Source organism: Phascolarctos cinereus, unplaced genomic scaffold, assembly GCF_003287225.1.
Source record: "Phascolarctos cinereus isolate Bilbo 61053 unplaced genomic scaffold, phaCin_HiC Scaffold_1;HRSCAF=81, whole genome shotgun sequence".
Lineage (NCBI taxonomy): Eukaryota > Metazoa > Chordata > Mammalia > Diprotodontia > Phascolarctidae > Phascolarctos > Phascolarctos cinereus.
Genome location: NW_027555514.1, coordinates 287,686,648 through 287,830,826, shown reverse-complemented (window position 1 = coordinate 287,830,826; position 144,179 = coordinate 287,686,648). Strand labels below are relative to the sequence as shown.

General features: G+C 44.5%; 1 long non-coding RNA gene across 1 annotated transcript; it reads left to right on the top strand.

Moving 5' to 3' along the window:
* Nucleotides 1–46,594: 46,594 nt before the first annotated feature.
* On the top strand, nt 46,595–97,360 carry LOC110205600 (uncharacterized). Its single transcript, XR_002323625.2, has 5 exons — nt 46,595–46,862; nt 47,292–47,441; nt 91,906–91,984; nt 92,664–92,713; nt 94,565–97,360. It is a non-coding gene; the product is annotated as an uncharacterized LOC110205600 (long non-coding RNA).
* The last annotated feature ends 46,819 nt before the right edge of the window (nt 97,361–144,179 follow it).

Sequence of the window (144,179 nt, the reverse complement as noted above, 5' to 3'; positions counted from 1 at the left end):
AAGATTTTCCTGTTATCTGCCTAAATCTGCCTCTTTGCAGATTTGCCCCCACTCCTCTTTGCTCAGCTCTCTGGACAGCTGAATCCCTCCTCAGCATGACAGCCCACCCAACGCTTGGATGTTGCCTCCTTGCCCAGCTCAGGTTTGTAATTTCTATCTGAATGATTGTTTTAGGGAGGGAGCAGCAGCCCTGAGTCTGAGCCTGCCGAGGTTCAGAACCACAGGGAATGAAACCAAGGCTCCCAGCTGGGGTGGACAAATGGAGAGGCTGGCTTTACACAAGTGGCTGCCAGTTCAGGTACTGGGAACAAAACATCTAGTTGGCTTGTCTCAACAGCAGGGACAACAGAGCACACAGTCAGAGCCTTCCTGGCACTTCAGCCTGATTGGGAGCCCCAGGAGAATGGCATGATGGTGTCCTCATTTAGTCCTGTTCCTTTACAGGTGAAGGAGCCTGCCATGGGAAAAAGAACCTCGGCCCAGAAATAGGGAGATTCCAGCTCTGCTTTTAATTGGCTGTGGGATCTTGGTTAGTAATCCCTAACTAGTCTTCCACATAAAGCTGGTGTCATAATTTTGAGGAAGCTAGGTGGGACAACAGAGTGCTGGGCTTGGAGTCAGGAAGACCCTAGTTCAAATCTTGCTTCAGACACTTACCGTCTATGTGACTGGGCAAACTACTCACTCTCTCTAAGCCTCAGTTTCCCCCTCTATAAAATGAAGCCAATAAGACCGCCCCCCTCAGGCTTGGCGTGAGGATCGAATGAGAGGACATGTATAAGTGACTTTGCTGACCTTAAAGGACTGTCGGCATTCCAGGTATGACTCATGCTGATTTAGTGCTTTACAGTCTTTGCTCAGTCATGTGTGCACTACAAGGTAGTATAAGCATTGCCATCCCACTTTTACAGAGGAGAAAATTAAGGCTCAGAAAAGGGGAGTGACTTGTCCAAGGTCAATCAGTCAAGGGAGTCTCAGGACTGACTTACTTCATGCTTGTGACATGGGTGCTTCCATGAAGCTCTTTCTGATCAGGCTTATGGGAAGCAGATGATGACTTCAAAATCATACCTCCATGGGCTTTATCCAAACTGTTAGCAAGGATGAGGGTGACACCTTGTGAGGACAAATAATAACAGCTAACATTTATATAGTGCTTGGCGAGCACGATCTCATTTGATCTTCACAACAGCCCTATGAGGTAAATGCTCCTGCTGTTCTCATTTTACAGATGAGGAAACTTAGGCTAAGTGAGATGTGCAGATTCATAAGATTAGTAAATGTCTGAGAAAGGTTTTGAACTTTTGAAGGTACAGCCTGTTTTTGCTTTTCTCTGTATTCCTGAACTTAGCTGAGAGACTGGTACACAGTAGGTGCTTAATAAATGCTTGTTGATGGACTATCTCTCTGAATCTCCCTGAAGGACAGTGCTCTCCTTTCTATGACACAGCCAAACCAGGGAAGGAAGATTTGGAGGCAATCATTCAGGTTGAATGTTAGTCATGGCGTTGCTAAGTTTCAGAGAAGGAAAGAACGGCAGAGGTCATCTACCCAGCCTTGGCAGAATGTGATCGATCAATCAGGAACCATCTATGAAATGCTTAGTATATGACAGGTCTCACGCTGAGGGCTGGAGGTACACCGATGAAAACTAAACATTCCCTTCCCTCGCGGCCCTCATATTAGAATGGGGGAGACCCATGTAAGTTACTGGATACGTACATGGAAAGGATTCTATTTACTCTGGTTCAAGAAATAGCTCAAATCCCACCTTGCAAAGAAATCTTCCCCAGTGCTCCCCAGCTGCTCATGGCTTCCCCTCTGCGATCACCTCCCCTTCATTCCTCAGATCTCTCACATGTACCTCATTATTTACATGCTGTCTCCCCCATTAATTAGACTGAGTTCAGTGAATGCAAGGTCTGTCTTTTAACTTTTTTTTTTTTTAAATCTCTAGCACTTGGTACATAAGCACTTCAATAATTTTTGTTGACTGGACTGGCTGACTGTCTGATTGACTATTCTGCATGTCCTCAGGAGACGGTAATGGCCTGAAGCTGCAGAGACAGATACTGGCATTTTGTAAAGCTGTCCTAAGGTGCAATGGACTGCATTCCTTGGGAAATAGTGAGGTTTCCATCACTGGAGGTCTCCAAACAAAAGCTGGATGACCACTTGTCAGGGACATTGTCTTCAGGATTCTGGTTCTGACAGAAGTTGATCTTGAATGCCTCCGGGTCCCTTCCAGCTGTGAGTGTATGGATTTCACAGCCCCGATCTCTCTGGGAGAAGGCTTCATGAGAGCTCAGTGATGCAGGAATGGTTGCCATGGGGAATCACAGTGACTGGGTAGCTCTGCTCAGTTGGTTAGGGCCATTTGGAGCAAACTGCCCAGGCTAGAGGCCTGCTCAGGTCAGCCTGAGAAAGAATGTTTGCTCACACTCATTGCTGATGACTGAGCTGGGTAGGAGATGGAACCTATGATCCTGCCTGTGGACAGTGTATGCCCACTCTTGCTCCTCCATAGCAGGCTTTGAAGCTAGGTTAAAATAACCCTTCTGTTATAGGCTCCTTCCTAAGACAAAGGGCTCAGCTACACTTTGAGGATCTCTCACAGCACCTCAAATAAAACAGCTGTAAACAGCTACATATTCTGCCATGTCTGCTCCATAGTTCCTCATGTTGTCTCTGACATCAACCGGAACAAATCCCTATGCCAGTCCTTAAAGACATTTGAAGATAGCTGCCATGTCTCCCCTTAGTCTTCTCCAAGCTAAGTGTTCTCAGCTCCCTCAACTGATCTTTACCCCTCCCCCACCCAAGTGACTAATATCCCTCAGGCACTTGTTCACTCCCAGTGACTTGCAGCCCTGGGTAGGGCTCCAGCAGGGAGTGGTTGGGGTCTTACTCTTTTGCTTTAGAGCAGTACATTAGTCTGTGGCCTCTCAGTCTGGGTAGCATGGCTTATTTCCAGCAACACTCACCCCTTCCTATTTTGAGTCTATGCCAGTAGCTGCTGCTTTTTTTCAAAATTCCCTGCCCTTTGCAGCTCACTTTCCTGATGATCTCTTCAACTTTGGTCAGTTGCTGCCAGCTTCCCTTTGCTGTCCTTTTTAGTTCTGCTGTTCTTCTCAGTCTCCACCAGATGGTGCTTGTTACCCTCTCAGGGGACCAGCTCTCTAGCAATACAGGGAAATGAGGACCCATTTGCTTCTTAAAACCCATTGTTCTTAATCCTCCCTTTACAATTGGTTCAGGATCCTTAAGCCTCATTTGAAAAGTCTCCTAAGGAATAAAGGAACATTATCTCCTTAAAAACTGCACAGGAGCCCTTGTTTGCACCCCCATGCTAACTTATAATGATTAATTACCGCTAACATCTAGATGATATATCTTCTGTTCACATTGGCTTTTACTTCTAGGCCAGGGATTCAGGGCAAACACCCTACTTTTCTCTCCAATTCCTCTTTCATCTCCATCTTACCTTATGGAGATCAGACCAGATAATTAAATTACCAAGGAATGCTTTAAAATACCTAAAAAGGGATAGAAGGTGATGTTGGTTCTTTCTGGTGAAAGTATCCAAGAACTTGGAATAGACAGAGGTTTGAAGTCCTTGTTACATAAGGAAGAGACATCTTGACAGTGAGGGTTGTCCAGCCATGACACAAGCTGCTTTGGAAAGTAGTGAACTATCCATCACTAGATATCTTTCATGGAGAGTTAGATGACACTTGAAAGGTACATTGTAGGAGGGACCACCTTTGTTTACTCCTCATCTGTCTTCTTTGACATCCAGAGTGCCTCCTGAGAGCAGATAATGTGCCTGCTCCTTTTCTCTATGAGTCCTCCTCCACCAATCTGTGACTTGCCTTAATTTGGTGACTCCATTGGAATGCTTTTCATTCTTCATGGATCAGAAATTATGTGCCCAAGGGCCGCACAGGAAGAAAAAGCAGAACAGTATTCCAGAACGAAATGAAATACTATTGGATGATTTCTGGGCATGTGACCCCGGGTCATCTATATCTGAGCCTCAATTTCCCCATCTGAAAATGTCAATAAACTCAACTTTCAAAAAGAGAATGTTAAAAATAATAAATTTATTAAAAAAACATGGCTAATATGGAAATATGTTTGCATGATCTTGCCATGTAATTTGTATCACATTGCTTGCCTTCTCAATAGATGGGGGAAGTAGAGAATTCAGGAACCAAAATTAAAAAAAAAAGATTGTTAAAATTAATAACTAATGAATTTATTAAAAAAAAAGAAAATGACAATAATTATACTTGTATTATTTCCTTCACGGTCTTAATGCAGAAAATGTAACTATAACACATATAAAAGTATACATTAATAATAATTAATAATTATAATGGATAACAATACCAACAATAAGGCCAGCCAGCCATACGTTGACAAAGAAACATTGACCAAATGGCTGAATCACATGGATTGGTTTGTGGAAATGGATGCAATTTTGAACCAGATATCACTCCTAGAAACTGTAGGAGGATTATCCTTAAGGAACCTAGACTTAGCAATGAGTGTACATTATGGAAGGATATGATGGCGACTTGGCAACAGCTCTTTATTTAGGTTTGTAAAAGTTTAGCACCTACTGAGTATTCAACGAGCTATCTTTCATGGACCTAATAGACGCCAAATTCCCATTCTATCGATAAAGACCTCCATTTTTTCCAGGAGAACCCAACCAACCAACCACACTAGCCTTGGGCCATTAGTACATTAGCTCTTGCCAACAATAATCCAGACATAACATGATTCCTAAAGCAACATGTATTACACATGTTGGCATCCCAAAGACTCTCCCCAAATTGTGTAAGCTACATGGCATGAAAGGCTTTCCGCCATTTCAGTGGTTCATCTGGCTCTCAGGGGGCCTATGGAGATAAGCTCACATCCCAGTACTTTAATCAACTACAAAAAGCCAATGTCTTCTCTACCTCCACCATTTATATTTCATGTCCATGGAACATTAAACATAAAAAATCAAAAAATAGGATAGCAACCTGTCCCAGGACCATCTCTTTCCAAACTCCATTGAAAAAGGTGAGGACCCTGGGTAAGTCACTTAACCCCGATTGCCTAAAAAAAAAGACAAAGAAAAAGGTGAGAAGAATGAGATAATATCAGCAGCAATAATAATGATAATAATGCTAGATCTAGACTGGAAGAACCCTGGTCTCTGCCTTGTCAAACCAACTCAACTCCTACTTTGCAGCATAGTGTTAGCTGTTGTTGTTATTGTTGTGAGGCAATCAAGGTTGAGTGACTTGCCTAGGGTCACACAGCTAGAAAGTGTCTGAGGCCAGATTTGAACTCAGGACCTCCTGATCCCAGGGCCATAATGTTTTCAAGCTGTTAGGACCTAAGAAACCTTCTAGTTGTGCCGTCTCATTTTATAGATGAGGGAACTAAGCTCAGGGGGAGAATGACTTAGGCTCACAGATGAGGAGCTGGCAGGGCTTCAGTGGCCACAAGGGCAATTGCTTCACTTTGCAGATGAGGAAGCAGAAGCACAGAGAGGGGAAAAGACTTGGCAAACATCACACAGCCAGCAAGTGGCCCATCTGACGCTGGCCAAGGTTTTCAGATCTCTCTTGTCCTGTCCCACAGCCTCTGGCAAGGGTGAGATGTAGGCTGCTCCTTCTGCTAGTTCTCTGAGGGGCCTGAGGTTTTGTTCTTACATCTCAGAGAAGGGAAAGGACCAGTGATTCCACCTCCCAAAGTTTCAGGCAGCCTTTCCATGATCCAGAGGAGGCTGGTGGGGATTTCTGCTTTATAGGACTGTGGTATAGACAGTTCTTTGAAAAACCTTAAAGCACCAGAGAAATGGGAACTACAATTTTGGCTCCATTTATTTATGTAGGCCCCCATGCCCATGCTGGGAATGGAGTGGGGTTTTACAAAGATGGGTAGGATGCAGTCCCTCAGAATAGCCATAGTACACAGTGGAGACTAATAAGTAAATAAGCTAAGTGCTGTAGGTTTTATGAGGAAGCAAAGGTTATTTTCAGTGTAGGGGATCAAAGTAGGCTTCTTGAAAGAGGTGGCATTTGCTTTGGTCTTTATGGATAGAGAAGATTAAAACAGGAGGAAAAGGTTAAGTGGGGGGAAAGTGAAGCTTTTTTAGTTGTGGTTAAACTTTCCTCATCTGCCATGCAGAGACAGCATAGTACCATGGCAAGAGGACTACCACAGTATAAAGAACACATCTACACTGCTAGGCCAGAGGTTCTGGCTCTCCCTGAACTTACCTGCTACCTTCAGGCAGCCTTGGGATTGGAGAAACATTGGCACCTTCCTCTGAGCTACCATCAAACCTGCTGCCTTCCTGTCCCCATGGCTCAGCTGTCCTGCCTGCCCTGTCGGGGTAATACTAACCAAGACTTCTAATGACACTGATGCGGATTTCTGCCTAATTATCTGCCTAAATGCAAGAAGCTAAGCCAGGAGTCAGAACACTGAAGTTGGGGGGTGGGTGGGAATGGTACATGATGTGCATTTGCAGGAATAAGCAGTCAGAAGCACTCCTCTCACCATCTGGGAGGGCTTCTTGGGGGAGGCAGGGCTTAAGAAGCTTGGGGAACTTTTGGAGGGGTGGTACAGGGCAGGTTTTAGAGGCAGAGACCTGGATTTCATTCTCCTTTTGCTGCTTACTTCCTCAGTGCCCATAAGGTACTCCCTCCCATCTTTAAGTTCAAGTTTCTTCACCTGTAAAATGGGATCAGGGCAGTGTATAATGTCTAAGATGATGTCAAACACCTATTCCAGCTTTAAGTGCTGGGATCCTGTGAAATGAGGGTGATAATCCTTGCCCTGTGTGCTGCCCACAAGTACTAAATGGGATGCCGAGGACGGATCCTGGTATGCAAATGTGCCGTCCTGCTTGAGAGGAGAGATGCTGCTTTCAGTCCCATTAAATTCTGAACCTTCCTCCATCTCAGCTCAAGTCCCTCCCCTCCCTGGAAGGAAGAGAAGCACGAATTTCAATCATATAGCATCTTAAAAAACAATACAGCTGAGTACGTTCGGTAGTCACAGAACCAAGGCAGAGTTGCAGGGAGATGCTTCTTGACGGCTCCCAATTACTGTCATCTGTCCAAGGCTCCTCTCTTCAATTGCTCACAATTGTCTCTCCCAGAGGCAGTTCATCAGAACATCAAATGGTTTTGGCAACCAAGGTGGAAAGAGGCCAATTTTCTCCCCATTCTCTTGGGGGTTGGGGTGGGGATGAATCAGCCTCCAGCCCAGAGGTCAGGCTAGTGGCCCATCCCTTGTGACTCAAGCTCAGCTTGAAAGACCTAAATCCCAGCTGGGTCTTGGGAGATCTGCTGTCCTGGCTGTCTCCTCCAGACAGCTTAGTGTCTGGAACAGCAGCTCAGAGTCTGACTCTAGAAAGAGAAGTGCTCCCTCACCCAACTCCCCTCAGGCGAGGATACAGGCTTGGAGACAAAACTGTCTTGCTCTGTGAGATGTTTGCCTCTTGGGAAAGACAAATTTGAAACTCTGGGTTTTGAGAAGCTCAAGTCATTGGGGTGTAGAAGTGAAGACTGATTGCTAACATCATGAACTTGAAAAAAAGGTGAACTTCTATTGCTCATTCCTAAAGCTGATTAAGGCTTGGTAGAAAGCTGGATTTCCTAGCTATAGGAGCTGTCCAAGCAATAGGCTGCTCACTGGGTGTGTCATGGGATCAGAGATCTCAAGCTTGAAGGGACTATAGAAACCATCTAATCTAGACTCCTCATTTAACAAATGAGGAAACTGAAACCCAGAGAAGGTAAATCACTTTTAGTGAGTCATGCAAGAAGAGATAGGATTGAGATCCAGGCCTTTGGACATTAAGTCCAGTGTTCCTTCCACTGTACTGTATGTTCAAGCAATAGGCTGCTCACTGGGTGTGTCATGGGATCAGAGATCTCAAGCTTGAAGGGACTATAGAAACCATCTAATCTAGACTCCTTATTTAACAAATGAGGAAACTGAAACCCAGAGAAGGTAAATCACTTTTAGTGAGTCATGCAAGAAGAGATAGGATTGAGATCCAGGCCTTTGGACATTAAGTCCAGTGTTCCTTCCACTGTACTGTATGTTCAGGCAGAGACTGGAAGGCTGACTTTGGGGGAAATGTAGAGGAAATTCTTTCATTAGCTGAAAGGCTGGGATAAATACTTTTGGATCTTCCTTTTGACTCCAAGAATCTGTGATTCTTTGGAATCCTACACAATGTAGGGAATTTAAAATCACGGTACCTTGGTCTCATAGCATCCTGGAATCTTAGAATTATTGACTTCCAGAATCTGAAAGGAACTTCAGTGATCATATGATCATATCCCTTGCCTGAAGGGTGAACCCCTTTCCTAACAACCCCATTAAGTGGTCGTCCAATACTTCCAAGCAATGGGGAAGAGTGAGGCTAAGATTTTTTGATTTGATGATTCTGGGATTTTGGAACTCTAGGCTTCTAAAATCCTATGATTTTGTGATTCTTGCATTGCCTGATTCCTCTCTTCTCTTTGATATTAACTTGTGCACATAAGATGCCATCATAGCCATCATGCCTGAGGCTGAGAATTTTTGCTGGGACAAAAATATGCAGATGACAAAGGTCAGATGCTATAGCCACCACCCCCTGTGTCCCTGGAGCATTTAGTTGAGTTGTGTCTTTGTGGCTTCCTGGGTATCACATACTGTGACACTGTGGAGAAAGGCAATTTCTTTCCAGGATAGAGTTAAATTTATCCAGTGGGCTGAAGTCACTGACAAATCATCTGAAAGGTCTGGACTTCATGCTAGTGGAGAAGCTCTTTGACCTAGCCAAAGATAGCTTTGCCATGTGGTCTTTGGAGAAAAACTCCAAACTCCACATTTTCCTAGGACATTTTCCTGGAATCTGAGATCTGTTGATCATTCAGCCTCTTCACTTTTGCTTGTTGGCCAAGCAAAATAAAATTCAGCTTTCCCCCTAGGAATATAAGGCCAGAGTCATCCCTTGTCCCCAGAATGCTAAGATGCTCCAGTTCAGAATTGTTGACCCAACTCATCTTTACCTTAACAAAATCTGTGGTTTGATGTTTTTGTTTAAAAGAGGGTCTTTTCCCTCCAGATGCTTACATTTGTAGATGACATTGTACTGCTTGTATCAAGCCCAGGAACACATGAGGCTCAGAAGAGTTTGGTCTCACTATCTACACACACACACACACACACACACACACACACACACACAAACACAAAACTGGATGAAGAATCTCTTTAGTTCAGACCATGGGATGCAATTGAAGAGACAGCTTGTAGAATTCAACCATGAGTACATATATTTTGGTAATTCATGGAAAATAGATAATGAGGTGGACCCAGGATTAAGAAAGGACAGTGTGGGCTGGGTTACCTTTGGGAGGTTGTAAAGTTCTTTTAAATAACCCCTTCCCCCCAAGCTTCTCAGTGAACATAGGCCCATCTTGTTAAGACCAACAGTCTTCCATGATTGTTGCACAGTTGCAAGCTGTGGGATGCTACAGGCTCTGAAGAACTGAAGACAAGGATTACCCCAAGGGCCATGGAGAGATTCCTGATGGACATGAGCAGCCAAAGAATGATGAAAAGCATGAAAGCAGGTGGCATAAATTATGTCATCAAAGAAATGTTAGATGGAAAAAGATGAGTTGGTTCCATGGAGAGAAAGAAAGACGACTAATGGACAACTCTTGCTCCCCACTGTGTACAACATTGCATTGTCAAGAGAAATAAAGGAATGTTCCCCCTTCCCCTTCTCACATCATCTATGGGAAATTTTGGGGAGGTTGAGGACAAGAGTCACATAGGATGGACAGACGCAGATGATCTGTATCCATGAGGTAAGCACTTATTTGGATGCAATTTGTATCCATTGGAGGATGGGAGTCCTAGGCCTTTCATGCCTCTGTAGAAGGCCACGTCTGATGTCTCATGATGGTGGGAAGGTAGCCTTGGGGTACTAAATGTTATGCTAGAGAAGAGCAAGGTCTGGCAGGTTCAGTAATATGTCTGGTGCCCATGGATGCCATCCCTCTCTCACCAGAACCTTGAATGACCTTAGGATTCCAGAGAAGCTTTTTCCTCATCTTGGCCAGAACCAGGGTTCTACACCACTTCCCAGACATCTCCATGCCATGTTGCCTCGACAGCCCCTCTGAAGGCGCTCTTTTTGTGTTATTTTTCCCTATTAGAATGTAATCTCCTTGAGGACAGGGTCCTTATGGTTTGCTTGTACTTGTATCACCAGCATTTAGTACAGAGCCTAGCAAACACTTACAAATGCTCTGTCTGCCTAACTGGGCGCAGAGGACATCACTGCCATGAGGGCCAGAAAGGGTGAGTTTGGTAACAGCAACTTGCAACTCATGGCTAAGGAACTGGAAAAACATTCTCTAAGAGTATTTCCCTACCGTTCTGCAATTATGTTTACTGTGGGCCATAAGGGTTAGGTGCTCATCAATCTGATCGCTCATCTCTCAGGCCAAGTGAAGACCCCTTACCTGCAATATGGAGTTTCACTGGTGAGTCAGCAGGGTGTACTGGAGATCAGGCCAGACCTGAAGTTGGGGCACCTGAGTGCAAATTCGGCCTCACTATCACCAGTCATGTGACCTTGAGCAAATTCTTTTCCCTTTCTAGGCTTAGTTTTCTCATTTGTAAAATGAGGATGGTAATCCTTACTCATTTCACTGGAATATTTTGATGCTCCAACCAGATATGGATAAGATGGCAGGCTTAGGTGGATCCAGAACTTGTCATCATTAATGTATTGATATGAAGTTGTTCGGAGGTCTCTAGTGGAGGGCCTCAGGGATCTAGAAGTCCTGTGCTGTTAAGCATTTTTAACCAACGATTTGAATGAATGAACAGTAGCATACGTAACGGATTTGCAGATGACGTGAAACTGTGTGGCATATTTACCATGTTGGACAGAAGCAGGATACAAAGAGATCTCAAAAGGCTGGAATGTTGGTCCAAAGCTAAGAAGATAAAATTTACATAGACAAGTATAAAATCTTACTCTGTTTTAATAAAAATTAATTTCACCAACATAAGATATGGTTATTCATTCATTAGTTCATATGAAAAAAGATCAGTGGGGATTAGTGGATTGTAAGCCTAGTATGACTCAACAATGGCTGAAAAAAAAACCCAATGTGCTCTTTGCTTTAAGAGAGGCACAGGCTACCAGAGTAAGGAGGGTGGGATGCTGGTGCACTCTGATTCTGCCGTACTCTGTATAGAGTAAAGAGCGCTCTGTACGCTGGTCAGGCCACACTTGGAGAATTGTGGGCAGTTCTGGGCAATCCATTTTGGGAAGGATGATGATGAGACAGACACCATACAGGAGAAGGTAATCAGAATGGTGGAGGGCCTTGAACCCATGCCAGATGAGGATCGGCTGAAGGAAGTGTCTTGGGTTGAGGGGCAGCCGTTTAAGCAGCTGAAAAGCTGCCATCCAGACCAGGGATCACACTTGCTCTGTTTGGCACCAGAGGAGTAATGAGTGGGAACAGAAAAGAGGGAAATGTAGGCTCAGGGTCTCAATTTGAGTTACCCTAAAGTGGAATGGGCTCCCCCGAAAGGCAGAGAGTTCTTCCTCCTTGGACTTTTCAGAGTGAGCTGTGCCAAAGTGGAGTGAGCTCCCTCGAGACTCAGGTACAAATTTGATCAGATATTGGCTGAGGCCCTTTCCAAATCTGATGCTCTGTAATAGAGAGTAATGGATCCCAGAGGCTCAAGGGGGAAGAGATTGTGAAGCTGTCCTTGTTCATACCGGGAAAGAAACCCAAATGCCCTCTATGATGTACATGAGGGCTCCTCTAGCCTCCTCTTGGATGGCCCTTCCAATTCCCAAATCCTACGGCCTATGACCTCATGGTCCCCAAAGCCTCACCAAGCATCTGGCTCCATTCCATTTGGGAGGCACTCTTTTTTCTTTTCAAAAAAGCTTTATTGATACCTTTCATTCTTATGATCACAGTCATTTTCAGGTATTTCCCTCATGCCTCCTCTACTTGTAACACTATAAAACAGCAAAGCGAAACAGCCTAGCCTGGCACCCTTGTCTGACAGTGTGCATGACGTGACATGCTGAGTAGTTCTAATAAGCATTTCCCTCAGATATTAAACTGCAATCTAACTTGCAGTAACTCCTTGTTCTGCTCTCTGGGATTAACCACAACAAAGTCTAGCATTTCAGCTAGCTAAAGATCACAGATTATATAGCTAGTGCAGGGTCAGAATCTGAGACAGGATTTGAACCCAGGTATTCTGGAGGCCAAGCCCGGTGTTCTGCTCACTACTCCACAAATGAGTTGTCTAGCATCAGAGAAGTAGAAAATAGCAGAACCAGGATTTGAATCTAGGACTTCTGACTTTTTTTTTTTGGCTATAGATTCTTCTATGGCATGGTCTCTAGTCTCCTTGCCATCCTGATTACCTTCCTCTGGTTGCTTTATAGCTCATATCAAAGGCCTTCCTAAAATGTGGTGCCAAGGACTGAACATAATTCTCCAGATATTGTCTGCTCAGGGCAGACCACAGTGGGACAGAGTTGCCTGAGCTGGCTGAATGAGGTGAAAAATTTGCAAGATGGCTCCAACTCTTTGTTTGAAGCTGGTTGTCTTAATTTCAAATGAATGTGTCTGGGTGTCCTGTTTCTCTCCTTGGCCAAAGTGTTTGCACAAACCATCTATGTGAGATGCCTTCATTTTCTACTCTCTCGTTTTTCCTGAATCCTCTACAATCTGGCCTCTGTTCTCCTTATGCAGGTGAAACTTCCCTTCCCCGAGTTACCATGAGCCACCAAGTGTGATCACCTTTTCTCAGTCCTCATCCTTCTTGAGCTCTCTTCAGCCTCTGACCCTACTGATCACCCTCTCCTCTCATGTACGCTTTCCTCTCTAGGGTCTCATGACACTGCTCTCTCTTGATTTTCTTCCTTTTCTTCTAGGACTTCCTTATCAGTCTCCTTTGCTGGATCTGGGCCATGCCCGCTAAGTGTAGATGGCCTCCTGGGTCCTCTTCTACCTTGATTTACTTAGTGATCCCGTCAGCTCCCATGGGTTCGATGATCATCTCTATGCAGGTGATGGATTCCCAGATCTACACGTCTATCCTTGCTCTCTCTCCTTATCTCCAGTCTTGTCTCAGCAATTGCCTTTTAGACACCTCCCCCCAGATGTCCGGTAGGCATTTCAAACTCAACATGTTCCAAACAGAACTCGATCTTCCTTCCAAACCTTCCCCCTTCTGAGTTTCCCTCTTAATGTTAAGCCAGTGACCCAGGCTCTTGTCTTGGTAACATTTTCAGCTCCTCACCTGAGCTCAGCCCAGGCATGATGTGCTGGAGATATAGAGTAAAAATGAAACCATTCAGACAGACCAAAAGATGAGAGTGGGTTTTTTTGAGGCCACAGTAACAGTCAAAGACCACCCACTAAGTCCTAGAAGGGCTGTAATCAGCATTGGCAGGGGGTCACTGAAAAAAATCCAAATGATGGAAGAAACATCACTCCCCCTCTGAGCCTCAGTTTCCCCATCTGCAAAACAAGGGGGATGAACTAGAAGATGTCTACATTTTTTTTGAGAAGAAGATTGCCATTAAGAAAAAAGCATTGATGTTTGGCCTTGGACTGGTCCATGCTGCTTCTGTGATTGTCTAAGAGCTCTGTCCTGTCCTAATAACCATAATTAAGAAAATAACCCCTCACAGATCGTGGGCTTTAACATCCATTATCACAATGGAGTTTCACAAAGCCCTATGTGGTATGTAGAGGAAGCATTACGGAATCTCTGAGGCAGGGGCTTTACAGGTTATGTAGTCCAGCCTAGCTTTATTGATACATGAGCAGGAATTGCTCCTCCAGCATCCCTGATAAATGTGCATCTGACCTCTGCTTGAAGCCCTCTGATGACAGGGAAGTCATTCTCTCCTGAAGGAGCCTGGCCAACGTACAGATCATTAGCAAGTTTTTCCTTCCATGGAAGTTAAAACTGTGCTGTGACTTTCCCTCATCGCTGCCTGTTCTGCCCTTGGGGGCCAAGCAGAGCAGCATATTGCTAACTTGGCCCCCATTGGTCCTCTTCACCTTTGCTCAAATTCAGGGAATTTGGGTCAGTAAGTCAACCTTAAATGGGATTCATATCTAGTCTTGTCAGACTCTTCCTAAGTTTTCTCTTCTGCTGAATTCTTTGCTTGGATCTTTGGGCAAAGTGTCATCATGTTCTACTTATTTCTTTCCATCCTCAAGTCACCCTTTTGATTTCTGCATTTTGCATAATGTGGCACTGGGCTGAATTGAAACCAGTCATTTGCATTTCGGAAGGAGCAGGCTGAAAAAATGAACTCATTCTCTTCTCTGCTGCGTCTAATCACCAGGGAGAGAAATGGTTAACAGGATGATAGAGAAAAGACCAACTGTTTCCTAATAGAAACCTAATAGAATGTCAGAGCTAAGGTGATCACAGAAATAAAATGCAGAATTGCAGAGCTGGGGGCAACTTTAGAACATAGAACATGGAATGTCAGAACTGGGGGAAAGGATAGGGAACCTGAGAACAGAGATCATGCAATTCCATAGATGGAAGAGACCTTAGAATTTAGAATATGGAATGTCAGAGCTGAAAGAAGAACCTAGAACTTCAGAGTGGGAAAGGCCCTTAGGACTGGGAATGTTAGAGCTGGGAGGGACCTCAGAACAGAGAATCTAAGAGCTAGGAGGGGCCTTAGAACAGGGAATGTCAGAGCTGGGAGGGGCCTTAATACCCATAACTTCTTGGCTAAGCATCTCCCAACCCCCCAGGGTTAGTTTCACTTTACCCCCTAATATATAATTCACTTATTTTCCCATTGATTTTTGTCAATTCCAATCAAGTTCAATAGCTCTCCCATTAGGAGCCCATTTGCCAGACGTTAATTCCATTCCCCATGTCCCCATTAGAGCCGGGGGGGTCTCAGCACAGCCACTCTTTTGGTTCCATTACAGCCATTAAGAGCTTTGATCCCACTCTGGCAGATGGATTAGACTGAGAGCCATCTACTGAGGCTCCTCTGAGGTCAGTGCCCTGCTTCAGGTCACATGGGGAGGAAGCTGAACCGAGGGTCATTAACCGTGAAACAGTGTTTGATCCAGGCTGGAAACGTCAAGGGTGGCCTCAGATGCTTCAGGGGGGAGTGTGCAGTGGTAGAAAAGAGAGTTGGGCTGGAAGTCAGCAGGCAGGGGCTCAGCCCCCAGCTCTGCCACTAGCTAGCTGAGCTCCAGGGAAACAATACACATGGACTTGCTAGACTTGGGTTCAAATCCTGCCTGAGACATCAGATGCATGGCCCTGGGCAAATCACTTGTCTGGGCCTCAGTTTCTAAATCTGTAAAATGGGGGTGGTGATGGACTAGTTGTCCTCTATGGTCCCTTCCAATTTTGCATTTCTAGTCCTATGAAATCAGTGTTCCTCTCTAGGCCTCAGTTTCCTTCTCTGCCAAAGGAGGGATTTGGACTAAAAGACCCTTGCAGCTTTGCCATCTGGCATATCCCTGGCCTTTTCACACTTTGGAAGGCTTTCGAGCTCCCCAAGATCCCCCAGCTTCTGGCTGTTTGTCCCCATGGGTCCCATTAATCCACTGTTCCACACACATCAACACGGCCCTTGCTGGACCTGCACCACAGGGGAGAACCTGCTTGGGGGCTGCCCAGTCCCGAGTGATGAATTCACACCCATCTTCTGGGAGCTCTCTCCCTTACATCAAGCTGCCTGTCTGTAAACAGGACCCGAGTGGGCTAGTGTGGGAGGGGGAAGGAGCCAGGCTGATGGTAGCAATAAGGGCAGGACTAGAGAGCTTGAGAAACCTGCCAAAGCAGCCTCTTCCCAGCTGGCAGGCCCCCAAACCAAAGCTGAGGAGGCATTGCTTGGAACCTCCGCAGTTCCACCAGGGCCCTTCCTGGCCTCTGTCAGGAGAATGGGCGGGCGTTGGAAAGATTCCTGGACTGGGATTCAGGAGACGTGGGTTCAAATCCCAGCTCGGTCATTTACTAGAGTTGTGACTTTAAGCAGGCTCCTTCCTCTCTCTGAGACTGTTTCCTCATCCTATACAATGGGAATAACAACACTTGTGACCACCCACTTGACAGGCTCCTAGGCCTACAGCTGGAAGAGCTCTCAGAGGCCACAGAGTCCAAGCTCCTTCTTTTACAGAAGGGTAAACTGAGGTACAGGAAGGTGAAGGGCTTGCCAATGGTCGCAGAGGTGATGACAAGGGAGGAATTCAGACCTAGGGCCCCTGACTCCACTTTGGCTTCATAAATAAAGCACTAAGAGGAGTCAGTTGGGATTTTTAATAGCAACAGTAACAAAGTGCTTTGTGAATTGTAAAGTGCTAAGTAGTAATGATAATAAAAAACAATAATAACAACAATAATACCTGTAATAATTTTGGGGAGAGCAGATCTAAGATTTCCTTTTTTTTTTTTTGCTAGGCAATGGGATTAAGTGACTTGCCCAGGGTCACACAGCTAGTAAGTGTTATGTGTCTGAGGCCAGATTTGAACTCAGGTCCTCCTGAATCCAGGGCTGGTGCTCTATCCACTGTGCCACCTAGCTACCCTGAGACCTAAGATTTCAATGGTGACGGAAGTTCCCTGCCAATTCAAGTCATCGCCTTCTCTGTAATTTGTGGTTTCAGAGAGCTGCCTGGGGACGCTGAAAGTTAAGTGAGCAAGGTTGCACATCCAGTATCTCTCAGAGGCAGGATTTGAATTCAGGTGCTCCTGACTTGGAGCTGGAATTTATAGAGAGCCTTGAGGTTTGTGAAGTGCTTTGGCACTTAGTAGGTGATTAATAAATGCCTGTTGGCTTGTGGGCCAAAGCACTTGGATGAAACCTGCTTTCCCCATGTCCTGTGGAGCTGACCACTCCACAAAGTGCAGGTCCTCCCAGAGAATCTGCCCGGGGGAAAGGAAATAGGCCACTTTTCTTCACAAAGATTGTGGAAATCACAAGGATTTGGAAACAGTGTAATTGGAAACTTAGCTCCCCAGTGTAACAGCAGCCAGCTTTAGTCCAAGCTGATGTGGCTGAGGAAGCCACTGCAGATTTGGGGGGAGTTAGAGTTCTCTTGGTCCAAGTCTCCAACTAGACACATCAAACAAATCGACGGGCCGTGCCATTACTGGGAGAGGGCTGAGGCTTTGGGGAAGCCAGAGGAAGTGTCTGGCATCACTATTCCCATGAAGAGTCATGGCCTTTCTTTATTTCTGGCAGCCAAGGGCAGGCGAGCAGTGAAGCCAATTGTCTTAGAGGGTATTTATACACGGAGAATCTCAGGGAGGGGGAGGGACCTCTGAGGGTGTTTGATTCAACATTTTTATGAAGCCTGGGCCCCTTTTATGGCATTCTAACATTTGGTCCATCCAACCATTCTTGGGGCTCTCCAGTGATGGGGAGCTCATTGCTTGCAAAGAAAACCCAACATCCTTTAGGACCACTCTACTTGTTGGGAATTTGTCCTTACGTTGAGCCACAATCTTCCCTTATGAGCAGCTGATAAGTCCTCATAGACAGAAGACATGTATTAGAGATATTCTGGTCCAACCCTCCCATTTTATAAATGAGGAAACCAAGTCCAGCAGGGAGGGAGCAGAGTGACCTGCTCAAAGTCACAGAACTTCATAGGATCACAGATGTACAGATGGAAGGTACGTAAAAGTTCTTCTAATCTCTTCCTTTTACAAATGAGGAAATTGAGGCCCAGGTAAAAGAAGGCATTCAGCCCAAATCAGAGTTCACTCAGCAATTGAGCTGGAACGTGCCTCTCTGCTACAAAGTGGTTTCTCCCCTGGGCTGATGTAAAGTATCGACAGTCTTTGGAGGGAGATAGTACCAATATTATTAATCCCATTTTTTTTTCATAGATAAGGGAAATTGAGATGCAGCAGGGTGAAGGAGCTATCAGGGTCACATCCCTTGGAAGTGTCGAAGCCACAACCTGTACTTTTACCATTATACTGCCCCAGGGCTCCTCACACTCTTTACACTGCTTCTAGGTTCACCCTCTGGGGTCAAGCAGAGCAAGGCTAATTCCTGTTCTTCCTCTCAAGAGCTTCAGGGGAGGAACTGAAAAGGAGGAAATGAGAGAACTTAGCCCAGTGGCAGCCAGTCGTGAAGCCATTTCCTTCAAAAACTCATTTTAATCATTCTGCCAGAGGATGGAAACGTAGAAAAGGTTAACTGAATCACAGAACTTGAGAGTTGGAAGGGACCTTAGCACTCATCTAGTTTAACCCATAGCCCCTAAAAGAATCCCCTCTAATTCATACCCTATAAATGGTCCTATAAAACTCTGCTCAAAGACCTCCAATGACACCTGAAGGCAATCCATCAACTTTGGGGTAGCTCAGATTGTTAGATTTTTTTCCCTGACAGAAGTCTAATTTTGCCTGTTTACAACTTCCTGATTCTGCTCTCTGGGACCCAAAAAAAAGAGTGAGAGAGAAGTAAAATTCCTCTTCAGTAGGGCAGCCCTTCAAATACTTAAATCCAGCTGCCATATTCTCCCTGAATCTTCTCTTCTCAGGCTTAAGTTCCCCAGTTCCTTCAATAGGCAGGGACTCGAAGCCTTTCAGCATCTTGGTCAGTGACAACATTCTTTTGTCCTCGGCTTTCACCTGCATCCCCAGTTCTGGAGATGCATGTTTGGCTTTCATGGTCTGGTAGTTATTACTTTGGCTAGCATCCCACATTCATATAGAATTCTCTGGACACAAAGCAAGCCAGTGCCATCCTCTCTTTCGATTCTTCCCTCCTCCATTTTGGTTCCACAGCCCCAGGAGGGAGGAAGCCCGAGGACTCATCACTGTTTTACCAATGTTGTACCTGAACCCCAGGGGCAGGAATGACCTGCCCAGGGTCACATAGCTAGGAGGCAGCTGTATTTGAGCTGCTGGTCTGGCTCTACCACAGGGGCACATTTCTACGGTTGTTTCATGTCTCCCTTGTTCTGGGGGAATGGGGAAGGTACTTCCAGCTGGGGACTACATTTCTACAACTGAAGTCACGTCACTAACACTACTGCAGGTTACGGCCTTAGAAAAAAGCATGGGAGTCACTGAAGCGAGCCTGGACCAGCAGGTTGGGTGCTATATTGCACGGTATCTATTCCAGAGCAGACTCTGGAAATTCTGGAAATCATGAAGGAGGATCTGGGCCCATCTGCCCCCAACTTAGCTCTTACTGGATCTGGAGGGTTCTCCAGGCCAGCTGCAGTATTTGGACAGGACTCTGGCCCCAGGAGGCAGGCTGATGATCCTGGGGATGGGAGGTCCTTGGATCCTGGGTAACATCATCGATATTGCTCCCTTTGGGATTACCATGGTAACCTGGCTTCCTTCTCCCCACCTCTCGTGATGGGGAGAAACAACGGCCCCTCACAGCCTTGGGTGAGGTGTCTCTGGTTAGTGACATGGACTCTTGATATCTGGGGTTGGCAAAAGGGGTATTCTGGGGCTGATTCAGTGAGGTTAAAGTCAAACCAGTCTGAGGTGAATAGAGACACTACCCTACAAACCGTGCTCTAGGCCTGTGGCATCGATGACATTGAGCAGTAAAGCAGCAGCACACTCTCATTGAGGGCCCTTAATTAGATGCAAGATATACTGGAGCTAGACCAGGGGTGGGGAACCTGAGGCCTTGAGGATGCATCTGGCCCTCTAGGTCCTCAAGTGCAGCCCTTTGACTGAATCTAAACTTCACAGAACAAATTCCCTTAATATAAGGATTTGTTCTATAAAACTTGGACTCAGTCAGAAAGCTACACCTAAGGACCTCGAAGGCCACATGTGGCTTCAAGGCTGAAGGTTCCCCACCCCTGATAGACTCTTCTTTGTCCTATCAGGTCCTATTTGGAAACCAGGGGTCAGTTCCAGGGACCATGTTTTAGGGAAGAATCACAAACGAACAAACTCTCCACGTTGGAAGGTTAAAACCTTACTGGGCCAAGATGTTTTTTGGCAACATCCCTGACTGGTGCACAACCCTGCAGTGATGAAGCCCCTGCTCCTTCCTGAGAAGGCAGCTCTTCCCACCCCTCTCTCACCACTCCACATTGGGATAGCCTTTCACATGAGGAAGCTCTTCCTGACCTGGAGCCAAAATTGATCCTGGAAACTCCTCCTCAACGGCCATCCCTCCACTGCTTTTGGTTCTGTGCTCTGGGGAGAGGCAGTACCGCGCTCATCTTTCACACGCCAAGTTCTTGAGGTTCTCAAAAGCAGCCATCACCTCCTCCGTGTCTCTTCTTCTCCAGAGTAAGCATGCCTGGCTCCCTCAACAATTCCTCAGAGGGAATGAATTTGAGAACTTTTGCTATCCTCTTCTGAGTGCCTCACCATCCTTCATCTTTGTTGTTGTTCAGGTGTGTCTGACTCTGTGGGGCCCCATTTGGGGTTTTCTTGGCAGAGGTACTTGGAGTGGTTTGCCATTTCCTTGTCTGGCTGATTTTACAGGTGAGGAAACTGAGGCAAATAGGGTTAAGTGACTTGTCCAGGGTCACACAGCTAAATGCCTGAGGCCAGATTTGAGCTCAGGAAGAGGAGTCTTCCTGGCTTTAGGCCAAGCACTCTATCCACTACACCACCTGACTGCCCTATTCTTCATTTTACAGAAATGGAAATTGAAACCCATAGCCATGAAATGACTTGTCCAAAGGCACAGAGAAGGGGAGTAGTGGAACAAACATTTATTAAGCACCTGTTATTTGCCAGGCACTATGCTAGGTTATTTACAAATATCTCATTTGATCTTTACAACAATCTTATGAAGTGGATGCTATTACAATTACCATTTTACAGTTGAGGAAATTGAGGCAGTCAGAGGTTAAGTGCTCTTCTAGGATCACACAGCTAATAAGTGTCTGAGTCTGGATTTTAACTCAATTCCTCTTGACTGTAGACCCTCTGATTTATCTTGCCTTGAAAGGAGTAGGTAAGAGCTGGAGCTCAAACTCAGATCCCAATGTGGTCTGTCTCCAGGGGGAGCACTTTCCCTGCCATGCCATGCCATGGTATCCTCTCAGGTTCATCCCAGCTCTGAGCTTCTCTGATTAGGCGGCAGAAGTTTGCTGTCACTTCCTTTCTGATGCTTGCTTTGGGGGATGGCTGTTGTGTTCTCGGAGCTTTTCTTGTCTGGAGATCTAAGTTAATGGACATCTGTCTTTGTTGCTGGCATCCGCTCTGGCAGCACAGGATGATTTTCTGTTCTTTGAGCACCCTCCACCTTTCTCCATCCTCATGCTTTTCCCTTTGATCCTTATGCCTTGAATTCCCTTCTGGCCTTCTGACAATAAACATCCTCTAGGGTACAGCTCAAATATCTCCTCCTCTAGGGAGATTTCTAGATGGAAATGACTTCCATTCTTTGAGTTCCCAAAGTACTCTGCTTCTATCTTTTCCATGTGTGTACTTTGTAATCCTAATGTCAGATGTCACCCCCACCCTGATAGGAAGGCCCAGATCCCTTTGGTGGCCTCTTAGTTATCGAATCAGCTTCTCCCACCAAGAGAAAGCCTGGGAACATCAGTCTATCACTTCTCCTTTGAAACATTCACATTTACAAAACTCAAAACACGATGCAGTCTTATTTTCAAATTAATGGAGATGCAAAAAGTACATTTGAGGCCATAGAGCAGGGGTTCTCAACCAGGATTTTTTGAACTTGTTTTAAAAAATATTTACCTAACTGTATTTCAATATAATTGTTTTCCTTTGTAATCTTATGCATTTTATTTTATACATTTAAAATATTATTGTGGTAATAGGCATGGCCAGGTTCTTAAAAGGTCCATTACAAAGAAAGTTAAGAACTGCCCTAGAGAATATAAAGGCCCCTTCCCTCAGTGGGGTTCTGTTACCCCACCCCAAGAGGTCATCATATTCTCTGTGCTATAGTACTGCCCTGGGTAAGGCTCTAGAAAGGAAGGAGGCCAGGACTTGCTCCACCCAGTCAGTATCTCCTTTATACTTTCTGTAGCCCCCCTAGATTCCCAGAAGGGGGTAATTTCTTCTTACAGGCCCAGCCCAATGTCCTCAAATACTTGTAGCTCAGCACCCATCACTACTGTATTTCCAATCTTTCTGGCTCTGCTCTTTCCCCAGGATTCCATATTTCTCTCACTGTCCAGTAGGTGGCACTCATCACCTTTTACAGGGCACCTGCTGCTTAGTTCTTAGTGATGCATTGCTTATGTCATCATTTCCCCCTTGACATTTTCCCACCTTCCTGCAGGGCTAATATTCTGTCCTCCTCCCTACTCCTCTTTCCATTTCTTTCTCTAAGATCCTGACCACTGTCTCTGGAAAGGGGATGTTAATGTTGCTCCGCTTATCTCTTTGCTATTTCCCACACATGATACTCCACTTCCCATATCTTAGCATTTTCACTATCTCCTATGCCTAGAATGTTTCACCTCCTCATTTCTGCCTCCTCTTTTCCCTGGTTTCCTTTAAGCTCACTTAAAGTTCCACTTTCTGCAATAACCCTTTTGCAGTCATCTTTAATCTAAGTGCTTTCCCTCTGAGACTACTCCTCATTTATCCTGTCCACATCTCATTGGAACGTAGTTGTTTGCATGGTGTCTCCACCATTAGACTGTGAGCTCCTGAAAAGCAGGGACTGTTTTTTGCATTTCTTTGTATCCTCAGCACTTAGCCCAATGCCTGACATACAAATAAGTGCTTAATACATCCCAGCTGACTTGACTTTACCATCTTTGTGACTTCCCAGACCATAACTACCTTCTCCTTTATTGTGGCAAGCTCCCTGGAGTCAGGGACTGTCTCACTTTTATATTTGCATCCCCACACTTAGAACAGTGCTACATATATACTAATTGGCTTAATAAACGCTTTTCACCTACCCTTCCCTCCCTCCCTCCATCTATCTGTCTATCCATCTGTTCATCTATTTATCTGTCCATCCATTCTAGCAGTTGGATTATATGGAGAGACCCTCATCATCCCACATAAATGTGGTAATAACTCAAAAGTTACTCATAGCATGTTTGTCCTTTTAAAGCCTTCTCTTGTGCACCCATGTCCTCTAGCCCCACCCTGGCAACATACAAAGGGTATCCCAGGTACATGCAGGTACACCTGCTTAGTTGTCTGAGTGGATGTCTATTTTCCAGTACTGGCTCAGACTCTAGCTCCTGGTGAATTTTCTTCCTTATTCTTCAGAGGCAGGGCTGGATTCCTTTTCCTCAGGCCAACACTTTCCATTGAACCTTCCTGGGAGGATATTTTCTGGGCTTTCAGAGGTTAATAAGGGATGGTAAGAACAACTTACTTCTTACTCTGCCATCTTGGCTCCTGGAAGTGGAACACTTCCTGTTGAATCTTGAGCTTAGAGGGCCACTCTCATTCTCTCCATTTGTCATTCCATCTCCCATCCTGTTCTGGCACAGCTGGATAATGCCAAGCAAATTATCCCTGAGGCTGCTTTGAGAGTGATCTCCAAACAGGAGGGGACAGGTCATCTCAGGCTCCTGCCCTGAAGGAGATTTCTGTCCTCATTATACAGTGATCCTTGTAAATCTCAAAGAACCTTAAATGAAAGTTTTATTATTATTATTATTATTACTATTGTTATTGCTATTATTAGCCATGTCTAATTTTGTGTGATAGAAATAGACTTGGACCAGATTGTCACTAAGCTGCTGTGTTGCCTTGGGTAGGTCAATTGCCTTCTCAGTGGCTCAATTCTTTACCTACAACATAGAAGGAAATAACTCCTTTTTCCTCATAGGGTTGTGGAGGGAATCAAATGCAGCATCAATTGTAATCTCTCACATTTTGAAAGTGTTGAAGCTTTTCCCCAAAAGTCAGTGTGGAAAGGTGGAGAGTGCCCTGGGCTCAGGAGGGCAGAATTTGAATTTCAGCTCTGACGCTTACTAGCTGTGTGACTGGGCAAGTCGCTTAACCTCCGTGGCATCTCTGTTTTCTCATCAGTAAGATGGGGATACCCTTTGTTTGTTCCCCTGTATTTACCCATCCTTGTCTGATTGTTTACTAGTCAGTCAGCTTCTCTGGTGCCTCAGTCTCCTCACTTGTAAAAATGAGACACTACTCATTGCACTTCCTACTTCCCTTGACTGCACTGATGAAGGTGCTTTGGAAAAGAGAGCTGTTGAATCCTTTGGGTTCTTCTAATGGCTCTGCAAAGGAGGCGTGGCAGGGATTAGATGCCTATAGGTGAGGAGACCTGGGGAGGGGAGAAGGCTCGCCAGAGGTTACTTAGGAAGCTAGTGGTGGGTCCAAGAAGAGAATCCAAATCCTTTCCTGAAGTCTGGAGTCCCATTCTGCCTGACTATGGGAGATTGCTTGATAAGAAGGGATGCTGAGCACATGGGAGAGGTGAGATCACAATTTCTGTGCTCCTCTTCTATGGCCCAGCACAGGGCGGGAGCTTGGGGGCCATATGTAGGGGCCTGAGGGGCTGAGTGCACAGGGGAGACTTCCCTTTCCCTCCCTCCAGGTATCCCAGGCTGCCTCTTGTCTGGGAATAATCGTGACATCTTCCTGACTTTCAAATTTTTCATCTCTGTCAGCATCATCCCTCCCCTTCCCCACTCCCCCGCACACCATTCTCAGTGTCTGCCTCCGTTACCTAGGTATTTAATTACAAAATTTTCTCATTTCCCCAATTTGTGTAATCGTGTCTCCCAGACCACTTCTCACGTTCTAAGCTCAGCACCAATGGATGTGCTCCTCTCTCTCTCTCTCTCTCTCTCTCTCTCTCTCTCTCTCTCTCTCTCTCTCTCTCTCTCTCTCTGTTTCTCTCTCTGTCTCTCTCTCTCTCTTTCTCCCTCTTCTCCTTCTCTCCTCTCTGATTTCTCTTTTCTCTGTCTTCTCCTCCTCTTCTCTCCTCCTTGTCTATCTTTTTCTCTCAGATGTACATTGTCACTCTGTGTTTCTTTCTAAATCTCTCTCTGTTCATTTCTCTCCCTCCTCCTCCTTTCTTCTTCTCTCTCTTCTTCCCTCCTCTTTCCTTTCTTCTCCCTCTCTCTCTCTCCTCTCCTCTCTCTCTCTCTCTCTCTCTCTCTCTCTCTCTCTCTCTCTCTCTCTCTCTCTCTTATACACACTCTGTCACTTTCTGCTTCTCTTTCCATACACACATAATATATGTAAATGTATGTATATATGCATATATATTATGTACATATGTGTACATATATCCCCTTCTCTGTCTCTCTCTCTTTCTCTCTCTCTCTCTCTATCACACACACACACACAACACACACACACACACACACACACACACACACACTGTCTGTTTCTCTGAGTCTTTCTGTCTTTTTGCTGCCTCTACCTCCCCCAGCACACACCATGGAATTAAACCTGCAGCTGTTTTGTGTTGCCCGAATCTTCCTCTTCCTGGCAGGAAGCCCAGATCATGGCCAATCCTCTTCCTCCTTCCCCCTTCTCTCCTCCTTCCATCCCTTACTATACATCCATCCCTTCCTCCCTCCCACAACTGGATCTGATCAGGTATGGCTTCCACCTTCTGGACCCACTCCTTCTTCACACCAGGGCACTGGGCTGAATGCCAGGCAGTAACCACAGCTGATTGCCCCCAACTCAACACAATCTGACTCTTGTCCTTCTAGGCAAAATGGAGGTGAGATGGGACCCTAACACCACAGTGAGGCATGATGTAGGACTTTAGGGGAAAGGTAGTAGGTTTCCTTCAGAGAAGCCTGAGGTCACATCCAGAATTCTGGAGGTGACAGTCCTGCTGTCTTCTGCCCTGGTCAGACCACATCTAAAGGACCAGGCACAGCTCTGAGAGTATTTTTGAAATGCATAAGCTAGAGTGGGTCCAGAGGAGGGGCCTGGGAGGGTGAGGGGGGCTGGAGGCCAGGCTAGATGAAGATTGGATTGGTTGAAGGAACTGGAATGCTTAGCATGGAGAAGGGATGGCTTGGGGTGGGGTGTGTGACATGAAGGCTAGCTGATTGGTCCTCATGAGAAAGAGGGATTAAATCTGTTCTTAGAGCTTGGAGCAAAACCGGGAGAGATGGAGGGAAGTCAGTATTTGCCAACATTAAGAATAATCTAATAATCAGGCAAATAGCCTTGTTTAAGGTAGCGAGCCCCCTATTACTGGAGGTGTTCAAGCAGAGTCTAGATAAGGGACATTAGAAGGATTTCTGAATTAAGCAGCAAATTGGACTGAATGACCTCCCAAGCTTTCTTCCATTCTTAAAATTTGATTATTGTAACATGCAAATATCCTAATTCTAGCCCTGTTTACACTTCTATGATAAATTCTAATCTTGGCTTGTTTTGGAGGAAATGCTTTGCCTCCGATAAAGTAGGGAAATTACAAGTCCATGATGGTATGTAATAAGTGTCTATTCAACTGAATTACTGAATCGAATCTTCTGGCACAGGATCCAGTCTCAGTCAATACTTGTTTTCTATTGACACTTCGTGGAATCCTAGAATGTTAGGGTTCAAAGGGACCTTCGCCTAATCTAACCCCTACCAGAAGCATGGTTCCCCTCTACAATATCCCTGACAAGTTATCCAGCCTCCGCTTGAACATCTCCAGTGACAGGGCACTCGCTCCCTATGGGGGGTGGGAAAGGAGGTGGAGGAGCAGGAAGAGAGGAAGGGAAAATTGCTCTATGGCTGGACAGTTCTCATTCTTAGCAAATTCTTCCTTATAACAAGAGGAAATCTGCCTCTGTGTAAATTCTCTCCTTTGGACCTAGTTTTGCCCTCTGGGGCAAGACAGAATGAATCTAATTAAGTCTTGATTGTAATTAAGGCATAGGGTCCTACTTAAAGAAGTGATTATTTCGCACAAGAGAAGTGTAAAAGGAGCAGCGATCTATGAATTTGTTAATTGTTCTTCCCTACCGGGGCCATTAACCAGGCCCCTTTCTTTAGTCATGACAAACACAGGATGTCCCCAAACTAGCACCGTCAGGTCGGCGCTGGGGATGATGCCACAGACAAATTCTACCCCAGGCCGGCCGGTTGGTGAATCCCACCAAGCCACCAGAAACAAAGAGCAGATGCTGTTGAAGTGACTTGTGGGAAACTTGGCAGTGACAGCCTCGGCTTCTGCCAGAATCAAGGACCATCCAGATTCATCTCCCCCGCCCCCGGCTGGCGTGATGTAGTAAGGGCATGCTCGAATTTGTTGTCAGGAAGCCAGAAGTCTGGTCTAGACTTGCCACTAATTCACCGTGTGACCTTTGGTGAATAAATTCCATCTTTCCAAGCCTCGGCTTTTCCATCTGTAAGATATCAGACCTGATTTTCTCCATGGGCCCTTGTAGCTCTGATGTTCTTTTCTGTGGTAGTTCTCAGCTCTGACATTCTGTGAAGTAGTGAGCTTCCAATCACTGGATATGTCTAAGTAGAGTCAGTGATCTATGGCCCTTCTCAGCTCAGACATCCTACATTCTTTTTTCTAAGTTCTCCCCCAGTTCAGACATTCCCTGTTTAGAAGCCCCTTCTGGCTCTGCCATTCTCTGTTCTAAAGTCACCTCCAGCCCTGCCATTGGGTTTTATGCATCCTCTCTGCTCTGGCATTCTGTCCCAAGCTTCATCCCAGCCCTGACACTCCCAGTTTCTGAGATCTCTCCAGCTCGGAAGTTCTTTGTTCTATGCAGTCTCTTCGAGTTCTACATCTATGAAAGAGGCCACAAAGGAAGTCATTGAGAGAGCTAGGCTTAGGACCTGGGGATTCCTGACTGCTGACTCAGTGTTATTCCCTCCCTTTGCATCTTTCAAGCATGATTCAGGGGACTTTGGAAAAACCACCTAGCTCAGGATTCCCCTCTTGTTTTTGAGATTTCCCCTTTCCCTCTTCTCTTCAATCTTATTCACTCAGAGCCTTCCGCATCAGAGGCCAAGCTCCAGGCTACTGCTGGCCCGGCCTTCATAGGCTGCCCTTATCTTCATGCTATGTCAGGCACGAGTCAGGCCACCCCAGAGATGGGGTTAATCTACACCAGCCACCTTCCCTCATCCAATACAAGGATTGCCATGGAAACCTCTTAGCAACTGGGAAAAGAGAATGGATGCAGAGAGATGCTGTGGTAGTAGGAGCTGAGCCATGCCAAGGAGTGAGGCTCCTTCCACCTGGATGCAGGGAACAGGGCCTGTGATTTCATAACTGCTAAGTGCTCAAGCCAGGGGAGACTTGGAGATGGGGCTTCATGGGAACAGCTAAAGAGTATTGCAGAGAGGGAGCTGGCCTGGTGTCAGGAAGACCCAGGTTCAAGGATTTTCTCTAACTAGCTGGGTAACCTTAGGCATGTCACTGAGTCTCTGAGTGCTTCAGGTAACTCTCTAAGGCTAGAGGTTATAGAAAAATTGTTGGCCTGCATTAGTGGAGAGAGCTCTTCGGTAGTGTTTCCATATATCAAGGAATATACAAGTGTGGTCCAAAAGTAAGAGAAAGAGCATTTAACTAAGTCAAATGTTAAGAGGCCTGCATTCCAGTTCCAACTTTGCCACTAATTAGCTATGAGGCCCTGGGCAAGTCACTTCCCTCTCTAAGCCTCTGTTTCCTCCTCTGTAAAATGGGCTCAACAATGGTGGTATAGTGGTTCCAAAAGCCTGCCTCTTATGCTTACTACTATTGTGACCTTGGACAAGGGAATTGGCCTTGATGACCTCTAAGATCCCTTCTAGCTCTAGAGATGAGAGCCTCAGATTCTATAATGCCCAGTATGCTTCCATCAAAGGGTCGAATGAAAGAATTGATGGGAGAAGGAGTTGTTTTCCATGAGTCCTTGTGCCAAGAGGCAGCAGAGATTGTGTAGAGAGAATTATATGGGGAGTTAAGAGCCCTGGGCCCTAATCTTGGATCTGCCACTCACTTCCAATGTGGCCTCATTCATTTATTCAAACCTTGTTGGATACAGATGGGCCCCTACATCTGGTCATTCAAAAGTGGAAGAAAAGGCTTTGGAGGGCATCTAGGGTGGGGAATGGACGAGGCCAGATGAAGGAACAGGAAATGAATTTTAGTCTGGAGAGGAGTAGATGGGGGGGGCAGATTGGAACAAGGCAGCTCACTTCATGAATAAAATAGTTTTCTATGTGTGTGAGTGAATAGGCTTGTTCCGTTTGGCCCTAGAGTGCAGAACTATTCATCCATTTACCCTGTGCATCTCTCCATCTGCCCTGCCACTGATGCCTCTCTCCCCACATCATACAGCAGCATTCTTTGGACTGGACATCCAAAGACCATGTGTGCCTCCTCCTTCTCTGGCAGAAGTAGTCCATGCAGCTCTGGGGCTGAGCTCTCTCGCAGGGTGAATGTGTAAGCTCACCCACCCCATTATCTCTAGCCAGCCTGAGACTGTGCTTTCTATTGCATCTAGCCATCCACCTGCCTAGGCACTTTGCCATCAGTCCAGCTGCTGTCCTGCAGAGCCCCAGTGATCTTCCCATACACTTTCACCCTCTTGCTCCATGAACAGTGGGAACAGTAATGGAATCAACATGACCATGATTTCTGTTTTTGCTTTTTTACATCCTAGGTGGCTAGCATAGTGACTGCCACATAGGAGATGATTAGTAAATGCTTAGCAACTGGCTGAGGGATTCTGGAAGGGACACTTGGTTCAACTGCTCTGCAGCTGTATTCACCATTCCAAGACTCCTCACTTAATAAATACTTTTGAATTGCCATTTAACTAGGATCAATGGGAGAGAGTCACAGGGTATCCGGCCATAGGTCAGTGGGAGGAATGATGGGCTGACCCCAAGAGCTGGCTCTCGGCAATGACAACAATACCATATCCTTATCAAGCTTTTGAGGACTACATAGAAATGAGCAGCCTTTGCACCTGGGGGTGAAGGTCACCCTCCTTGTGGTGTCAGAGTGGAGTCTGGATGATACTAGTCAGAGAGTCTGTAGGGGGCATTCGTGTTTAAATACAGGTTGGACCAGAGACATCCAAGGCCCCACTATCTCTGAGCTTCTCAGATGTGATGATTCTTTTCTGCCTCTAATCTCTGTATTTGTGACTGCAAAAACTGGGGCTGGGGGGTGGGTCTGACATAATTTCATAAAGGCCACTCTGTGTCCTAGGCTCCAATAGAATGGAGGCTCTTTGAGGTCAAGGGCTATTTTTTTTATTATGTCACAGTGTTCTCCAGCACTGAGTACAGAGCCTGGCACAATGTAGGTGCATAACAAATGCTTCTAGGATCAGCTTGGTTACATGTTAAGACCATGAAATAGACCCATGTCTGGTGGAGGCTTCTTGCTATTTTGGATGGCCTGGGGAGCCCCCATTTGGATCTTCCTTCTCACCACCCCCCACCCTGCCATGCCTGTGTGTACAGCTAGCCCAGCTGAGCTGACAGTTCAGTGTGGGCTGCTTAGAGCAATTCTGAGGAATTTCCTCACACTTAACTTCCTAATTAGCCTGCTATGACTGCAGCCCTTGCCTGTAATTAGTCAAATGTTAACCCTCCAGTTTAGAGCATTTGCCTTAAATTAATGCCCTGTAAAACTGGAGAAACACTCCTCACTTCCATTGTGGTTCTCTGTACGCTGGGTGGGTGGGAGACTGAGCGGTAAGGGATACCTTGGACAGCAGCCTCAGCGCAAAGCCTCTCTCAGTCACTAGCTGCGTGACGCTGGACAATTCAATTAAACTCTCTGAACCTCTGTTTCTTCATCTGCAAAATGGGGATAACAGTACCAACTCCACAGTATTGTTGAGTGGATTAAATGAGTTAAATTATGCCACGTGCTCTGCAAACCTTAATGCACTACATAAGTGCCGTTTGTTGTTGTTGTTATTAAATTAACTTCAGGTACTTCCTTCTCCATGAAGCCTTCCCAAAGCTTCTGTTCACTTAGAAGAGAAAACAGCAGAGCCAGGAGAGTGCTTGGAACAGATTATATGAGAGCTGGGAAGAACTTTCAGACATGGAATGTCAGAGTTGGGGGAACCTTAGAACATAGAAGGTCAAAGCTGGAAGGGACCTTAGAACATAAACTTCCAGGGATAGACTGAACCTTAGAACAGAAAATCAAGGGGTATAAGGGCCTGGGAACCAAGAACACAGAATGTAAGAGCTTGAAGTACAGTTTGCTTCTGCTCAGTCTTAGCCATCCCCAAAGTCAATATGGCCAAGAGTTTATGTAGTGGTAAGAACTCCCTATTTGGAATCACAGGAACTTGATTCAACACTGGTTATGCTGCTTGAGTGACTTTGGGGAAGTAATTTCTTTTCTCTGGGTCTCGGTTTCTTCATCTACCAAATGGGGTGAGGAGAAGAAAGGTCAGGTTCAGTTACCTCCATGGCCCGTTCTATTGCCAGGAGTGAGTTTGTACAGCATCAGTACTGTACCCTCCCTTTCTAGCTTAGTCTCCCTTCAGGTCCCTTGAGGAAGGTCAGCACTGGTCATCTTCCCATGTCTTGGCCAACTCTTGGAACCCCAGCTCCTTGGAGAGCCCCACCTAAGGTCAAATGGACTCAGAGTCAAAGGACGTGGATTTCAATAGTCTTGACTGCCACTCACAAATTTAGGATAAGACCACAGATTTAAAGCTGGAAGGTGACTAGTCCAACCCAGAGAAGAAAACTGGATCCCAGAGAGAGAAAAAGACTCGCCCAATGTCACAGTTAGTGGCAAAGTCAGATACAAAATCCAGATACTCTGACTTCAAAGCCAGCACCACTCCCACAGTGCCATGTTGGTGGTTTTGACAAGCAGTAACTGACAATTTTGTTGTTCTCAAAGCTGCTTCCCCTCTCCCTCCCCCACCTCAGTGTCAAAGGTAGGATTTGAACCCAGGTTGCCTAGTGTGACAGGAAACCTCATCCCACTCATTATCCACAGCACCAGGCTGCTCCATCCAAAATGGCAAAAAGCGCCACTCAGAATCGAAGTTGAACCACTGTGGACACAACAATGCAATCTACTAGCAGCCATGTATTTAGGGAAGTCACATCCCCTCTGGAGGCTTTGATTTTCCCAGCTATGAAATGGGGGGAAACAATGCCTTCATTAGCTATCTCACAGGATAATTCTAAAGAAAGTGCTTTGTGAACTCTGACCATTTCCAAACCATGCCACTTGTACTGGGGCCATCTTCCTCATTCCTCTTCTTGTTGGACCTTGGTTTTGTCTTTGAGTCTCTGGCCTCAGGTAGATAAGCTATCGCCTTATTTTTTTCCAGGCTCAATCTTCTACTTCTCTTTCCATACGTTTCCAAGGGTGAGTGTGCTCCACACTCCTGTAGCCAGTAATTATTTCATAGAAGCATTTTTACATGCATGATCTCATTGGATGCTCATAGCAACCTTGTGAGATAGTAGCGTGAGGATGAGGATCCTCATTTTCATTCTTGAGGAAATAGACTCAGAGACATGAAAGTGACTTGTCCAAAGTGATACAGTGAGATAGTGAGCAGCGTCTCCGACCCAGTTTACCTGGTCCTCAGGCCAGTGTTCTTCCCAGTATTCCAGGCTGCCTCCTGGTCATGGGTCCGCCCTTCTGAGGTATAGCACAGCAAGCTACTTGTCAGGACAGATAGCATTTGACCAAGGAAATAATACAGAATCACTCCCCGTCCATAAAGAAAACCTAGACCCCAAGCACTTAAAAGCAATGGTGCATTTTAATAAAAGCAAACGTGTGCCAAGCAGAACAAAGGACATCATTAACTCTGCTGAACATCCTCCCCAGAGGGTGGAAACACAGCAGGATAGATAGAAATAGCAGGAGGTGGAGAGAGCAGGGCTAGAGAGGAGGGCCTGGACTCTCCTTTCAGAGAAAGCTCTTTCTCACTTTTAAGGGGCTGGGTGAGTGTTTGAGAGAAAGGGATGCTGAGGTGGTAGCTGAAAAAAAAAACTGATCAGGAGCCAGGAGACTGGGATTCTAACCCTGACCCTGCCACTAAGTCCCTGGGTGACTCTGGGCAAGCCACACCCTCAGTTTTCCTATCTGTAAGATTGGGAGGAAGGGACCAGCCTCAGTGATTTCCAAGGCTCTGACATTCCATGTTCTCAGCTTCTTCCCAACTCTGTCATTTTGCAGTCTAAGGCCCCTCCTGGCTCTGATATAATCTGTTCTATGGTCACAAAACCAATCTATCAACAAGCATTTATTAAGCACCTACTGTGCGCCAGGCACTGGGATGGGTGCTGCAGATGAAAAGACAAAAGTGAAGTTGTCATTGTCCCTGAAAAGTTTACATTTCTAATGGTGAAAACAATATAATTGACATAGAATTAGGGCCAGGGTTGTGCTTAATATGGTGCCCGGCACACAGTAGGTGCTCAATAAATGCTTTTCATCAACATAAATGAAGACAAGCACAATATGTAGCCGGGAGGTCAGGGGAGAAGTGTTCTGGCCACTCCTCCTGTCTGTCATTGGTCACTGGTCCTCTTCAAGGGGAGATAGAATCTACTTTGCCTCCTCCCTCACCCCTTCTAACTCCATCAAAGATGGGAGAGGCGTGGGCCATTATAGATACACCAAGGAAATACTAGGCAATTTTTAGGGAGTGAAGGGAGGCAGTAGTTGCTGAGGGGCATTAGGAGACCCTTCATGTCAGAGGCAGCTTTTGAGATAGCTTTGAAGGAAATTAAGGAGGGGGCAGGAGAGAGAGTATTCCAGGTTGGAGTGGGGCAATATGTGCAAAGGCACAGAGATGAGAGAATATTGCATGTGAGGAACAACGAGGAAGCCAGTTTGGCTGAACCACAGAGTGTGTGAAAGGAAGACCAGAGAGCTAAGGTCCAAGGAGTGCCAGGACCAGGGTTGGGGTACCCACATCCACTCCAGAGCTCTCATGGTGCATGCTTCATTTTGTATGGGGAGGACAGAGAGGAAATGAGGGGGAGCAGAGAGCCCATGCTGGGGGAAAGAGAGAGTGCTGGGAGGAGATACTTAGGAAACTTGGTCCTAAGCCTGGCCTTCAGGGCTTCTTGGCCTGTCTCCCAGAGGGACATTTGCACCTCTGTGGAAATTTCCTTTCAGGAGGGAAAAAGTGAGAGATGTTGGTTTGCCAGGGCCTGCCTCTCAGCCAGAATCTTTTCTGTCTGTCAGAGCTTGGGCCTGGAAAATAGTCTGCCTCCAGAGCCCTCCCCTGATGTGCCTTGACAAAGGCAGCCCCTCACATCTGCAGTCTGTGGTAATGCTTATGACACTTCTATAGCCAGAGCTGAGGGAGGCAGCACAGGGGTTATTCTCCCCAATTTACCAAGAAGGATCCCGAAGCTCAGAAGGGAAGGGACTTGTCCAGGGTGACATTGTAAATGTCAGGGCCAGGCAGTTGCTTTTGAGGAGGGTGACCCAGGTTCTCCATCAGATCCTCTTATCATTACCTTGCCGAGTGACATCTGGCAAGTCATTTTCTATCTCAGGGTCTCAGTTTCCTCATCTGTAAAATGATGGGGTTGCTTGTGAGATTATATTGAAATTCTTCTCAGCTTGAACTTTCTACAACTATCATTCTGTGATTGCTTCTGAAGCTGCTTGGGTATGGGAGTGCAGGGCACTGAGCTCCATATGCTAGGCACTGTGCTAAGCCCTGAGGACACAAAGAAAGGCAAAAACATGGGCTCTGCCCTCAAGGAGCTCCCATTCCAATGGGAGAGGCAACCTGAAAATAGCTGTGCCATAGATAGGCAATACAAGATAGGCTGGTATTCCCTTCAGAGGGAAGGCACTGAGGTGGGGTGTTGGTTTCAGGGGGAGGGAGGGACCAGGAAAGACCTCCCAAAGAAGGTGGAATTGGAGCTGAGTCTGGAAGGAAGTCAAAGGATCTAGAAGAGGAGGAGAGGAGGAAGGGAAGCAAGTAGAAGCAAGGCCCAGAGAAAAGGCACAAGGTGGGGGGTCAGTGTCGGGACAGCAAGGTGGCCCATGCCACAGAAAGAAGGAAAGTGGCAGAAGATTGGAAAAGTAGGGAGGAAGCAGGCTGCAAAGGTCTTTAACAACCAGGGAGAAGATTTGAAGGGTTTGATCCAGGACATATTAGGGAGCCACTGAAGTTTATTGAGTAGTGTGGTGGTGACATGATCAGATCCATGCCACTGGTGTAGGGAACTCCCTTTAGCAATACCAATAAATAAGAGTTCTGATGCTTCTAGCTTTAGAGAGTTGTCTGAGACAGAGAGGTCAAATGACTTGCCCAGGGTCACACAGACAGGATGAGTCTTCCTGGCTCCATCTACGGCCTGTCAGGGGGTGGAACTGAGGGCAGGGCTTTCTTAGGAAAGTATTCTATATATACAAAACACTGGAGAAATCTCTCTTATATCAACCTGAGCTCAAGTCAAATACATACAGGAATTTCCTTCAAAAACAAGGACTATTTATAAGCTGCAGAGGGATGAGGTGGACAGGGGTGGGGTAGGGAGGACCAAGTCTCTTTACTCCTATAGCAGGAGATTATAACAAGAGGCCAGACAAAACTGTTCAGTATCCCAAATACAGTGGCGGCTTTCAGACTGAAGGGGATCACAGGTCTAGAGTTGGAAGAGAGCCCAGAGGTCAATTAGTCCAACTTTCATTTTATAGAAGAGGCAACTGAGCCCTAGATTTGTGCACTGACTTACCAGGGTCACACAGGCAGTAAGTGGTAGAGTTGGGATTCAGACCCAGCTCCCCCAACTCCAAATCCAGTCCCCTTTCCACTTAATCCTGCTGCCTCTCCCCGTGTTAAGTTTGGAGTCCTTAACCATTTCCTGAGCAGAGTCTCAGATGGTGGCAATCTTAATGATGTAGCTTTGGCTGTCTGAAGAATGACTATTATCACAGACTTACCTGCCTAGAGGACTTAATCCCATCTACTGAGCACGTGCAAGAGCAGCTAGAATACATGTGAGTATGGGGGAGGAGAAACACAGACACAACACACAGATTCCCAGGCTCTTTACCCTGGGTAATTGAGTGCTGGAAGAGACACACAGAACCACACCCAAGGCACAAGAATCTCTTGATAATCCCAAACAATTCAGTCATAACTTTTTTGAACCCTGAATTCTCACCTGGCACTAAACCATTCTCCATGAATGTCCCAAAGATCTTGGAATGATGCTCACTCTCATAACTACCAGCAGGAGGCACTACTTCCTTTGCTTCATGATGACCACAATACCCCCAAGAGTCTTGCCACACAGCCCAGCACTGGCTGGTTCTGTTGCATTTCAAAGCTATGCTGCTAACCCTGTCTAATGACTACTTGCTACCACTGGCCATGGTTCTGAAAAGTCTATGTGGGTCAGACAAAAATATGGTTTGCTTTGGAGTGTGGAGTAGTTAGCCATTTCCTTTTCCAGCTCATTTTACTGATGAGGAAACTGAGGCAAACAGAGTGAAGTGACTTGCCCAGGGTCACATAGCTAGTAAGTGTCTGAGTCCAGATTTGAACTCAGATCCTTCTGAATCTAGGCCAGTGTACCCCATCTCCCTAGCTGAGCCACCTCCAGAGGAGCTCAGCTGGGCCATGGCTCCAGCAGGAGGTGGGGTGGGGAGGGAAGTTCACCATCTGCTTACTTCCTATTTCAATTTATCTTGTCAACTAAATGCTAAGCTCAGTTGTTCTTCTAGAGTTCTTCTAGAGCTGCCCCTCTGGAGTAAAAGATTGAGGTAAATCCTGACAAAAAGTGACTCAGGATTAATGCTATAAAATGAAAATGCCCCCGGTTGTCTCTTCCTTTGTTCTCTGAATAGCTTTTGCTTATTAGGGTGGGGGAAGGGACAAGCAAATGAGGGGATTCAGACACGTTTCTAACCTTTTTAAATTGAATACTCCTTTCCCACAGCCCTTCAGATGTTGAAGACAGATATAAAGCCATCCTTCTCCATCTTTTCTTCTCCTAGTTACATTCCCAGGTCCTTCAGTCAGTTCTCACATGACATGCATCTTGGGATGAGCTTGTCAATATCCTACTGACAACATACCCCAAGAACTGAGCATATTACTGCAGATGGAGTCTCACCAGGGCAGAGGATGATGAGATGATCACCTCCTTAAATCTGGACTATGTACTCTAGATGGGGCCTGTTGTAGCTGAAATATTCATGATATTAAATGGGGTTGACATCAGTAGGGTTTTGGCCACAGAAAGGCCTTTACCGGTGTCCCTACTGCTGCATAAATAGTCCCCTGAAAAGACAAGAGTAATTGTCTATTTGGGATCAGAGTTGTGGGGGAATAATAGCAACATTTTAAAGGGCCAATTAAAAAATGAACATTTGTTCCATGAAGCCTCTTGGGGAATAGCATCCATGCCAATGGAGGACACGTTTTCCATGTCATAGCCCCCAGCATGGTGGCATTTCCTTCTTGGTGTGTGAAGGGAGATGAAAAATGATGTGTTGCTTGTCTTTGAAGCATAGGCTATGGCCCTGGCCTGGGATTTGGATGATTCATGGCTATTGTAATGCGAATCACATGGATTTGTAGATTACTGTGCTGCCATATTAATTATGCCTGAATGTGTAACTGGGATGGATGTGATTATCCCAAAAAATAAAGAATAAGAAAGGAGGTTTCTGGTGGGCAATTTCTCTACTGGTGAAAGAAATGTGAGTGAACCAATATTCATGGTGTGATTATCATATGCATAAAACATGAAATAAATCATAGAATGTCAAACAAGAAGGAGGAACCTTAGAATAGAGAATGCCAGGGCTGGGAAGGGACTTAGAACATGGAATGTCAGAGCCAGAAGGAACCTCAGAGATGTTCTAGTCCAATCTCTGTCAGCCTCATCTGTAAAAAGAAGATTGTAGATTCAGTGATCTCTATGGTTCTTCCCAGCTCACATGGAGGATTCTATTATCTTACAAGAGTGTGGCCTAGTTAGAGGTTTTGCCTTGGAGTGAGTAAGACTTGGGATCAAATTGTTCCCCTTAGTCAACCTTGCTGAGTGACCATGGCCCAGTCTCAGCTCCCTAGGCAACTTTCTAAGGCCATAAACTGCAGAGGAGTTGGTGATCTCTGTTGTTGGAGGGTGTTTCTCTATGGGGAATTCCACACACCAATAAAATACCAGGTCCAAGCTCCTCTCCCCCAAAGATGACATATAGGAAACAACTATTGCCCAAAGAAGGAGTGACTAGTAAAGGCACCATAATGCATAACAACAGTCCTAGCTTTGGAGAAAGACAATCTGGGTTTTGAATCCAAAGCTCTACTAATTCCTACCCATTTGACCTTGGGCAAGTCATTTAACCTCTCTATGCCTCAGTTTCCTCTTTTGTAAAATAATTGGATTTTACCAGATGTTCCCTAGTCACTTCTGGATCTAGATCTAGAATTCTATGTCTTATCTAGCATCACATTTATTGGGATTTAAATCCTGGTCTTCTGAAACTGATACTCATAATATCTAGCATTTATAGTGGGCTTTAAGGTTTATGAAGCACTTCATATTCCTTATCTCATTTGATTCTCACAACAATCATGTAAGGTAAAATGCTATTATTATCACCATTTTACAGGTGAGGAAACTGAGACTGAGGTTGCCTTTCAGTCCTACATCCTCTAATGTTGTCTATAAAGAATTTGAAGCTGAGTGTTGTCCAAAGATCAAGGGAGGGAGAATGGGGTGGGGGCCATAAGAAGGCTGTGGAATGCCAGAAGAATGGAAAAGATGCCATCTGGAAAGATAGGACCAGAAAAAAGAGGGGCCTTTATAGAGTGAGAGCAAGGAGTAAGAGACAGACCAGGAATGAAAAGAGAGGGCCCATCTAGCCTTAGAACTGTGACTCTCAGATATCCTGCTCTACAGTTCAGGAAGCATTTCCAAAGACATTTCTTTACCACAACTCCACAACAGCTCTGAGAAGCACCTCACAGGCAGTACCTTTCAGATGATCGCTTCCATCTTCTAGATGATGAAACTGAGGCTCAGAGATAGGTAACAGAGGACTTGGCCAAATCACACAGGGGGCAAGCACCAGAAGTGGGATCTGCAGCTTTTTAGTGATGGAGCATGCATTAAAATTAGAATTGCAGTCTTCTCGTGGCAGCCAATCCACCCCACTGTCTTGTTCCTTTGCACAGAGTAGATGCTTGGCATCACAAAGAGTTTTCCAACCTCTCCTTCTATGAGAATGCCCTAGGTCTAACCTGGAGGCTTCACTCCTAAATCCCAAAGCAGCTCCTGGAATGGGGCAATAATTAAGGAATCATCATCGAGATCATGTTGGAATAAGAAGTGGATTGAGGACTCAATGAGTCAGTGGGGAGTGGGGAGAGTCTGGCACGGAGGTCTAGGTTACATGGATTCAAATCCGGATTCAATTATTTTCTACCCGTTTCATTTTATTTAAGTAGTTCCTCCTAGCTAAGCCTCAATTTCCTTAACTGCAAAATGGGAATAGTGTTTCCTGCCAAGGCTCTCTCCAGAAGATGTTGCAGAAGGGATTCCTTGAAATATTATTTTACACCCACCAGATTGGCTAAAATGGTTGAAGGGGAAAGCGACAAATGTTGGAGAGAAAAGGAAAAAGTTGGGACGCTAATTGGCTGTTGGTGGAATTGTGAACTAACCCAGCTATTTTGGAGAGCAATCTGAAAGCAATCCCTTCACACCCCAAGAAGTGCCTATACCCTTCCTTTGATCCAGCAATACAACTAGTAGGCCTGTTTTCAAAGATGATTACGGAAAAGGGAAAAGAACGTATGTGTTCTGAAATATGACTTTCTTTGTGATGGCAAAGAACTGGAAATTGTGGGGATTCCTGTCAATTGGGGAATGCCTAAACAAGTTGGGGCCTATGATGGTGGTGGAATACCACTGTGCTAAAAGAAATGACAAGCTCAATGATATTATAAAAACCAAGGATAGATTTGCATGAAATAATGAAGAGTGAAATGAGCGGAACCAAAAGGACATTGGATACAGTGACAGCAGTATTATTTTAAGAACATCTTTGGGTGACTAAGTCATTTTGACTACTATCAATACCCAAATTAACTACAAAGGATGTATGAAGGAAGGTACTATCTGTATCCAGAGAAAGAACTGATAAATAGAAGTATGTATAGAGTGGTTCTAAATACATACACATACTCGTGTCCAGTGGTAGCCATCTCTAGGGCAGGGGTGTGGGAGGAAAAAAAACAGGAAAAAAAGAAAGTTACACAATAACTTTAATATGTATTTAAGAAGAGTAGCCAATCATAGTTAATAGTTTCACAGTTTCATGTGCAATCATCTTTTTTCCTATTCTACTATGTTATGGAAATGCTTGTTTATTTCTTAAATTCAGGATAAACTAAATTTTAAAAAGAAGCTATTGGGAGGAGCAAATGAGACGTGAAACAGGTATGAGTATCATGGAGATGGAATTCTCAGTAGTTTTTCCCTGGACCCTGTACTGTTTGTGCTGGACTTTGATCTGTTTGGACATATTATAGAACACAGTTTTTAACCACAGAATCATAAGATGTCAGAGCTAGGAAGGGTCTTAGAGATCATGTAGTCTAATTCTCTCATTTTACAGATGAAGTACAGAAAGGGATGCTCAAAGCCCGATACTGGCTAGGCCATCTTATTGCTTCAAGACATGAGCATGTTGACCACAGCTATACATCTGTTTGATGCAAACCAATATGAAACAGCCAGCCTATAGAAGGCAAAGGATGTAGAAAGGCCTGGGAAGATGCTGTCAAGTGAGGGACGAGGAGTTCTGGATGACAGCTTGGGGGCACCACATCCAGGGTAATGCTGCTATTTCCTCCATCATATTGTCTCCCCTTGTCAAAATATTTTCTGTCAAGGGAAAGCACTCGTACTCTAGAGCATTCGGGGGGGGGGAGCTGGCAACACAGAGGGGCTGCTGATTCACTCCCAAACATTCTTTCATGTTATCTACACTGGAGCACATTGACTGGAGAAGGGAGACTGCCCACATCCCCCATAATTATATTAGTGAGATGCGGGGAATGCCTAAGGTGTGGTTTTTTTAAATGATTTTTAAAATTTTGTACTTGAAAGTCATCAACAAATAGGAACATTTGTCCATACAAAGGACAGAAAAAGAGGATTGTGTAGGAAACCATGCTTTTATTATGGACAGTTCATTGGGCTTCTTAAAAGAACATCAACTTTAAAAGAACGTGGCAGTCCCAACACTGCCCTTCTCGACTGTGTTCCCTGTGGAATGTTCTGCTGCTCTCTTCTGTTTCCTTTTTAAAATTTAATTGACATTATTTTCTTCTTCTTTGGTATTATAATCACCACCCTTTCCTTGCCCACATAGTACTTTCCCTTCCTCCCATGAAAGCCTTCCTTTGTAACAAAAACATAATATCCAAGCATGCTGACCTGTGTTGTGCTGGTCACATTGGAGAAGATACAGTCTACCATCTCTCTGTGAAGGGTTGGGAAGTACACTTCACCAGCAATCTTCTGAAGTCACGATTGCTCATGCATTGATCAGAATTCAGAGATCTTACAAACTTCCTTCTTCCTTCCTTCCTTCCTTCCTTCCTTCCTTCCTTCCTTCCTTCCTTCCTTCCTTCCTTCCTTCCTTCCTTCCTTTCTTCCTTTCTTTCTTTTTCTTTTTCTTCCTTCCTTTCTTTCTTTCTTCCTTCCTTTCTTTCTTCCTTCCTTTCTTTCTTTCTTCCTTCCTTCCTTCCTTCCTTCCTTCCTTCCTTCCTTCCTTCCTTCCTTCCTTCCTTCCTTCCTTCCTTCCTTCCTTCCTTTCTTCTTTCTTTCTTTTCTTTCTTTTCTTTCTTTCTTTCTTTCTTTCTTTCTTTCTTTCTTTCTTTCTTTCTTTCTTTCTTTCTTTCTTCCTTCCTTCCTTCCTTCCTTCCTTTTTTTCTTCCTTGAGTAGCTCTCCCCATGTCACCCAGGGTGGAAGTATAAGGCAGAGTTGCCAAACATAGGGCTGTTGTCTGCAATATTCTTGAGTCTATTGCAATCAGCTTAAAATATAATGGGGAATTTTAAAAAACAAAACAAACAAACAAACAAATAAAATATAATAGAACATAGATGATATTAACCTGTGTTTTTTTAAAAGTCAATATGTGGCCCACATATTAAAATATATTTAAGTCATTAAAAGATAATGGAGAAAATTTTTAAAATAAATAAATAAAAATATAATAGAACATAGGTGATATTAATCTGTGTGGGTTTTTTTTTAAAAGCTGATATGTGACCCACAGGGATCCTTACATATGGCTTAGTGGATCCTGGTTCTACCTGAGTTTAACCCCACTGGCGTAAAGGGCCACTCCTGCATTCAATCCCATTACTGATTGGCATGGAAGCTTTGACTTGCTCTGTTTAGGCAAATGCTGTACCCAGGCTTCGTGCAGACACCTCAAACACTTAGTCTACTGCAGTTCAGAACTTTTGAGCTCAAGAGATTCACCAGCCTCCACCTCCCTGGAGCTGGGTTACAGGTACCCACCAGTATGACTGGCAGTTGTTTTCCTGTAAAATGTAGTCAATATATAAATTGTTTTCCTGGGTCTGCTCACTTTACTTTGCATCAGTTCCTGTAAATCTTCCCAGATTTATCTGAATCTGTCCCTTTACTAATTTCTTGCAGCACCACAATATTCTTTTACATTCTTAGGCCAAAGTTTGTTCAACCATTGCCCAGCTGATGGGCAGCCCCTTAGTTGGTGGTTTTTTTTGACACTACAAAAGCTGTTATAAATATTTTTGTACATATAGGTCCTTTCCCTCTGTCTCTAATGTCTTTGGAGGTGAAATGCTAGAAGTAGCATTGCTGGGTCAGAATGTATGTGCAAATGGTGACTTTGGAGGGTAAAATTCCAGATTGCTTTCCAGAAGGTCTGGGTCACTTCACATCTCCATCTAATGAGCATTAATTAGCATGACTGTCCTCCCACAGCCCCTTCAGTGATTGCCATTTTCCTTTTTTAATCATCGTTGCCAATGTGATGAGTGCGAAGTGGAACCTCAGAGTTGTTTTAATTTGCATTCATCTTGTTAATGGCTTGGAACAATTTTTCCTATGATTGTTGGTAGCTTGCATATCTTCTTCTGAGAATTGCCTGTTCACTATGGGGGAATGACTCTTGTTCTCATACATTTGTATCCACTCCCCATGTAGCTTGGATGGCATATCTTTATCAGAGAAGTTGATTGCATGCTTCACTTTCTCCACACCCACCCCACCTCAATTAACTGGTTTCTTTCTTATTTTCCCTCCACTGATCCCATTCATGCAGAAGTTTTGTTTTTGATTGCACGTAATTGAAACTACCCATTTTATTTCCTTGAGGAAGGTGTCTCCTTTGTTGCTCTTCTTTTCATCCTCCTCCCAGCTCTGTTCCTGACCTCTTTCCCTGATAATTCCATTGTTAGAAGTCTTCCCTGACAGTGTTATCAAAGCCAGAGATGTTTGTCAAAGATGTTCATAGAAGCCCCATATGTAATTCCAACCCCCCCCCCACAAAACCAGAACATCAACAAAAAAAACTGGAAGCAGTCAAAATGTCTGATGATGAGGAAATAGGAAATAAATTGTGGTGCATGAATGTATGAGCATGCAAGACAGTTAGGATGGGCAAGCATCAGAGACATAAGGAAGTGAAAAGATGCAAAGCATAAAAAAGGAAAAAAAAGCAGAATCAGAAGAGTGGGCACACACACTAACTGGAATCACAGGAGTTGAAGGGGAGGAGGATAAATAGTCAAATTGTCCTGATTGGATTCAGGGGTGGGAATGGAGGAAATGCGAAACTGTCATACTGCTCTATGCTTGAAAATGAATGAATCTTGAGTGTATGTGTATAGCCTATATCAGATTGCATGCTGACTTGCGGAGTGGGGAGGAGAGGAGAGGGAAAAAATTTAGATCTAAAAATCTTAAAGAAGTGAATGTTGTAAACTAAAAATAGATAGACAGATAGATAAATAAAAAATAAGAAAAAAAGAAAATGAATTAATTTCAATGTAAATAGTTGTTAAGGAAGCGTATTTATGTTGATGCTTAATAGCAAGTTTTTATTAAAATATTTAGTTTTTAAAATGATAAAAAAAAATGAACCTTCTGCAGCTACCTGTTGCCTTGAGGATACAACAGGACTCCTTGAGTGTTGTATTTTTGACACCTGTCAGCCTGCCTCTGCAGGCTTAATTTGGGGTTATTCCCCTTGATGTGTTGTGTACACCATCTGACCTGGATAACTTACTATTCTCTTAACCCAGAACTCCCCTCCCACTTTGGTGCCTTTATCCAGGCTGTCTCCTATGCCTGGAATATATCTTCTCATGACCTCCACTTTTTGGAATCCATTCCTTCCTTTAATTCTCATTTTGCACTCTATTTCTTATGGGAAGCCTTTTCCTGATTCTCTTACTTGAGAGAGCTCCCGCTTCCTCAAATTATCTCACATGTATCTAGCTCTTTACACATTAGATCTCTCAAGTAGCATAGAAGCCTCTTGAGGATTGGCATGCTTTTTTCTTTTGTCTTTGTATACCTAGCACTTTGCAATTAATTGTCTTTCACTTATTAAGTGCACATTAATGTTTGTTGGATTGGATTGGAAGAACATAACAGAGAGAAGGAAAGAAAGGAAGGACCACTGGTTATTGGGAGCTAAGTAAGAGAAATGAGGCTTCTCACAGAGGCTAGGGCTGAACTGTCTGTTAAGGACATGGTTTCTCTATTCAAAAAATATTGATATCAAGTGACTAATATGGAAATGTTTTACATGATTGCATATGTATAACCTATATCTGATTGCTTACCATCTCAAGGAGAGGAGAGGGGAGGGAGAGATAGAATTTGGAACTCAAAACTTAAAAAAAGTTAAAATTTGTTTTAACATGTAATTGAGGAAAAATAAAATATATTGAAAATAAAAAGTTATTGAGATCTTTTGTTTTTATATCACCTTTGTTTTTAAATATGTTTCTCCTCCTCACACCCAGAGAGCTATCCTTCATAACAAATAATTTTAAAGAGAGAAAAAGGTCAGTAAAACTAATGCAGCAACTGAGTCTGACAGTATATGCAGTGTTCCACACCCACAGCCTCCCACCTCTCCTAAGAAGAGGAAGGTGCATTGGGAAGCAGTTTCTTGTACTGTGATGAATGGTATGTATCCATGAGTGGTACCCAGAAAGATGTCATTCATTAATGTTTAAAGAAAAAAAAAACAGGAGACAAATAGTAGTGGTTGGTGGCTCCCTACTGAGAGGTACTGAGCTGTCCAAAAGTGGACTAAATGGAATTGTGAGATGGTGGGTGCTTTTTCAGTAGAATTCCTCAAACAAGAGTGTGACCACTGGGTGGGGATGCGGTGGGAGGGGTTGCTATTCAGATAAGGGCAGGACCTGATGCCCTCAGAGGTTCCTTTGTCTCTGAGGCTCTGTGAGAACAAATAACATAGAACTTTGGGACTGGAAGGGATCATCTAGCCCCATCTCATCATTTAACAGATGAGGAAACAGCCTCACGAGGGTGAATTGACTTGTCATAAAGTGAGCTAGATCTTTGTAGTGCTCTAAGTTGTACCCACTATAGCTTCTGCCAGACAGCTTGTCACTTCCTAAGAAACTGCCTTAGATTTACTTTGTATATTATATGTGTACATGCAGTTTCCTGGATAGAATAAGATCCTCTTGGGGAGGGACTATTTCTTTGTTCTCTAGTCCTGTCTTCAGCACTTCGGACAGTGCCTTGCCCATAGTGAGTCCTTAATAACTATTTGGCCAATGATATCAGTACGTCAGTCAGTTAGTAGTAAGTAGTAGACTGAAGTCTTATTACAAACCATTTACCAAATGTCCTGTCCATCTGTCTTCTAACTCAGACTTAAATCTATTTTGAGTTCAGAACTGAAGGAAGTGGTTCAACCTTTGAGTGACTGTTCTGTTTTCTGCCTTGCCACATTTTACTGATTCCAGAGGAAACCTGGCAAAGAGTCCTTTCATTCCTGGCTCCTAAAGCCAGTGATCTTCCAAGCACGGGTCAGCCCTAAGATAGCTGGAAGTCTTTCTGCTGCCCCAGGTCAAAGTATCAAAAGTTGGAAGAAGCACAGAGTGTCTGAGTTGGAAGGGGCCATGAAGTCCCTCTACTGCAGCCTGCTCTCTGTCCTAAGACATCCCTGTCTGGTCACAGCTTGAGCATCTCCCTCCTCCTCCTAGGCTCTAAGAAGCCACCTGGCCCATCCCATACCTGGACAGGAATGCCCTCTACAATATCTCCAGCCATGATGACCCGGTCTCTATCTGAAGATCTCTAGTGGCAGCCCATTCCATTTTTGCATGGTCGCAAGGTTTTTCCTTTATATGGAGGTGAAATCTACCTTTCTGTGACTTCTATCTACTGGGCCTAGATATCCCCTCTGTAATTATACAGAATGATACAGAACCCTCACGTTTTGATGGAGCAAAGTGTTATAGAATACCTTTCCTCTGACAATTCCATAAGGCAAGGAGTGGACGTATTATTTGTACGTGTGTGCGTGCGTGCGTGCGTGTGTGCGTGTGTGTGTGTGCGTGTGTGTGTGTGCGTGCGTGTGTGTGCGCGTGCGTGTGTGTGCGTGTGCGTGTGCGTGCGTGTGCGTGCGTGTGGCTTCAAATGAGCAAGCTCCTCTGATACAGATCACAAGGTGCTTTGCAACTTACAACCTCAGAAAGCTGGCTGAAGGTTAGAGGCTAAGGAACCCAGTCACGGCCACCCATAGCCGGGACGTTCCAGATTTGGCAGCTGGACCCACTTCTTCCTGACTCCCAGATTAAATCTCTATCTACTATATGACATCAGAAAGAGGATATGACTCCCCTATCCCCACCCCAGGGACACGTAGCTAGTAAGTATTGAGATAAGATTCAAACCCAGGTTTCTTCCGACTCCAGGTCCGGGGCTGGCACCACCGCCCCCGGCTGCATCTTCAGACTTCCCCTCCCCCTTTCCCCCACTCCCCACCCGCCCCCCCCTTCAATGGAAAGAACTAAAATCACATTTTAACAGCAGGATGCTTTGGGGTCTAATTACCATGACTCAAATTGATATTTATTATGCAATTATTCATCTTTGTAATTGCTAGTACCCAGAATAAAGAACAAAGACTTTAATTAGAGCACTTTGAATATTATTAAAAGAGAATGTCAGAATACTATCTGGAGGCAGCTTCTCTGTCAAACTCCCCTTGGTCTCTTTACTTGGTGTTTCCAGGCTCTCCCAAGGAGGCTTTGAAACCCCCAGCTTTGTTTCCCCACCTGTCTCATTGTTCTGACAGGGTCCTGAAACCTTCTATGTGCATTAGACTCAGACACTCAGAGGCACCTGGAGAGAAGAGGCAGCCCCTGCCCACCCCACCCCCAGAGAAGAAGAGGGAGATGTGGAAGCAGAAACAAACCTCAGCTATGGTTTCCCTGAGTGACCTTGGGTAAGTCCCCTCTTGAATCTTCAAGTTACTCATCTCTAAAGTGAAAGGATTGAGCTCTGTGGCTGCTGAGGCTGCTTCCAGCTTTGCGCCCTACGAACCCTACAAATCCAAGGTCACAGATTTCACGTGCTAGCTATGTGACTGTGACCGAGCAACTCAACACCAGAACCTCAGTTCTCTCCTCTGCACAATGGGCTAATAATCCCCACTGTACCTCCCTTACAGTCTATAAAGCCCTCTGAAAACTGAAGCATTTCATATATGTCACTTATTATTATTGTAACTGTTATGATCTTTGTTCTCATTCTTCTCCTCTTGTATTTGATGGAGTTCAGATAGAAATGGTTCCAGGACAAGTTCTTATCCTATTATTGCTCCTTTAGAATAATAATAATTAGTAATAATCACTAATGATAATAAAAAGATAGGGAGTAAACCTATTACTTTGCTGGCATTGAGAACTCCCTGGTGCAGAAACTCTCTTCCTCAGGGGAGGCATCACCTTTGCTGCAATTTGCCATCTTAAGAGAGTTGCCCAGAGCACAGAGAAGATAGGTGACTTACCAGAGTCACACAGCCTGTAGGCATCATAGTCAGGATTTCAACTTGGTCTTCTTGCTTCAAAGGGTGGCTCTCTATCCATTTTATCTTACTGACTCTTGATAATGATATTTGCTAGCATTCTTTGAGGGCTTTAAGGCTTGCAAAGTGTGTTACAGATATTAGCTCATTTGGTCCTCACAATAACTTATAGGTGCTACAATTATTTCCATTTTACCGAGAAGGAAACTGAGACCTAGAGAGGTCAAATGACTCAGGGTCACATAGCTCATAAATACAAGTTTGGTGGCCTGCTCCTCAGATATACAAAATGACTGTCTATTTTTGGTAATAGAATAAAAAGGATTGTGATGTAAGCTGTCTTGCATGAATTCAGTAAAATTGTCTTTGGGACAATCCCAGTAAGAGGCAGGATGACGGGGGATCCTGTCTGCACTTCAGTCTGTTCATACATGGCTCTGCAGATTCTCCTAAGTCTCCAAGATATGAAAGCTTTTCATTCTATGAAGCTTTGGAGATGATGAGAATTTGGCATGGTGACATCCGTTAAAATGTTGCTGTTCAAATGCTCTGCATCAAAGTCACATCTAGGCAGTTGTTTTCTCTGCTACTGTTCTGGTCCCTGAAAAGTCTGTTGACTTTTCAAAGATATTTAGGTCTCTGTATTTATAATGCAAGGATACATCTGCTTCCATCCATGAGAGAATGACCTTCTGATGAATAATTTTAGTGACTAGTCAGCTGATAAGTATTTATGTAGCATCTGCTGTGTGCTGTGCTAAGCGTTGGGGAAACAAAGAAAGGCCAAAACATGGTCCCTGGTCATGATGATCTGGCTATGAATCGCCATCTAAACCCTCTCTGTTTCCTGCTTGGGCTTAATCATTTGTTCAATGGTTTTTTGCCAACATATTGCTGATTTAATTCATGTGATTGTCATCCATAAAAGGTCTTTTGATTGCATTTCCAAATCTTGGCCATTTCATAGGCTCCAACAGCAGGTGAACTACCTTCAGTTACAGTTAACAAATTCCATCATGTGAGGCCGTCATCTGGTGCCCCTCTGGTGCCTCCACTGGTGCTCTGCTTGTCCTCAAAGGATTTCTGTAGGTTATTTATCTGAATGCCAATCAATCCTCCTTTTGGGCAAGAAGGGCTAATTTTTGTATAACTGCCTTAGGACCTTGGATTTCATTAATATTTTATAGCTTTTTGTTAGGATATTTTCTGAATTTGTTATGGTCCATTTTGTAGTTCCATAAATGTATATTAAGATGGGGATGGCATAGGTGCTGACTGCTTTAAATGTGTTATTTCCATTTATTACTTTGAATCTACTTAGATTATGTATATCAATGTTATGCATTATATATATTATTATGATTTTTCACTCTTCCACCTGAATCAGCTTTCTTGAATTCTGAGAGCTGTCACCCAGCAGGAAGGGATGAAAACTACAAGAAGAGGTTTTTCCCCCCTCCAGCTGTCCCATTTACCTTCATCTCTGCAAAGATAAACAAAAACTATGGCAAGAGGGATTCTGTTCAGGTGGAATGATAGGTGGGAGGAGGCGTCAAGGTCTAAGGCACTTGATTCTCGTTTCTCGTCTCTACCTGTGAAGAGCAAAAAACGAGGTCTTCTTTGATGGTGGGGGAGGGTAACATTGAGAAGGGAAGGGAACTTCAGTGAGCTCTTTCTTTTATTTCTGTGGGACATACACTTCAAAGGCAATCTCTGGAAGGTGATGAAATGATTTTCACTAATAGAAAAGCATTTTGGAGATGCTTTATGATATTCTTCATGCCCCGGGGACCAAGGACACAGGGCCAGCTCAGCTGAATCACAGCACAAATAGCTCTTGCTCGTGGTTTAACCTGGGGGAATAATGATAAGTCTACAAGGGCGGAGGTATCAAGCCACTCCCTGTTCCGAAGTCTACGGGGCACAGTTTGGACCGACTTTATTTCTGGGGATGCAGCCTACAATGAAGGGAAACGACTTCCTTTTCCCACATTCTTGCTCCTTATCCCTTTACCCCTTGCCCTGGGGACAATTTTTGCTATAGCTTTGTTCATGCCTAGGGTTTCTCCCAAATGGAAGACTAAAAAGGCACTTAATCTATAATATTAATTATGGGGCAGGCAATTTATTTCTACACACAAAAGAACTACTAAACATAAATGACAGTGCACATTTTACAGAATGACTTAAATAGGATTTAGTAACTTGACTTATGAGTACAATTATAATTTGTTAGGAGGTTGATACTCAAACCTAATTGAAACAGAAAGCAGTTTGCAGGGCTACTAACTGGATTTTTACATTTTATCTTGTTTCTGTGCTGTCCAAATAACTCCTGGTATTTATGCGCTAGTAATACATTCTTGGCCAGTCTGGGCCAGTCCTCTCCAAGAGCGCTGACTCACCCCTCGAAGCCTTTTAGCTCCAAAACGATGAAAACTCTAGACCTTTCATTTACTAGGGTCACCTCGAAGCCTGTACATGTCCACTAGAGGAAAGGTATCCATTTACTTCTGATCAGGAAAAGAATAAATGCAGCCTGGACTTGCCCAGCTAGGAAAAGTACTTTAGATGCTGTGTGCTCATGGCCATTTGGAGGCCGGGGTGGGAGTGAGGGTGAGCTACCCTTTTTTTTACCTTCTAATTTCAGGAAGCAGCTTGGAACAGTCTTGACATTATTTGCACCAGAAATACAAGAGAGGCTGGGGGGGCTAGTCACCCACTGGGTCCTCATTTCTTCTGGACCCACAGCCAATAGGGACATTGCTCATCATCATGTGGCCCTGAGCCAGAATATAGGCTCCAAGGCTCCCTGACTCTAGTTGACCAGAATGCTCCATGAGCTGGTCCCTATAAACCAACGCAGCCTCACTATAGTGGGACGGCAGTGGTTATCCAATATAGAGCAACCTCATTGCCTCTATTCTTCAAGGGCAAAATTTCTGTGGAAGTCCTTCATGATATAGCTTGGAGTTTACTCTGGGATTGGGGACATCGCTGCTGACAATCATAGGACGCCCGAGCTGGGAGTGCCTTGAGAACATAGAACAACTATGCAAAGACTATAAAGACGATCTCATTTCTTACATTAATAAAAAAATTGAGGCTTAGAATGTGACTTGCCCAAAATTAATAGTAACTAGCAATTATTTTTGGAGGAGGAGAAAAAGACACTGGTCTTGGAAGTACTATAAAAATGTCTTTAAATTAGTTTTTAAAGACAGATTTAGTTCAGGGTGATAGAGACAGAAACAATAGAGCACTGCCCCCCCCCCCGACAGAAATAGCACACAGAGGCTGCTTCTAGGAGAGATCAGGGTGAGGCTTACTTGGGGTGCTACCTCTGAAGATGAGAAGTGCCATAGGGTAGCTTTCTATTTGAACTAAATGTTGTTATCAGGTGTTAAGCTCAGTTGTTGCTGTGCTATTGAAGGAATATAAGTACTGTTAATACCCTCTGAATTTCACTGCCCTAGGACAAGACCCCAACTGCCCCCTTCTATTTACAACTCTGTCCAATGTCAAATAGTGATTTAATGGTAGTACCTGGACTAGATAGCTCCTAGGTCTCCTGAATAGCAGAAAAAATAGCAGGGTTTAGGGATGCAGAGAAAGCAATAGGGGAGGATTTTTGCTTGGACTCAATTACCTCTGAGATTCTTCCATTTCCAGATATTGACTCTTTGATAGGGAGAGAAGCAATGTTCCCTGGCCTCTTCACTATTCCTAGTTTCTGGGCAAGCTGGAGCTCTCATCTGGAGAGAGAGAGAGAGAGAGAGAGAGAGAGAGAGAGAGAGAGAGAGAGAGAGAGAGAGAGAGAGAGAGGGAGAGAGACAGACAGACAGACAGAGACAGACAGAGTGACACAGAGAGAGACAGAGACAGAGAGACAGAGAGAGGCAGGCAGCAATCCTGGCTAAGAAGAGCTAGCTCCTGAGTAAGACTAGGCCTCTCTGGGAGCTCTTTCTCCTGAAAGAGGGCAACTTGGAGCCCTGGGATAGAACAAGCTGCTGGTGTGCTGAGTCTGCTGGCCCTATTAATTTCATTTTCATACCAAAGCTTCCATTCTGTAAAACAAACACACTTAGAGAGATCAATCAATTAATCAATCAACAAACTTTTGTTAAGCACCTATTATGTGACAGGCACTGGGCTAAGTACTAGGGATACAAAAAGAGGCAAAAGGCAGTGGTGTCCTCAAGGAGCTTACAATCTAACGGGGGAGACAACATGCAAACAAATATTTACAAAGCCAGAAATGAGACCTCAGCATCCAACTCCAAGTCCAGCTGGCCTTTCTTCTATAACGTATTGCACGTTCATTAACTCATGGTCCAATTATAGCATTGGAAAAACAAAAGGGAATTCAATCCAAATATTTATTAATACTGCAGGTTTTCTTAAGCTGATGAGTTACATAATAAGGTAATTGGTATTCAGGCACTTAGCCTCCTCACCCTCCCCATCCCCACCCCAGTTGCCATCCCCTCTCTGGGTATTTTTCCATCCTCATACAGCAATTCTATGCCTCTGGAGTGTTGGGATGTGGAGACCTGATCATTTCCATCTCATTAAAATGTTATTTGCAAGTCAATGCCCATGGAAATAATAAGCATGTCTATCAGTTGGGGCCTGGCTTTTCTCTGGAATGAAACTGTGGACCCCAAGGTCAATTGCACCCCAAGCTGGACCTCAGAGTGTGACAGCTGGGGAGGAGCAGTTTAGGTTTAGGGGAGTGACCAAGGAGTTGACTGGAGTCTAACATGGTCACATACCATTGCTCTAATACCTTCAGGTTTACAGAGCTCCTTCCCCACAAGCCCTTGGGAGACTGCAACTTCTTGTAGTATTATCTCCATGTTAGAGATGAGGAAATTGAAATCCAAGTGATTTGCCCACAGTGGCCCAGTTAGTCAGTGCTAGTCAGATTTTAAATTCTGGTCTCCTGACTCAAATCTCACAGCTTTGACTTCCTCTCCCTGAGACTATGCTTGATTCTGTTTGACTCAACAAGAACTTAATTAAGCACCTACTATGTGCCCGGAGCTTTGCTGGGTGTTGGTGGTGCAGAGACAAAATGGAAATAATCCCTGCTCTGAAGGGGCTTATATTCTCCTAGGTTTTATCCTGTGGCCATTTCATTCACTCCTCCACTCAGATGACTCCCAACTCTGCCTCCAGCCCCAGCCTCTCTCCAGAGCCCCGGGTTCAAATTTCTAGCTACTTATAGCACATCTCCACCTGGAAACACTGATACCTCTGGCTATCTTGATAGGTAGTGAGGTCCCCATCACACTTCTCCCTTCCTTTTATCCTGGAGCCAGACCTCCCAGAACCCATCCCAGAACCTAGACTGCTCACAGAGCTTTGGAGTCACCAAAACTCTTCCCTCTAGTGAAATGGAAGACAAGTGCGCCTTGCCATGTTCCCTGCATCCTGTGGTTCTCCAGGGCTCATCATCCCCTGCCTCTATTCTCTTCAGACCCTCAGCACTGTCCTCTGATGTATTGGTATAACCCACAGAGCCTCGGGCCTTGCTATCCACCCCCTGATGTGCCCTTAAGACTCTCAGTCTTTCCATAATAATAGCTAATATTTATGATTTAAAGTTTGCAACTCAGCTTTCTTTTATGTATTGTTTCTCCTGATTAGAATGTGAACTGCTTAAGAACAGGGACCAATTTGCTTTTTTTTTTTTTAATACCCAGCACATAGTATAATGATTGACTGTAGTAAGTTCTTAACTTTCATTCATTCATTCATTCATTCATTCATTCATTCATTCATTCATTCATCTAGCTTCTTCTCAAAGACTTCCAATGTCGAGTAACTCAGCACCTCCAAAGGCAGCCCTAACCTAGGCTGAGGTCCCCTTGAGCCAATGACATCAGTGGCTCGGTTTTTCTTCAGAGAAGGTCAGGTGTCTTTTCAGAGAGACAGCTCCCAACAAAGAGCCAGAGAAGCATTGATCCGTGGTGAATGTGACAATGAGAAGCCAGACCCCAGGTTGGGAATAAAGATACAATGGCTGTCAAACCCCATTCTCTCCACTCAATTCACTCCTGCATTTTAAATGTCAGGCTTTCTCTTCAGTGACCCTTAGGAAGACATTTATCCTCTGGACAGATGACAGGAAATGCGGTTTGGTTCAGAAATACAAGGGCTGGTGCTGGGACTTCTGCCCCTGCAGCCATTTGACCCTGGCTTGGCAATTCAATGACCTTCAAGAAGAGGTAGAATGTTGTCAGGGAAGAGCCCTGGGTCTGGACTCTGAAGACCTGGTTTGGAAACCTAGATCTGCTCCTTACTACCAGTGTGACCTTGGACAAGTCTCTTTCTTTCTCAGGGTACCCCTTTCTTCATCAATAAAGGGGGAAAGAGGACATGATGATCTCTAAGTTCCTTCGTATATGATATCCCATTTCCCCTCTCCATGTCTTTGCCCAGAAAACATGTCGTCCCAGGCCTGGTCCACACTACCTCACTTCTCACTTCTGTCCCTTTTAAAATCATTAGCTTCCTTCAGAGCTCAGTTCCGGTGTCGCCTCCTCCAGGATGCCTTTCTTAATTTCTCTAGCTGCTAAACCCCCTGTCCACCACCCACCCACATACTCTCCAACCGAGATAACCTTGCTTTCAATGCTTGCTGTGCCCAACCCCTGGGGTTTCTTCTGGGGCAGGGTCTCAGTTTTAAGCAAAGGCTGGCTTCCCCACCTCTGATTCTGAAATTTGGCCCAAAACCATCCACTTAATTCTTTACAGGACTAAAGACCAGTTCACACAAGGATCGGAGGAAGGAACTGAAGTCGTGCAGGGGGCAGGAGAGATGCCTTACAAGGGGTATAGTCACTCTTGTCAGGTACTTGGAGAGCTAGCTGCCTTGTGGAAGAAAAGCTAGGCCCTCCTAGGCTCATTCTATTGGACATCAAAGGACGGAAGCAGCAGATGGGTGTGCATGTGCACTCTTGGGTGAGGGGATAGGGATGGTGGAAGGGAGAGGGAGGCTCTTTTCAGCTCAGTAGCTATCATTTATATCGCACCCAAGGTTTGTAAAATGCTTTAAGACAATTATCTCACTCTGTCCTCACACTAGCTCTGTGAAGTAAGTGCTATTATGATCCCCATTCTACATATGAGGAAAGTGAGGTAGACAGCAGTGAAATGATTTGCCAAGAGTGCCACAGCCAGTGACTGATGCTTGGTTAGAGCTCTGGTATCCCTGATTCCAGGTCCGGTGCTCTTTGCATTCTGGTGCTTCCTAGCTGCTTATCTGGGGACAATGTTAGCTGTCCCACACAGAATGGGTGGCCTCCCAGGGCAATGGATTCGCTATCCTAGAGATGCTGAAGTTTTTCTCGGTCAGGGATGTTGCAGAGGGGATTCCTACTTCAGGTCTAGGGGGGACCAGATGACTGTTGAGAGCTCTTCCAACTCTAAGATTCCATGATCCTTTGATTTGGTGATTATATAACTCATTCTGTGATTCTTTGATAGATGTAATTCTAAGCCTCTAGGATTCTTTGATATTAAGGTTCTATGGCTCTGTGATTCTGCTCTTTGATGACTCTTTGATATTAAGAGTTTGTAATTTTCCTCCAATTCTTGGAGATTATGACTTCAGAATTCCATGATTCTGTGCTTCTGTGAAGCTGAGGTTGATGGACACATGCCCCTGGGCCCTTGGGCCCCCCTCAGCAGCAGGATGGATGTGGCAAGCACTACAGGTTTTCAGGCAGTAGGTAACCAGCATTGCAAGGGAAGGCTATGAAACATCCATGAATCATTAACAGCTCAACTAGAGAATCTCACCCCCTCCTCAGCTCCCCACTTTGGTTTCTTACACTTGGTTTTGCACTAAGACAGAGAGCTCATCTCATCTTTCCTTCCCTATGATCTCATTCTTTTGAAAAATGCTTCATGGATGCTTATTTTTCCTATCGATCTCATTTCCCAATACCACCCCCTCCATCCAAGCATTCTTATTCCAAAGACACACAGTTAAGTAAAACAAAGTTAATGCCTGGATTTTGTCTGCTATGCTTGTTTTCAGCACCTGGGGTCTACCTCCTCCTGAGTAAAAGAAGGGGAGTCTACATTATTCTCATTCCTCTGGAGACAAGATTGTTCATTGCATTCCTTTGAGTTCCTATGTCCTATCTAATTTTGGGGGGACAAGTCCCTGTAGGTGGAATTCTTGGGGAATGGGCTTTTGGGAGTCTCTTCCTGGGAAGTCTGATGCTTTTGGAATCAGAGTCAGAATGCACCTCTGGGCCTTCAGTGAAGATGGTCATTATGACTGTGAAAAATAAATGTCACCTTCTCTGAGCAGAATATACAAGTGTGCCAGAATCCCTACTTCCTTTGGTTCTGTTCCATTCCACAAAGATTTACAGAGCAAGGACAATTCCATGTTGGGGGCAGAGATGGCACAGGTAATTTCAAAAAGGGATTTTTAGAAATGGGACTTGTGGGTATGGAGATTGAGAAACAGAATCATACAGGCTAGACTTCGGAAGGACCTCTTGTCATAGGCCTATCTATGACCCTCTCATTTTTGGATGAGGAAACTGAGGCCCAAAGAGATGAACTGATGGGCTCTTGCTCTCAGGTGCTCACAAAGAGACTGTTGGATGCTCAGAACTCTGTTGTGGATAAAGTCCATTGGACTGGGCTCTCTTGTCACCGGCTCCAGAAGTCTGGCATTATTCCACGAATGGCGCCAGGTCCCTGATTCATCCTGCACTGAATCCCCTTGGTTAGTTGCTCAGTCTGGGGGAGCGGGGGCAGGACGGGCCACCTCTTTGAGTTGTTGCAATCCCCACACTCTCCTACACAGTTAATTCCTGGAGAAAACACATCCTTTTGGGATCTATGCTCAGAAAAACCCATGCACAATTCACACTGTCCCCCAGTCTCCACTCTGTCCTGCACTGTCTCTTGGTACAGTCTAGTGCTACTGTTCCCTTTCATCCTTGCAACCACACCCCTGGGGCAGTCCTCTCCCTTGGACCCTCTCTGCCCCCTCTTCAGCCAGTAGCTCAGGGCAGACTCTGTCACAGTCAAGGAATGATTTTACCTCACTGATTAGCAGCATCATAAGAACATCAGGACCACTCCTTTATAGCCTAGCAACTCATTAGCAACTGCAGCTAGCTGTGAGTTCTGTGACTCAGCTTGGGCTCATCCTTTAGGCCAGGGGTTCAAGTGAAGATAGACAAAAGGGGACCTATGCCCTTAGGTTCCCCCCCACCCCCACTTATTTCCATCTGTTCACATGCTGTTAGTTTTGCGCTTTCTTTTTAAAAGAGAGCTTGAGTTGGCTTTGCCTTATCATATTAGTTTGGAATCAAGGAGATCCTGCCCAGTTAACAACTGAAAGCTGACTCTTCAACCCAGTCAGTCCCAGCCCATCTATTGTTTGGTCTGGAGCTAAATGGGAGAGGGAAAAGTTATTATCTTCCCCCACTCCTAACCCTAATTCTAAATAGCAAGCAAGTAACCAAGGTCTCCATGCATAGATTTCTGCAGGGTGTGGGATGGATTTGTGAGGCTGAGTCGGAAAAATCATATTACTAAATGCAAACTGAAATTTAACATTTCCTTCAATTATGAAGCTCTCAATGAGCATGATGGTGAGAAACAGTCTGTAGGTTTCATAAGACTACCATGTAATACATAAAATAACGAAAACCCTCTCTTGGTTTGTGACCTGTTTTCTGGGAGAGGAAAATATGGGAGGTGGTGGGGGCAAGGAGGAGGCCTATATTTAGCACCAGGGGATCTGGTTTCTAATCCTAGCTAATTCTTTTTTTCTTTCTCTTTGAATAGCATTTTATTTTTTCAAAATTTTTAGCATTCATTTTTACAAGATTTTGAGTTCCAAATTTTTCTCCCTCCCCCCCCTTCCCTCTTCTGAAAATGGCAGGCAGTTTGATATAGTTTATACATATGCTATCATGTAAAACATATTTCCATATTCATCAAAAGGAAAAAAAAACATGAGAAAGGATGAAGTAAGTGAAAAAAAATAGGCTTTGATCTGCATTCACAGCCATTAGTTCTTTATCTGATATGGATACCATTTTTCTTCATGAGTCCTTTGTACTTGTCTTGGATCATTGTGTTGCTGAGAAAAGATGAGTCATTCATAGTTGATCATCACACGATTGCTGATGCTGTGTGCAATGTTTTCCTAGTTCTGCTCATTTCACATTGCATCAGTTTGTACAAGTCTTTCCAGGTTTTTCTGAAATCTGCCTGTTCATCATTTCTTATTGCATAATAGTATTCCATTACATTAATATGTCTCAGCTTGTTCAGCCATTCTCCAAGTGATGGGCATCCCCTCGATTTCCAATATTTTGCCTCCATGAATAAGGCTGCTATAAATATTTTTGCACATGTAGGTCTTTCCCCCTTTTTATGATCACTTTGGCATACAGACCTAGTAGTGGTGTTGCTGGATCAAAGGGCATGCACAGTTTGGTTGCACTTTGGGCATAGTTCCAAATTGTTCTCCAGAATGGTTGGATCAGTTCTCAACTCTACCAATAGCATATTAGTGTCCCAATTTTCCCACAACCTCTCCAACATTTATTATTTTCCTTTCTTGTCACCTTAGCCATTCTGATGGGTGTGAGGTAGTAGTTTAGAGTTGTTTTAGGGCAGCTAGGTGGTACAGTGGATAGAGCACTGGCCCTGGATTCAGGAGGACCTCAGTTCAAATCTGGCCTCAGACACATAACACCTACTAGCTGTGTGACCCGGGGCAAGTCACTTAACCCCATTGCCAAACCAAAAAAAATAGAGTTGTTTTAATTTGCATTTCTCGAGTCAAAAGTGATTCAGAGCACTTCTTCATATGTCTATAGATATCTTTGATTTCTTCATTTGAAAACTGCCTATTCATCTCCATTGACTATTAATCAATTGGGGAATGGCTTGTATTCTCATAAATTTGACTCAGTTCTCTACATATTTGATAAATGAGGCCTTTATCAGAGACACTTGCTGCAAAGATTGTTTCCCAGCTTTCTGTTTTCCTTCTAATCTTGGTCGCATTGGGTTTTGTTTGTACAAAAGTTTTTCAATTTAATATGATCAAAATTATCTGTTCTACATTTTGTAATGCTCTTTATCTCTTGTTTGGTCATGAATTCTTCCCCTCCCCATAGATCTGACAGGTAGACTATTCCTTGCTCTTCTAATCTGATTGCTTCATTGTCTATAGCACTTTTTTGCAAGATGTAGTTTCCTCCCTTATCTGTTTTAATTATGTCTATTTTTGCTTTTATTTTGTAAAATCAATTAGGATTTGTAAAAAACAATCAGGATTGCTACCTTAGTTTTTTTTTTTACTTCAGCTGAAGCAGAATAGATTCTGCTCCAGCCTCTTACCTTTACTCTGTGTGTGTTTATCTGCTTCAAGTGTGTTTCTTGTAAGCAACATATTGTAGGATTCTGTTTTTGATCCACTCTGCCAACTGCTTCTGTTTTATGGGAGAGTTCATCTCATTCACATTCACAGTTACAATTGATACCTGTGTACTTCCCTCCATCCTATTCTTCCTCCCATTTGTCCTCTCTCTCCTTTCACCCTTTCCCATCTCGCCAGTGTTTTGCTTGTGTCTACCACCTCCCCTGATCTACTCTCCCGTCTGTCAGTCCTCCACCCTGCACTTAATTTCTTCCCCTCCTGATTCTCTGTTGGGTAAGACAGATTTCTATATTCAACTGATTGTGTATATTATTTCCTCTTTGAGTCAATACTGATGAGAGTAAGATTCAAATGATCCCCATTGCCCCCCTCCCATCTTCCCCTCCACTGTAAGAGGTCTTTCTTGCCTCTTCATGTGCGATAATTTACCCCATTTCTACCTCTGTCTTCCTTGTGCACCCATTGTACTCATCTTCCTCATCTCTTAATTTTTTTATGTCATTTCTTCAAATTCACCTTATACCCATACCCTCTGTCTACATATATTCCATCTATCTGTATTGTTACTGATACAATTTTTAAGAGTTACAAGTATCATTTTCTTATATAGGTATGTAAACATTTAGCTCTATTGAATCCCTTAGGTTTTCTTCCTCCTCCCATTTTTCACCTGTTTATGCTTCTCTTGGGTCTTGCTATTAGAGATCAAATTTTTGGTTTAGTTCTGGTCTTCTCTTTATGGCTTGAAATCCTTCTATTTCATTGAATGACCATTTTTTCCCTTGAGGTATTATGCTTAATTTTGCCAGGTGAGTGATTCTTGGTTGTAGTCCTAGCTCCTTTGCCCACTGGAATATCATGTTCCATGATCTCCAATCTTTTAATGTTGTGGCTGCCAAGTCCTGTGTGATCCTGATTGTGACTCCAGGATATTTGAATTGCTTCTTTCTGGCCACTTGTAGTAGTTTTTCCTTGACATGATGATTCTGAAATTTGGTTATAATGTTCCTTGGAGTTTTTATTTTGGGATCTCTTTCCTGAGGTGATTGGTGGATTCTTTAATGCTTCTTTTTCCCTTTGGTTCCAGGACATCAGAGCAGTTTCCCTTCACAATTTTTGAAAGATGCTGTCCAGGTCTTATTTTTGATTATGGCTTTCAGGTAGTCCAATGATTCAGATATTGTCTGTCCTGGATCTATTTTCCAGGTCAGTTGTTTTTCCCAGGAGGTATTTTATATTTTCTTCCATTTTTTCATTCTTTTGAATTTGTTTGATTGATTTGTGATGTCTCATAGAATCAGTAGCTGTCACTTGTCCAATTCTAACTTTTAAGGTGTTGTTTTTCTGAATTAGGTTTTGTACTTTCTTTTTCACTTGGCCAATTGTACTCTTTAAGGAGTCGTTTTTTTTTCTCAGGGTACTTTTGTATTTCCTTTTTCTATTTGGCTGATAACTACTTTTAAAGCCATTTTCCAAGCTGTTGGCTCTTTTCCCCCCCATAATTTCCTTGCATCACTCTCATATCTTTTCTTAATTTTTCTGCTACCTCTCTGATATGATTTTTAAGCTCCTTTTTGAGCTGTTCTATAAGTTCTTTCTGGGCTCAAGAGACCACTTTCTGATTTTCTTTGGGGTTTTGCCTATAGGTGTTTTGATATTATTGTCCTTTTTTGAGTTTGTGTCTGGGTCTTCTCTGTCACCATAATAATTTTCTATGATCAGGTTCTTTTTTTTGCTCATTTCCCACCCCCCCTCCATTTTTTGGCCTTTCCTCTTTCTTTTAAATTTGATCTCTGCTCCCAGAGTGGAAGAGACTGTGTCTCAGGCTTCTTGTGCCAGTGGCTTCAGGCCCTGGCTGATTACGTGGTGCTGCACTGATGTTACTCTGAGGCCTATGGATGACCCCTGTGTCTGGTGCTGTGTTGAGGGGATGCGGTGGGGGTGGCTGGCACTGCTGGAGACTGTAGGGGTCTGGCAGCTTGCCTGGTGCTGAGCTGGGGTCCTAGTGGTGGTGTCTGGCATATGCTGAGGCCAGATGGGGTTTTTCTGCATTTCCCCTGGGCTACACTGAAGCGTGTGGAAGTCTGGCTGCTAGAAGATGCCCATCCACCCTGGGTTGCACTGAAGCAAGTGGTGGTTCTCAGAACTGGAGTCTGCTGGTTCCCCTGGCTAGGCTAAAACATGTAGGGGGTCCTGGTGTTGGTGTTGGCCTGTTCCACCACACTGGGGCTCAGGATCTCCCACTGATTTGCCAAGATGGAACTTCCTGCCGGCTTGCTAGGATGCTTCCTGTACTGGAATTTGCTTCCCTTTTACCCAAGTGAGATCGACCTTTCTTGACGATCCTCCAAGTCTCCTGGGCTAAAAGACCACTCCACCCCTTCTTTCCACTGGCTCCAATGTTCCAGGATTTGTTCTGGGGCACTATTTTATGGTTGTTTGGAGGTGAATGTGGGAGAGCTACAATGATTTTCTGTTTACTCCATCATCTTGGCTCCCAGAAGTCCCCTAATCCTAGCTAATTCTAAACCAATAACTGGCTGTGTCATCTTGGGCAAGTCATTTTAACTTTGGGTTTTGGCCTTTCTACCAAAAAGATGAAGGCATTTAGAATTGAAGTCAGAAAAATCTTCCTTGTACTTGGAGCTGTCCAAAAGAGAATGGTTTCCTTCTAGAGATGGTAGGTTCCCCCACCTTAGAGGTTTTATTAGAGTCTGGATGACCACTTTTCACTTACCCAGTAGATAGAGTTTGGACTTCCTTTGAGTTAGAAGTGATGGCCTCTGAAGTCCCTTCCAACTTACAAGTTGCAGGATTCGGGACTGGATAGTGTCTGAGGACCCTTCCAGTTCTGGGAGGTTATGTTTCTGTGAGGCGGAAGTGATTTGTCAAAGATTACATAGAGGGTTTCATGTCGGAACCTGGACTAGGATCCTCTTCTCTGGCCTTCCAGTCCAGGGCTGTTTCCATTTCCCTCAACTGCCTCTCTTTAGCTCTTTTCTAAAATGTTCTTTTTTGTTTCCATTTTTGGGAGCAGAAGATGGATTATACACGACCTCACTTTACAGACAATTCAAGGCCTCTCTGACTGCTTGTCATGCTAAATGTGCTCCCCCGATGATTCTCGGCCTGCTGCTGCTTCCCCTCCCCATTTCCCCTGCTGTGCTCCTGCGTCATCCTCTCCCCTCTCCTCTCCCAGGTCTATTTATGCAAGGCACCAGCTTTCCAGGAGGGCAGGACTAGCAGACTGGCCCCAGCAGCCAACATGCCCCTGCTGCAAGCTTAGGGGGAAGGGCTGGGGAAGAACCCAGGGATTTTTTTGTCCTAGGGTGTGCTTCTCCCAGACACTGTTGTACTTTCATATCATGGAGCTTTTGTGAAGAATGGAAAATCATCGCTTGTTGCTTTGTGATCTATTCAAGTATCACTCAATATTTTCCCAGAAAGCAATCTCCACCCTCCTCCCCATCAGCTTCCCACTTAAAGAAATGGCTTTGAAAGATTTGCTGCATCTATCAGTGGATTTCATAATGCCAGATCATAAGAGTCAGAAATGGAAGGGCCTGGAGACTCAGCCAGGCCAGCCTCCTTGCTGGACAGAAGAGGAACCTGAACTTAGTTGGCTATGAAACCAGGACTCAAACACCATTTGCTTCCTTTGGGCTTGACATCCAATGAACATTTACTGCGAATTAATTAGTTTATTGCTGCACTGATTAAACAGACTGGCAGGAGCACTTCTGATCATAACTCTGTCTGCCAGGTAGAGGGGTCATCCATTGACTACAAAGAAAGTGGAGAGCCACAGTGCTCCTGGCCCTTCAGTCTACCAGGAAGAACAAAGGAAGCTGGCCTTGGATGTGACACTCTTTGCTTTGTTCTATAGAGAAAAGAGAGTGAGGGATGTGCCAAAAGGCAGAAGACCACTAGTCCTTCTCCTCCCCCAAAAGAGGGGAGGGAAGGACAGCAAAAGCTGGGCTTCTCAGAAGATCTGTGCCCTTAAGCCCTACCTGCTTATCTCTGTAAGGTTGAAGAGAGCCTGGCTCAGCTTAATAAGTGCCTTACTAAGTCAATTTTGAATCAAGGAGGTCCTGCCCCATTAACAACTGAAGGTTGTGATTCAGACCAAGAGCCTTGGTCTTGCATGTCTTCTACCTGTCTCCCTTCTAGTTTACTATTGCACAATGTTTTCCTTCTTGAATCCCATATTCCAGCCAAACTAAATTACCAGCCCTCTTCCAGAATATCCTATCCCTGTCTATTCACACAAGCCATTCCACATGTCTCAAATATATTCCTTCCTCATCTCCCTGTGTATGAATCTTCTTTTCCTTCAAGGCTCCACTCAGGCACAACCTCTTCTTGATGCCTTGCTTGATTCTCTCTTCTCATTTTTCCATATCCAGACTGATTTGTATACACATTGCATTCCCTTAGTAGAATATAAGCCACTTGAGGCAGGGACTATTTTGTTTTTGTGTTTTTATTCTTAGCACCCAACACAGTGCCATGCACATAGCATGTAGCAAGCACTTAATGAAGGCTTGTTTAGTTAAATTGAAATATGGGATCCTTGAGGAATATAGGACATGTTTAAAGATGGCAGAATTGGTCTGAATTATATTGTATGTGGTACACAGTCCCCATACCTGGGGTGTTCCAGGAAGGGGGCCAGTTGGTACTGATGCTGTTAGGTCAGATCCATTCTCATTCTGCCTGTCTGGAATCTGCCTGTACAACAGTCTGTTAGCATTTGGAATAGCACAGGACATTTATCTCTTGGACAACCTAGCAGTGACTGCTGGTGACTGAGACCAGTCCCCTTCATTCTGTGGAAGCAAAGCATGGATCCATGAGAGATAGGATGTTGCACTGCTTAGTGACATGTTCAAATATCCCTGGTGTCTTGGCTCATTATGTTTGGCGTAGGGTTCAGGGATCTAGAACCCCAGTATTACCAAGTGGAATTTCCCTACGATGCAAGAAAACCCACATACTGGACTATTTGATGTGTCTGTGATCTGGCCTGAGGGCCATGTTATTCCTTTTCCCCCAAGAGTGCCAGCTGGTGGCAAAAGCTCTGGGTCCCCAAGTGGAGAATCTATTCAAGTTATTATCTTTACATCTAAAGTCTACAGCTGGAAGGGAACTTAGGAGGGATTTAATTCAACACTTCCCTTTTCGAAATGAGAAAACTGAGTCCCAGACAGTTTGAATGCCACACCCAAAGTCCCCTCACTAGCTAGTGACTGGGCTAGGACACATGCTTCTCTGACTATGTCACACTGCCTCTCCCTGAGGACTTATAGAACAGAGAAATTCAGGGGCAGCTTTTTATCCTTGGCTTCCTTTCATTAGTGAGCTCCTCCAAGCATTTTAAATAGGATTTGATTTTCTAAAGAATATGACTATGAATCAGAGTGTACACTTACATAGTACATGTGTGATCTCCTTTCTTTGATTAATTGGAGATTTAGAGCTGGAAAAGATCCTAGAGACTGTCTAGTTCAGCCCCTTCATTCTATAGATGGGGAAACTGAGTCACAGAGGGAGGAAATAATCTATTCAAGGTCACAGTGTAGTGAGTGGCAGAGGCAGGTTTTTTTTAAGAGACTCAATCATCTCTATTTTCACCTTTAAAATTCAATACATAGAAATTCCCAATAGAACAGCAATTTCCTTGGAGAGAATGCTTCTTGGAGAAGAAAAGATATGAAGACTACATGGCTTTGTAGTCATGCAACATATGGGAAATCAATGAAGATCTTCAGAGTTAACTATCTTTTTATGAAATGCTTTCTTTTTTTCCCTCTTTTTAAAAATGAATTTATTTTGAATTATCAACAATCACTTCCATAAGCTTTTGAATTTAAATTTTTCTCCCCCTCCCTTCCCACCTCCCTCCCCAAGATGGCATGCAATCTGATGTAGGCTATAAATACATATTCCTATTAAACATATTTTCACATTAGTGATGTTGTAAGTAAGAATTAGAACTAATAGGAGGAACCACCAGAAAGAGGAAACAAAACATAACAGAAGGAAAAAAAATAGCAAATGGTATGCTTCGATCTGCATTCAAACTCCATAGTTCTTTCTTTAGATGTGGATAGTATTTTCCATCATGAGGCCTCTGGAGATGTCTTAGATACTTGCACTGCTGAGAAGGGCTAAGTCTATCAATATTAGTCCTTGCACAACGTGGCTGTTACTGTGTACAACATTCTCTTGGTTCTGCTCACTTCACCAAGCATCAGTCTATACAAGTCTTTCCAGATTTTTCTGCAGTCTGCCTGCTCTTCATTTCTTACAGCACAATAATATTCCACTACATTCACATACCACAACTTGTTCAGCCATCCCCCAATTGATGGGCATCCTCTCAATTTCCAATTCTTTGCAGAGGCAGGTTTTGAACACGGGACCTCTGCCTACAGAGTCTAGGCTCTTTCCACTCTAGCATAACTAATGGAATCTAACACTGGAAAGTCATTTAATGTCCCTTTAAGCTTAGCCAAAATCCCCTTTAAAGCATCCCCAAGAATGGCAATTCAGCCTTCTTTTAAAGGTCTCCATTGATGGGGGACCTCATTACTTGCAGAGGCAAGTCATTTCACTTTGGGACATCTTGAATTGCTAATGAGTTTTTCCTTACTAGTAGAATAAATCTGACTTTCTGCCCCTCTCCCCCCTACCCTTGTCCCACAATGGTGCAGTGGATAGAATCCTGCCTTAGATATCTACCAGCTGTGTGACTCCAGGCAACCAATTTACCTCTTTTGGCCTCAGTTTCTTCAGCTGTAAAATGGGGATAACTAATAATACCCACCTCACAGGGTTGTTGTAAAGATCAAATGAGGAAACATATGTAAAGTGTTTTGCCAACTTTAAGGTGCCACATAAATGCGTGCTGTAATTATAAGTATTCTTAGAGGTCAAATGTAACTTTCCAGTTAACTGCCTTTGAATCCTTCATAACAGCTGCTGTTGCTGTCACATGGCCTTTTAGGGATTACAAAGCCATTTTCATACACTATCTCAGTAAAGCATCATTGGTACTCTCTGAGGCCGGTAAGCATTTTAGACTCACCATGAGATTATGTCTATTTTGTGAGACTCCAAGATGTGGCTTCTATGGCAGAGCCAGGTCTCAAACCCACATCTTTCTGCCACTTTTCAGATCCCTGAAGGGAAATGTCCTTGGGGGCCCTCTGGTTCTGGTGTCCCCCAAGCCTCCAACAGATGGGGTTTGATGGGGTCACAGAGGGATGGGTTCGGTTGTTCTCTGTTGTACCTTCCCACGCAATAGCTGAGTAAAGGCAGCCAGATGCCAGATGTAATTCATAAAGATACTTAAAAAACCTCACAACCCTCCATACTCCTCACACATGCTTCCGTGCTGTACCTGTGGGCCTATTTTTAGCTCCAAAGCCTCTATGTTGTAGCAGGCTGGCAGCTGACATATCAAGGGCAGACACTCTAGTAACACTTGGAGAAAGTAACACTCAGAGAAAGCTCTGATCCCATCCCCCAGAAGTGGGAACCTGAGAAGGCTGTGCAGGCGGGAGGGAAAGAGAACAATTGGAAGAGTCGTCAGGACTAGGGACAGCTCCAGCCTTCAAGAGGGAGAAGAGGATGAGAGAGAGACTTGGTAAAAAGGTGGGGGGAGGGGCTGGTTTTGTTGTCATGGCAGGAGCCCTGGGCTGGGTGTCCTGCCGTCTGGGCTAAAGGCTCAGACACTTTATACGCTATGTGACTTCAAGTAGGTTTCTTCCCTTCCTCTGTACCTGAACTTTTTAATCTGTAAAATGGGGATTGTTCAGCTAAATCCTGGGAGCTGCAGTTAATTTCATGAGGCACAGAGTGGTTGCCCAGGGTCACACAGCTAGTAAGTGCCTGAGGTCAGATTTGAACTCAGGTCTTTCTGACTCCAGGCCTGACGCTCTATCCACTACCAACTCTTTTCATTTATATCTTCCATAATAGTTGGGTAAGTTTTCATGGTTCTGCATTCACTCTGCATTAGTTTATATGTCTTCCATCACTTCTGTTAATTCTTCATTTTCTCATGGTGAAATAATATAGGATGACCAACACTTACTACCTGAGTGACCTCCTTGGGAACCGGGCTCCTCATATGCAAAATAGAGAGAGGGTTGGATTATATGGCCTCCTAGACTCCTTCAGGCTCAAGATCACAATTCTGTGACTGATTCCAGCCTTGTAGACCCTAAAGGATACTAAAGGAATTCTCCCAAGCCTTGTATTTATCTTATTAAAATTTGTTCAAAGGTGGCACTCTAATCTGGAACATTTAGAAAAGGCTCCTTTTAGATTCCTCCTCATAAGACTCCAGAGATCCTACAAAGCATTGAGCCACTTTGAATTGGTCTATTGTCTGCATACAGCCAATTGTTTGAGTTTTATGTGTATGGTTTCATTTCCCAGAGCCAGACCAAGATTGGGACCCAAGGTGGTGGCATCAAGGCAGAGGCAGGTGTCTCCATGTATTCCTTTGATGTGAGTGCATGTTCTCCTTGATGACTTGGACAGCTTCAGGCAACCGTGCTTTGAAATCTTGAGATGAACTGCAGGATGGGGCTAGCTGTAGTTGGCATAATGTCATCATGCCAGGTTTGCAGGAGGGAAACTTCTGGAAAGGTTGTCCGTGCTCATTGCCTCATCTGCCACTCATTTCTCATTCTGTTAAAATTTAGTTTGGGTTCTAGTCTCTCTACTCTCCAGCCTGTGATCTTGATAGCTGGCAAATGGATATTCCTAAAATATGGATTTGGTTACATCACCCCACACCCCAACTCAAAAGTCTCCAATGACTTCCTATGGAGTCTAAAATGAAATGATCAGTCCTCAGCTGGACCATTGCCAGTAGTCTTGACTTTTGTCTCACCACTGGACTGATGACTGTGGAGGAGAGAGTGAGGCTGATGACATTGTGTAGTTGTGCTTCACTGAAATCCAATTCGTGATCAAGTCAAGACATCAACCTTGTGATGTCATTGGTCCTCTTTGAGATTGAAGGACCAACGACTCAATCCTCAGGGTGGCATTTAAAGCTCAGACTTACCTCAAGTTAGTCCCCTTCTCATGCTCTGCGTACCAGTCAGGTTAGTTTGCTAGGTGTTCCCTATGTATTGGCATTCCATTTCCAACCTCTGAGACTGTCAGCTGGTTCTGTATGCCTGGAACGCACCCCCTCCTCAACTTCACCTTGCTGAGCTCCTAGCTTCCTTCCTCAGGCACCACTTCCCACATGTCCTTTCCTCTTTGAAATTGTTTTGTATGTTCTTATTTATGTACATGCTTTATCTCCCCAATAGAATATAATCTTCTTGAGGGCAGCATCTGTTTTGTTTTTGTCTTTGAATTCCTGGTACTCAGCAGGGTGCTTTGCACACTGAGTAAATATTCATTGAATTGAATTGGACAACCTGGTAAGGTAGGAACAAAGGGCATTTCTACCAATTTTGCAAATGAGAAGGCTTAGGCTCCAAGACAGGAAGATAAAGCCAGAATCATGCAGCTGGTACACGCATGAGGCAGCGTCTGAACCCATCATGAACAGAATCTAAATCACAAAGTGTATCTTAACTGAGTGCAGCACTCGACCACTACCTCTCAGATGGCAGACATCATTTCCTGTGGGGAATCTCTCTTCCAAGTTGATCCCACCCAGGACATTCTCCAAAAGAATTACAGGCTGCTGGGAGAGGACTGTCTCTGTGTTTCATGCCTCCCTAGATGTTGATAATCAGGGGTTCAATGAATGAACCTCCCCAAGCTGTCATGAGTTTCTAAAGACATAATGAATATAAAGTGCTTTGAAACCATAAAATACTCCATAACTGTGAGCTATCTCTGTTATTATGATCATAACTCACATTTATAGAGCTCTGGAAGATTTATAATAGGATTCAACTGAAGGAAAAAGGGAATGGGGAGGGTTTATCCAGAAAGGCAGTGAGGTAAGGGAAAAGGAAAGTAAGGCTGGGAACCTCATATTCTTTCTCTCCCACCTACCAGGCATCTCCCCAACCATGGCTCAAAGAGCTAGCACTTATTCAGCACCTATTGTGCTCCAGGTACCCCGTTCAGTGAGGAGGATTCAGAAACTGGAAGGGAAGCCATTTCTGCCCTTAACGAGCTTCAGTCTATCAAGGAAGGCAGTATGTGCACGTATAAATTTGTACAAAACAGATACTAAATACAAGGGAACTGGAAAGATGAATGGAAACATGTTGGTGCCCCAGACAGAAATAGAGAGGGTTAGTAAATGGGTGAGTTTGGTTGGGAGTGGGGGAAGATAATGAGTGAATAGACTTTAAGGTGTCAGGGGTGTATAGGTTGGGGGTACTTTGTGGAGCTGTGATTTAATAAGGGTTGGTATTCTCTCTCATGACATATCCACATTGACATTTTAATGGACAGTTGCATGATTTGCTGCAGTGGAAAAAAATTAGCCATGAAGCTTGTATATATCAGAGGTGAGATTCTGCTTCTAGGAGCCAAGATGGCGGAATAAGTAAGTTGCTCTCACCCTCCCTTATTGATCTCTGAAAGCCCAGGAAATATCGACCCAGGAAAAATCCTGAGCCAGCAGAAAGATGGGGTCAGCAGTCTTGTAGCCTGGGAAGCTTGGGGCATTAATGGGAAAGGCCCTCTCACTCTGGAGGAGGGGGAGCAGTATAGGGTGGGAGGTGTACCAGCAGGCCAGCAGCAAACCCCACCTCAGTATATCAGGGGAAGATCTTGAGACCCAGGTTGGCAGGGCAGGCAAGTGACAACATCAGGACCCTTGAGAGCCTCAAAGCAAGGGCTTGAAAAAAGCACCACCAGTGGTTGATGGTGTTCTCTAGTAGCCAAATCACCTGGTGCCTCAACACAACTTTGGGAAGCAGAACCCCAGGAGGCAAAGCTCCAGGCTGACAGACATCCACCAGCAGTGAAATATCCCTGTGCGAGGCCAAGGTGAACAGGAAAGCTTGGGTAAGTGCCCCTTTAGCTCCAGGAGGAGAGAGGAAATAGGCAAACACTATGAGCAGAAAGCAGAAATGGACAATGACTGTATTATGGGGAAAGGGAAGATCAAGGTATATAAGAGGCGAGACCTGAATCCAGGTCTTCCTGATTCTTAAGGCTAGCTCTCTATTAGTTCTTATATGGCATATCATGCTTCTTACATGGTGTATCTCACTTCTTGTGGGGAATTCCTCTTCCATGTGAACCTCACATAAGAATCCTGCATGACAGAGTAAATACTCTGCCTATCTATCTATCTATCTATCTATCTATCTATCTATCTATCTATCTATCTATCTGTCTATCTATCTATCACATCTCTTATCTATCAATCTATCATACCTTTCATCTCTCATCTATCTATCTATTCATCTCTCTTCCTCTTTCTCAACCCTCTCTGTCATCTCTCTCATCTATCATATCTCATCCATCTATCACATCTCTCATCTATTTACCAATCTCTCATCTCTCATTTATCTATCTATCTATCTATCTATCTATCTATCTATCTATCTATCTATCTATCTGTCATCTCTCTCCCTCTTTCTCATCTCTATCTGTTGTATCTCTCTTTATCATCTATGTAGCTACCATATCTCTCTCATGACATACCCATCTATCTATCTATCTATCTATCTATCTATCTATCTATCTATCCATCTATCATCTCTCTCTCCCTCTTTTCTCATCTCCGTCTTCTCTCTCTCTTTATCATCTATCCATCCATCCATCCATCCATCCATCTCTCTCGCTCTTTATTTCTCAACTCTATCTTCTCTCTCTTTATCATCTGTCCATCCATCCATCCATCCATCCACCATCTCTCTATCATCTCTCTCATCTCATCTCATCTCTGAGCTCAGAGGCATGAAGAATTTGGGGGTGAGCCCTGTGCCTGATGTATACTACCATGTGACCCTGGGCTAATCTTTTCACTCTCAGTGGTCCTGGAATCTCTCTAAAACTCTAAGTTGCAAAATAGTTGTTACTCTTAATTGCTGGAGGGAGTTTCACCACCTGGAGTTCCCTACAATAACGGAAGTCATAGGACCAGACTCTACCCTGGCAAACACCAGGCAATGTATACAATGTATCATTGTGCCAAGACAAAAATTGAAGACAAAAATGAGGCTACTCCTGCCCTCGGGAAGCTTATGGAGGAGTCAATCACAGAATTAACATGAGCCCCAGAGTGAAGAGGGCCTTGCTAAGTTACTCACTTTAGAAACCTGGTTACCTGACCAGTCCAAGGTCACATAGGTAGTAAATATCAGAGACAAGACTCATGCCCAGGACTTGTGGTTGCCAAACTGATGTTCTCCCCATGACACAACACAGATTCCAAGGAGCCCTGCCATTCAAGGCAGAGAGGAGTTCTCTCCAGCCTCCATCCGCCACCTGCAGCTGGCTGGAAGGTGATAAATGATATTGGAAATGATGCTAATGGAGTGGAAGATTTCTGGCCCCAGCTAATTGACCTGTGCAATCCTTATCACCCAAGTAGCCCTGAAGGCTGGGAGACTCTGCCAGACATCCCTGGCACTGCTGAGTCTTAGGCATTCAAGCATCTTGGGCTTGGGCTTAGATTCATTTCAGTGGGGTAGGACATGGGCATCTATGAGGGACTGGTGACTGTGTGGATTTGGGGACTTCCCCCCTGTGCCTAATCAACAGGACTCCCAAAAGTAGTGGTCATTTCTTGTCATGGTGAACAAATGCCTTCACCCCTAGGACCCTGACAGCAAAGGGAATAGGTAGACCCTTGGAACATCTATATTCTCTTTTTGCCAGCTGCTCAGAGGACAGAAAATGCTGTTAAGGAGGCCACCACAGGTTTAATCAGAAGCTCAGCCAGGGCCCTTGGGGATCTTGCTCCCTCTGCTTTGGGGTGGCTTGCCAGTCAGCTACCTGCATGGCATCAGGAAGAGCCAGAGGACCCTGGGTTAAAATCTCACCCCTACCACTTCCAGCCCATGTGAACATGGGTGAGTCACAACACCTCTCTGGGCCTCTGATCCTCCAAGGTCCGTTCCAGCACCAAAGCTGGGATTCTAAGCCAATCAGCAAGCCCAACACAGACTTATCTGTAGAAAGCAGCTGTGAAATTGCAGACTCTCAGGACTTTAGCAGAGGTTGCTTAGGGCATCTCCTCCTGCACTCAGGAAAGGTGGACTGGAAGGGACCTTCAAGGTCATCTTTGTGTCTCCAGTGACAAGAAAGTCATTACCTCCTGAGACAGCTTCTTACGCTTTTGGACAGCTCAGTTTATTGGGAAGTCCCATCTCACTCACAGAAAATATCTTCCCATTTTTGTCTTTTCCCCAAGACTAGAGGCTTTCTCTCTGAAATGACCTTCAACTTTCCCTGTAGATAGCTCATTGGTTCACAGTTGTTTGCATGCCTCACCCATCCCCTCATTAGACTGGAAGCTCCTCAAGGGCAGGGACAGTCTTTGGTGTTTCTTTGAGTCCCCAGCACTTAGCACAGTGCCTGGCACATAGTAGGTGCTTGATAAATGCTTGGTGACTTACTCTTAGTGCAGCCCCCTAGGACTAAGCAGAGTAAGTGGAATCCCTTTGACATTTAGAAAATGTAAAGCACATCTTGCCTAGGTTGGCACCATCCACATTCCATCTTGGAGAGTTTCTTCCCCTCCTGGGCTGGCTTTCCCTGTAAAGTTTAAGGTAATAAAATTCTGCCTGTACTTTTTCTGAACTTTTTGAAAAAAAGTGTTCTCCCTAAATCTAGGGATCAGCTAAGGGTATGGTTTCCTTCCCTCTCCTTGGGCTCTGGGAAGAAATAGCTACTTCCTCACAAGTTCTCTTCATTGTTAATTACAACTATCTACTTTTTGTTTGTCAGAATTGTATCTAGAATAGCAATTCAAAAGACTGTCTTTGGAAAAAAATGACAATAGTAATTGCTAGCGATTGTATAGCACCTACTATGTGCCAGCCACTTGCTAGGCACTTTAAAAGTATCATCTCACCAACAAAGCCCAACAGCAAGAGATAGAAAGAGAAATCCCATTTAAACTTACTATAGACATTATAAAACATTTAGGAGTCTACATCCCAAAACAAACCCAGGAACTCTATGAACACAATTACAAAACACTTTTCACACAAATAAAATCAGATCTAAATCATTGGAAAAACATCAGTTGCTCATGGGTAGGCCGAGCTAATATAATAAAAATGACAATCCTACCTAAGCTAATTTACTTATTCAGTGCCATACCAACCAAACTACCAAAAAATTATTTTATAAAGTTAGAAAAAATAATAACAAGATTCATTTGGAAAAACAAAAGGTCCAGAATAACAAAGGAACTAATGAAAAGAAATGCAGGGGAAGGTGGCCTAGAAATTCTAGACCTTAAATTGTATTACAAAGCAACAACCATCAAAACTGCTTGGTACTGGCTAAGAAATAGGGAGGTGGATCAGTGGAATAGGTTAAATATGCAAGACACAGTAGTCAATGACTATAGTAATCTATTATTTGATAAACCCAAAGACCCCAGCTTCTGGGATAAGAACCCACTCTTTGAAAAAAAACTGCTGGGAAAACTGGAAAAGAGTATGGCAGAAACTAGGCATAGACCCAAATCTCACACCATATACCAAAATAAAGTCAAAATGGGTTCAGGACAGATATAAAGGCTGATATAAGTAAACTGGGAGAACAAGGAATAGTTTACCTATCAGATCTATGGAGAACAGAAGAATTCATGACCAAACAGGAGATAGAGAACATTATGAAAAGCAAAATGGATAATTTTGATTACATTAAATTGAAAAGTTTTTGCACAAACAAAGCCAATGCAACTAAGATTAGAAGGAAGATAGAAAACTGGGAAAGAATTTTTACAACCAGTCTCTCTGATAAAGGCCTCATCTCTAAAATATATAGAGAATTAAGACAAATTTACAAGAATACAAGCCATTCCCCAATTGATAAATGGTCAAAGGATATGAACAGAGAGTTCTCAGATGAAGAAATTAAAGCCACCTATAGTCATATGAAAAAAATGCTCTAAATCATTATTGATTAGAGAAATGCAAATCAAAACAACTCTGAGGTACCACATCACACCTATCAGATTGGCCAACATGACAAAACAGGAAAATGATAAATGTTGGAGAAGATGTGGGAAAATTGGAACACTAATGCACTGTTGGTGGAGTTGTGAAATGTTCCAACCATGGTGGAGAGCAATTTGGAACTATGCCCAATGGGCTACAAAAATGTGCATACCCTTTGATCCAGCAATAGTACTTCTAGGGCTATATCCTAAAGAGATGAAACAAATGGGAAAAGGACCCACATGTACAAAAATATTCCTAGCAGCTCTTTTTGTGATGGCAAAGAATTGGAAATTGAGAGGATGCCCATCAATTGGGGAGTGGTATATGAATGTAATGGAATACTATTGTGCTATAAGAAATGATGAGTAAGAAGATATCAGAAAAACCTGGAGAGACTTGTACGGTCTGATGCTGAGTGAAGTGAGCAGAGCCAGGAGAATGTTGTACATAGTAACAGCCACATTGTGCAATAGCTAACTTTAATAGACTTAGCTCTTCTCAGCACTACAAGGATCTAAGACATCTCCAAAAGTCTCGTGATAGAAAATGCTGTCCCCATCCAGAGAAAGAACTATGGAAGTTGAATCGCTAACATTTTTTTTCCTTCTGTTGAGTTTTGTTTCCTCTTTCTGATGGTTCCTTCTATTGGTTTTAATTTTTACTTACAACTTCACTAATGTGAAAATATGTTTAATGGATATGTAAATGTAAAGCCTATATCAGATTGTGCACCATCTTGGGGAGGGTAGAGGGGAGGAAGGGGGAGAAAAATTTTAAACTCAAAAACATATGGAAGTGATTGTTGAGAAATCAAAATAAATTAATAAAATAAAAAAAATCAAAAGTATTATCTCATTTGATCCTCACAAGAACCCTGGGAGGTAGGTACTATTATTTTCATGCCAATTTTACAATCAAGGAAACTGAGGCCAATAGGTTAAGGGACTTGCTCAGATTTGAACTCATTTCTTCCTGTGCTATGTGTATTGTGGTGCCTCCTAGCTGCCATTATCATGAAAGTGTGTGTGTGTGCGCATGCGCGTTTTAGCCTGGTGTAAGCTGGCAGATATTGGATAGTTGAAGTACAAAGCTCATCATCCATATCCTCCTTTTGGATGGTTGGTCTCTAGTATAGTATCACATGTTCAATGCTCTTCATCATTCCTCCCCTCTTCAGTTCACAGGAGCCCATCTTCTAGCTCTGCTCCCTTTCATTTAAACTGCTCTTTTTGAATGGCAAGAATGAGGACAGAATGTCCATTTCTATAATATTTTAAGTTACATAGGGAATCTTTTTAAAGAATAGCCCAATGAGCTAGAAGCAAATATTACCCCTATTTTAAACATTAGAAAAGAGAAGCGCCAATAAGATCAAACCAATTGCTGAGGTTCCTCCAACTGTTGAATGACTCGAGCAGTGGTTGTTCTTAGGATAGTGGATTTAGAGCTGGAAGGGATCTCAGAGGCCAGCTAGTTCATCCTCCCATTTTACATGAGGAAACTGAGGTGCAGAGAAGATATTCACTAAACAAGCTCTCCTCATTTTACCTAATTTGTCTCAGGCCATGTATCCAATGGTTTTAATAATCAAGGCTGTAGAGTGTACCTATATGCGTACAACCTTCTCTTCTGTGCTTATGTGCCCTATGCCCTTCACGCTCTCTAGTCCAGGCAAACAGGGCTTGCCATACCTGTGACAAAATGGGAGGAGTCCTGGCCCAGTTCTGGTTCTTCCCATTGTTTACTCTGCTTCCTCAGGCAACTTCCCGCCCACCTCAGAACCCTATTTCCCCCCCTTTGGAGCCCCAGTTCCCTCCCTCCTAGGAGCCATAGTTCTGTCACTTGTGAAATGGGAATCGCATCTGCCTTCCTTCTCTCCTTGGGTGGCTGATGGTGTGGCTCAAATGGGATAAGACGTATAAAAGACTTTGTCTGCTTATGACAAGCTGCTATATTAGTAGCAGCCAATAATGCCGTCAATAAGGAAATGTGGCCACTAATTGTTGTTGTCATAAAGCAATATTATTACTAATTATCTTCTAAGAATAATGTGCACAGACTAGGTACATTCAAAGAGCTGTGATTTTATCCCTATGGGTGACACAGATCCAGAGGAGCCAGAGACATCTCCCTAGCAGGACCCTGAATGATGAACACCTGGCATTCACTCATGCTGGTAGCTAAGCCCTAATCAGGGGCTGTCAGATTTTCCTCCCTAGTAAATTCCATGTGCCAGCAGCAAGCCTGTGTCTCCCTAGCCATGTCTCTCCTGGGTCTGTCTTCAGAACCCAAAGGCCATTGTATATTCATGACTCCCTGAATACATCAGCTTGGAAGGTCTGTCAGCTCTAATTAAAAGGCAGCAGCCTGTGCTTTCCTGGCTAAGCCCTGACAAAGGCTGCTGTTCCACTGGGTTTTTTCCTTCTTGGCTTTTGGATACTGACAAAGGAAACCTACCTTGGCCTTTACCTGGATTGCATGCAAAGGGCAGCCTTGCAAGGGTTATTTTCCAGTATATATTTCTATACATAGGCAGGGCTATGAGGCTGGTGGCATGGTAAATTCCCTTCACTGAAACATATTGCAACCTCTCCATACTTCCCCAACCTGGGCAATTCCTTGTGCATGGAATTCCAAAGCTCTTTGAGGGGATTTACGCAAAATGCTGGGCACTGTCCCTTTAGCTTTTGAATATTTCATGGGCACTGAAACAGGCTATCAAGTTATTCTGTTTTGCTTTCACAATGCCAATCATTCAATCCATCAAGAAGCATGAATGGAAATAGGTTTTGCATGATTTCACATGTATAATTGTTTGTGGGGGAGGGGATGGAGGGAAGGAGCAAATTTGCAACTCAAAAATTTTTTTGAAACTTTAAAATAAGTAAATAATTAACCCCCCCCCCAACAAGCATTTATTTAGTGTCTTCTATGTGCAAAGCGTTATGTTAAGCATTGTGGACACAATAAAGTGAAAAACAATCCCTGACCTCACGGGGCTTACATTCTATTGAGGTAGGCAATATGTATGCATATACATAGAAATGAATTAAATACAAAGTAAATACAGATTAATTTGAGGTGAGGGAGCCCCATCTACAGTCTCTTCCAGGCATGTGTGTATTCTCACCATTGCTAGTGATATGCTATAGGGCACTTCAACCCCCTCTCATAAATCTGCTGTTTCTCTGGGTCTTCATCAGTTTGGATTCTTCTGAGATTATGGGGTTCTGGGGTTCCCTAGCCAGAGGTACCTCTGGGAGAATAGTAGTGTTACAAAGATGGGCTTTCTTGCCAGGGAGAGGTTTGACATCATTGAAAGCAGAACTCAGTTGCCCAAACAGGACCTGGGCCCCTCTCTTCCTCCTGTTTAAATCTGGGCATAGCTGTAACCCATCTGCGGAACCTATCAGAAACACACATATGGTAAATGAAGTCCAGCTGCCAGCCATCATCTGGGCCACAGGCATGCTTCCATTTTGGTCCTGTGTAGTTTCCTTAAACTGATTTCTTTTGAGTGATTGTGGATGGCCCTTACTTTTTTATTTTAAAAATGGCTTAGAGATACAGGTTTTTGTTTTGTTTTTTTAACATCAGTCTCTTCCCAGTTACCACCTTCTCTAAATCAAAGTAGAAAGGAATTAACCAATGTGTCCACTGTACTTTACCATGCATGCCACGTTCCAAAGAACTCTAGCTTTCTTTGACTCTAATGAAGTTTGGGGACTCGTTAAGAACCAAGACTGGAATTTCAGTGGGTTCTGATGTTCTTAGTACTGTTTTCATTTGCGTTGTTGTTGATGGCATTTATATTGTCCTCCTGGTTCTGCCTACTTGTTTCTGCCTCAGTTTATATAGTTCTTCTTAGGTTTCTCTGAACTTCTCTTCATCATTTCTTCTGGCACAATAATGTTTCATTACATATGTAACGTGTTGTATTATTCAACAATTAATCAGCACGTGTCTTCTGTTGATAGCTGGAGGATTACCACAAAGAATATTGCTATGCATAATTTGTCACTTATTGGGACTTTCTGTCTTTGACTTCGTTGGGGTGCACACCCAGCGTTGAGATCTCTGAGTCAAAAAGTAGAGATAAATTAATGAGTTTTCTTATATAACTACAAACTGTTTTCCAGAACTATTGCACCAAGAGTATGTACCTGTGACTCTCTTCCCAGAGTCCCAATAACACTGTCTATTTCTATCTTTTATCATCCTTGCCAAATGCTGGAAGTGAAATCTTAGAGTTGCTTTAGTTTGCATTTATTTTATTATTAGTGATCTGGGGCATTTTTCTACGTGGTGGTGTAATGCAGAACATGATTTTACCATTTAGGTAGTAGAACCTTTTAGGCCATGGGAAACAGAAGTTGCTGCTTAATCTTGCCCTAGACCCTTTCCTCCTAAATCTAAACAATAGTGAAATGTACTCTTGCATAGCTCAGGCTCCAGCCCTCAGATCATATCTCTGGAAGCCTCCATTGTGAGAAAGTTTTTTTCTTTGTTGCAGAGCATTATCATGTCTAGACAGAGGGAGAGGGGTGTCCTTGACCAGCCCAAAAACTCTTCCTCTTGCCAGACTTCAAAGATCTATCCCCCTCCCTGTCCTGTATACTCCCTATATAAACCCTAGCTCTACCCCTGAAGGGTGCTGCTTGATTTGGATGGGAATACCCTTGGCAGCCGCACGCTAATATAATAAAGTCCACAATTTAAAATTAGCCTGGGTCTAACTCGCTAAATTTCTTGGTATAACAGTGGCTGGTAGTTTTCATTTTGTTTTGAGAATTCTATGATTGAGAGGTGACATGGCACAGCAGAAAGAATGTTGGCTTTAGCATCAAAAAGCCTGGGTTCAAATTCCCACTCAAGCATTGACCAATTGTATGACCTCTCTGGATCTCAGTTTCCTCAACCTGTAAAGTGAAAGTGTTGGACTAGAATGGGATGACTAGGTCATCTCCAAAGTTTCTTCTAGATAAAAATCTATGATCTTATAATCATGGATTGATCATTAAAAAAAACAGATAACATTTTTCATTAAAAAATTAGTATGGACCATCACTCAGTGGGGAGATTTAAGGAGGCAAGGGAACCACCTGGAGGTTGGGATTCAGATTCAGCCTGGGCTCCCTAGAGCATAAGCTGCAGCAGGCAAGTACTGTATCTTCCCTAAACCTTATGTCTTCTCCAGTAGTAGAATACAATACTTTGTACACAGTAGGTGCTTAAAAAACATATGTTAAAGGAAGGAAGGAAAGGAGGGAGGGAGGGAAGAAGGAGGGGAAGGAATGAAGGGAAGGGAGAAATGAAAAGCAGGAGGGATGGAGTAAGAAAGGAAAGAGGAAAAGAATCAAGGGAACCAGGGAGGAAAGGGTAGGAGGAAAGGGAAAGAGGAAAGAAGAGTAGGCAGGTGAGAGGAGGAAATCCCATTCTTCAATTCAGCTGCTGAGCAGAGAAGTTCTTGCCTTTAATGAGAATTCTTGAATTTTCAAATGGTCAGAATAATGGGAAACTTTTCTTCATCTTGACTCAAAATCTGCCTCTCGGTGATTTCCATCCGTCACTCCTGCTTCTGACCTCCGGGGCCAAGCAGAAGTTATCACACTCCTCTGTCACAGGCACTTAAAGGCAGCAATTTTGTCCCTTCTGAGTTTCCTCTTCTTCAGACAAAATGATCCCAGTTTCTTCGATCCATCTTCATATGATAGGGGTTCCAGTCCCTTTACTGCCTCAGTTTCCCTCCTCTTGGATGCTCTTCAGCTTATCAATGTCCTTTCTAAAATGGGGCGCTCATCATTGTATACACAACTACAGATGTGGCCTGGCCAGTGCCATGGACATAATGCCTTTCTTAATGCACATTTGTTTTAGAAACTGTCATATAACACGTCTGGTCCATGCCTGAGCTTGTGGTCTGCTAAGACCTCCAGATATTTTCCTTATTAACTACTGTCAAGTCCCATTTTCCCTATGCTGTCCATACAGAGTTGATTTTTAAAAAGTGACTTCTAGGGCAGGGCCTTTCCAGTTAATTAAGGGGGGACTTTTGAGCTGCCATTGTCGGCCAGTGGCCATGTGGAGACTGTACTTCTCTATAGACTCCAAGCCTTGCCCTTGGGACATGTGGGGAAGTTAAACTCTTCATAGGTTTTGCTCAAGGTGGTATTTCTGCTGCTGGTATATAACCCAGGGTCAGGCATCCACGCTGACTACTGAGACTCCAGACGGGCACTCAGCGCCCAGCAGATGCTCCTGGCACTGATGGAATGGGTGCTTATTCCCAGGGCCAGCCAGTGACTTTTCTGGGTAATTAAGGAAGCATTGACTTGGAAGAGGTTCAACCACTGGAAAAAATTGCATCAAGTGAAGAATTCAGCCCCAGTGCTAATGCAACCAATAATTACATTCCCTCCTTTGATAAAATATCTCCCTTCCCCCTTTCCGGTGACAGATGTACAAGGCTGATAATGAGTGCCATGATTCTAAATTACTCATTTCAGGGGCAAGAAGTAATTTTCTGTCTGGGAGTAATTAACTTGAGTACCTTGGAAGGAGCAAGTAGAAAATGGAAAGAACAGAGGGATAACAATGGGGCTTATTGGGAAGCCCATCTGAAATCACAAATTTTTAAAAAGTCCTTGAGTGGTGTTTGAGGGAGGCTTCAAGGAAGATCTTGACCAAGAGAGAAAGCTGGGCAGCTTGAGCCCTGCAGGGCAGCCTTGGATCTAATCAGGCAGGCTCTAGTTTGCTGCCAACTGGCCCTGATCGGGCCTGACAGTTTACACTAATTACTCTAGCCTCCAAGTGTTTCTTGCCAGAGAAGCTGGTAGAGGTATGGGGAGAGGGGAGAACAAGGAGGAAGATGGTTCAGCACTCCCAGGGTCCCTGGGCAGAAGGACAGTGCCAGGGGATGACGGAGAAATGGTGCTGGAAGAATCCTTGGAGGCTGGCTAATCCAGCCTGTACCTACTAAGCATCTCCCACTCCTCCCTACCCGCCTCAGCATCACTGACAGGGGCTCAGGTAGCCTCCGTTGGGTGGCATGGTCACTTTTCTTTTTTTTGTTGTTTTTGTGTTTTTTGTGTGTTTTTTTTTTGGTTGGGCAATGGGGGTTAAGTGACTTGCCTGGGGTCACACAGCTAGTAAGTGCTATGTGTCTGAGGCTGGATTTGAACTCAAGTCCTCCTGAATCCAGGGCTGGTGCTCTACCTACTGCACCATCTAGCTGCCCCCTACATGGTCACTTTTCAACAGCTTGAATTTGTAGAGATTTCTCCCTCCCTTACATAGAGACAACACCTGCTGCACCTTCTACTCAGCCTTTTCTTCTCCAGGCTCAATCTCCCTAGGTCTTTTTTTATTTAATTTTTTTCTTCTTCCTAGGTCTTTTAATTGGTCCTCATGTGGCTTTTTTCCAGTCTCCTCATTACTCTGGTCACCTTCCTGAAAAAACAGACACAGGGAAATCCAGGTTTATAAGCCATCCAGTGAATATACTTTGTCAGAGGAAGAACTTTAAAGATTTTTTAAAAAAATAAGTAGGCCCTCTCTACCCCCAATACATTTCAAATTGTATTGAATTCTAAAATGCCAAACTTGGGAGATTGCTAGTATGACCCTGGGAAAGTCACTTAACCTGTTTACCTCGGTTTCCCCATCTGTAAGATGACCTGGAGAAGGAAATGGCAAACCACTCCAGTGTCTTTGCTAAGAAACCCCCAAACGGGATCACAAAATGTTGGGCTCAACTCAAGTGACTGAACAAGGCTTGTTGACTCTGACTTCAAGATTCAAAGATTCCATGGTTCTTAGATACTATAATTATAAAATAGCATCTCCCATTCAGGTCCCTGTGCTTGTCTCTGGGGAGACAGAGATGAGAGAGAGACAGAGAGAGAGAGAGAGAGAGAGACAGAGAGAGAGAGAGAGAGAGAGAGAGAGAGAGAGAAAGAGAGAGAGAGAAAGACAGTCCTTGACCTCAAGGGGCTTATAAAGTCCCTTCTAGATCTAAATCTATGATGCTATGTAACAGATGAGTTGACTTTACTCCAGTGAATGGAGTTTCCACACTGGGAATTCCCTATGCTGATAAAAACCCCAGGTGTAGACAAAAACAAGTCCAGTGAATGTGATATGGTGGATATAGGGATGGCCTTGGGGTCCAGGTCTTCCCACATACTTGCTTTGTGGTTATGAGCAAGTTACTTGACCTTTTTGGGGTCTCTGAGGCTCTGATCTGAGGCTCCAATCTCTGAGTCTCTAAATGACAGATGAGCTCATCAGAATTGGGGGGGAGGGAGTTTTCATCCTGGGATTTCCTCTATGCACGTGCAATCATTGGTCTGGAATAATAGCAACAGCACAAACAGCCCAAGATTCTACAGGGCGATTTACTGAGCATTGCAGGATGGTCCAGCTATTTCCTGAATGCTGTTTTCCTATATTGTCCAAACCTCACCCTAAAATCAGGAGCGGAAGGCAATCTCTATCCTGGCTGAGCCGTACCTAGAGCCAAATGTGTGCTTATCTCTTTGCTTTCCTTCCCATCTGAAGACTAGGACCCGACTTCAAAGGGCCACTCAGGCAGCGCAGGGTCTCCTTCTGCTCCTTGTTTATTTCATCTTCATAATGATATTCCCTCCCCTCTCTCTGACCTAGATTTATCAGTTTCTGGCGCCTTTGAAGCTGCTGGAGAGTTCCTGAAAAAGACTTTCCGTCATTGTTCCTAAAGTGTCTATTATTTCTGATGCGCTGTTTTAGCAGATGGTTTAGGGAGAGGGAGAGAGATGGGAGATGGCAAAGACCCATCTGATGGGCCCCTGTAGTCCCTGGGGAGGGGGGAGCACAGCCTCCTGACTTTAATTATAAGTTAGTGTAATTATCAGTGCCTAGCACTGGGATTCAGCCTCCAGGAGCCTCATCGCTTTCCCTTAGGGAGGCTTTGCAAGAGCAGGGAGTTGCCCATGTCAGGGGATGTGATGGAAGGCCACTCCTGTCCTATCAGCCTTCTCAACCCAAATGGGAATAGTTGGCAGAGCTCCACGCCCTTTGTATCTGAGTCTCAGCTTTTCCAGTAACTTGCTGCGTAACCTTGGGAAAATACTTAGCGTCTCTGGGCTTCCATTTTCTCATTTGTAAAACAAGGGTTTTGGAAAAGACAATCTCTACAGACCCTTGCTGTCAGAAGGGTTTTTCTTTATCAGTTCTTGTGTGACCATGTTTCCCAGCTGTGGGGGTTAAGAATGATATACTTGGAGAGAGGGCTGTCACTGGGGTCAGCAACCTTTGGGCTGAGTCTCAGTGTTGACACTTGCTCATAAATTGGCTCCACTACTGGGTGACGAATCATCTGGCAATGCATGAAAAAGAAAAATCCCAAGTGATCCTCAGGCCTGTGGGACTTGTTTCTGCTCCTGCAGGGACTGAGGCATAATGGTACAAAAGGGCACAGGTGTGTAATGGAGGTGGCAAATCAGAGCCCAGCTGAGGGCTGTGAAGTCAACCATGAATTCTGATCATACGTGTTGGGTAACTCCAAGGGAACTGTCCCCTGTAAAGGAGACCCTATGTAGAGACAGAAATGTTCTTGGACTATTTAATAGATGTGCACACTCATTCACAATGCATGGTACCTATAGATACACACAGATTTCTATGTATATACACATATGCCCATACACGCACTTTGCATAATGTAGTGACTAGAAGAACAGTCTTGGAGTCAGAAAGGCCTGGATTTAAGTCTTGCCTCTAACACCTATTGATTGTGTGACTCTGTGCAAGTCTCTTCATCTCTTGATGCTCCAGCCAGGTCTTTAATGTATATCACAAAGGAGTGGTGATCAGCCCCAGTGATGGAGTTTGCTCCACCCCGATGGTATCTCAGGGCTAGACCTATAACGATCATAATTCACATCTCCCCTGCTTTCAATGTTGCTTTAGAGTTTTATAACAACCCTATAAGCTCACTGAGGACAAGGACTGTCCTCATTTTTGTTTCTGCATCCCCAGAGAGAAAGGACACATACTGGATAGAGAGCCAGCCTTGGAATTGGGAAGACCTGGGTTTAAGTACTGTCAGTAATGTTTATGAGTTATTTGACCTTTGACAAGTCACTTAACTTAGCTCCCCAGGAAACTCTCTAAGACTCTAAGCTGTGGGACACTTGCTCACCCAAATAGGTGAAGAGATTTTCCATAAAGGAAGTTCCCAACAGTGGCAAAAGCATAGGTCTGGACCACTCCCCAAATATCACCGTGGGATGACCCAGGCCTGGGACACTGGATTCCCTGTGAATCAGGAGGCCAGAAGCAACCCTATGTCATTGCTCACATCCCATGGATGGGGACCCTTGGGGATACCATGGAACCCCAGTGACACTAGGGGCACATGTATGTGCTAACCCTGCTATATCCAAGAGAGGGGAGTCCAGCCTTTTACCAACTTTGTGGGGAAGAGGTCCTGCCTGCCCTGCCCACCTTGGTGAAAGCTGAGCCAGCTGGCCAGGCACGAAGTAGATGCATGCAAGCCACAAACAAAAGAGGATGAAGCAACACTTAGCTTTGCGACCATGGACCAGTGGTGTCCATTGTCACCAGGACTCTAAACGTGTGAGAGCTTTGTCCAGTAACCAATGAGCTGATGGAGACCCTGAACATCTCTGGTGCTGAGAGTCAAAATGAGGCATGAAGGAGGTGCTGTTAGCTAGGATGGCTCCCAGGTTCTCGTTGGAGAAGGGCCTGAAGGAGTTGGTTTCCCTTTGTGCTCAAAGGCCCAGTGAGCATCATTTTATGGGTCACTTGGTCATCTCATGTCACTGTCTTTATTATGGGTGTCTCTGAGAAGCTGTTAGGTAGAAGTTTTTGAGAGGCACCGTAAGACAGTGTGGACCAGTGGGGAGAGTATGGGGCTCAGAGTCAGGAGGAACTGGCTTGGACCCGTGATAGCTGTGCTGCCTTTGTCAGGTCACTTCACTCCTCTGGGAGTCAGTTTCCTCATCTGTCAAATGGGGGAGTTGGATGACTGCTAAGGTCTCTTTCAGCTCTAAATCTCTGATTCTCTTTGGAAGAAAGATGTGACTTCTGCTTCTTCCCAAAGGTAGCATTGCTGAAAGGCAGTTTATGGTTTGATTTAAAGAAACACTTCTAAGAATGAAGTAAATATGTGCACACACATGTGGAATGGACTGTTCACCTTGCAGCTGTTTCCTCTCACTGGAGGGAGGTCTTCAGATGGACATGTTGTGTAGGAGCCGCCTGTGCAGGAACAGAGGACTCCTTGTGAACTTTCCAGATTGGCAAGGTGGAGATTTGTTTCTCTAGCCCACTGTAGCCCATATGAACTGGATATTGAAGGAAGACATAGTCTAGACAAGAGCTGGTGGAACTCAACAAGGTCTATGTGAGAGAGAGATGGAGAGATGGACATAGAGAGAGAGGAGAGAGAGACAGAGAGAGACAGACAAAGAGAGACAGAGAGAGAGAGAAGAGACAGAGAGAGAGAGAGACAGAGAGAGAAAGAGAGAGACAGAGAGAGAGAGAAAGAGAGAGAGAGAGAGAGAGAGAGAGGGAGAGAGAGAGAGATGAAGGTGGAAGAGGGAGTGGGAGAGACTTGGAGACACAGCCAGGAGGAATAGATTTATGTCTTAAAGCCCCAGTGAAATATCTATCCAGACAGATAATCTGCCAGTGTTTGCTTCTATCTGATTGGGATGCTTTTCAAAAATGTTATTCTTGTTCTTACAGCTTCCTCTCCCTGTTGCTGAGGAGAGAGCCTGACAAGCAGTTATCCATCTTCTGGAATTTAGTTGACGGCTGAGCTTCTGGGAGTCATTGGGATAACCTCCTGTCTCCCTGATACAACCACCCCAAGGGTCCCTAGTAAACACTGATAATGACGTGTCGATGACAGCTGACATTTATGAAGCACTTTACCTGTGTGAAATCAATTGATCCTCATGAAAAAAACCCCACCCCTGGGAGCTGGGTGCTTTTATTATCCCCATTTTGTTATCATTGTTCGGTTGTTTGTCAGTCATGTCCGTTTGGGGTTTTCTTGGCAGAGATAATGGAATGGTTTGCCCTTTCCTTCTCCAGCTCATTTTACAGATGAAGAAACTGAGGTAAATTGGGTTAAGTGACCTGTCCAGGATCACCCAGCTAGTAAGTGTCTGAGGCCAGAGTTGAACACGGGAAGATGAGTCTTGCTGACTCCAGGAGCAGCGCTCTCATCACTGCATCACCTCGCTGTACCCCAGTTTTTGAAGGCACCATCATCCTTTCAGTCAGCCAGGTTCACAGACTCAGGGTCAGCCCTGACTTTTCTCTTTTCCTAAATGCTTCCCCAGCAACCCTGCCATCCCCCCAGCCAATGAGCTGCCAAAGCTTTCTGCTTCTGTCTCCTACGGGTACCTAGTATCTGTCCCCTTCTCTTCACTCACATGAGCGCTCCCCTCCCCAGTGGTCCCAGCACCACACTTCCTCTCTTTTGGCCCATTAGTAGAGCCTCCTAATTGTTCTCCCTGCTTCCAGTCTCTTCCCTCTCCAATTCATCATCCACACAGACCGCAACATAATCTCAAAGCACAGATTGTGACCCTGTCACTCCCTTGCTCAAGAAGCTTCAATGGTTCTCTATTGCCTTTGGATAAAATACAAACTTGTCTGTTTGGCGTTTAAAGCCCTCCTCAGTTTGACTCTACCCTACCACTCCAGATTTATTGCATATCACTCCCCTTCACGAACAGAACACTCCATCCAAGCCAGCCTAATAACTGTCCCTGAACTCAGAGCTCCATCTCCCTCCCAGCTGTGTCTTTGCCCAGGCTGTCACACATGCAGGAATTGTTTTGTCTTTATGGGTTGGCTCCCCGCACAGTGCCTGGCACCCAGCAGGCTTTCTGTCAGTGCTTGTTGGTTTGAACTGGATTGAAGTTGTGACCTTCATGCCGTTATTTTCCATTGTGTCTGGGGGTTCCCTGAGAAATACCTGTTAAGAGCCAGGATGCGGGAGCCCATTGTACAGAGGCTGACAGCTTGCCTGGCAGCATGGTGACAAGTCAGAGCAACGCAGACTCACTGGCTGCCTCCGAGGAGGTGGCAGAACGGGGGAGTCGAAGGAAGCCAGGACCTGGAGTCAGTGCAGCAGGACCAACAAGACACTTCTTAGCTGGGGTGTCTTGGGCGGGCTACTCCATCTCTCAGACTCTTAGTTTGCTCCGGCGATAACCTCTGCCTTGTGAGAAGAAGGTTGTAAAGATCAGGTGAGCTCATAGGACAGAGTGCTTTGTATAGGGCTTCTTAACTGTAAGACAGCATCTTCATCATCATGATTAGCCCAGCCTTGTGCTTGGTGTGATGGTGACACATAAAAAGAGGAGACAGCAGTCTCCCTCCTGTCCCTTAAGGATCTCTTCAAATTACTTTGTATTGCTTTTTCTGGAATTTGTATTTACTTTTCTCTGTCCACATTGTATCCCCCTACCCCTGAGTATGAGCAAATGTAAGCTCTTCAAGGGCACTTTTCTTTTCTTTTTGAGGCAATGGAGTTAAGTGACTTGCCCAAGGTCACATAGCTAGTAAGTGTGAAGTGTCAATATCAAATTTGAAGTCAGGTCCTCCTGACCGCAGGGCTGGTGCTCTAGGAGCCATTCTTTTCGGTCCTTTTATCCCCACTGCCTAGCACAATGCTTGGCGGCAGCTAGGTGGGGCAGTGTATAAAGCTCCTGGCATGAACTCAGGAAGACTCATCCTCTCGAGTTCAAATCTGGCTTCAGACACTTACTAGCTGTGTGACCCTGGAGAAGTCACTCAACCCTGTTTGCCCCAGCACCTCATCTATAAAATGAGCTGGATAAGGAAAGGGCAAACCACTCCAGGATCTTTGCCAAGAAAACCCCAAATGGGGTCACAAAGAGTCGGACGCTACTAAAAAACAACATAAGTACAATGCCTGGTATGCTGTAGGTACTTAATAAATGCCTATTAAATGAAATGAATTCAGAGAAGACTTCCCACCAGTTAGAATTGTTCCAAAGTGGCCTGGGCTGTCTCAGAAGAGGGTATGTTTTCTTTTCATCACTGGAAGTCTTTAAAAACCCAGGTATTGTTGATGACTGCATCATCTTCATTTGCCCAGATATCCCTCCCCTTTCCCTGGGGTCTTCAAGTGAAGTGTGGATAACCACTTGGTCATTTGGGTGCAGACAGGGTTAGAGGCCCCTGAAATCCCTTCTAGCTGCTGGGATTCTGTGATCCTGTGAGTTGGTGTTTCTATAAAACAGAAGTTGGGTTTGGGCCGAGCCTCGGAGGATGGATAAGGTTAGGGGAGCCAGAGAGAAGGGATAGGGGGTCATGGGAGGCAGAGGGTGGAGGCCAAGGTCCCAAGACATGAATGTACAAGTTAAATGAGAGACACCATGAGGGGACCTGCCTGGCAGGGAGGAAGCAGGGTGACAGAAGCTGAGTTGAAGAGGGAGGGTGGGATCAGGTGGTGAAATACCTGCATCTGCAGGCAGACAGCGTCAGAGTGTTTCTGGCTAAGGCTTTCCCATTTTTTTTTCTCTCTTATTTCAGCAAAATCCTCTGGCTGCTTTCTCTTGCTAGTTAATTTCTCTGGGGAGACAGTGACGCTTCATTCCTTAAGGGCCTCGGGGCTCCACCTAGCCTTCCTTTTTCTCTGCAAGATCTTCCACTGGTTATATGTGTCAAAGTCCCGGCACTCTGAGTTTCCTTAAGCCCCTCACCTCCCAGCCTCCCACTGTTGGCTGTTATTAAGAGACAGCTTTTAAGTTGGTGTGGGGGTAGGGCACTGGAGGGGCAGTCAGCAAAGACCTGGATTCAAACCTTACCCCTGGCATTTGGTTTCTGAGCAATTCTGGGCAAATGGCTTAACATTTTGGAACCTTGGTTTCCTCATCTATAGAAAGGGGCTAAGAATACCTGTAGCACCTTCTCTTCAGGGCTGTTATTAGGCTTACAAGAGATAGCACATGCAAAGGGCTTTTCAAACTTTGAAGCTCTGTAGAAATGCCCATTATCATTGCTAAGCTCCCCAAGAGGAAGGACCCTCTTTTCACATTTTCCCTGCTTGCTGACAAGACTGCTGGTGGAGGCTGTAACAGACAGTGGCCATGCTGTTGGTCATGCTAGGGAATGACTGGTGGACAAGTAACATACGGTTGTGTCAATGACGGTTGTATTGTTATATCCTATCCATCCATGTTGACTGAACATCCCATCCACCTGTGGCATTTTCTTGGGGACCATCAGGACACACGGAGCAAGAAACCACATTAACGGTGCTCTCCAGGAGCTAATTCTATCATGTAGAGCTTAGCCCACCCTCATTGGAGCCCTGAAGGTTAGGGAAGGAATGCCTCAGCCCACCCTAGACTAAGTAATCAGCCAAGTCTGGGGCCAGCCTCCCATTCTAGGCAGTGCATGGAATGGTTGTTTGGAGTCAGAGGACCTGGGTTTGAATTTTGGCTCTGCAACTGACTGGCTGGGTGACCTTGGCAAGTGACTTAACCTTCTGTGTCTCAGTCTCTCCATGTGTAAAGTGAGGGGGGCTGTCTCATTAGCAGCAGCGCTGGTAACTCTTGGCATTTATGTTGTTTGTAATCACCTGCTAAATCAGGCATTAGAAACTTGTGGTCCATGAATTTAGACCATCTTGGTCACCATATTTCAATATAATTAGTTTTCTTTATAATTCTACGTATTTTATTTTATGCATTTAAAAACACGATTCTGAGAAGGAGTCCTTTGGCTTCGCCAGGCTGGCTGCCAAGGGGGCCATGACACAAATGTGGTTATTAAGAAGCCCTGAAGCAGATGGTGTCTATTTTTCCTTGTAATTTGAAATCTATGAATTATGACTAGGTTGCCCACCCAGTCTGTTCCCACAAATAGACAACATTAGCAGCAGAGCCTCAGAGACACTCCTTCATGTACCTACACCGGATCTCCCTGGGATAAACAAGATAGGACTCACTTCATGGAATTTGAATGCCATGGACAGAACCCCTAGAACCATGGCAGTTACACGGAGTGTAGTAATAATCCCATAGGACCAGGCAATCACCAGTTGGAACTGGTTATCTAATCACATTGTGGAGGAGAGAGACAGAGACAGAATTTGTGTGTGTGGCAGGAGATGATGGAGAGAAAGGAGGCTGAAAATAAACTTAGAAGGACCATCCAGTCCAGGGCATAGAGCCAGACACCACTTTGAACTCTGTTTATGTTCCAGAGTCCTGGTCATAGAACTAACCTGCTTACCCCTGAACAGCTCCAAAGACACGTGCTCACAATTCAGGGGTCAGTGGGTCGGCTGAGGTCGGGCTCCTGAGGACCAGCGCTGGTGAATTCTCAGCACCTTCTTTTATATGCTGCTTGTAATTACCTACTAAAAAGGCAATTATCACCAGCCGACCTTCCAGCTTGCGTTTCTGATGCCTCTGTAAACTCACTTTTACCCAATGGCAGCCCTCAGGTTGCTCAGGGAGTGAACTTATTCTCTGTTTATAACTGGCAGCTATGTGTACTAAATAGCAAATTATCCTCACCTGTAAAATGAGGATAATAATAGCACCTTCCCCACAGGATTGAGGACCAAATAAGATAATATATATGAAGTGCTTTGCAAACCTTAAAAATCACCATATAAATGCTGGTCATTATTATAGACAAAATTAGAATTCAGCTTAAATAACCATAGCCTTCTTTTAGATTTCAAAGACCTCAGAAGTTATCTTTATCTAACTCTTCTCCCATTTAGAAATTATCAATGAAGGTCCAAGGGGTTTGGGCTAAAACCTCTTTAAAGACGCCTTAAGCTATAGATAATAACAGAATATTATAAGTGGTATATTAGATTACTCTGAAGATTCATAACATTTTTGTTTTCGTTGTTGAAAGGGATTCAAGGAACAAAAGTTGGGAACCACTGATGTAGACCAATGCCTTCAACTTTTCAGGAGGGGAAACTGAGACCCAGAGAAGCTAATTAATGAGTTCAAGGTCATAGGTGGTTAGTGGCAGAGCTTGACTTAAAATCCAGATACATTGTCCCACAGGCCAATGCTTTTTCTGTTCCCCTCAATTCCTCCCACAATGAAATTCCGTCAGTAAGCACTCAGGTTGTCCCTGATTGGGCCTGGGCTCTGTGTTAGGTGCTTTGATGGTCAGGAGGGAATGTTGAGACATGATGCTTGCCCTCAAGGGGCTTATAGTCTTTAGGACAATATAAAGAGGATTGAATGAAACATTAAACCCAATAGATTCAGATTGTCCAAATTGCATCCCACAGGCTTTGAGCAATCTGTCACAAAGACATCCCTGTTGACCAGGTATTCCAAGGAAGGCTCCACAGAGTTGGATTTTGAAAGGTAGGTGGGATTTAGAATGACAGAATCAGAGGATTTTGGAGGTGGAAGGAACCCCAGAGCTCAGCTAGTTTGAACAATACATTCTGCCTTCAAAATGCTCAAGGAGATGGTAGAGTGGGAGGTCCACCCTTGGATGGGTGAAATTGGGCAATTTATTTCAGGTCCTTGGTCCCTGGTTTTCTCCTCTGTAAAATGAGGACACCCCCAGATGTTCCCTGGGGTCCCTTCCAGTTCTGCTTGAACTAGGATCTGCTCTTGAACCACCATGCAATGGTGCCTCTCATGTTCATACAGGCCAAAATCTTCTTATATTAAGCCTAAATCTGTCTCCCTAGAAATCCTGCCTAATTATCCTTAGTGGCCTCCAGTCCAGGGACATAAATAGAAACAGAGGCCTCTAATCTGTACATAAGGAGCCCTGGGGGATGCCTATTGACTTAGTTTTAAGATGGAATGTTATCTATATTTTATTGTATTTTGATTTTTTTATTTTGTTCAGTATTTCCCAGTTACACTTTAATCTGATTTGGGCTAACAGTAAGGACTGTGGCTGGGTATTTGACACTCGTGCTCTAGTCCAGGTCTTTATCTGACACATAATGAGACAGAGAAAGGATCATTAGATCACTGGCCAGAAGGGACCTCTGAGGCCATAGATTCTAATCTTCTCATTTTATAGGTGAAGAAATTGAAGCCCAGAGCAGTCATGACTTGTGCAAGGTCACACAGGTAATAAATCAAAGCATTGTGGATCTAAAATTGGAAAGGATCATCCCAACCTCTTTATTTTACATATGAGGAAACTGAGGTACAGGTAGATGGAGTTACTTACTCAAGGGAGATTCACTTGGATAAGCAGAAAAGACAAAAGAGAGGTGGGGTCTAACAAAGATAGAGTAATTGCCATCTACATTGGATATGAGGAGCCCAGCTAAGTGATGTTGCTAAGAGGCTGTGTATTTATTTCTACATCTGCTGGGCAGGGGAATGGGAGGGAGCCAGCCCCCAAATCCTGGTTCTTGATGGCTCCCACTTCTGAGACCTGGATTAGCCTCCGGCTTATTCCTCCTGTGTCACATCCAAGAAACACTGGTTGCTTTTCAGCGGCTGAAGGAATGATCTATTGACTACTGCCAGCAGGGAGTAGCTAATTGGCTCCAGTTCTAAGCACTACCTGTAGTCTTCAGTTATTCAGATCCTCCAAGGTTCAGGGAAGCTTGCTTGGCTTTCAGGCTGACACTTGGGAGGTCCCTGGATTCTGGTGATATTTTCTGGAGGGGGTTGATTCCTTAGGTCCATCTGGTAGTGGCTTCTTCAAAAAAAATCAGAATCCCAGAGCTTCCGAAACAAAGGGTACTCAAAAGCCATTTGGGCTACCCACTACCTGACCTGCCAAGTGGCCTTCCATCCTCTGAATATCCAGGGAGGCGGAGAGTTCCCCCTCCACGTATGGCCCACTTCACTCTCCAACTGCTTCAAGGATTAAGAAGTGTTTCCTTGCCTCAAACCTAAATCTGCCTCCCTCCCTTCATCCCTCCTTATGTTACATTGCCAAGGCTCTATGATATCATATATTTTATCTATCAATTTTAATGTATTTAAAATGTGTATTTTTGTGCCGGCAAATTTATCATTTACAAAGTAATTTCTATTCATTATCCTATCCAAGTCTCTCAACAAGCCTATAAGGTTGGTCATGCAAGGATTATTAGCCCCATTTTACATATAAGGAAACTGAGTCTCAGTGAGAGAGAAGCCTCTGTGTCCAGAGGCACAGTGCTAGGTGCTGGTGGACTAGGCCTAGAATCCAGGTTCTCTGATTTTTTGCATGTCATTGCATTGAACAGTAAACCTGGGGATGTGTGCAGGAGAGGTAGGTCTTGGCCTCAGAAGGCCTGGGCTTAGTCTCAGGCAGGCCCCTTACTACCTGTGTGAGCAGTGCAGGGCCATCAGGGCAAACTCTTCATACATATTTACTGAATTGAGTTGAATTGAATTGAACAGAATTGCTGCAAGAGGTCAAAGACATGAGGACCCCCTTTTCTAATCCAGCCTCACCATTGCCAAATATTCTTCCTATAACCCATTTAACTGTGTTACTTTTTTGGTCCCCAAACATTCAATGGCTCCCTATTGCATCTAGGTTAAAATAGAAACATCTTGGGTTGGTATTCAAGGCCCTCCACAACTAGATTCCCATTTGTCTTTCCAATTATATTTCATGAAGCTATGTTTCATGAGTGCACATTCTAGTCAAATTGAGCTAACTCACGGCTCTATATTCCACCTCCACATATATATGTAGGCTATTCTCATTCCCATTGCCTAGAAGGCATTTCCTCCTCCTCTATCTTTCTCTTGGAATCTTAGCCTTCCTTCAGAGGTTTAACTCTGCTTCAGGGAGCTTCCCAGTGGTTAGCAAATAGTTTCTTTTTTCATTCCTTTACCTCACTTCTCTGTGTTATGTATTCCCCCAATAGAATGCAAACCTTTTGAGGCCAGAGACTAGATGATTATGCTCTTTGTTTTAGAGCTGGAAAGGACCTTAAAAGCCATTAAATCCAATCCTTCATTTTACAGATGAAGAAACTGCGGCAGAAGAAACAGCTGAAGTGACTTACCAAGGATCACACAGCTACCAAGTATCTGAGTCAGGATTTGAGCCTACGCCTTCTGGATTCCCATCCACCATTGTAGAGATTCCCTGGGCCTCCCAGGAGCTTGGCTTGTTTTTGTCTTTGAATGCCTGGAGCCTAGTATAGTAGTGTGAGACGTGTGTGTTTGATTGAATTAAATGAAGACTGAGGGGAGAGGGTTGAAAATGGTTATTAGGGTGTCTCTGGTGACATTTGGAAGACTAGTGGCAATGGGGTGGTGGCGATTATGCTCACAGATGCTGGCCCTTTGCCCGGAGCTTCTTCCTTGTCTGTTGAAATCCTTCAAGGCCAGCTCAGGTACCACCTCTGCCATGAAGCCTTCCTGGATGTCCCCAGCTGAGGGTACTTTCTCCTTCCTCACAGTTTCTGAAGAATCTTTTGCCCAGATCTCTCCTCTGTTCCTCCTGTCACATTCTCTCTTATAACCCCCTTATTTATGGACGCTTAAATAACCTCCACTAGTTAGCTCATGGAGTTACAAGGTGGGGTCATTTTTTCTGCTGTCTTCTCAGAACCAAACATAGGTCCCAGAAGACAATAGATGTTGAATACATATTTGATGAAACAAATTGAATTGAACTGAGAGGATGGGAGGTTTTGTCACTCTCTCCATTCCTGGACTGGCTCCATTAAAGGAGCTCAGCCCCAGAGGCTAACATTTCCTGGTACCTGGAGTCAGGATGAACACTGATCCTTTTACACCCTTCCATTCTGTGCCCAAGCCAGTCCTTCTCATTGACCTCATGGAACCTATGTAAATGTCTCAGTACAACCACTGATCACAGGGACTCATTGCTGTGGCAAAGCTCTTCATAGCTTCTGGATCCCCTGACACTCCAAAAAGGAAATGGAGTGTTGCATGCTGTCATTAATTTCCTATTGATTTTACTGTTTGGAGGAAGCCAGGGCATTATATAAGGAGGGCTTGAGGAATGCCAGGAATTAGGGATCATAAATTCCAGCTTGATATGGCCATTGTGGGCCTTGAGGGAGAGGGAATCATCTCAATTACAATGCAGAAGAGCAACTGTGAAAGATGCCCCCTGCATTGAATGCCTAGCAGTTACTGTGATGGTAAATAGTACCTAAACCCTGGGTAAGGATTTAAAAGAAAGATGACCCAGAGGGAACATTTTGGATCTAATTCAATACATGGAAATTGAGCAGATGCCCATCAATTTTAGAATGGCTGAACAAGCTGTGATATATAATTGTGCTATAGGAAATGACAAGCAGGGTGCTCTCAGAAAAACCTGGAAAGTCTTTTTTTATTAATTTATTTTGATTTATCAACAATCACTTCCATAAGCTTTTGAGTTTTAAATTTTTCTCCCCCTCCCTCCCTCCTTCCCTCCCCAAGATGGTTCACAATATGATATAGGCTATACATATACATTACTATTAAATATATTTTTACATTAGTGATGTTGTAAGGAAGAATTAGAACCAATAGGAGGAACCACAAGAAAGAGAAAACAAAACAAAACAGAAAAAAAAAGAAAATGGTATATTTCTATCTGCATTCAAACTCCATAGTTCTTTCTCTGGATGTGGACAGCATTTTCCATCATGAGGCCTTTGAACATGTCTTAGATCCTTGCATTGCTGAGAAGGGCTAAGTCTATCAAAGTCAGACATCACTCAGTGTGGCTGTTACTGTGTACAATGTTCTCCTGGTTCTGCTCACTTCACTCAGCATCAGTCCATACAAGTCTTTCCAGGTTTTTCTGAAGTCTACCTGCTCATCATTTCTTATAGTACAATAGTATTCTGTTACATTCATATACCACAACTTGTTCAGCCATTCCCCAATTGATGGGCATTCCCTCAATTTCTAATTTTTTGCCACCACAAAAAGAGCTGCTATAAATATTTTTGTACATGTAGGTCCATTTCCCATTTGTATGATCTCTCTGGGATATAGCCCCAGAAGTGCTATTGCTGGGTCAAAATGTATGCACATTTTTATAGCCCTCTGGGCATAGTTCCAAATTGCTCTCCAGCATGGTTGGATCATTTCACAACCCCACCAACAATGCATTAGTGTTCCAATTTTCCCACATCTTCTCCAACATTTATCATTTTCCTGTTTTGTCATGTTGGCCAATCTGATAGATGTTATGTGGTATCTCAGAGCTGTTTTGATTTGCATTTCTGTAATCAATAGCGATTTAGAACATTTTTTCATATGACTACAGATGGTTTTAATTTCTTCATCTGAGAACTTCCTGCTGATATCCTTTGACCATTTATTAATTGGGGAATGACTTGTATTCTTACAAATTTGACTTAATTCTCTATATATTTTAGAAATGAGGCCCTTATCAGAGACACTAGTTGTAAAAATTCTTTCCCAATTTTCTACTTTCCTTCTAATCTTGGTTGCATTGGCTTTGTTTGTGCAAAAACTTTTCAATTTAATGGAATCAAAATTATCCATTTTGCATTTCATAATCTCTATCTCCTGCTTGGTCATGAATTCTTCTGTTCTCTACTAGAAAGTCTTCACATGAACTGATGCAAAGTGAAATGAGCAGAACCGGAATAGTGTACACAGTAATACTGATATTGTACAATGATCAACTGTGTATAATAGCCATTCTCAGCAATACAATGATCCAAAACGATTCTGAAGGACTTGCAATGAAAAATGTATCCATCTCCAGAAAAGGAACTGATGCAGTCTGAATGCAGATTAAAGCATAGTTTTTAAACTTTATTTTTCTTGGTTTTTTTTTGTCTGTTCTCTTTCACAACATGACTAACGTGGAAATGTTTTAAATGACATGCACATGTATAACCTATAACAAATTTCTGGCTTTCTCAATGAGGGAGAAGGGGAGAGAGGAAGAGAATTTGGAACTCAAAATTTTAAAAAATGAATGTTAAAAATTAGGGGAAAATAAAATATTAATTAAATAATTTTTAAAATACATTAAAATAATTTCATTCAATCCAACCATCATTTATTAAATAGCACATACTAGACACTGTGCAAGGTTTAGGGAATTCAGAGACAAAAAATTGAATCAGTCTCTGCCCTCAGAGAGCTTACATTCCATTGGATGAAAATAGCATGTTCGCAGGTAAGTCCTCTGATGTGTGTGACTTTCAGCAAGTTAGGTTGGTGCAGTGGTAAGAAAGCTGCCTTGGATGTCAAGGGACCTGGACTTGCATTCCAGCTTGGCCAATTAATACCTATGACCTTGAACAAATTGCTTAATGTCTCTGAGGCTCGGTTTCCTAATCTGTAGAAAGGGGGGGAGGGGTCAGCCTATAAGGTTCCTTCCAGCTCTAAATTTATGACTTGTCACTTAACCTCCCTGGTCCTTTCCTTAGTTGTATAAAGAGGGAGATTAGACTAGATCCTAGTTGCTCCAAGCTCCACAGTTATGATACATAAAGATTCAAATAATAATAGCCAGTATCAGTAGAGCACATTGCAGCTGACAAAGTGCTTTACTTAGGGCATCTTAGATGATCTTCCCAGCTCTGGGAGATGGGTGCTATTATTAGCCTCATTTTATAATGAGGACAATGAGGGAACACGTTAAGTCACAGCCAGTATCTGAGGCATGATCCAAGCTCAAGCCTTCCTGCCTCCCAGTCCAGTGCTTGGTCCCCTATACTGCAGAGCTAACTCCCATGATGCTAGGTAAACACAGTAATCACAGGGGGAAGCAGTCATAACCGGGAGATTTGGAAGGCTGTCTTGTAAGAAGTGGCATGTAGGTGGGAGCGAGGAGTACCGAGAACCAGAAGGAGATGAGGATGGAGAGTGTTCCAGGAGCAGAGGACAACCTCTGCAGATGGATGGGCTTGTACATGAAACTAACCATAGAACTTCGGAATAGAAAGGACCTTATAGGCTACCTAACATTCATGATTGTGCATACTTTTCTAGCATTTTAAAAGACATTTTTTCATTGGATCCTTACAACAACCCAGGGAGGTAGGTGCAATGCTTAATCTTAATTTACAGATGAGAAAACTGAGGCTGAGACACTTGAGATGACTGATCCAGGGTGATAGAGGGTAGAATCTGAACCCAGGTCTTGTTGCCTCTAAGTTCCATGTTCTGTTTCACTATGTCATGTTCTAATCCAACCACCTCATTTTGAAGTTTCCAGGGAGAAAAGGTACAGCGAAGAGTTCTGGATTGATAGCCAGGAGCTCTGGACTCTTGTCCTGACTTCATACTCTCACTGTGAGACCTTGGACAAGTGACTTTCCTACTCTGGGTCCAGCTTCCTCATCTGTAAGGTGAGGGGTTTGGAAGAGATGATCTGTGATGTACCTTTGCTTCTAACAACCTTTCTCAAGCTCTCTCCCTGCTCTCATATTCTCTGTTCTAAGGTTTCTTCCTGCTAAGGCATTGTATGTTCTGAGGCTCCTCTCAGCTCTGACATTCACTCTTCCAAAGCCCCTCCCAGCTCTGACACTCCCTGTTCTAAGATCCCTCCCAGCCCTGCTATTCTCTGTTCTATGGCCCCTCCCAGCTCTGATATTCCATGTTCTAAACTCTTTCCCGACCCTGACATCTCTTACTCTAAGGCCCCTCCTAGCCCTGCCATTCTCTGTTCTAAGGCCCCTCCCAGCTCTGACATTCTATATTCTAAAATTCCTTGCACACCTAAGGATCTAGGAGTCTATGAACTTGCCAGATGGTCTTTCCAGGAGAGCAAAGACCCCTAAGAGATGGGACAGAGGAGGAATCAGTTTTAAAGTTGTACTGACAAGTGAGCGCCCTTCATTTTACAGACTGAGGAAACTGATGCCTTTGGAGCTCAGTGACTGGCCTGAGGCCCCACAGGATTCCAAACCAAGTACCCTGACTCTTGCTCCAGTACTCTTTCTACTACATGTGTTCTTTGGCATCTGACAGTGGCAAAAACTGTTCAGTATGAGGACTGTTTTTAGCTTCCTTCCTGCAACTCCTGCCAGAGTCACACAATGTTTAATTTGATTTAGAAAGAAAAAAAAAGAAAGAAAAGAAAAAGGAATGCGTATTTTCTTTGTGGTTTTTGTCCCTGACAGTTTTCCCCCCTCTGAGGCTGAGGCATCATTCGTGGTAATGGAGAGAAATTAGTATTATCAGGCTTTGGCTCAGTGCAATCTCCCTGTGCTGTGGTCCCTGACACGTTAATTAAACTTGATAAATGCTCTTGTCTAAAGATAACTTTTGAACAATGGAACTCAGCAACCCACTCATTAAGGGGATACATAGTCGGCTAAATGGCAGCAGAGGCTTGGAGTGCCATGGGGCCCATGGGGTTGGGAGCACAAGAGAGCTGGTGTCTAAGAATAATCAGGAGCAGAGATTTATCAAGTTGGAAAGGACTCTACAGAACAACTGGCCCACCCCTCCCATTTTACAGAAGGGGAAACTGAGGCCCCCCCAATTCTAGATTGTAGGATCATAGTTTGAGATCTCCAAAGGCCTTCACACATCATTTAATTCAATCCTGTCATTTTACAGAAGGATCTGAGGCCCAGAGAGGAGCAAGTGACTTGCCCCAGCCCACAGACTTTTGTTGTTGTTCAGTCATTTCAGACTCTATCTGACCTCATTTGGGGTTTTCCTGGCAAAGATATTAGAGCAGTTTTGCCATTTCTTTCTCCAGCTCATTTTACAGATGAGGAAACTGAGGCAAACAGGGTTAAGTGACTTGCCCAGGGTCACACTACTGGTAAGTGTCTGAGGCCAGATATGAACCCAGGAATATGAGGCACCACCTTAATAAGCAGCAAAACTGTGATTCAAACCTAGGTCCTCAGCCTCTAACTTACAAGCATCTGTATATCAATGTTCATGTATGAAAGCACTTTCTCTCATGGCAGGGAGGTAGCATAAGTATAATTGTCTCTACTGCTCATGGTCACATCATTAGAAAGTGTCTGAGCCCAGACTCCAGTCCAGATCCTCTGATGCCCAGGGTCTTTCCATTATATCCTGCAGCCTCGTAAATGAGATGGTACCAACTGCTGTTTTAACTTCAAGGGGACATTATTCCATTCTTCTTTGTAGAAACAAATCAATCAATGAACCAATGTGCATTTATTTATTAACAGTCCACTATATGTCAGGAGGGCAGCTAGGTGATACAGTGAATATAGTACCAGAACTAGAATTAGGAAGACTCATTCTCCTGAGTTCAAATATGACCTCCGACACTAGCTGTGTGATCCTAGGCAAATCATGTCAGCCTGTTTGCCTCAGTTTCCTTTTTTATAAAATGAGCTGGAGAAGGAAAGGGCAAACTATTCCAGTTTCTATGCCAAGAAAAACCCAAATGGGGCCATGAAGAGTCAGACATGACTGAAATGACTGAACAAGAACGATAAACATGGGCTATGCACTGTGTTGGGGATACAAAAAAAAATAGATTGTGCCCTCAACATTCCATTGGGAAAAACAAGTACACATATAAGTAAATATACTAAGTAAATGTCATTCAGTCCACAAGCATTTATTAAGCACTTGCTGCATGCCAAGCACTGTGCTAGGTGCTAGGGACTCAAATACAAAGAATGAAACAATTCTTCCTCAAAAGGAGACAAGCAGCATGGAGCACAAATATAAGGTGAAAAAATACACATTTAAACAAAGCAGTTAAATAAAAGATAGTCAAGGAGGAAGGCAAGAGCCCCAGGGCAGTGGGAGTGGGGATCAGGAAAGGCTGCCTGTAAAACAAGGGGCCTAAGCTGCGTCTTAAGGAAGAGAGGGAACTGGAGGTAGAGCTTTTGAGGGAGTGCCTTCCAAGCATGGGCACAGCGAGTGTCTTGGAGATGGGCTGGTGCAGTGTCCTGTGTGAAGAACGGAGAGAAGACCGGTTTGGCTGGAACATAGAGTGCATGTTCAGTGAGGCTGGAAAGGGAGGTTGGGGCTGGATTGTGAAGGGCTTTAAAGTGTTCAACTGAGGAATTCCTGTTTCATCCTAGAGGCTGTAGGGAACCACTGGAGGTGATTGAATAGGAAGTCACACGGTCAGATGTGCACTTAAGGAAAATTACTCTACAGCGGTGTGTAGGATGGGGAATGGGGAAAGACTTGAGAGGGGTGTGTGTGTGTGTGTGTGTGTGTGTGTGTGTGTGTGTGTGTGTGTGAGAGAGAGAGAGAGAGAGAGAGAGAGAGAGAGAGAGAGAGAGAGACAGAGAGTAAGAGACCAAGAGTGACAGAGACAGAGAGACAGGTGAGAGAAGGGTCTAAGAAGGCTTAAGACAAAACCTTGGGGTACACCCACAGTTGGGGCATTATGTGAATCATGATTCAGCAAAGAAGAATGAGGAGGAGCTGTCAGACAGAGAGGAGATGAAACAGGAGAGAGCAATGTCATAAAAAATTTAGGGAGGAGAGGAAGCACAAAGGCTGGTCAGCAGTATCAAATGTAGCTGTGGACTTAAGGATGAAGACTGAGAAAAGGCTGTCAGGTTTGGCCATTAAAGGATTGCTAATAACTTTGGGTAGAGAAATTTCAGTTGAATGATGAGGCTGGAAGCCAGTCTTCAGAGAGTTTAGAAGACTGACAGTGAGTGTGGACAGCATTCTCAGATTTGTCTGGGCAATATAGGAGACATATAGGATGGTAACATGGGAAACAATTTCCAAATAATCTCAGTAGCTGTGGGGCAGCTGTGGAGATCAGGAAGGACTTCATGTAGGAGGGGGCACTTGAGCTGAGCTTTGAATGAAGCCAGGGGTTCTAAGGAGTGGAGGTGAGCAGGGAGAGTGTTCCAGGCATGGTGGACGACTATGTGGAGGCATGGATATGTGATGGAATGTTGTGGATAAGGAACAAGCAGGTATCTTTGTCTGGCTGAAACACAGAATATGTGAAGGTGAATGATCTATAAAAGACCTGGAAAGGTCATCTGGAACCTGACTGTGAAGAGTTTTCAAAAAGAATTGTAATTTATCCTGGAGGCAAAAAGGAGCCTTTTGAGCAGGGAAATGACATGGTCAAATGTGCTTCAGCAATATCACTTTGGCAAGAGCAATAGCTGAAACCATATCTCAAGATAAGTGCAAAATGTGAATGGGATTTAGACATAAAGGGTGATATCCTAAGCAAATTAATGGAATATGAAAGAAATTACCTGTCAGTTCTATGGAGAGGGGAAGAATTTATAAACAATAAAAAGATGGACAGTTTCACAAGAGGTAAAATTGATAATTTTGATTATATGAAATTAAAAAGCTTTTGCACAAACAAAACCAATGAAGCTGAAATTAGAAGAAAAGCATGAAACTGAGAAAAAAAATCTTTGCAGCAAGTTTCTCTGATGAAAGTCTTATTTCTAAAATACATAGGGAACTGAGCTAAATTTATAAGAACTATTACCCAATTGATAAATGGTGAAAGGATATGAAGAAGCCGTTTTCAGAGGAAGAAATCAAAGCTATTGATAGTCATATAAAATGCTCTAAATCCCAAATAATTAGAGAAATGCAAATTAAAACAACTCAAGAGTGTGTCTGTGTGAGGGGGAAAGAAGAGAGAGAGAGAGAGAGACAGAGAGAGACAGAGAGAGAGAGGCTAGGATATCAAAAAAAGGAAGACAATAAACGTAGTATGGGACATGAGAAAACTGGAACGCTAATGCATTGTGGATGGATCTTTGAACTAGTCTGCCCATTCTGGAAAGAAATTTGGGACTATGCCCCAAACCAACTAAAATGTACATACCCTTTGACCTAGCAAAATCACTAATACATATATATACCCCAAAGACAGCAAAGAAAAGCTCAAAAGGCTTATGTGTGCAAAAATGTTTATAGAAGCTCTTTTTGTGATGGGGAAGAATTGGAAACTGGGGGGATACCCATCAATTGGGGGATGGCTGGACAAGTTATAGAAGAATGGAACAGAACACTATTGTGCTATAAGAAGTGATGAAGGGGATGGTTTCAGAAAAATCTGTAAAGATTTATATGAACTGATGCAAAGTGAAGTGAGCAAAATCAAGATGGTATTTACATGGTAAAAGCAAAATTATAAATGTAATCAACTGTGAAAGACTTAGAACCTCGATCAACACAATGACCTCTAAAAATTCCAAAGGACTCATGAGGAAAAACACTATTCTCCTCCAGATGGAGAACTGATGTATTCAGAGTGCAGACTGAAGCACGTTTTTCTCTTTCTTTTTCAGAACATTGCTAATACAGAAATTTGTTTTGCATGACTTCATATTTGTAACAGATTTTGTCTCTCTTGCTTTCTCAGTGGGATGGGGAGGCAGAGAATTTGGAAATGAAAATAAATACAATTGAATAACAAGTATGTCTTTGGCACCTGTGTGGGGGATGGACTAAAGAGAGGAAATACTGGAAGGAGGGAGACTGATGAGAAAGATTTTCTCGTTGCTGATCACTTCATCACAGTCTGCATGGGCTTGCCCACTCTAGAAGCTGCAGGAATATTTTGGTCAACAATCTTCTCTGTCTGCTGTTTGTGTAATTCTAACCCCCAAACCAGAGCTTGCTCCATGGCATCCTACTGATGAGATGGTGAGGATGCTATCTGAGAGAACACTGAGGTCCTTGGTCAGAAGATGCAAACACACTCACAATACCAGGAAGGGAAAGAAAGCTCTCAGGCACCAGGGGATTTCAACTACCCTTCCTGCCTCAGGAAAACAGCTGTTGAGAAGTGCCAGCTATTATCTATGCCCAGAACTATTGCTCTGAACGGTGTGCTCCAGCTAGTGGGAGAGGGTGCCCGTTTCAGGATAACTGGGCCTCCTTACCAGTCTTTGGTCTTCTCTGATTGGAGGGCCCATGCAATTACTCATTCATAGCATAATCTGTTCATTCAACTAGCATTTATTCAGTGCCTAGTATGTATCAGCTTTGTACTAGGCACTGAGGATAGAGAGACAAAATGAAACATTTCCTGCCTTTAAGAAGCTTACAAGGTCAAGAGGACTGAAATTAGTACAATCTAAGCCCCAAAGTATCCCACAGGACATGTATTGCAATTCCTAGCCAAGTCATAAATTCTACCTATATTAACCCTAGTTCATAGTCAGAGAACTTCATCTTGAAGGCCTCCCGAGATGATGAACTCACAGTTCTGTTTTGAATTTGCACCCCTGGTGACTAGCACAGTACCTCATACAGAAGTGCTTAATAAATGGGGGCTGAATTGAATCAGTGATATATTGGAATATCAGATTAAGATTACATTGGTTTTCTTGGCAGCCCTGTCACACAGCAGTCTGCTAAAAAACTGACTTTTTTATTTTTATTTTTTTATGGAAGCTGTTGTTTAGTTACACCTTTCCCATCCTTTACTGGTGCATTATGTCCTACATTGTTCCAGGAGCATCTGCTTAGAAATCCCTGGAGATATGAGAAACTCAGACATGGTTCAGGACCACAGACAGCTGCTAGTTGCTGCCAAGGTTTCAAGAGAGAACTACAGAACAACATAACAATGTGTGTAATTAGCCTAGCCAGGGGAGGCCTCTCCTGCTGCAAGTCCCTTTACAACAGATTATTCTATACAGCAAAGCAATTTTGATCTCTTGGCAAAAGACCCAGAGTTACAGGCCTTTATTATTCTGATTACAGAGCATTCTGGGCAAATGCTTCTGTCTTCTAACATTTCCTTTGGTTTTTGATCCCATAATCATCACTCCCTCTCAGAGAAGTGCCTGATAATGTATTATTTGTGAAAGGAAAGAGGATCTTCACAGCTCTGGACATCATGCTCTTACTTATGGTTCATTGGCTTATAATCCTCCCTAACCACCCAACACAGCCGGAAGATCCAGGAACTTAGGTGGGGGGGAGGTTCACAATGTGCTGCTTGAAGTCTCTCTTTCTCTGACTGTGGATAAAAAACTTCTTTGTCACATTTGAAGTCACTGCAGAGAAGGTGGGCGTTTGCTCTGTTTTGTCTCCAGCTCCAATTCCAGCAAGCAGGAGATGTGATTTCTGGCACTGAGCTCATCATAACAAAATCCCACTTTAAGGATGTCTTGGGGATTTTATTACATAGTAGAAAGAGCACAGAAATCGCAGCTGGAAAACTTCAGGTGGAGTCCAGTTGTGTTACTTACCATTCCTGTGATCTTAGACAAGAATTAAAAAACAAGACAAAACATTCGTGACTCTCAAATGGGGTTGATGTGGGGATCAAACAAGATAAGGGATATTGAGAAATCAAAATCACTGTGTGCAAGTAAGGGCCTGCTGTTATCGCTCTTGTTATTAGATGGGGTTGGGAATTTTGGCTAATGATGAAAGAACATGCTTTATAAGTCCCCAGGAAAAAAAATTTAGAATGGGAAAAGAACTGACGATATCAAATGTTAGAACATAAGATATCAGATCTGAAAGGGTCTGAGATGGGAGAGACCTTAAAATATAGCTTGTTAGAAATAGTAGATGTTGAAATATGGAATATCAGATGTGGGAGGGATCAGAGCTTGGATGTAATTTTAAATGCAGAATGTCAGAACTGGGAGGGATCTTAGAACATACAATGTTAGACCTAGGGGGTGAAGGGATGGACCTTAGAGAGAACCCAAATCAATCACTTCATTTTGAAGAGAAGTACGCTAAAGTCCTGAGAGAAGACAATTACCCATTACCGCATGGGTAGTCAGTTAATAGAAGACCCAGGAATATTCCATTTGAAGCCTCCTTTCATGATATCAGGCTGACATTTCTAGACTAATTAAATGGCTGCTAGTTATATACTGGCTCTTTTTGGCCACCCTAGTACAATACCAAGAGAGGCAGTCATGTCACCTTTGAAAACTAAGAATTCTAACTCTTAAGCACAGGTCTATAACTGTTGCTCACCCCTTATTTTAAAAAGGGCCAATGACATCACAGGTGATTTCTTGACTTTGAGTGAATTGGATTGAAGGGAGGCAGAGTTGCACAAAGTCATTAGCCTCACTCTTTTCCCAAGTCAGTGAAGTCCAGTGGCAAGACAAAAGTCAGGATGACTACTGATGGCCCTGGATGCAGTGGATAACCTTGGCATCTTTGATGTCTGACCAAGCTCTAAGCGCTCCACAGTGCCTGCTTCAGGCTCCTTCATGGCCATTGGAATAAATTGTTCTCATCCATTCATTCTGCTGGGGGGAAGTCTTCACATCCTCCTACCTTGGGGTAGACATCCCCTTAATTCACGATGGGTTTGAGGCCCACAGTTACCCTCAACTTGGTTTAACTCATCTGCCAGTCATGGCCACTGTTCATGCCACAGCTTCTTGGAGCCACAGTTGAGAGTTGGGTGACAGGTGGGCACCAAAGGTGAATTAGCAGCCCTGAAAAAGACTCAGCATCCCTCTCACCAGAGGTGCTAGTCCTCCGTGAAAACCCCCCACACCTCAGGGCTATAGCTACTCACAGGCCAAGTTGACATGTGTGTGTATGTGTGTGGCTTGAAGGTCAATTTATGTTCTGTGGATATCTCTCAAATTTCTCCTAGGATGGCACCTTGGTTGTGCACAAGCTTTTTCTCATTCCAGCTTCATGACTGGTCTACCTCTTCTTCCAATTATACACATCCAGGGTGACATCTTTTGGGCTACTTCTTTCACACAAATTGCCATTAGTAATGGGGTACAACCTACTTACATTTACCATTGGCCTCTCCTTTGCCCTTTCATGACCTAAACCACTTTGATTCTTAAGAGATTGTTATATTACATTACTTTTGGCCATAAAACATCACGTAATATTAACATCATATGTTTAGGTGATGAGTTGCACCTTGGGATCATTGAAGGGAACATGTATTTTCCAAAATGTTATCCAGCTTGCTGTCTGCCTCTCATTCAGTTGTGGACCCATATCCCTGTCCATCTACAATGCTAGTCCAAGGTGGCTGTGCCAAATGTGCTGATACACTAACAAATGCAGTGAGTTGCCTACCTAGCTGCATGTTGCAGTCACATCAATAGGCATTCTTCATTTGCCCATGGGAACTGACAAGCCAGTCTCTTTTGAGGGATCTTGATTCTCATAGAAGAGGGTCTGAAATCACGTGCAGATAGATAGACAGATAGACAGACACAGGTAGATAAAAAGGATTGGAAAGCAACATTGATTTGTGCAGTTATGTGGGTTTCCAAAAGGCTCAAAAACACTTTATTCTCCATATTACCTCAAACTTCTCTCTGCTGAAATCTTATTACATGATTAATTTGCTCAGTAAATCTATTCTTTATATAGTTAAGGTCAACACTAGCCCATTCCTGTTGAGAAGATATTGAAACCTGATTAGTTTACTATATTTGGGTGTTCTGGGAGAAGTATTCTCTAAGGTCTGACATCCCTTGTTCCAAGGCCTCTCCCAGCTCTGACATTCCCTGTTATAAAGCCCCTCCCAGCTCTGAGCTTTCCTGTTCTAAGGCCTTTCCCAGATCTGCCATTCTCTGTTCTAAGGTCCCTCCCAGCTCTGATTTCCCTGTTCTAAGGCCTCTCTCAGCTCTGAAATTCCTTGTTTTGAGATCTCTCTCAGTTACTTCCAGCTCTGCCATTTCCTATTCTGAGCTCCTTCCCAGCTCTGGCACCATGTTCTATGTTCTAAGGGCTCTTAGCCCTGACATTCTCTGCCCCATGGGTCCTCTGAGCTCTGACAGCCTATAATCTATGAGGCCATGTGTCTGTTCTCTGAAGTAGCGACTGTTCTCAAATCCCATCCATTGTAGGGGCCTCCATATTCACATTCTGGGGCCAAGACTGAATGCTAGCAGCCTGACAATGACTGCTGTGACATTTCAGGAGCATAAATCTCTATTTGAATAAGGGCATCACATTCAGACAGTTAATGAGTTCACATTTGGGAGATAAAAACACATTTGGATTGTATTCTGAATACTTGGAGCATCAAGGAAAATATTGTCTTGGGGATTTTGGGGAAAAAACGTGATATGACTGGAGACAGAAGGCAATAAAGTAACTTCCTAAAGGACTGAGAAGGACTTTTCCCTCTTCCACTCTGTTTTCTTTCCACATGGCAAAGCTGTTGAGTTGATGGGCAGAAGGAGGCCATTTCTGCAACAGAGTCTGGTTGTCCCTCTAACTTCATGACATTCTAGTAGGGACCATCTTCCACTGCCAGGCTGTTGACCTCAATGGTACCCTTTTCCCCCTTCTCTGTTTCATAGATTTCAAGCTAGAAGGGACCTATACCATCCAATTTTACATTCTCATTTTATAATTGAGGAAACTGAGGCTAGAGGGGGTCACTGACTTGCAGAAGGTCACATAGGTAATGGCAAAGCCAAGCAGGCCTTACACTCAAAGTCCTCTGATTCCAAATCCAATGCCCCCCCTCCCCCATTGGACCATGATGCCTTTCTCATCCTTCAAGGTAGGTCTCAGATGCCACCTCTTCCCTAGACTTCCACAGACTGTGTGCCTAGATCATTGCTTTTATGAATCTATGTCCACATACATCAGACTTATCACCACCACACATATTACTAGTAGCACAATCCTGTCTGTGCTCAGTGATGCAGAGCATGAAAAGACAGGAGCACCCCCTCAAGCAGCTGCCAATCTGATAAAGCAGCCAGTATTTTGGGCTAGGCTTTCAGCCCAGGACTAGTCTACACTTAGTTAGCAAGCCCAGGTAAGGTCAAGCTCATTCTGGGTGGTGTGGAAGTGGGACCAGATCACATGGCCCTTCTTTTAGGAAGCCTTCCCTGCTATATCCAATCAGCAAAGACCTTCCTCCTCTGATAATAAACAATCTCTGAAACACTCATCCTGTGACATTGTGTCATCTGGGTTGGTGTTTTCTCTCCCTCGCCTCTGAAGTCAGAGGACCTGAGTTCAAATCTTTATTTTTGACTATTACTTTCTTTGTGACCCTGTGCAAATCACTTCCTCTCTGTGGGTCTTAGTTTCTTTTTCTGTAAATTGAAGAGATTGGCGTAGGTGGCTTCTGAAGACCTCCAAAGGTTTTCCTTTTGTGATCCCTTGATGATTCTGTGATCCTCACGAAAGACTGAAAATTCCATGCGAGCAGGGACTGTATTTTGTCTGAAGACTGTTTGTCCCTCACTGCTGAGTTCTAAGGGTCTTCTTTCTAATTCTTGGCTGCTGTAATTCTAAATAGGACTGGGGCTGGTTAGCTCAAGGAGCTGCTCAGGCTTCTTGGACTCGACCAGGGGTCTCCTAGGAGCCCAGTCACTCTGTAGCCCGGCCCTCCTGGGCTCAGCGAGTTCATTGGACTTGCATTTATTTCTTCTGAAGATGAATTTTTGTGGAAAAGCCCAAGCTATGTTTCAGGTTAGTTACCGGGACAAGAAGAGGTAGAGCCATGCTGAGGCCAGAAGATTGGAGTAATTGGAGCTCTCCAGAATCCTGGCACGGATCTGTGGCTGTGACAGAGATGCAGAAGGGCCCATTCTCCATCAGCTTCAGACTAATAGTCAATCAATATGTAGCAGTAAAGAACAGTAGCAAAAGCCCTGGACTTGCAGTTAGGGAGACCTGGGTGAGAAGCCTTGCTCTGCTGCTGAACTGCTGTGTGACCTTGGGGAAATGCCCTCAGCCCTCTGAATCTCCTTCCTCCATCTGTAAAATACTTTGAAGGATTTATGATCTTATGGGTGTGGGGCAGAGAGCAGCCCCTCTTTGCCTTCTGATCCTTCATGATTCTTGTTCATCATTCATAAATCCTTGAAAGAAGATCTACCTGGTGTTAAGGAGGCTTTCCTCTTTTGTATTTAAAATCACAAGTTTTTGTGGATACCAGTGGAGCCCTTGGGCTGTCCCTCTCTTATCCTGAATTTGTGCTAATGACCAGCCCACCACCTTTTTCAGTCTCACGTGCTGTTAGGGATCTAGTTGATGCCACTTTCTGCATTCAAGTTGTTGCTGGTTATTTGCCACAACCTGCGAATATCCACCTAAAAATGGGGGTGATGATACCAGCCTTATCTCATACAGATCTTCTGAGCAAAGTCTCTTGTGAACTGGGAGCCTTTAGTTCAGGCCTTCTTAATCTGAGGTCTGGGAAATTTTATTTTTTAAATTTAATTTTTTTAAATTTTAGGCAATTGGGGTTAAGTGACTTGCCCAGAGTCACACAGCTAGTAAGTGTCAAGTGTTTAGTCTGAGGCCAGATTTGAACTCAGGTCCTCCTGACTTCAGGGCCAGGGCTCTATCTACTGGATCTGCCTGTGTGACTTGAGGTTAGTCATATCACCTACTTGGGCCTCAGTTTCCTCATCTGTAAAACACAGGTGATGGCTGGGTGGACTACATAGCCTGTGGGCTTCCAGCTCTAGAAAGATGATGTGATGGTTTCCCTCCTGCTTTGGTGAGGACATTGGCAGGGGCGCATGGCCCCACACAGCCTCCTCTCATAAATCTCTGTACCTGAGCCCACCAGCACCATTAGAGCCTTATCAGATGGAGCAGGCCACAGGGGCTTTGGCAGGAAATGACCTGAGTGACAAAGAGGGCTGGGGCTGCAGTCATGAGCCATGATGAGTCCCAGGGAGTGTGATTAAAATGGAAAGAGAAAAACCCTCAGAGTGACTGACTGTTCACAAAGAGGGGTTAGAGTCATTCTGTCAGGGGAGAGCTGAAGTCTGAGCAATTGAAAGCATTTCCCAACTTCCCCTTCAAGACCAGAGGCACAGAAAATGAATGTCTGCCTCAGAGCACATTGGAAGTCAATATTTGGAAGAATTTGCATAAAAATCATCTTTCCCAGAGGCAGCATCCTGGGGCCCTCAAATTCCCAAGATGCTTTAAAGGAACTGAACAACATAAATACTGAAAAGACCATGAACCAGGCTACCTGGGTCCCCATTGAGTGTGTCCATGGACAGGTTATTTCTCCTCTCTTGTCCTTTCTACAAAGAAGAATCATAGAATCATAGGTCTAGGAGTGGAGAGATCTTCAGATGTCCATATGGTTCAACCCCCTGATTTTACAGATGAAAAAAACTGAGTCGCAAGAAGGTTAAGTGACTTACCATCATAGGACCCTAGATCTACAAGGGACCTCAGAGGCCATCTAGTACGACCCTCTCATTCTATGAATAGGAAAACTAAGGCTCAAAGAAGGGAAATGACTAAGGCCAGGCAGATGGGACGCAGTAGACTGGGCCAACAAGATTTAACAAACTGGTTGAATGCCTCAGGTGAGGGAGGGGAAGGAGTCAAAGATAATGTGGGGGAGATGAACCTGGGAGACTGGGAGAATGGTGGTGCCTTTGATAGAAATAGGGAATTTGGAAGAGGGGAAGATTTGGAGGCCAGCTAAGAATGAGTTCAATTTTAGACTTGTTGAGTATGAGATGTCTCTGGGAAATTGCATTTGAAATGTCCAATGGGGAACTGGGAATGTGGATCTCAAACTCAAGGACAGATGGGGTTGAATATGTAAATCTGGGAATTAACAGCATAGAGGTGATAATTAAATTCATGGGAGTTGATAAGGTATGAAAGAGGGGGGAAAGGAAATGAAGGGAAAAGTAGAGAAGAGAAGAGGAGAAAGAAGAGGAGGAAAGGGAAGGGAGAGGAGGAGAGGGAAGGGGAAGGGACAGAAGAGGAGAAGAGAAGAGAGGAGAGGAGAAAGGAGGGGAGGGGAGGGGGTTAAGAGAAGAGAAGAGAAAAAGCAAAAGAGACTCTGTTCCCAAGGACCTTCTGAGGGGCAGACATAGGTCATCTTCAGAGTCTGCTAGTCCTTTTCCACCTGGTAGGATCTGCCTGTATTCTGCCAGCAGAACCTTCCAGGAGTCAGGGGTCCCCTCCGAGGCCCACTGAGACATTGGAGGAGGGCACAAAGCTGAGGGTGCAAATGTCCATTGTTATTATAGCAGCTTACTCTGATAGTCTCACAGGGTGTATTCAGTGGCCTCATGGAATACGAGGGAAAGTGCTTTGAAAAGTGGGAAGCTGCCTCCAGTTTTATGAGCCTGTCAGGGTCACTCCACTGGGCTATGACTGATCCTTTCCCAAGACTAGTCTTTCTACTATAGTAGAAAGAGCTCTGGGTATGGAGACAGAAGACTTGGGTTCAAGTTTGCTTTACCCACAGCTCTTCTGCCTCTGCTCCGTCCTGGCTGCCTGGCCACAGGCAAGTCCCTGGGCCCTGGTCAGACTCCATCTGGATTATTCTGCTTATCTCTGGGTACCGCACATTAGCAAGCTAGAGGGTACTGGGAGGGTGAGGGCACTGGGGACCTGGTTATAAAAGGACAGAATGAAGGAAGCCAAGCTTCCTTGGAGAGGAGAATTGTCCCATGCTGAGATTCCCAGGACCCTGTTCCTTTCACTCTAAGAGACAGATAGATGATCAGATAAATTAATTGCACAGGTTAAATTAATCAGATGACAGTGAGTTGATATGTGAATCCCCTTGAGGGATTTCTGCTTTTTAATGGGACATTCAGGACTCAGAGTTGCAGTCATAGATTTAGAATCAGAAGGAATTAGAGAAGCCAGCTAACCCCATCTTTTGTTCTGTAAATGAGGAAACAGCCTCAGGCTGCCACCCTACAGGATTCCATCTCTGGGGCCTGCTCTAGTGGGGACATAGGCCGGATGGCCTGGGGAATGGGCTGGCCCAGACCAGAAGCATAGAGGTCAGCAGAAGCCCTCCTCAATCCCTGCTCTCCCAGCATCATAGCCAGTGAATCCCACATCTCCCTTGGACCAAGGTACTGACCTAGGGAAGCACCCATCTTCCCTTCCAAGGACCAGACTGCACCAGGCTGAGCTAATCTTCACCCACTCAAAGGCTGATGGGGATTCTGAATCCCAGATGAGCCCCTTAGCTATCTGCAGACACAGTGCATCTTTCTGAAATCATCCTCCATCCATGGTGGGGAGAGGCCACTCACAGTTGCCAGCCCCAAGGGAAGCCACAGTCCTCCTGTATGAAGCATCTGCCTCCAGGTGGAGCCCCCAGCTAATCTGTAGGTGGGGCTAAAGCCTCTGGGGACCCAGGGGAAGGTTGTTTACAACCTTCTCTCAGCTCCATCTCTAAATCACTAGGGGCATCTGTGCTGTGGAGCTAGAGGCAGCTGGCACCTGGAAAAACAGGGTTGCTGAAATCTGGTGCCCTGAAAATCACAGCCACACAGGCAGTCAGTGGCCCACTTTACCCACAGTTAAAGGTGACTCAGTTGGAGAGAGAAGTCCCTGTAAGAGTGGATTTAACTGTGCCATCTGGCAGAGAGGCTGTGCCCCTGGCTGGTGGGTGTGTTTGCCAAACAATCATCAACAATCGTTAAGTGCCAACTCTGTGCCCGGGCACAGGGCTGGGGGTTAAAGGAAAGAGCCTGCAAAGAGAAGAGGAGGAATCAGAATATCTTAGCTTGAGAGCTAAAAGGCTCCTTATATCACAGATGAAGAAACTGAGGCTGGGAGAGGTCTTAGTGACTTGGCCAAGGTCACACAGGTAGCAAGTGGGAGAGATAAGATTTGAAGTCAAATCCGCCTCCTCTCGATCCAGCACTGCTTCCTCTGTAACATGCCAACGGCCTCATTCAGCAGATGAAGAAACTGAGGCCCAGAGACCTTAGGTCACTTACCCAAGTCACGCAGCTCCTCAGAAGCTCTGAGGATCTGTGACTTCTGACTCCAGTACCATCCCCCTTCTACTACACTCTGTGGGATTCCAAGAGGATGAACATTAATGAGAAATGGGGTTGGGCAACCTTAATTAGATTCCACCCTTTCTCCTCCCGTGGTTTTTCATTATCACCCTTTGCCAATATCTTATGTGCTCAGCCCTGGGCATCAGTCTGAGAGATCATTGGGTTTGTTTTCTCCAAGAAAAGGCTGGGTTTGGTGGAGGAAAAACGTCAGTGTTTTCTCAGGAAGAAAATGTGACAGCCTGTGGAATTTTTGGACACAGCAAAATGTGGCAGAGAGGAGATGGCTAAGCCAGCCTGGGGAACTACCCCTTAATGTATGTTATTAAGAGTTTTACAACAAGTGGGCTGCTTCATAGGTCATCGTACGCCAGCTTGGGCATGCAGACAAAAATAGAAGCAGGGCTGATAAACTGATCCAATGAGGTACAACGACTGGCCTATTGTTTTGGATTCAGGGGATCAGGGTTGTGCTCCCCAGATATGACACAGTGCCTTGGGCCATGATAGCAAATACCACCTCAGAATGTGAAGGGGGAAGGATCTTAGAACAGGGAATGTCAGAGCTGGGAAAGACTTTGGAACAGGGAATGTAATAGCTGAGAGGGGCCTTAGGACATGGAATATGATCTGGGGTTAGTATGATGACTATTATCAATGTAAGAGTGGTATTATCAGTGTTATTCTGTTCAAGCCTTGAAGGGAGTGGACATGGGGAAGGAACTCCATTTTGGGCCCTTTCTCTGAGCAGCTGAGGAAAAAAGCAGAATGTTTCACAGGAAAGGATGTTTTTCTTCTTGTAACAAGCCTTTGCTTCCACAAAAAGCCGGGGATTTGTCTGAGGTTTTTAGTGTTAACTCCCTTTGGTGAAAAAAAGAGAAAGCAAGCTTTTCCCCCTTTGCTGACAGTTGCTTACAGCAAGCTCAGTGGGCTGGGAGATGCTCTCCCTCTAGGAGGCTCCGAGTAGGGCTGCTGACAGCCTGGCTTGCTCCCTGACCCTTCCTCTCCTTTCCCCTGAGGTCCCTTCCATAGTGAAGGCATGACTGTTGATCAGGGCAGCACAAGTCAGCTTAGAACAATAACTCTCCGATCCCACGGGCTGTCTACCTGAAGTCTCAGGAGAGCCTCGCATTACATCTCTTTTGCTTGTATCCTCACCAAGGCCTTCCCACTGGAGCTTTGGGGTATAACTTGTTTTGTTGTTCTTGCCTCATTTTTCAGTCACGTCCAACATTTCATGACCCCATTTAGGGTTTTCTTGGCAAAGATACTGGAGTGGTTGGCCATTTCCTTCTCCAGCTCATTCGACAGTTGAGGAAACTGAGGCACACAGGGTAGAGTGACTTGCCTAGGGTCACACAGCTAGTGTCTGAGTCCAGATTTGAATTCAGAAGATGAGACTTCTTGATGCCACGCTCAGCACTCTATGCTCTATGGTGCCACCTAGATGTCCATATAACTTGTTTTGCTCTCCTCAAAAGAAACCTCAACTTGTCTGTGAGCAGCAGGTTTTCAAGACATTCTACATAGGGCAGGTTCTATTTAACAAAACAAAAACAAACAGAAGGAATTTAGCTAGAGCCCACAGACAGTCAAGAAAGTTCTCCCTGCGATGGGTTGCACTTTCTTGAGGGTCTGTGTAATTGTGGCTGACTTACAGTATTACCTTGATGTTGAGACCCCCCCCTTCCTCACTTTTGTTTAAGCCAATAATGTGAGATCATTGAAAAGTCATCCCCCCTCCCCTTCCCCAAATCTAAGCAGCCCACATGATTGTACCTGTACCAGTACCAGTGCCAGTGGCAGTGCCAGAGCCAGTGCCAGTGGCAGTGGAAATACCAGTACCACCAGTGCCAGTGCTGGTGCCAGTACCAGTACCAGTGCCAATGCCAGTACCAATGCAGACAGAGACCTGGATGGGTTCTGCTTGCTGCATGGTGGATCTGTGCCTTGTTCCACGCTCTACATTGCTTTCTGGGATTCCTGGCTGCACTGAGATGTCTTCCCCCTTCAGCATTCTCTTCTTGCAAGAAGCCTTTTGTTTCCACAAGAAAAGAAGCCAGATTTTTACTGTAGCTCCCTCTGGAGAACCAAACAAACCCCAGCCAGCCTTTTCTGTGTCGTCAGTTGTTTATGGAGTCTCTGCTGTCTGCAGGGCGGTGCTCCTCATAGCCTCCAGGTCCAGTCACACTTATTGCTCTCTCTGACCCCGGTTCATTTGCACCATCAAGTCTTTCTTTCCCATTGAGGCTCTGTGGATCTCTTGAACTGCTACCCTTCCTGGGCTGCTGCCCTGGGCTTCACCTCATCTCTCTTCCTCAGAGAAGTGTTTTAATCCTTAGAGGGAGTTCACTAGGGCTAGGGTCATCTAGTGGTGAAGTGGATAGAGAGCTGGTTCTGGAGTCAGGAAGACTCATCTTCGTGAATTCAAATCTGGCCTCAAACACTTACTAGTTATGTGACCCTGGGCAAGTCATCTAACCCTGTTTGCCTCAGTTTTGTCATCTATAAAATGAGCTGGAGAAGGAAACGGCCAACCACTCCAGTACCTTTGCCTAGAAAACCCCAAATGGAGTCACACAGAGTCAGACATGACTGAATAGCAGTAACAACACTAGGGCCAGTGGGCAGCTGGGCTACTTACCACATTTCTAGTTCTTTCTTTCAGTCCAGGCCCCCAGCCCAGCCTGCCTGGTGCCCAAAGGGTCCTTTTAGGTAGAGATGATGACCCCTCAACTAATCACTCCCAGTCTTACTGGTAGCTCGGTAGGGGTGACTGAATTCCATTTACTTCTTTCTCATTTTGTCATGTAAGCAACATGCTCTATATCCACTGGTCAGTTCTGACCAATGAGTGTTTCTGAGGCTGAGAAAACAAATTCCATTCCTTTCTGTTCCCTATTCCAACTCTTGTCCACTATCCCCCACACCCCTCAACTAAAGTTAGATGATGGAAATTACCCCAAGGTTTGAGAAGTATGAGAAGATACTGGGAGGTGGGTGGAAAGGGGCTTTCAATGGGGCCACAGTGGCCTCATGCCCATTACCCATTTCTCTGGCATTTTAATGGTTTCAAAACACTCCATCCCCTCTACCCCCTCCCCACAATAATCCTGTGAACTACATAGCTAGGGTAAGAATTATTATCTCCATTTTACCAATAAAGAAACTGAGGCTCAGAATGAGGGCTGTAGTCTAATAAAGCAACTGAGCCAGGATTCAAGCCCCAGTCTCTGGGCAGCTAGGCAAAATAAAAAGAGAAGTAGGTCTGGGCTAGGAATGTGGGGTTAAACCTTATTTCTGTTCATTGTTAACTACCCAAGCTAGGCAAGTCAATTTGACCTCTCCTGGACTCAACTATAATCAAACACTATTATTTTTTATCTATTCATTCATTCATTCATTCATTCACTCATTCATTCATCCATCCCTTATTTATTTATTTATCCATTCATTTACTTATGTATTTATTTATTTCCCCTAACACTTTAATGATATCATTTGCATAGAGTTGACATACTGATTATAAACCAGTTTGCCTACTCATTAAAGTAGGCTCATTAAGGGTTTCTACCTGGTAATAGTGTGGATGCATAAATAAATTAATTTTCCAACCATTATGTATTTGTTAAGCACTTACCATGTGCAGGGCTCTGGGAGCACAAAGACAAATAACGAAGCCATTTGTACTCGGAGCAGGAGAGCCGGGTTCATGACAATTAGGACTTTGGTTTACATGATGCCTGAGATTGCTCCCAGTTCTAACCTTCCATGAAGCTAGGTTCTGGGAAGGGCAGTTTGGCCTTCATCTGTGTGTCTGGACAACGGGGTTCGAATTCTGGTTTTTGCCATTAACTTGTCAGCTGTTTGTGATTTTTCCTTGTTAAATGCCTCCTCTGTAAACCCCCTGAGGACATGACTTCTCTTGTTTTCCTCTTCCTGTCCTGACCCTGGATGGTTTCAGGAGGTTTGGTTAATGAAAGAATGGATCTGAGGGTGCTTTGGCTGCTTAGCGCAAGGGGCTTGTTTGGGGATGAGCTGGGAATGATGGATGCCAAAGAGCTTTGAAAAGTTAGCTGATGGAAGAATGGGAGGGGTGCTACTATTATTACTGCTTGTTGTTCTTGTCCTAATGGGGTGGAAGCCCAGCAGGCATCTGTACTGCTGCCACTCAGGAGTCCTTGTGCTCTGATAAGAGGCTCATGGACAGAGGAAGCTGGAATTTCTGCCTGTTTGTCAACGGGGAGGTCCGAAGGAGCTGGGTCCCCTGTACACCTGGCCCAGGAGGAGAGGCTTGTGGTGGCTGGCAGAGCACACTGAGCCCTCTGAACATAGGATGTCTGAACAGGCAGGATCTTAGGACGGGAAATGTCAGAGCTGGGAGATGAATTTGGAGCTCAGGGGCAGGGTGGCAGATGGGTTAGATCCAGAGGCCCTGGATCTTTGCTCGGTACTACCTGTGTGACCTTGGACAAGCCCTTTCCCTGGTCTGGGTAACAGTTTAGCTACAAAGAGAAGGTTAGACTGAATGATCTCTCAGGTCCTTCCAATTCTAAATCTATGGTCCCATGATAAGTTAGGTCAAGGCTCTATTTAAATATTTGGGAGTCATCGGCATGGAGGAGACTGTTAAAGCCAGTGAAGTGCATGAGATGGTCAGGGGAGAAAGCAAAAGAAAAAAGAGAAAAGAGCAGAAAAAGGGCAGAAGTTTGGTGAACATCCAATCTAGTATAGAGAGGAGGATGGTGGTCAGGAAGACCTAGGTTCAAATTCCGCTTTAGTGTCTAGTCCAACTGTCACAGTCATACATCGAGTTAGTTGGACTATAAGGAAAGCTGAATTTTCAAACAATGGTGTTGGAAAAGACTTTTGAGAGTCCTTGGACAGCAAGGAGATCAAATCAGTCAATACTTAAAGAAATTAATTCAGGCTAGTCACTGGAAGGTCAAATACTGAAGCTGAAGCTTAGTTATTTTGGGCACATAATGAGAAGACAGGACTGATTAGGAAAGACCCTTATGTTGAGAAATATTGAAGGCAAAAGGAAAAAGGGACGGCAGAGGATGAGATAGATAGATAGTGCTGTGGAAGCAATGGACGTGAAATTGGACAGACTTCGAGAGATGGTGGATAGAAGGACTGGCGTGCTGTGGTCCATGGGGTTATGAGGAGTAGGACATGACTGAACAATAACCATCTGTGTGACCTCTGTCTCCTCGCTCCCCTGGCTTCCTTCATATCCCAGCTCAAATCCCTGCTACTGCAGAAGGTCTTTGCTATCCCTCAGCTGCCAGTGCCCTTCCACCTCAGAGTGCCTTCCCTCGACCTACTTTTTAAAATGGTGCTCTTTGAAGGCAGAGATTGTCTGTTACCATTCTCTTTGGATCTCCACATCTGTGTGACAAGTGATTCAGTTTCTTCTTCTATAAAGGGAAGGCTCTTTGAGGTCCTTTTCAGCCCTAGATCTAGGGCCCTCTGATCTGTGAAGTGATGATTGTCACTGGGTTTTTGCAAGAGACAAAGAGAGAGGACATATGAAAAGCTCTCTGCAAGCCTTAAAGGGCTGTTACTATTGTCCACCCTCAAATGTTCTGGGGAGAAGATAAGAAGGCTACAAAAGAGACTGAGACAAAGCTGTTAGAGAGGAAGGGAGAGAGCTAGGAGAGCACGCCATCTCTGAAGAGAAGAGAGGCTCCAAGAAGCAAGGGGGAAGGATTGGCCAATGGTCTCAAAAGCTACAGATCGGTCAAGAACAATGAAGACTGGAAAAAAGAAGGTCACTGGGCACCTTCTTTGAGAGAACAATCAGTAGATTTGGGGGAGCAGAGATCTGACTGTAAAAGACTAGATCTTGAAAGCATAGATGCTGTGGGTACAGTTTTCTCAAGAACTTGAGCAGTGAATGGAAGAGAAAGAAGGCAGAGTTGCTGGGTGAACTAGGGCAGGGGAGAGGGTAGAGGAAGACGAGAGGGAAGATGCATCTTATGTATCCAATTTAATCCAAGGATTTAGTGGTCAAGGTGACCTTTCTCAAGGGAGGAAAGCAATGGAGTCTTCAGGGAAATCCTGACACCACCTTCTTGAGTGACCTTTCTCCAGTGTTTCCCGATGCTCATCTTCGTCCATCTGGGATAAGTCCAACAGTCAGACAAACCCCTTGGGACCGTTATCGAAGCCTCAGTATGTGTTTCACAAGCTTCCCAGCCAGCATCCTGTCAACACCTTCCAACTTAGAGAATATTTAATTCTTTGATTCTGAGAGTGATACTATTATTTTAGAATAAATCTCCAACCAGTAAAATCTGTGAAGAGATTCCCCTGAATGGGCAATGACAATAAATTACTGAATCTCAAAGCAAGATAAAGCTCAGTCTGCTGAATTGATCATTCCATAATTGGAGCGAGGCCCTGTGATAGCTACATAGGGACAGATGGACTTTTTATTCAGCCTGTGTTATTTATCCTAAAAGCACATTTATGTGATTAAGATTTAGCTTTTCAGTATCTTTTATGAGAGCTGAGGTTTGGGAAGGAATATTCCCAGGGAGATGTGTGGCCATAATTAAGGACCAAAAAACTAGCGATTCCTGGAATGCTTCTATTATAGATCATAGAATGTCAGTGCTGTAAGGGGGCTTAGAATAGGGAAGATCAGAGATGGGAGGGGCTTAGAATAGGGAAGGTCAGAGCTGCCCAGGAGTACAAAATAGCAATTCTTAATTTCTCTGTAATGGTACTTTAATGCATTGGATGGCTAGTGTAAATATAATTTTCTTCACTTCATACATAACACCTGGGCAGTTCTTTGTGACCGCTAGAGTTGTGTCAAAGCATCCTGGTGGAGTCAGGACAAGAATTATGGGGGGAGGGGCTGGGGAAGGAGCAGCTTGATTGTTGAGAGAGGAGAGTGTCAAATGGAGATGTCTGGCTATTCAGGATGTATCCCATATTCTTACCATCCTGAGGCCCTTTCTGTTCCCTGAGCATGACATTTGGTCTCCTATTCTATGCCTCTGCATTCGTCCTCAAGATCTCCTTTCTCCCCTCCACCTCCTAGTTTTCCTGGCTTCCTTCATATCCCAGCTCAAATCCCTGCTACTGCAGAAGGTCTTTTCCATCCCTCAGCTGCCAATGCCCTTGCACCTCAGAGTGCCTTACCTCGACCTACATTTTAAAATGAGCCTCTCTCATTAGACTGTGTGCTCTTTGAAGGTAGAGGTTGTCTGTTACCATTCTTTTTGGATCTCCAGAGCTTAACACAGTGCCTGGCATGTGGTTGGTACTCAATAAATGCTGATTCACTGCCAAGTGACTACGAGAGAGATACAGATTAGGAAAGGCAGATTCTGTGGGGGCATTTCACCTAAAGCCTTTCAGTTAGAGATATTCATATACTCATTACCTGTGCCTTGGAGAGATGCCTTTATTAAGGTTTGTTGTTTTCGCCTTTGCTTTTGCACTAATGGTGTGCATATATTATGTGCAGTATGTTCATAGCAAGTGTCAAAGTTGGAATTCAAATCCAGGTTCTCTAACTCCAAATCCACTCTCTCTGCTGATGGAGTCCTTTTAAGGGATTGCAGACCACATTGATGGTGTTCTTACATGTTTGGGACTGGATGCAGACCACGTGATGCTATCCACAAGCAGGAATATCTGGAGGATCTCAGCACCAAGGCCACTTCCTTCCGCATGGTCTCCTTCCTCACCTGCACCTGTGGCCAAGGCACTGCATCCTTGGGAGCATGGCAGAAGACCCTGGCCACTTCTCTCCTGGAGAGAACCTTTCTCATCTGTCCATCCTTTCCTCTTGGCTGTTCTGGCCTTAATCTCCAGCCAGTAATTCTCTTGGCCAGAGCTTGGAAGAGCAGTGTCAAAGCAGCCTGGTGGAGCCAGAACAAGAATTATGGGGGAGGAGCAGCCTGACTGTTGAGAGAAGAGAATGTCAAATGGAAATCTCTGGCTATTCTAAAAGCAAAATGCTATTATTTTTTCCCATCTCCACACCTGCCTCAGAGCAGTAGGGGGGATTGATTTCTCACAGCACAAAGACTTTCTGGAATAAAAGGCAGAAGTAAACAGTCCATTTTTTTTCTCAAAAGAAATATATGTGGATGTCACTTTAGTCTGACTTTAGGCCCTGCTTGAGAAATGTAATCAGAAGCTTGGTGGATAGAAGTAGCCTGGGGTAGAGGAGGAGATTAATTAGTCCAGTCCCCTCATTTTATAGCTTAGGAAACTGATGTCCATAGTGGGAAAAATACTTGCACCAAATCTTAAAGTTGGTAAGGGTAGAGAGGGGATTCAGATCCAGGTGTTTTTACTCCACATTCAGTGTTCTTGCTATTGCCACAAAAGGCTAAATGTGCAGGAGATGATTATTTTAACCAGGTGGGGATGGAGATCTTGTCTGCAAAGAGCAATTATCTGAACAAATACATTTATTGCCACCTCTTGTTGCTACAGGCTCATTTCCTCATTAATTTTTTTCTCTGGATTCAAAAGGTAATCTATGGGATAGATTGGCTCTGTGATCGTATTATCTGCAAAAGCCCTCTCTTTCTATTCTCCTCATTGCCCCCAATGTCAGCCTGTGCTGGGGGAAATCTCTCCCTTGTGGGTTGGTTTCCTCTCTGTGTCTTCAGACATGTATTCATAATCTTTTTTTTTCTAAAATAATTTTACATGGCCATAAACTTCAATAGTAATTTCAAATAGCATAATGGAAACATAAACAAGCATTTAAATAAGGTATTGAAAACAATAGTATGACATGTAGTGAAGGAGGGTTGAATTTCTTCCCATCCACTCCCCAACTTCCACTAAGCAGAGGAAAAACTGGGAAGAAAGAGGTAAATGGGGTGGAAGGAAGCTATCCCAGCCAGAACTCTAGGGAATTGGTGGGAAGCTAGACCTTGGTCTTCTCTATAAACTTGTGAATTCTCTGTCTTTCTCTTAAACATTGTCTTGGGAACCCTGGGCTATTTCCCACAGCTCTACTGTGGCCAGGCTAGGCATTTCTAGGAATCCTAAATGAGAGGCATTGAAAGATGATAGAACTTGATGCCAGAAGAGATGTGATGTATGTAGTCTGGTTGTGTGTGTGTGTGTGTGTGACTGTATGTGTGTGTGAGTGTGTGTGTTTGTGTATGTGTGTGTGTGTGTGTGTGTGTGTGTGTGTGTGTGTGCAGAATGGAATCTCACCAACACTGGTCTGCTGGCTTGGCCCATTCTTCTTCAGGCTCTACTCTTGCTGCCCAGTTACAGCTCCTCCTGTCTAGTTAGCATTTTCTTTATGTTCCCCATCTAACTGATTGTGCTTGTCTCTTGTTCTCTGTTGCAGGATTCCATGCATCTTCTTCTTTGCCCCTTTGGGAGTAGCTAGGAATTGGGCTTAGCCCTTTACCCTTATTTTTATCTTGACCACATAGCTTCTCTTTGGAAGGAAGCTCCTTCCAAGATCAAAATCCCCACAAGCTTTGTAGGCATTCTAGGGGAATATGTGCCTGCCAATGTGTACACATCTTCTCACCCACCAAATATCCATGGCAATGTCTCTGGTGGAAGAGTCATACTATTAGGTCTGGAGTTTCTATATTTTGAAGAACAGACCAATTGGGATTAGAAAATAGTCAAACCAAAGCCTGGCCTCCTTCAGTTTTAAAAATCTTAATTTTGTTACCTGGGCTTGTTTTAGTTTGTGTTTTTTTCAAGGCTCCAGGAACAGGGATGTGAGTGCCACAGGCTACATCAGAATCCAGCATTCCCTGGCTCAGTTCTCATTTTTTCAAGTGAGTTCCCCAAAAGCGGGAGAAGCAGCCAGCCTCCACAAGTATGGGTGTGTAATGAATCTGGATGAAAATGAGGATGAGGCTGCATAGGCTTCAGGAAGGAAGCCATGGTGTTGGACAATCAGCATGTAGGCTCCTCTTCAGGGCTAGTGCTGTGAGACCAGCTTTCTCCATAACAAGTCATTTGGGTGATGTCCTCCTCTTGCCAGACAGGCTGTGTGGGCAGCAAAATATCTACCTGGGTGTGCCTTGGCACAAATCCTATCAGTTGACCTTTTAAGTCTAATAAAAAGATGTCACTTGGTAAATGAAAAGGACTTCATGCATGGAGTTGGGAGACCTGGACTCAAATCCTGGGTCTTCCATAACTTTTCCCCATTGGGAGGAGCTGGTAACTGTGTGACACTCCTCCCTTTCACTGGGCTTCAGTTTTCTAATATGTAAAATGAAGAATGTTGCACTAAATGATCCCTAAGGTGCCTACCAGCTCTGACAGTCCATGTTCTCAGGCATCTCCCAGTCCATATTTTGTTTTCATAAAAAACTAGATTTGGAATTGGAAGGAGACTTAGCAGTAATTCAGTCTATCCCTCTAATTTTACAGAAAAGGAAAATGAAGCTCAGAGGGAACAGAATTGGCCAAGGTCAAACAGTTAGTGGGTCACAGAGTAGGTCATCCGGAGCTCTTTTCAGTCTACTTTGTTCCCTCCCTTGCCTACTCTACAGGGTTTTGACTCAATTTATTTACATGAACACTCATTGAGCTCAGTTCCAATATGGCTTCCCCAAGAAAGGAAGTTTGGCCAGTAAAGGCCATTGTTTGATTTCAGGAGACTTGGAACCCTAGAGCTGGAAAACAGAGTGGATGAATCACATTAGCTCCCCCCACCTCAGGCCCCAGGTTAGGACAAATTCCTAGGGGAGAAGGGGAAAGAAAGGGTGAATCTTGGAAAGCCTTGCCTGAAAACCAGCAAGAAGTCATTTCTAGCATTCTGGTCTCCTTGGTGATGCCAAGTCCACTCTACAGACACAAGAATAATCTTGAGGTAATGACTCTCATAGGATCTGGAGCTGGGAGACCCCCATCATTTTACAGAGAGGGGAATAGATTTGACTAAGGTCACATAGCAATGGATGGCAGTGCTGAGACTCAGAAATAGTTTTTCTGACTACGAGTTCTCAACCTCACAATGTCTCTGTAGGCAGGTACAAATCCCTGCTCTGTTATTTATTACTTGTATGACCCTGGGCAAGACACTTACCCCCTTTGGGCCTCAGTTTTCCCTTCTGTAAAATTAGGGGATCTGGACTAGATCAGAGATTTTTAATCTGGTCCATGAATTAAAAATATTTATTTGGTAACTATATCTTAATATGATTAGTTTCCTTTGTAATCCTGTTATTTTATTTTATGCATTTAGACACATTTCTAAGAAGGAGTCCATGGGCTTCACCAGACTCCCAGGGTGGAGTTTAGGGGTTGGAAAAACACCACACACAAAAAAGTTAAGAACCCCTGGACCTCTCTAAACTCTGTAGAGCTCCTAGGAAAGCGTGTAGGGTCAGGAAACAACTCCAGCTTCCCTGATGATCTGGAGAAGTCAACATTGGCCCCTCCCTGCTGGCCTCCACTCTTCAGAGAATTTCTCCCTGGAGATCCAACTTAGTGAGAGACACCTGGAAATTTTCTCTTTGCTCTGGAGTTGACTCCAGGCACTTGGTACAGAGGGATAGCTGCCTTCCTGCTGCTGCTGTGGCCTCTTGGATTGATTTTGCTTTGCTCCCCCTGCTCTGGGCTAGACACTTTGGCCTTCTCTATAAACTTGTGAACCATCTCTTAAATGTTGTCTTGGGAAACCAGGGCTATTCCTACAGCTCCATTGTGGCCAGGCCACATCTCCGGGAATCTGAAATGAGAGGTGTTGAAAGACTGGGAACTTGAAAGCAGAAGAGCTGTGATGTATGTAGTCTAGTTAAGCTAGGCTTCTCACCTGAGGGGACGGTTCGGTGTATATGTGTGTGCCTGGGGGAGAGGGGTATGCAGATAGACACAGCATTACTGATGAAGCCCTAAGTTCACCCCTGTTCACTGAAGGCATGCTCTCTAGCCAGCTGTTTATCCTTACAGGACCTCACCATGATGCCTGGGTGTTCCCTCTCCCTATTGATGCATTTGTAAAAGGCTCTCTTTGCCTAACTTCGTATAAAACCCAACAGACCCTGACTGCCAGGGGTCACCATCCCCTCAGTCCCCCAGGCTTATAATATCTGTCATCCTTGACTCCACACTCCCTCCATGTCTAATTTGTTGCCAGATCATGGAATTTCTGCCTCTGTAACATTGCTTTTTCTCTAGTCGCACAACAATAGCCTTCCTTCAATTCATCACCTCTTGCCTGAATTATTGCAGAAGCCTTCTGGCTAGTGTCCCTCCCTCCAGTCTCTCTCCTCTCCTTCGCATCTTCTACTCAGCTACCAAGGTAATTTTTAAAAATCCTGGGTCTGACCATGTCATCTCCCCTATGGGACCCTGCCCCTTCCCCTAAGCACCAGTGACTCTTTATTTCCATAAGGATAAATATGATGTTCTCTGTTTGGCTTTGAAAGCCCCACCTAACCTGACCTCTGGTGTTCTCACACCATCTTCCTCTCTAGGCACTCTGTGATGGAACAGCACCAGCTGATTTGCAATTCCTAGAATACCACCCTTCTTTTCCCATCCCTAGTTGTCCCTGACTCCTGGAATGCTTCTCACCTCACCTTCCCCTCCTGGCTTCCTACAAGCCTCAGCTCAAATTCTACCTTCTTCAGGAAGCATTATCTTGGCTCCCCAGCTGGGAATCCCTCCCCTTTGACATCACCATCATCTACTCTGCGTAGATCACATGTGTGCCTCATTATCTACATGTGCTCTCCCCAAAGAGCACTTTGAGGAGCTCTTCTCAGTCAGTGCCTGGCAAGTCAAAGCAATAAGCATTTATTAGCCACCTCATATCTGCCAGGAATTGTGCTAAGCATCAGGGATACGAAGAAAAGCAGATGCAAAGGTCAGAGATGAGAGGGCTCTCAGAAGAGAGGACATCAGAGCTAGAACTTTAGAACATGACATGTCAGTGTTGATAGAATAGGTAATGTTTATCCTGGAGAAAAGGAGACTCAGGGGAGACATGATATCTGCCTTCAAGTATTTGAAGATCTGTCATGTAAAAGAAATATCAGACTTGTTCTGCTTGGCCACAGAGGGCAGAAGAAGGGGTACTAGGTTGCTAGGAGGTGGATTTAGGTTGGAAATAATGAAAAACATCCTAATGAATAGAGATTTCCAGAAGTTGGGGCTGTCTCAAAGGCTCCCCTTCCCTTGACATTTTCAAGTCAAAGTGGGATGATCACTTTCTGGGTATGTTATAGTGCAGATTTCATTCAGGTACATGTTGGAGGTCCTTCCCAACTCACACATTCTATGGAAGGGATTTAGAACAGAGCATAATAATAACAGCTAGTGTTTATATATCACTTCTTCTGTGCCAGGCACTGAGTTAAGCCCCTCACAACTGTTATCTTATTTGGTCCTCACGACAACCCTGGGAGTTAGATGCTATTATTATCCTTGTTTTACAATTGAGGAAACTGAGGCAGGGGTTATGACTTACCCAAGGTCACAGAGCTAGTAAGTTTCTGAGGCAGGATTTGAACTCAGATCTTCCTGACTCCAGGCCCAGTGCTCTATCCACCATGCTACCTAGCTGTCTTCAAGAGATCATAGAATATGAAAGCTGGGAGGGATCTCGGATCATAGAACACCGAATGTCAAAGCTGGAAGAGACCCTAGAACCCCGAATGTCAAGCTAAAAGGGAACAGAGATCAGACATATAGTCTGACTCTCCCTTCTTTTTTACAGATGGAGAAACTGAGGTCAGAGGGACTGAGCAAATTAAGAGAGAAAGGATCTTCACGTTCTAAGGCCGGTGTTCTTTCCCTGGTGTCAGTGAGACAGAGGAAGAAGTGGCTGTATTTTGCAGCATCCAGGGTGACTCATTTCAAAGGCATGAATCAAGGAGCATGACAGGTGAAGGAGACTCAGGTTGAGGAGTAAGTTTAGGGCAGAGAAAGGCTGGCTCTAAAGGCGCAGTCCCAGGAAGGCCTGGAGGCTCAGGAAGAGAGTCCCAGACCCACCCAGGGGCCCACAGGTTTGTGTGGGGCCCTGCTGTGAGCCCTCATGGCCAAAAGAGGAAGAGGAAGCCTTAATTGGTAGATCTCCTGGGTAAAGGGGAGCTTGGCTTGATACCACCTTTGATGAAGATTCTTGACTGAAGCTTCAGTATTTTACCCCAGTGTTCCCCAGAGATGGCTTATAAATAATTCAAGCTGGAGCAGCTGTCTCTGCGGAGGAGGCTCTGGCTCTGTTGTTTAATGAGCAGCCAGGGATGAAAACAGACCTTTGCATCTGCACCGAAAAGTGGGGAAATGTCTGCAAAGTTCATGCTGTCTCCCTGTCGGGAAAGAGCAGGGTTTGGACTGGACAAGGGCAGGGAGTCCCAGCAGGGATCAGGGGGACCAGGGCTACTCTACTGGCTGTGAGAAAGCTAGCAGCACCTGCTGTGGGATTGCAGATGGGCAGCCAGGGAGGAAGAGGTACAAAATCTGAGCCCCTACCTTGGAGTCTTCCACTGCCAGCCAGCATAGAACACAGAAGGGAGGTCCCTCAGAACAGGGGATGTCGGGGCTGGGAGAGGCCTTGGAACAGGGGATGTCAGAGCTGGGAGGGGTCTTAGAACAGGGAGTGTCAGGGCTGGGAGGGCCCTTAGAACAGGGGAAGGTCAGAGCTGGGAGTGACCTCAGAACAGGGGATATCAGGGCTGGGAGGGGCCTGAGAACAGGGAAGGTCAAGGCTGGGAGAGACCTTACAACAGGGAAAGCTCAGAGCTGGGAGGGACCTCAGAACAGGGAGTGTCAGGGCTGGAAGAGGCCTTAGAACAGAGAAGGTCGGGGGTGGAGCCAAGATGGAGGCGTGAAAGCAGTGACTTGCTTGAGCTCTCCCCCAAACCCCTCCAAATACCCATAAAAAGATGGCTCTAAACAGATTCTAAAGCAGCAGAACCCACAGAAATACAGAGTGAAACAAATTTCCAGCCCAAGACAACCTGGATGGTTGATTGGAAAGGCATATCATGGGCGGGCAGGCCTCAGCGAACCTAGAGCAGGCCTCAGAGGACTGAATCACAGGCAGCTGTGGCGACTTCCAGACTCCTCAATCCACGAACGCCAAAGACAACTTAGAAGGTCAGTGGGAAAAGTCTGTTTTTGTGGTGAGAAAGAAGCACGGTGGTCCCAGCTCCAGTTCCCAAGCTCGGTCCCAGGGCAGCGGCTGCCTCCTGAGCTTCTGGCCCACAGACTGAGGGGGAATCTAGTGGCTGATCAGTGGGGGACTGCAGGGATCTCTTTGCCAGTGCTGATGCAGGAATCTCTTGCTTTGCCCATGCTTGGATCTGGGTCACAGTTCTGGGTGGCAGTCCTGGGGTGAGGAGGAAAGAGTAAACACCTCAACCCTTATCATACCACGTTGGAAGAACTGAAAATTTACAGGTCCCTAGAAGTATCTCTGAAAACAGCTGTACAAACCCCTGAAGCTTGGGACAGCACATTCTCCACATTAGAAGCAGACTTTTACCTTAACAAAGAGTTTAAAACTCAAGTAGTTGGCTGGGATCATGAGCAAACCTCGTAAAAAGAGTCAAGACTATATTATCTTACTTTGGTGACAAAGAAGATCAAAACATACAACCAGAAGACAACAAAGTCAAAGCTCCCACATCCAAAGCCTCCAAGAAAAATATGAATCAGTCCCAGGCCTTGGAAGAGCTCAAAAGGGATTTTGAGAAGCAAGTAAGAGAAGTAGAGGAAAAACTGGGAAGAGAAATGAGAGTGATGCAAGAAAATCATGAAAAACAAGTCAACAGCTTGCTAAAGGAGACCCAAAAAAATACTGAAGAAAATAACACCTTAAAAAATAGCCTAACCCAAATGGCAAAAGAGGTCCAAAAAGCCAATGAGGAGAAGAATGCCCTAAAAAGCAAAATTGGCCAAATGGAAAAGGAAGTCCAAAAGCTTACTGAAGAAAATACTTCCTTAAAAATTAGAATAGAGCAATTGGAAGCTAGTGACTTTATGAGAAATCACTACACAGTAGAACAAATCCAAAAGAATGAAAAATTAGAAAACAATGTGAAATATCTCATTGGAAAAACAACTGACCTGGAAAATAGATCCAGGAGAGAGAATTTAAAAATTATTGGACTATCTGAAAGCCATGATCAAAAAAAGAGCCTAGACATCATCTTTCAAGAAATTATCAAGGAAAACTGCCCTGATATTTTAGAACCAGAGGGCAAAATAGAAATTGAAAGAATCCACCGATCTCCTCCTGAAAGAGATCCCCAAAGGAAAACTCCTAGGAATATTGTAGCCAAATTCCAGAGTTCCCAGGTCAAGGAGAAAATATTACAAGCTGCCAGAAGAAACAATTCAAGTACTGTGGAAACACAATCAGGATAACACAAGATTTAGCAGCTTCTACATTAAGGGACCACAGGGCATGGAATATAATATTCTGGAGGGCAAAGGAGATAGGATTACAACCAAGAATCACCTACCCAGCAAAACTGAGTATAATCCTTCAGGGGAAAAAATGGTCATTCAGTGAAATAGAGGACTTTCAAGCATTCTTGATGAAAAGACCAGAGCTGAATAGAAAATTTGACTTTCAAATACAAGACTCAAGTGGAACATGAAGAGGTAAACAGGAAAGAGAAATCATAAGAGACTTATTAAGGCTGAACTGTTTACATTCCTGCATGGAAAGATGATATTTATAACTCATGAGACCTTTGTCAGTATTAGGGTAGTGGAGGGAAAATTATATGTATGTATGTATGTATAGACAGACAGATAGATAGATAGAGGACACAGGGTGAGTTGAAGATGAAGGGGTGATATCAGGAGAATAAAATTAAGGGGTGAGAGGATTATACTAGGAGAAGGAGAAAGGGAGAGGTAGAATGGGGTACATTATCTCGAACAAAACAGACAAGAAAAGTTTCTTAAAGTGGAGGGGAAACAGGGGAAGGTGAGAGGAAATGAGGAATCTTATTCTCATAGGATTTGGCTTAAGGAGGGAATAACATACACACTCAATTGGGTATGGAAATCTGTATTACCCTACAGGAAAATGGGGGGGAAGGGGACAAGAGAGCAGGGGGGATGACAGAGAGGAGGGCAGATTGGGAAAGGGGTAATCAGAAGTAAATACTTCTGAGGAGGGACAGGGTCAAAAGAAAGAATAGAATAAATGGGGGGGAGGATAGGATTAAGGGAAATAGAGTTAGTTTTTCACATGTCTACTATGAAAGTGTTTTGCATAACTGCACATGTATGGCCTGTATTGACTCACTTGCCTTTCCAATGAGGGTGGGTGGGGTGAGAGGAAGGGAGAAAATTTGGAACCCAAAGTTTTAAACACATGTTTAAAAAAGAATGTTTCCACATGCAACTGGGAAATAAGAAATACAGGAAATGAGGTACAGAAATCTATCCTGCCCTACAGGAAAATAGAAGGGGAAGAGGATAAGAGAAGGGGGGGGTAGAGATAGAACGGCGGGCAGACTAGGGGAAGGGGTATTCAGAATGCATGTCATCTTGGGGTGGGGGGAGGGGCAAGATGGGGTAAAAATTTGGAATTCAAAATCTTGTGGAAGTAAATGTTGAAAACTAAAAATGTTATATATATATATACATATATATATGCATATATATGTATATATATATATATGTATATATATATATATATATATATACATATGAAAAGAACAGAGAAGGTCAGAGCTGGGAGGGGCTTTAGAATAGACAAGATCAGAAGTGAGAGGGACCTTAGATGTCAGCCCGCTGACTCATTTTTCAGGGGAAGAGACTGACTCAGAGATGACCTTTCCAAGGTCCCAATCTATTCAATTCAACAAAATTTTCATTAAATACCTTCTTTGTGCCAGATTCTGTGCAATCACTAGATATTCAAAGGTAAGACATTCCCTGTCCCTCAAGAAACGTGTGCTCGGCTGAAATGATACACACAGCCAAGTTAATACAAAATATTTGCAAAGGAATTACAAAATCATTTTTAGGTGGGAAGAAACTAGCAACATGGGGAGGGGGCGGGTAGAGAAAGTCTCCTTCCTATGCCGGGCAGCCCTTCATCTGGGCCTTGAGGGGACCTAGAGATGCCAGAAGTTCCAGGGGAGGATGCAGTGCATTCCAGGCACAGCGAGGGGTGGGGAGTCAATGTTGCTGCTCTACCAGAACAAAGGGTACAGGAGAGGAATGAGCTGACAACAGCTCAGAAAAGTAGCTTGAGACTAGATTATGAAGGATAGTCAATTCCAAATAGAGATTTGTATTTTCTCTTAGTGACAATAGGGTGCCCCAGAAATTTCTTGAGCAGGGGAGCGGTGTGCTTGGTCCCATCTGTCGGCTGTATTGAAGATGGGGCAGAGGAGGAGAGATGGGAGCTCATGTAGCAAAGAGGATTTGACAAAAATTTTGCTCGACTTGGTGGCTGCCTCATGGAGCCAAAGTTCAAGAGAATAAATTTTGAATAAATGAGTTTAGAAATGAAGCTGATTTCTGGACTTAAGGCTGGCTTAGGGGGGCAAAAATGTATTTGTGGAATCTGAGATCTAGAAAGAATCTGAGAGGACATAGAACCCAACCCACTCCAGGTCCCTGACAAGGATTTCTCCAACTACTTCAAATGCCTCTAATGACAGGGAACTCACCAGTCAGCAGATGGTTCCATCATCAGCCACATATTGTATGCAGTGAGCCCGGAATCTTCTCCTTTGTGCCCCCACCTCAGTGGGTAGCTCTGAGGGGCCCAGAAGCTTGTGCTGAGGTGAGAGGGACAGGCAGCATTATGTCCTACTCTAGGTGTGCCCTTGGCACACAAGGATGGCACCAGGCATGTGGCTTGGAGTCCTTTTTACAAGATGGCGGAGGGCTTGGCACAAAGTGACTCCCACTGTCTCTCAAGTCCTTCCTGTGACCAGGAATGAACAGCCTACAAATTACCTGGTTGTGGTCAGGGAGTCCCAAGGCTGACTCTTCCTCCCTGGCTCCTCCATCCCCAGTCCCCTCATCCCCCACCTTCTTCCTCTTATGATCCCAAAATCATTCATCTCTGGTTCAGAAGCTCTAATCATATAATTGCATGACAGGAGACGGATGAAGGCAGCTCTGGAGGAGAAAATTAGATTTTGCAAATATACGTATTTGCTGTGAAAACAGCAATGAAATTTAGAACCTAGAAAGGCAGAGTCTGCAAGGGTCCTGAGAACTGGGGATGTCAGAGCTGGGAAAGGCCTTAGAACAGGGAAGGGCAGAGCTGGGAGGGGCCTTAGAACAGGGGATATCAGAGCTGGGAGGGGCCTTAGAACAGGGAAGGGCAGAGCTGGGAGGGGCCTGAGAACAGGGGATGTCCGAGCTGGGAGGGGCCTGAGATGTCAGAGCTGGGAGGATTTTAGACTATTTAGAAATAGAACGTCAGAACTGGTGGAATCATGAATCGGGGATAGCATGACATCATGATGGGTCTTGATCTGGAAAAGATTTCAGGGGCCATTTAGTCCACTGTCTTCATGTTGAAAAATGATCTATTTTTATTTATTTTGCTAAATATTTCTCAATTACATATAAACAAAATTTAACCTTCATTTTTAAATTCCAAATTCTCTCCCTCCCACCCTCTCCCATGCCTTGAGAAGGTGAGCAATAAGATATTACTTATACATATCAAGTTATGCAACATGTACATCCATATTCATCCCCTTCACTTTACAGACGAGGAAACTGAGGCACTGGGCAGTGAAGGGGCTTGCCCAAAGTTGCATGGATATGCATCCAAGATGGGAGTTGAACCCAGGTCCCTGACTTTTGGCTGCTTCCTGATAGATCATTTAGCCTCTCCCCTCCCCCCGTGACAGGTGATGGAAGCAGCAACTTGTCTGGGGTCACAGAGGTCCTGAAGGGCAGAGTGAGCCCCCTCCCTAGGGTCCTGCCTCCAGGCCCAGCACTCAGAATGCGCTGGAAGGATGAAGGAAGGCCTGCTGGTCCTGTTCCCCACTGGAGCCTCATCCCCATTCACCTCACCTGGTGACGCTCATCCCCTGGCCTGGGCCCAGACCGGGAAGACTGGGTGTCGTCCTCACCCTGTGCAGCTGCTTCCACTTTCTGCTTATTTCCTGGAGTGCCAGGTGAGCTGCCCCACCCTCACTCTGTAGGCAGGGCTCCCAAGGATGGGAGCTGGAGGGGTCAGCCGCCATTACTCCTGACAATCACCGCTAAGCTCCTTCTCTCGCCTCCCAGCTCACCCCCAGCTTTGCAAGACCAGCCCGCACGTCCTGATGGGCTGTGTGAGTCTCCTGGCAGCAGCCTCTGGTTTCGTACCAGTTCGTCTTTTCCTTAACAGGCTGAAAATCCCGGCCAAACCTACTTGCTGTGCCACGGACCCCAAAACAAAAAGGGAGAAAATGAAGCTCAGGGGAGACCCAGCCATGATGATGTCGTGTCCTTGGCACTGTTAATGCTAAGTGACCACTGGCCCCTGATGGACAGACTCCAGCTCATGAAAGGAAGTGTGGAGTGATGGATAGAAGACCTGGGTTCACGATCCTATGCAATGGAGAGAAGGAATGAAATAAGCAGTCATCAAGCACCTACTGTGTGCCAGGCACGGTGATAAGCACTGTGTAAACATCATCTCATTTGATCCTTACAACAATGCTGGGGAGAAGGCGCTATTATTACCTCCATTTGAGGAGACTGAAGAAAATAGAGGTTGAATGACTTGCCCAGGGTCACCTAGCTAGCGAGTGTCTAAGTCTGGATTTGAACTAGGGTCTTTCTTATTCCAGGCTACCATAGCACAGAGATATCTTGGCAGCTTGGTGGGATTGCTGCGTCTTAGCCTGAGAGCTGGGCAAGCCTTTTTTTTTTGCCAGGGAAATGAACCCTATACAATATGAAGGTGTGTCCAGCCTGAAGAAGAGTTAAAAAGGGGTAGTCACCCTGTCCTTTCATCCCCATAGGATTAACAAGAAGGGATAAGAAAGGAGGAAGGGCTTTGTAACCATGAAGCGTGAGATGCCAGTGTGGACACGCAGCTGGCATGTTGTAGCTACCTCTAGTTTACCCTGTTTGGGTTGGGAGTTTCCTGGCATGGCTGCCTCTAACCTTCCTCTGACAAGACCATATTCAAGGACAGTGGACCAGTTAAGCAAAGAGTTTAATCCCACCAGAATGGCCTCAGTCAGAGAGGAAAGCTCTTGTTCCCAGCTGTGGAGAGCTGAAAGAGAGCATACCCAGCTAGTTCCAGACAACTCAGGGGAGCCTTACGCCAACAAGCCCCAAATGGCACCCTTCAGTATCCTAGTCTGCTAAACACCAGGGAAACAAAGGAAGAAAAACACCCAGTCCTTGCTCAGAAGGAGCTCATAGTCCAATGGGGAGAAGACATGAAGATAGCTGTGCTAATCGGACATACATGGGCTCTACTGGAGTTGATCACCAGAGGGACAGCCCCAGTGTGCAGGGGGGTCAGGAAGGGCTTCTTGTAGAACAGGAAGCCAGGGAAGCTGGGAGCTGGAGAAGAAGAGAGGGAGCCTTCTAACCAGGGCTGACAGCTGAGTTGGGAAATGGAGTGTCTTGTGTGAGGAACCGCAAGGAGGCTGGTGTTACACGGTCACTGATCAAATGGACAGGGGGATTGTAGGAAGATTGTAAAGGTGGGGGTGGGGAGGTTGTGAAGGTCTTTCAAGGCCTAAGAGAGGATTTTGTATTTGCTGCTGGAGGCCATAGGAAGCCACTGGAATTTGTGGGCTAGGGGGTGATGTGATCAGACATTTGCTTTAGGAAAATCCCTTTGGTGAATGAATGGAGGGTGGACTGGGGTGGGGAGAGACTTGAGGCAGGTGGATGTGCCATCGGGCTGTTAACATAGCTCTGGTGTGAGAAGAGTGGGCCAAGACAAGGCAGTGGGAAGCCGACTGCAGCAAAACAATGAGAGAAAAGGCAGGGACTCAGCAATGGGGCAGGAGGCAAGCCGCAGCCCTCAGCCGCACCTGGAAGGAGATGCTCCGGAAATGCCTGCGAGAGCCCGGCGCCATGCGAACGCCTAGCATCTCCACTTTTCTCTTGCTCCTGCCCAAATCCAAGCGCTGTCTTTGCTGGCTCGTGGCTGCTCATGAATATTAATCACCTGTCTGCCTCATTACCCCCAGGAAATATGGTCGCAGAGACAAGCGCTGTGTATTTGTTAAAGGTGCCCACCCCTGCTAACGTGTCTGTGATGGGAGCCTCGGCAGACTCATTTCCCTCCCTGTTTTGTCTATTGAACATATCATGTCCCAGCCACTGGCAGCAAGGGTTTGCGTTAGACCATTAACTCTGTGTTGTCCTCACCCAGGCCTTGCTGGGAAAAAAACAAACCGAAACCAAGACACGCATTTTCCCTGGGATGATGTCTCCCCCCCACTTAGGGGCTCTCTAGAATAGCACAGTAAATAACTGATCACATTTATTTCGCACTGATCTGATCTGTAATGAGGTCAGGACAATCAGAACTTTGCTTCAGGGAAGTAAGCTTTAGAGGTCTCAAAAATGTGACATGCCTCCTTTTCCCTCTTCAGCACTGTAGCAACTGGGAACTGCTGCTGAGTAGCTGAATGTGTCTTCCTGGTGGCTTTGTGCCATTTTCACATCACTAATTACAGAGCTGACTTGACTCCTTGCCTAGGCTCCCAAGATCTGCCTGCAGTGGGCTTGGAGCCAGATGAGCACAGTACCACCTCCACTCCTTGGAGAGAGGAAGAAACTTGAATGCATTAGGTCAATGTGAAGGCTGAGCTGTTGGTCCCACTTTGGGGGGAATGCAATAGGGGAAGAGAGGGAGGGAAGGAGGGCATTCCAGACACAGGCTAAAGCATCAACAATGGCATGGGGTGGTAATCAGTCAGTCACTCAAGAAGCATTTATCTGACACCTACTGCATGCCAGGCACCAAGCTAGGCACTGGCAATACCAAGGCAAAAGGGAGTCAATGCATCACTGAGTCTTCCTGGAGCTTTCCCCTGCTCCATGTCGCCCATCCTCATTCATTTGGTCATTGGACGCTGTCCCCTCCTGCCCTGTGCCCAGATAGTGGATTATTGGCGTAGACACTGAGAAAATGCTCACTTGCTTGGTTCTGGTGGGGTCAGGCAGAACTGCTATTGCCCTTGTAGACGACTTTAGATATTTGACTTTGGATTTCCTGCTTCTTCTCCTCTCCAGGGTAACTCTATCCTGAGGCCTCCAAACAGTCCTCCTGTGATGTGGTTTCCATTGTCCTCACCCTTCTCTGGCTCTGCACAAGCTTGTCAATGCCCCCTCAATGTCCGTCCTAGAGCTGAGCACAGCACTCCAGGTTAGTCTGGCCAGTGGCTCACTGAGCTCAGCTCGGGGCATCTCATCCTAGGAAGGACTTTGATAAAGTGTAGAGCAGACAGAGGATGGAGACAGCATTGTGAACGGGCCTTGGGTCCGTGATGTAGGAGAATGGGTTGAAAAAACTAGGGATGTTTAGCCAGCTGGAGAAGGAAGAGGGATGTGATTGTTGTCTTTCAGTATTTGAAGGGCTGTTACATAGAATTCAGGTGAACATTGCTTTGGATGGCCCCAGAGGGAAGAACCAGAAGCCATGGTAGGGAGGGGAAGGACCCCAAAAGGCAGATTTAGACTTGCTGGCAAGAAGAGCTTCCTAATGATTAGAGGGGTCCCAAAGTGGTCTCGATGACATCAGGAGGCTTTCTTCAATCCAGTAAAAGGTGGACTGCCACTTGTGGGTATGTTATAGAGAGGATTCCTTTCCTGTATTGACTAGACCAAAGGCTCTGGAGGTCTTTTTTGATTCTCAAGTTCTGTTGCTCTGAAGTTGCAAAGAGGCAGATTTCTGCTTGCTGCACTGGACAATTAGCCCCCCATGCCAAAGTGGAACAGGTTGCCTCTGGGGGCAGTGTGTTCTCTGCCCCTGGTACCCCTCAAGCAAAGTAGGGATTACCGGTTGTTGTAGAAGGGAGCTGAGGGGATTCTGAGTCAGGGTCTGCTTAGATCTGGGGATCTGGGAGGTCCCATCAGCTCTGTGAGGCTATGATCCCATGACTTCCTCCCACCCCCTTCCAGGGTAGAACTTGGAACACTTGAGAGTTGACTCTACAATGCAAGACCTTAAGCCTGGTACCATTGAATTCCCTTCACTAAAGTCCCGGGCCCCCCGCTCCTATTAAGTGGTTACCAGGCTATCTATGCCAGGAATTATGTTTCCATCTGAGCTGATGACTAGCTCTCTCAAGGCTGGGGGAGATTAGCACCCGACATCTCTGGGCCATTTAGCGGCTATAATTTCCAGATACTTCAGGCACTACAAACCTGCCGTGAGCACATCTTGACCTAGATGGAGCTTTTGCTGGAAATAGGAGGGTTTGATTGGGCCTGTGATCAAGGAAGGCATTTATGTCTCTAATCAACCCAGGAACATGGTTCCATGTTGGGGTGGGGCGTAATGGCTCTCTGGGCTACTTGAAGCATTCCGAAGTGGGAATAAGTCATGGGCTTCAAGCCCCATGTGGCTTCCAATCAGACACATAAACTGTCCCCATATGAGATGTCTGGAGTCAGAGATGGCAGCTAATTCCTTTCCTGGGGCATCTTAAAGGGGAGGGAGAGAGGGCAATATTAACCAGGATTAGAGAGAATAAAGATGGATTCATGAGTGACAGATTCAAGTTTTAAAGAGAAGCTTAGGAAATAATAATAATGATAATAACAATAATCACCTTTACATTCCAGTTAGAAAGCCAGAAGGACTTCTTTATTTCCACTATACCACTTAGTGCTCAGGGAAGGTCTGAGGAGGGTGGAAAAGGTCTGGGCGTTGGTTGAAGCAGACTGTGAGCTAATTTGATTTCGGGCCGCACTAATAGAGTAACATGTATAGTATCCAAGAAAGGGAAGTCATAGTCCTGCTCACACCACATCTGGATTTTTGTGGTGGGTTCTTGGGGACTACTTAATGGGAAAGCCATTGATAAAATGGAGACTGTCCAGAAGAGGATGACCAGGATGATAAAGGCCTCAGGTCTATGCCAATAAGGATAAAATGAATGAACTTGGGTCATTTGTTTGTTTATCTGTTAATTTATTTATTTTTTGTAATTTTAGTTTTAGAAATATTAATTATGTATATATATGTATATATGTGTGTGTATATATATATATATATATATATATATATATATTTAGCTTGAGCTGTTTAGGGAAGAGAATAAGCATTTATACAGTGCCTATTATAGTCTAAGGCACCATGCTCGGTGCCTTACAAATATTATCTCATTTCATCCTCACGACAACCTTGCAAGCTAGGGGCTATTATTCTCTCTATTTTACAGTTGAGGAAACTGAGGCAAATAGAGTTTAAGTGGTTTGACCAAAGTCACATAGCTAGTAAGTGTCCAAGGCTGGATTTGAACTCAGGTCTTCCTGCCCAGCACTCTGTACACTGAGGTGCCCCCTAGTGGCATCAAACAAATACACCTTAGACATGACAATTCTCTGGAGAGGGTGTATCTAAATAGGGTGTACCTTAACCCTTCCTTCTATCCCTAATTCCTCTGTTTTCTATCTCTAATCCTAACCCAGCTACAGAAAGTTGGGGTCAAGAAGAGGAGGGTTGAGTTCCTGCTTTAGACGCTTGCTGCATGCAGGACCATGGACAAGTCATTTCAAGCACCACCACCACCACCCCATGTTACTGACTACACAGAGCTATAAGGAGACGATGAGATGATGTCTGTAAAGTGCTCTGCTAACCTAAAAGCCAGGGACAATAACGGTAATGAACCTGAGGGGCTGTGCCATTGAGAAGTGATTATTAGCATTGTTCTGCTTGACTCCAGAGGCCAGAACAAGGAGCATTTGAAGCTACAGGGAGGCAGACTTGGACAGAATAAGGAGAAACTTTCTTCCAGTTAAAGGGATCAAGAGAAGAGTAAACTGCTTCATAAGGTAATTATTCCCCCAAGCCCTGGAATCCTGTAAGGAGGGGCTAGATGACATTGGTGGGGTTGTTACAGAGACTATGCTTGTCTAGGTATGAATTAATCTAAATTTTCCTTCTAATTTTGAGGTTCTATGATTATGAATCACTTTTCCTCTCTAGACTTCAGTTTCCCTATCAGTAAAGTTGAGATAAATGCTGTTATTACTGTCCTTCTTGGTATGGAGGTGAATCTCCGGGGGTCAGCCCAAGTTCCAATGGATCTGAGCAAGCTGGGGGAGGAGGGCTGAAGAGGTTCCCTGTTGGAGCTGAGTGACAGGATGTGAAGTGCTGCATTTTTGATGACATATTCTTCAACTGGACTCCAGCTGATGAATGCTTTTCAGGCATAACAATTCATGAAGACCATTTACTGAGGCATGAAGGGGCTGGAATCAGGAATTAGAGATAATAGCTTGCCTGCCTACCTCACAAGGCTGGTGTGAGGACTGAATGGAATAATGGGTGTGAGTACTTTCTAATCACTGAACTATATATATATATATATATATATATATATATATATATATGTACATATATATGTATATATGTGTGTATATATATGTATATATAAACACACATATGTATATGTATGTGTATGTATGTATAATATATATGTATGTATACACACATATGTTGTTATTATTGTTATTGTTATCCTTTGTAAGAATCTCAAGTTTGCTGTAAGAACTCTCAGAATATATAAGGGATTTGTAGTTTTCCTGTCATAATGAGAAATCAATCTCCCTGACCTAGGGCTAGCTTTGGCTCACAACATAAATATGCTAGAAATGGACAGTTATCAATGTGGAATAATCTGAACAGCTCTATGGGGGAAAGCCTCTTTCCCCTCAATATTAGCCCCAAGGCCTGTGCTTCCACCATTAAATCATTAATACTTTGGGTCTTGAAAGATTTATGATTTTTTAAAATCTGGTATTAAAAATTTACAAACATTCCCAGGAATTTTTTTAGCTTGTTTGCAGCAAATGCCTCATATAATTACTAGTTGTGGTGGTAGAATGACAGACAGAGCCGGGGAGTACCTTAGAACATGGAATAGGAGAGACTTAGGAAAGGTTTTAGAACATGGGGATCCCTGGACCATAGATTTAGGGTTGTAAAGGACCTTAGAGATAACCTATTCTGACCTTCTCATTTCTCATTGAAGCTGGAGAAATTAAGTGGTTTGATGAAGATTATATGATGAGTAAATTGCAGAGATGAGATTCAGACATAGATCTTTGCCTCCAATTCCAGTGCCCTTTCTCTGGTAACTTACTGCCTAGAAATTTGTATGTGATAGGGTCTTATTATTTCCCCCATGGTGGATTTCATACTCTAGAATTTTAGAATGTTGGGGCTGGGAGGGACCTTGCAGCAGATGGAGTCCATCACCCTAGTCTTTCAATAAGAAAAGGGTTAAAGTGACCTCCTCAAGGTCTCTCAGGAAGTTAGGGACAGAGCCAGGACAAACACAGTAGCTTCTGATTCTTAGGCCAATGTAATTTCTGTTTATCCAAACCATCTCTTTATTGGAGATTTTGTGAGTGTCCAAATACTCCTGTAGCCTAGGACTCCAGAGAGCTCACTGGCAGCCTCCTCTCAACCACTTTTGTGCCAGGGGCATGCCCAGGCCAATGAAGTGGAAATGGCTTCATTAGAGAAGTCAGGACAACGTTCCCAATCTCATTTCAGTAGCTCTAAGCATCCACTAGAAATTGGAGTTCTTCTGGGGAAAAGATCCATTGAAAAATCTGAGGAATTAGATTTGTTTTGCTCGGACCCGGTGGAAGAACCAGGAAGACAGCTCTGGCTCAGGGTAAAGAAAAACCCTCCCCATGGAATGGGCTGCCTTGGGAGGCTGTGGGCTTCCTTGTACGAGACAGAGGTCCTCAAGGAAAGCTAGATGACCACGAGTCAGTCAGAAACACTGTGGGGAGGAATCCTGGCCTGATCCGTGTCAGACTCAGTAACCTCTGAGGTCCCATCTGTCTCTGAGAGTCTCTGACTCTGCAGCTCTGGGTAAGGCATTAGGCCCTCATGGGTCCCTGGAGCCATGGGTTAGCCTCATCTTGAAGACTGGGAAACATATCCAAGCTGTAAGTGACTTTGCAAAATTAGAAAAATTTGGAAAGAAAAAAAAATCTCTCCATCCCCCTTCCTTCCTGTCCATCTCATTGGAGGAAATGAGGACACCTTACTTACTGGGTCCACAGCAGATGAGTACTCTCTGCCTCCCAATGGGGCCCCATGGCCCAGTCTTCTACTGACTCTTCATTTCCTTCTCTACAGTGGCTACCTTGAGCTTCTTTAACTGAATCTCCATCCCCTGACTTAGTTCAAAGCTCAGCCCAAACTCTAAGTCCACCAGGAGTCCTTTCCCTAGTTCCCCCTCCAAGCTGTTAGTGTCCCCTTGCCCCCGGAAATCACCTTATTTTGAGTTTGTATATTCTTATCTCTGGGCATGTTTTCTTTCTGATAGAATGTAAGCCCTACGTGGGCAAGAACTGTTTCCTTTCTGTTTTTGTAGCACTGTGCCTGATGTGTAGCTGGTGCTTAATAATTGCTTTCTGATTCATTGGTTAATGGTCCCAAGTGCCCTTGGCAGTCCAATAGTGGAGCTGGAGTGGCTGACCTGTAATATCCTTCTAGCTCTGGATCTGGGGTTTTATGAGGGCCTAGAAGAGAACCTAGGGAGAACCTGGGAAGCTAGAGAGAAGATGCCATCCTGCTCATCAATGAGCTCCTTCTGACCTGGCTTTATTTCTCATCACTGTAATGAACCTCCTTTCAGAAAGTCTACTGACATCCTTCTGTTTTCTGTCCTAACCATCCTTGACCAGTCTGTATGTCAACACTCAGCAGGCCTCTCCTTCTGGAGACCCTCTGCTCTTTGCACTCTCCTGGTTCTCTGCCATCCTCTGTGACCTCTATGTCTCTGGCTCCTTCTCCCATCTCTCCAATGACAGCATCTTCCACATCTGAGGCCTCATCCTGGGTCCCTTTCTCTTCTCTTTGCATACTCTCTCCCTTGGTGACCCCAGGTCAGCCATCATTCATTAATTCTCCTAGCTCTGCTCTTCATTCTCTGGACTTTGATCCTGCCTCAATTGCCTTCTTGCCCTGGAGCATCCTTCTTCCTCTTCAGCCTTTCCCCCCATGGAGTATTCCTCCAGCCTCTGGCCCCCTTCTCCCATTGGTGAGTTGTGCCTAGAACTTCCATTTTGTGGAAAGGCCCCAAGCTAGTCTTCCTTCAAGCCTCTCCTGACTCTTTGGATTTTACTGCCATACCCCCAGTCAGATCCCTTCCCCATTACCTGCCCAGGTCAGGGGCTGCCTTTGTTCTTGCTTGTAATTGTATCCCAGCACTGAGCATGGTTCCTGGAATATAGGAATCAATCAATAAACACTTGTTGACTGACTTTCCGCACTCACTCCCCATAGATGATCCCCCAGTCTGGATTTCCAAGCTTATGTTTCCAGCTATCTCCAGCTATTTTTCCTGTCCCATACCCCAACTCCTCAAATGACAGAAGCAACACATCTAGAATGGATTTTATCATTGCCTCATTTAAACTATGTCCCTCCTAATAACATCTGCAATGCCCGCATTCTTCCTAGCACACAGACTCAAATATGTTTTTTCCCCCTGTTTTTTTTCATTTATCCCTCCCCTTTTCCCTCCCCACCAAATCAGGAAGTGACTCCTGTTCTTTCTCACTTAGACACTTCTTTCACAACTAGCCCTTGGTCTCCACTCCACGGCAGCCACGCTAGCTCTGTCCCCCATCTCTTCCCACCTGCTCTATTACAATAGCCTGCTAGTCAGTTTCCCTGCTTCCTGTTTTTCTCCCTTTCACTCTATGCTGAGCAAATTGCCCACGTCATTTTTCTAATGTACAGGTCTGCCATTTTATTCCTTTGATTAAAAGCCTTCAATGGGTCCTCGGTGCCTGCAGAATAAAGTTTAACCTGC